General features: G+C 38.4%; 8 protein-coding genes across 14 annotated transcripts; 6 read left to right on the top strand and 2 right to left on the bottom strand.

The window, feature by feature from the left end:
* The first annotated feature begins 18,540 nt into the window (after positions 1–18,540).
* On the top strand, positions 18,541–35,728 carry LOC105381641 (allatostatin). 3 transcript variants are annotated; one of them, NM_001309060.1, is given in 5 exon segments: positions 18,555–18,671; positions 29,470–29,571; positions 32,232–32,241; positions 32,243–32,393; positions 35,016–35,727. In NM_001309060.1, coding segments are annotated over 4 exon segments (414 nt in total). In that variant the 5' UTR covers positions 18,555–18,671; positions 29,470–29,490; the 3' UTR covers positions 35,188–35,727.
* Positions 35,729–43,895: 8,167 nt separating this feature from the next.
* Positions 43,896–46,846, top strand: LOC105381642 (beta-1,4-glucuronyltransferase 1). Of its 2 annotated transcripts, none has more exons than XM_048622819.1 (7): positions 43,896–44,006; positions 44,171–44,567; positions 44,853–45,012; positions 45,131–45,439; positions 45,810–45,942; positions 46,244–46,380; positions 46,480–46,846. In XM_048622819.1, the coding sequence occupies exons 2-7, from the start codon at positions 44,173–44,175 to the stop codon at positions 46,714–46,716; spliced, it is 1,371 nt and encodes a 456-aa protein (XP_048478776.1). In that variant the 5' UTR covers positions 43,896–44,006; positions 44,171–44,172; the 3' UTR covers positions 46,717–46,846. The 2 variants fall into 2 exon arrangements, with proteins under 2 accessions (XP_048478776.1, XP_011549722.2); XM_011551420.3 differs by having other exon boundaries at positions 43,896–44,034.
* Positions 46,847–48,645: 1,799 nt separating this feature from the next.
* LOC105381643 (ovarian-specific serine/threonine-protein kinase Lok) lies at positions 48,646–57,493 on the top strand. Its single transcript, XM_011551421.3, has 9 exons — positions 48,646–49,045; positions 49,193–49,322; positions 49,491–49,627; positions 49,706–49,833; positions 49,913–50,038; positions 52,191–52,394; positions 52,597–52,808; positions 54,722–54,923; positions 55,268–57,493. Exons 1-9 carry the CDS (start codon positions 48,874–48,876, stop codon positions 55,568–55,570), a joined length of 1,614 nt encoding a protein of 537 aa, XP_011549723.2. The 5' UTR covers positions 48,646–48,873; the 3' UTR covers positions 55,571–57,493.
* On the bottom strand, positions 56,693–84,418 carry LOC105381644 (protein spinster). 4 transcript variants are annotated; one of them, XM_038114857.2, is made up of 10 exons: positions 83,914–84,418; positions 63,656–63,852; positions 63,036–63,187; positions 62,056–62,256; positions 61,240–61,371; positions 60,134–60,395; positions 58,665–58,763; positions 58,136–58,325; positions 57,764–57,794; positions 56,693–57,491 (listed from the first exon to the last, which is right to left on the bottom strand). In XM_038114857.2, the coding sequence occupies exons 1-9, from the start codon at positions 84,116–84,118 to the stop codon at positions 57,775–57,777; spliced, it is 1,458 nt and encodes a 485-aa protein (XP_037970785.1). In that variant the 5' UTR covers positions 84,119–84,418; the 3' UTR covers positions 56,693–57,491; positions 57,764–57,774. The 4 variants fall into 4 exon arrangements, 3 of the variants coding, with proteins under 3 accessions (XP_037970785.1, XP_037970782.1, XP_037970784.1); XM_038114854.2 differs by lacking the exon at positions 57,764–57,794 and having other exon boundaries at positions 83,914–84,417; XM_038114856.2 differs by lacking the exons at positions 57,764–57,794; positions 60,134–60,395 and adding an exon at positions 59,517–59,778 and having other exon boundaries at positions 83,914–84,417.
* Positions 84,419–84,760: 342 nt separating this feature from the next.
* LOC105381646 (LDLR chaperone boca) lies at positions 84,761–85,731 on the top strand. The gene is made up of 3 exons (XM_011551424.3): positions 84,761–84,973; positions 85,046–85,300; positions 85,390–85,731. Exons 1-3 carry the CDS (start codon positions 84,843–84,845, stop codon positions 85,562–85,564), a joined length of 561 nt encoding a protein of 186 aa, XP_011549726.2. The 5' UTR covers positions 84,761–84,842; the 3' UTR covers positions 85,565–85,731.
* On the bottom strand, positions 85,716–87,711 carry LOC105381648 (replication protein A 32 kDa subunit). The gene is made up of 6 exons (XM_048622611.1): positions 87,572–87,711; positions 87,395–87,477; positions 87,088–87,309; positions 86,733–86,918; positions 86,228–86,439; positions 85,716–85,933 (listed from the first exon to the last, which is right to left on the bottom strand). The coding sequence occupies exons 1-6, from the start codon at positions 87,579–87,581 to the stop codon at positions 85,849–85,851; spliced, it is 798 nt and encodes a 265-aa protein (XP_048478568.1). The 5' UTR covers positions 87,582–87,711; the 3' UTR covers positions 85,716–85,848.
* Positions 87,712–87,933: 222 nt separating this feature from the next.
* On the top strand, positions 87,934–102,295 carry LOC105381647 (spindle assembly abnormal protein 6 homolog). Its single transcript, XM_011551425.3, has 12 exons — positions 87,934–88,107; positions 88,231–88,394; positions 88,709–88,865; positions 97,156–97,341; positions 99,266–99,423; positions 99,845–100,004; positions 100,118–100,186; positions 100,278–100,421; positions 100,788–100,995; positions 101,217–101,406; positions 101,496–101,605; positions 101,947–102,295. Exons 1-12 carry the CDS (start codon positions 87,991–87,993, stop codon positions 102,090–102,092), a joined length of 1,809 nt encoding a protein of 602 aa, XP_011549727.3. The 5' UTR covers positions 87,934–87,990; the 3' UTR covers positions 102,093–102,295.
* A 2,498-nt stretch (positions 102,296–104,793) lies between these two features.
* LOC105381649 (protein lap1) lies at positions 104,794–109,192 on the top strand. The gene has a single exon (XM_038114910.2). The coding sequence runs from the start codon at positions 105,044–105,046 to the stop codon at positions 107,777–107,779; it is 2,736 nt and encodes a 911-aa protein (XP_037970838.2). The 5' UTR covers positions 104,794–105,043; the 3' UTR covers positions 107,780–109,192.
* Positions 109,193–109,959: the final 767 nt, after the last annotated feature.

Below are 109,959 nucleotides of genomic sequence, written 5' to 3'. Positions count from 1 at the left end.
AGTATGTATGCCTACCAAGGATATGTATATGCTTGAAGTCTAAACTCTATAGAAGAGGCAATTTAGGCCGGCCCGGTGGGACCGCAAGCCTGTATTACTTTTCCGAACATTTTAATAGATCTGAGGTAAGCAATATGTGTGGGTAAAGGTACAAATAGGTTCATAATTCCAATATATCATAAAGTAATTTTGTTTAGTTAATTACTTTTAATTCCCTGCGGCGAACCTGTTGCGCCAAAGGCTAATAATAAAGGTTTTGCTATTTATCGATGTTAATTTGTATCATCAAAACATCACAAGGACGACTAATGGCCGTGTTACTATTTGTGACAGTGGTAGGTGGTGCTAGTGCTTCCAGTAAAAGTAAACCTAAATTGGATTGCGCGGGGAGGTCACATATCTGCGAGGCAGACCTATCTAAAAACCACTATCTATTAGAGGAAATTATAGGAGTGAAAGTGTACAGTAAGCACGGTAATTGACTGACCACTGGCTCGCCTACGGTGTGGTATTGCATTCGTACCGGAAACCAAAAGGTCAGAAGGTTAATGAAATAATGGAAAAGGTTGCAACTGAAACATCTGAATTCAGGAAGAAACAAATAAGCCCTTAATTAAAAAAATTAAAACGGAAATATCTTTTTTACAAAACATACGAACACTTTGTAAAAACCGGTACCTAACAAGCTTTACAAAACACAGTTTTGTAATAACTACTTACTCAGGTATATCTGTAGGATCTATGATATTTCAGAACGGAGTGTAGTATTAGTATTGTCTATGTTCTTTCTTTTTTATGAAGTTCTCTTGCAAATATGGCGTGTAGCAGTAAAGATTGTTTTATCATTTTGGGTTGTAAATAAATTAAATTACCTACGTTGTTTCAAGTGCATCCGGCGGTTTTATTTTCATCCCACATATCTTTATCATTTTAATAACTAATAATAAGGTTAACTGGTAGAAAATGCTGCTAGCATTAAGTTCGCCTTTGTAACAATTTCTTTTGTTCAATAAAGATTTTAATAATAATAATAATAATATGTAAAAGGTGACAAAAATATGTAGCCTGTACCATTTATACTACTGTAGTACATTAAACTACACAATTTCCATAACATATTTGTGATTCCGTTATATTGTTTGTGCTCAGCAAAGCTTAATGTTGAACTCCATAGTAACATAACTGTGTATTTAATAAAGCAAAAAAGCGAAATACCAGTTATTTGCAAATTTCATGCAATGTAGGTCTGTATGTTTTCGTCGTTGCCGCCGCAGAGGAAATTACTAAATACACTTTGAAACGGTTTTTAACTTTTTAAAAGCAAATTTGAAAAATTACGTAAAACACCTACTACCGCGAACTTTTCAATGTTGCAGAACAAAATTCGTTCTGAATCGTTCCTCAGGTGACATTGATGGTGATTCTGAACCACAGCCTACGTTTAGAGCTACTCTTCTGGGCAGTTTTGCGCTACGTCATTTTAATAATACCACCATTTGGCTTAGGTAATAGACGCATTTTTCCTGAAATAAAAATGACATATTATGTATCTAGCCTATCTGAAACCTAGTTAAACATTGTGAGATATGGCGTTTCGACTTTCTCCGTGTTCGGCATCATAAGGGTCACAGTGACAGTTAAATAAAGTCCATTTTTCTCTCCACCTTTATTTGCAAGGTGCGGGTGCCTATATAAATAGAGTGAGTCGCCCGCGCGCCTCAGTTGTAATATCACCATGCAGAAATGACTAGGTTTCAGATAGGCTAGATACATAATATGTCATTTTTATTTCAGGAAAAATGCGTCTATTATGTAGTCTGAGCCTATCTGAAACCTAGTTAAACATTGTGAGATGTGTTTATTATCGCATGGTGGAGAGAAAACCAACTGTGACCCATAAGCTACTGATGAGTATATCAGTAGATAAATATTTGAATCTATAAATTTATAATGCATAGATTTCTAGGTAATAGATATACTAAAAAGAAAGGTATAAGTATACATAAGACTTAAGTACTTCCTTATTATTCCTGACTTGTCAGAAAGTTATGGAAGGTATGTACCTATACATATAGGTAGGTATTTATACATATGGATACACACAGTGCCTCTTCGAAAGCAATACTTATTAGTAATTATTGATCAAAATCTTGTTATTGTCAAGGCAATATTTTTAACATACACTAGCCGAATGGATGGAACCAGTGAAATACTTTGCAACAATATTTAAAAGCTGTAAAATGTAGAATATCGATCCAGGCCGCTGGGGCTCAGGTCAGCACATGCTGACTAGGGTATGTAATTCTGGACTGACCTCAGAAATGCAGCAGGCGACCCTGGAGCCTCGAGGACCTGCTCAGTCAGCCCTGTACGAGGACACGGCCTGCAACACCTGGCGCGGCATCTAGTCCTTGGAACGAGGAGTGGTGCTTGAAGGGAAGATAATTTTACTAAATATCTCAGCCTCATCAGCTCTGGAAAAGATTAGATGAAGGCTGTGACACTGGCGGATAACTAAGTATTCAGTTTTTCAAAACATGATGCAGGTTACTATATTCATATTCTATATTGACAAGTACTCGTAACACACAGTCTAATTTTGTATTGTAACTAACTCGGCGGTTAACGAGTTCCTAGGAAGGAAAGTTATTTTATAAGCCTTTGCACTGATTTTGTGGGCTACTATCATTCTGTATCATCATGTGTGAATATTATGAGCTCTGGCAGCATTCCTTGGTAGATGACATCAATTAATAAAGATTGATTAACACAACAATAGCAATTATAATAGTTGATAAATGAAACCCGGCTAACATGTCTTAACTGGGTAAGTAAATGATCAGTCATGCCACCAGGATAAGTAAAATGTTCAGTACTTCATATGAAAAACATTAACAAGGTCACCTTTAGGTATGTTCGTCAACACTAAGGGCAGGTCTCGGCCAAAACCTTAAGGCTTCGCCTTGTTGCAACTTCAAAGGTACGTAGGTAGGTACCTACTTACATTGTTGTAGGTTCGATTTTGAAACCATTAAGTCAACCTGGATAAAACAAAATAAAATAGCTCGATTAAATAAAGATGGCACGTAAAGATGTTAGTTGTACCTGATCAGACCTGATGCAACGATAGCCAACATAGACTCTCTAATCTGTGGAAGCAACAATCATGGTGGCGGGAACATGGACAGTTGGACGAGCCACCTCGAGCCTGACTTATCAATCAGAACTGACAGTTCGCCAACAGCAGATAGCTTGCGGCTATCTATAGGTAAACTTAGGTAGTTAGCTATACCCAAGAAAAAGTCCTTGGACATCGATATGACAGTGGAACGGCGAATAACTGTGACCTTCTTTAAAACAAAAAGGCTTGTTGTTGTCCAGCTAAGGAAGGTTACCTACTTCAGCGACCTGGTATTGCATTCTGAAAGAACTGCGAAGAGTTAATATTATGACTAATAATTATTACTTATTTAGAAAGTTTTCCGCAAACTCTAATAAATCAAGCAGCTACCACGTCACCGCTGCCCGGTTATAACTCTGTACTAGCTTAGTAGATATATATACCAGTTCTAGCCTTCAGCTAGAGGCCAGAGAGCTCCTAAATGTGATGCGAGTACGAGCATGACACAAGTAATTTTTTACTTGGTAACTAGTTACGTAACTAACTGAAAGATCCATAAAACAGTTGAGGATTACTCAGAATGGAATTGTGAAAACGGCACGTCTGCATCTTAACCAGTCAGTCTAAGTAGTTTCAGCAGATACAGTGTTGAAAAATAGTTATGAAACGTTTGCGCCAGAATTGAATTAAAAATATTAGAGAAGCCGTCTAGGCATGAATAGGTACTTTCACCCTTTGGATTGTGCTCCAAATGATGACCTTCGAAATTAATAGAAATTTAATGACGACTGCCATTGTTTATTATCTAGCCCCGTACATTGAGTAGGGCCGCGGCTACACGTGATGTGATACACAGTACACAGTAGGTATATGCATGTTCCCAGAATAGTGGAAGTTATAATTTTACCAAAAGGTAGTCGTCTCGTGCAAGAGCACCGTTACTCGATTTATTCGATACACAACTAGTAGACAGCTGCTGCGTAGGAGGTTCACGCATTTTTCAACAAAGAGCTCGGATTATACACACTCACAATCCACTGGAACATAAGGAAGACAGCTAATATGGTGCCACTCAGAAACCGCGATGACACTCCGATCATGATCACCCGACAGTAGGATCATAATAAATTCGGTAACTTGTGAAGCGGTATGGTATAGCAACAGCGACTTTCACGAAATCAGGAATTAGCTCAGTGCTTTTAGGTTGAACACTCGCCGGTGGGATTCACTTTGCTCACAGCCGAGAAAAGAAAAGACTCAAAGCTGGAATCTGCCGATGTGTCATGACACTTAAGATAGTGTCTGGGGGGTCACTTTATATGACGAAAAACGAACTTTCAGTGCACTGCGACGCGAGCCGCTCTATCTGTTTGTATGTATTAAACGTGCCGATTGCAGGACAGCTCTCGTTCGTTCGTTTCTCATCAGTATAGAGTAACGCTCCTGTACTTACCGTGCGTCACCATTCCCATGAGCAGTCCAATGATCTTTAGGCAGTTTAGAATAAAAGCTGCATTAGACAGTTTTGTTCAGCAGAGACATCGAAATAAAAAATTGATTGCACAACTATCCCCAGGAGCAGTCTACAGGTCACTTTGGGGAGTTCAGAAGAAAGCTGCTTTAATAGAATACCCTACCTCAGCGGAGGCATCAAATTGAAGTACTATAACACTTTTAGAAGCGGTACACGTTACCCGATTTGTCGTCATCCATGCCGATGCGGCTACGGCGACTGCAGGTGGTTACTCAGGCTTCGTTGGTGTGCCCTTGTATGGCTAACATGACCAACCTTGGCAGTAAACGTTCGTCTGCATATGCCAAAATCACTGATGAATAGCGCACGTTACTCGATACCTTCTAAATAAGTCACTCATAATGATGGCTGATGATGATGATGACCGTGCTAGCAATAGTGCAGGCGGTTCCGCTGAGCATAAAATCTCTTCCCAGACAGGGGGCGTTTGGATCTGGCAACCAGAACAGGAGTGCCAGGTGTGCGCAGCGATGCAGGTGGGACAACACAGCCGCCAGGGCAGGAGTACATGGCTGGGTCTATGCAGCGATGCAGGTAGCACAAACCGGTGGCCAGGGCCAGGACCGGGTGTACGCTGCGATGCAGGTGGCACAAAACGGTGGCCAGGGCCAGGACCGGGTGTACAGCCGCCAGGGCAGGAGTGCATGGCTGGGTCTATGCAGCGATGCAGGTACCACAAACCGGTGGCCAGGGCCAGGACCGGGTGTACGCTGCGATGCAGGTGGGACGAGACGGCGGCCAGCGCAGGAGCACAGGGCCGGGTGTATGCTGCGATGCAGGTGGCACGAACCGGTGGTCAGGGCAGGAGCGCAGGGCCGGGTGTACGCTGCGATGCAGGTGCCACGAGACGGCGGCCAGCGCAGGAGCACAGGGCCGGGTGCAGGTTACACGAAACTTTTATTTCACCGAATCGGCCTGCCTACCCTCAGCGGGTAGGTAACGGCGGATCACATTACTCGCCGCACATGCCACAATGTCCCAACATACTGAAACTCGGAGCCACGTGCTTCCTGTAAAAAATCCTATGACGGTCCTGGAAAGCTCCTGTTTGTAAAGCCTTACATAAGCTATAATCAAGTGCATTATTGTAATAGCAAAGTTTTTATCAACAGTTTTCTAAAAATATTAGAAATTGAGGGTAGAAAAATATATTTTTATTATTTTTTCCTGTATAAAATTAACATATGCTTTACTTAAAGCGGTCATTAATGTAAGTATCTAGCTCAAGCGCCACTAGTAGGACCGGAATATGTGATCAATCATCACCACGACTATTGAATCGGACCCTACTGCGTGGGATAAAAACCCCAAGCGCCGGAGCATTATGACCAGTGGCTGAGCTTTTAAAAGCAGTAAATAATAGCATTTTACTCACGGCTTATCAACTCAAACCTTCGTTGCGAAATCCTCAGCAATGGCTGCGTTTTTTTTTTTTTTATTATTTATTTATTTATTTTCAAATACATACATAAATTACACAATATATATCCGCCAAACTATAGACACATAGTTTGTTGGCGGAGAGAGCTCTCTTAAACATAAACATTAAATATCTACATTACCTGCTATATCTACCCATGTTAGTGACTCGACTTTATGGTGATAAATTCGCGACACTACATATAATATATAGTTACTTTAATTTAGTTAAGCTATGCAACATATTAATGACTACATTATATCTAAACAGTTCGAATTCATAATATACCTACATCATTCAGTTCTTTCTTAAACAAATCCAACATAATAGTTTTTAATTTTTGCTTTATGACAAATTTACTTAACTTTTTGGTTTCTTTTAACAATGGTATACTGTTAAATATTTTAGGCACTAAGTATTTTCGAATTCTTTGACCATAGTAGTTCTTATGTTTTGGTTGATAAAGTTTACCTTTTTGTCGGGAAAAATAATTTTGTACAACAAGTGTTTTATAATCATTACAATAATATTGTTCAATACGCGCCCCGCGCCGCCTGGTCCGCATCACGCTACAGCTCCCGGCAGCGAGGACTCCGCAAATTCAATATTATATTTTCCCCGTCGGAGCGAAGCCGACGAGAACCGTGGCTACATTGAGCCATTTTGCCGAAGTGTTCACTTCAAAAATCAAAAACCAACTGAGGCGCGCGGGCGACTCACTCTATTTATATAGGCACCCGCACCTTGCAAATAAAGGTGGAGAGAAAAATGGACTTTATTTAACTGTCACTGTGACCCTTATGATGCCGAACACGGAGAAAGTCGAAACGCCATATCTCACAATGTTTAACTAGGTTTCAGATAGGCTCAGACTACATAATACCTATATCACTTTTTCAACATTCTGTATACCTAAAGGGTAAACCCACCGTATCGGTGGACACCACCAACGCCACACAATTTATTATTTATGAATTTTATGATCAATAATGAATTATAAAAAAAAGTTATAGAACTACAAAATAAAATTAAACCAAATGTCACTAGCAGCTTTAAAATTAACAGCCATATTTTAGTGCATTTGGTGATTCCCCGTAACTAAGATGTTGAAATAGCGTCCATATTTACGAGATGCGTATATATTTTATCGGCAATAACCCGCGATGTGTATCGTTACACCACGCTCCTACGCTAAAACTATGGTGTGCTCCTATTTGGCCTTTGATCCTTACACAAAGTGGGTTTACAGTTGAAAAACGTGCAGCGTGCTTGCTATACAAGCGAGTTCAATTAATTTAGACTCTCGACTTTATTTATTTAATGTATTTACGACTACTTATTTCCTATTAGTTTTATATCAATAAGTAAGTGTATTCTCTTTTTTCACGTTTTGTTATCACAAATCACTATCTGTATAGACTGAATAAATAAATTTAAAACATACTATCACTATTCACTTGTTACCTCCTCTTACTAAGTACAAATCTGATTTATGATTATGAAATTTTGTGAAATACGTAACTTTGAACGAAGCAATAAGTTTTTTGTTGTGAAAACAATGTCGACTCTGTAATATAGGTTTCGACTTATTAAGGACCCCGGCGGCGGCGCTAAGTTTACTTAGCTAAATAATTTATTTCTTAATAATACACACACAGGCAATGAAAAAGTTCCATTGAGAAAATCAACAAATAAAAACCGGCCAAGTGCGAGTCGGGCTCGCGCACAAAGGGGAACCCTTAGCAGCAATTACAGTTAAATCAACCTATCTCAAAAACTATAAGAGATACTTTGATCAAACCAAAAATCGTTGAAAGAGTTAATTAGCATGCATCACCTCTATTTTTTTTAGAATTTTATACCCCGTAGTTATAAAAATAGAGGGGGGGGACATACTTTTTACGACTTTGAGAGCTGATATCTCAAAAACCGTTCACTTTAAGAAAAATGTTTTTTAGAAAACTTTATATCATTTTAAAAGACCTTTCCATTGATACCCCACACGGGTATGTACATCGAAAAAAAAAATTTCATCCCTCAGTTACATGTATGGGGGGCCCCACCCCCAATTCTTTTTTTTACTATTTAGTGTCATATTTTTGTAGCGGTTCATACAACACATATTCCCATCAAATTTCATCACTGTAGTACTTATAGTTTCTGAGTAAATCGGCTGTGACAGACGGACAGACGGACAGACGGACAGACGGACATGACGAAACTATAAGGGTTCCGTTTTTGCCATTTTGGCTACGGAACCCTAAAAACGGGGCCATTTGTTATCTGCATTTTGAAAGTGGAACTGTTTCTTTGCCCGTGAGCGTATATTTTTTATTTACTTGATTATCTGTCAGGGTGTAAGGAGAGGGGAGCTGCGAAGCCGCAGGAGTCGCATCAGGCACGTGGAAATGGTTTTAACAAGTCGTAACAGTAAAGTGGATCGGGAAGGCGTAAATCACGACCGCTCACTTACACTGGCTACGTCAAGTGTGCATGTACCTTAATCGGTGACCATGTAGTGGTTATATTGACCACCTTATTCATAGAATATGTGGTCATTATTTCGCGAATTTTAACTTTTAGAAAACACTGTTTCTCGCCAATTTCACCAACCTCTTTGTATATTATTATTCATAACATTCATTTTATTATTGCATATTATGTTACTGTAACTTTATTTGATGCAGTGCATACAATGATCTGACTTACAAACACTGCCGGTTGGAGTATAACAAAATAAAAAGTTTTCCTACAAAACTCAATGAACAAAGTATTTATAAATAATCGAATTAAAACACGTCTTTCGACGCACAAAAATTATGGTGGTCGATATCGCACCAAAAGTATTTACTTCTCAGTTCTTCCTTCTTAGGTGTTTTCTCTCCTTCTTCTTTCCACCACCAGCCATTTTTACTAATAATTAATGATTATGTACATAAAACTTCTAAATATACTTCTAAAAATGCATAGCCAAGTGTGTTATTGTAATAAATAGGACGAAACGCAACGCTTTTTCTTGCCATGTTATAGGTAGTCCCGGGAGCAGCGTGCGCGTCACTCGTGGCTCACTCGTGCTGCGTCACTTTAACAAGCTGCCATCGATCCTGCATTAGTACCGCGCTGCCACCTTGTGCCATTAGATGCTACAGGCAACCCTTCCTCCTCACCGTGCAGGGTAATGAGATACGGTGGGAGGAGCCTTAATGGAAAATATATAACATTTTCAGTGACAAATATACTCAAGTACCTACATGTATGCAGGTGCAAGAGCAAAAATAAATCAATAATAATGGATTTGTCCTATCATCTATAGCCTATATCGTTAAGTAAGCTGATGTGTACCGGAGCTATGAAAGATGGATGCATTGAAGGCACGACGATCGGTATTAATCGCATATATGAATATTGAACACGTCCATATTGAAATGCTGCGTCCGATTTGTTTTTTGAAAAACGGATTTGCATAAACTTTCGAGGTAGGTACAAAAAAACCCCTACTCTTTTTTGTTTTTTACTTTTCAGCATCACAGGTTTCAGGTTGCTTTACAGGCTTCAGGATTATACCCATTGAATTCTGAAAGTTTCTGACCATTTCATAACGTACCATTTTCAACCAATGAGATCCATGTAATCCAACTTGAATTATTTCTGAAAGCTGTCTGTCTGGTAATTCCAATTTTATGAAATGCCTAATATTTATATTTTTTTATGATAAAATTAATCGAGTGTTCTTGCTCTGACATAAACGATTAGTAGAGGTATTAGTAATGAGGTACAACGTTAAAAGCACTTGGGAATGGAAACCATTATAAATTTATTGTTCGATATAGGTACCTGTTTAAATGTTCCTACGTTCATCTTAATGGATTGTTTTAATATAAGTGCAGGGCATAAGTCATAAAACTGAAGCAAGGGTTCTTAATGCCCATCTCTACTTAACGCTCTTGTGACGTTTGAATAAAACGCATACAAATTCCACAAACTTTGAGTATGTTTTTTTGATAGGTAGAAAGAGACACTGTTAAATGAATTGAGTTCGTAAATAACCCTACTTTGCAGCTTAATATATAACTAAACTTTATTGAAGTAAGTAACTCAACTTAGCTGATGGCGTAAACATTATTATTTTTAGGTACCTACTTCAATACCTATTAAGATCATAGGCCATTCGTTTCTACCTGATAGACATTATTTATTTAAATTCTCGATACTTTGTTTCATCATCCATCAATGCCTATTACATTAAAGTACAACTATATGTACAATTGTACAGAGTTGGGCAACTGCTTTTATTCTTCAAAGAAAATACATAATGATTTTGCTTTCACATTATCTGTAACATGTAAGGTAGATTTGATGTATCTTACCCATATAAGCCGACAAGAAAAGAGGATTACAGAATAACCCATTTAAGATACAAAGGTGGTCCCTTCATGTTGCATTATTTAGTGATTGCCTCAAGTTGCACTGGGAGTATCCAACCTCGTAGCCATGTTGAATTTATTTGCATGACAAGCTTCCTACAATTTCATTGAACCCTTTTTACGCGTCATCTTCTCTCCCTATGATACCTACTCATGGACAACAAAGGGCTCGAATGGAACACTTACATACTTCCTATCCTGTGCCAATCATAATTATATGGATTGAATGTCAAACACTTCCTACGATACAACATGCACGTGCAGAAAAAGGTTTGACGGTCGAATGGTGTAGTGGTTAGTGACCCTAACTGCTATGCCGAAGGTCCCGATTTCGATTCCCGGCTGGATCAGATATTTTTTAAAGGCAGATATTTGTACTCGGGTCTTGGGTGTTGATATTTACATAATATATATATTGTTACAGCTCGGGTACTAGCAGGGAGGTGAGTTAAAGACGAATTACAAGTTCACAATACTCATTTATTCATTGAATCAGTCGTTCTTATATAGCTAGGATTTAGGACACTCTTAACTACTGCGCATGCGCGGCCCCAGCGCTGTACGGTGGTGTAGGCCTGCGCTGGTCGCGGCTGATATATAAACCGCTGGCGCGGGCGCGCAGTCAGTGGAGCGCCCGTCGTCGTGGGAAGCGGACGTCGAGCAGAGCAGCGGGCATCGGGTCGTCGGCGGCACCGCGAGGAGAGCGCGCAGGGCGCGCTTGGCCGATGAGTCATCACGCCGCGCTGTGGTATGCGAAGAATGCGGCTCTGGAATGCCGCCGCGCGTATGATTCACGTCGCATCGTCTGCGTATGCTACGCATAGTACTCCCCCTCAAGCGAAGCGTACGGTTTGCTTTACGGTCCGTCCTGACCGTGTTGTGTAGCTTGTAGATGTAGCTGTAGGTACTGCTGCCGACTCGTCTGCTTCTTTGCTTATATAAGCTGGCTTGAGGCGGTCCAGTGATATCACTGCCGTGCGTAGAGGCAACCGTAACTTGTAGTATTTTTCGCTCCGTTCCAATACTTCGTACGGGCCGTCGTAGGGAGGTGTGAGCGGTTTTCTGACCGTGTCGTTGCGCACGAAGACGTGTGAGCATGTTCGTAGGTCCTTGTAGATGAATGGTCGCTCTCTCGTTGCTCGTGCCTTCTGCACAGGTGATATCGCGGCCATGGTGTCCGTCAGTCGCCGCACGTAGTCTGCATCTTCAATTTTGGACTGTGTAGGTACAAAAAAATCAGATGGTACTCGTAGAGTCGCTCCGTAGGTCATCTGCGCGGGACATAGCGCGTTCTCGCGTATCGCCGTGCGCAAGCCGAGTAGCACCGTAGGTAGTTCGTCGCTCCATGTCACGGTAGCGCCTCTCGCCATTAGCGCTGCCTTGAAGGTGCGGTGCCATCGCTCTACCTTGCCGTTTGCTTGCGGGTGGAATGCAGTGGTGTGGATCTTGTTGATGCCGAATCTCTTCATCAGTGCGCTGAACAGCGAGGACTCAAATTGCCGGCCCTGGTCGGTTGTACACCGGATTGGCATTCCAAACCGAACCAGCCAGTTCTCGTAGAAGGCCTTGGCTACGGCTTCCGCTGTGATTTCGCTTACTGGTACTGCTTCAGGCCAACTTGTGCAGCGGTCGATCATGGTTACACAGTAGCGGTATCCGTTTGACGGTTGTAGCGGCCCGACGATGTCGATGTGGACGTGCTCGAACCGTGCGGATGGCGGGAACTCGCCGAGTGGGGTGACGACATGCCGATGTACCTTCGCACGCTGGCAGCTGATGCACGTCCTCGTCCATTCGCCTACGTCCTTGTTCATCGATGGCCAGAAGAACTTTGCTGCCATCTGCTTCTTGGTCGCTCGTATCCCCGGGTGGCACAGGTCGTGTTGCGCTTTGAATGCAGCACCACGGTATGCCGGCGGCAGGTACGGTCTGGGCGTCGCTGTAGACGTCTCGCAGGTGATAGTGTGACTCAGCCCCGGCAGTGCGACATCTGTGAACATAAGATTGGATTGTGATCTTAGTTTTCTTAATTCCTCGTCCGACGATTGATCTGCGGCCAGTTTGTTGTAGTCGATGGCCGATGGACATGCTATCTCCTCTATACGTGATAGAGAGTCTGCCACTGCATTGTCTTCCCCCTTCACGTACTCTATCTTCGTGCAGAATTGGCTCACGAAGTGGAGTTGCCGCTCTCGCCGGGGTGTGTCACTACTGCTTGCCGGTCTGCTCATTGCGTAGGTGAGTGGCTTGTGGTCTGTGTAGATGGTGACGTCACATCCCTCTATTAGCCGTCTGAAGTGCTTCACGGCTGTGTACATGGCTAGCAGTTCGCGGTCGTACACACTGTAGCGTCGCTGCGTCTCGCTCATCGCTTTTGAAAAGAATGCCAGAGGTCTCCAGACTCCGTTGACGCGTTGCTGCAGCACCGCTCCTAGGCTGAGGTCTGATGCGTCGGTCATGAGTCCCAGTGAGCTGCCGTGAACTGGGTATGAGAGCGTGGTGGCTTCCAAAATGCTTTGGCGGCATTTTTCGAAGGCCGAGTCCGACTCCGGCGTCCATTCAATCGGCGTCTTATCATTTTTCTTCCGGTTGTGTAGGTGTTTATTCAGCGCGCTTTGTTGCTCAGCTTGGCGAGGCAGGCACTCTCTGTAGAAGTTGAGGATTCCGAGAAAACGTCGCAACTCTACTACCGTCTTCGGTTTCGGGAAAGTAGAGATTGCCTTTATCCTCTCTTCTGTAGGTCGTATTCCTTCAGCTGATACTTCGTAGCCCAGGAAGTTCAGTTTCTCTTGACCAAATTCGCACTTGTTCACGTTCAGCGTCACTCCATACTTGTCAAGACGTTCCAGGACTCGTTCTAGAAGCGCTCTGTGCTGTTCTTCGTCCTCTGAATGCAGAAGGATGTCGTCGACGAAACAGAAGCAGCCCTCTATGCCTCGTAGGACCTCGTGCATGAACCGCTGGAACGTCTGACTCGCGTTACGTAGTCCGAACGTCATGCAGTTGAACTCGAACAGTCCGAAGGGCGTCGTGATGGCCGTCTTCTCTGCGTCTTCCTTACTCAGTGGGATCCAGTAGTACGCCATCTTCAGGTCGAGCTTCGAAAACACTCTGCTTTTGTTCAGCTGGTACGTGAAGTCCTGAATTCGTGGAATCGGGTAGCGGTCGGGTAGAGTGACTGAGTTGAGCCGCCTGTAGTCTCCACAGACGCGTAGGCCGCCATCCTTCTTTTTCACGATGTGCAGCGGGCTTGCCCAGGGGCTCTTCGACGGTTTGCAGATGCCCATCTCGATCATGCGCTCGAACTCTTCTTTTGCCACCTTGTATTTATCGGGCGGCAGGGGTCGCGGTTTCGCGTACACCGGTGGGCCAGTCGTCTCTATGTGGTGTATGACGTCATGCTTAGCCGGCGCCTTGAGTGACATCGGTCGCAGGATGTCCGGGAACTTCGTCAGGATGCTGTGGTACACTTGGTCGGAGCTGATGACGTGGATGGACTCTTCACTGGTACGAACTTCGATGGTGTCCACTGCGAGCTCCGTTATTCTGTCCACTAGTTTTTTCTTGTGCAGGTCTACCAGCAGCTTGAAGTTGCGCAGGAAGTCGGCACCGAGAATCGACGTTTTCACATCCGCCACTATGAATGTCCACTGGAAGCAGCGCCTGAGTCCTAGGTCCAGTCGTAGCGTTCGCTCTCCATAGGTGTTGATCGGCGTATCATTTGCCGCGTACAACTTGTAGGCGCTGTTGACTTGCGTTTTCTTGTTGGTGGCGGCTAACACGGAGATGTCGGCGCCTGTGTCGACGAGGAAACGCTCTCTAGTGTTGCGATCGAAGACACACAGGCGGTTGCTTCCGCTGGCAACACCGACCTCCGCCACGGTCGGTGTCGGCTCTAGTTTTCCGACATTTTCTTCCTCTTGCAGCACGGGGATTCGCAGCGCGTTGCCCTGTCGCCGAATCGCCAGTGGTATTTGCATTCCCACGTATCAGTTCCCGGTCGTGGGGCTTGCCGTTGCCGTGACCATGACCTGGATCGGGACCTGGGACGTCCTCGGTAGGGTCTGCGCTCCTGTTGCCGGCCTCGCAATTCCGCTACTTCCAGCGACAGTTTTTCTAACTGCTTGCTAAGTACGCATAGTTGTGCCGAGACTGTGACGTCGGCTGTATTTGGCGTGTAAGTCGTGTGACTACTCTGTACTGCGGCTATCGTTGTGGGCTCTGAGTACTCCAGCATCTTGTCCGCCATCGCAGCTAGGGTGTCCAGTGACGACTCGGAGTTCACGGACAGCACGACACGTAGCTGAGCCGGTAGGTGGTCCAACCATTCGATGCGCAAGCCTTCTTCAGTTATAAGGCCGTTGCTGAGCTCGCGCATTTTCCGCAGATGCTGAGAAGGTTTCTGATCTCCCAGCTCTAGTCCTCGTATGAGCTGCTGAAAGTTCTTCACCTCGGATTTCTCATACACGGTGAGCAATCTTTGCTTAATCGCCGCGTATTTTCCTGTCTCGGGCGGTCGGTACAAAATATCCGTGACATGTTGAAGGTCCACTGGCTGCAGTTGTTGCAGCACGTAGCGGAACTTCTGGTCATCTGAAGTCTTCAGTGGGTCGACGACAGCTTCGAACTGCAGGAACCAGGCGCGAGGAATTTCACGCCAGAACGGGAGTAGTCGCGACTGCACGGAGATTGCAGCTAGCTCCGCTTGCTGATTGCTCGTCGACGCAGGTGAAGGTGCCAGTACCGGTGTGGCATCTTTGATCAGGTCTTCAGATTTTTCCATCTTCAGGTGTTCTTAAAGTCGGAGGGTCACCACTGTAACAGCTCGGGTACTAGCAGGGAGATGAGTTAAAGACGAATTACAAGTTCACAATACTCATTTATTCATTGAATCAGTCGTTCTTATATAGCTAGGATTTAGGACACTCTTAACTACTGCGCATGCGCGGCCCCAGCGCTGTACGGTGGTGTAGGCCTGCGCTGGTCGCGGCTGATATATAAACCGCTGGCGCGGGCGCGCAGTCAGTGGAGCGCCCGTCGTCGTGGGAAGCGGACGTCGAGCAGAGCAGCGGGCATCGGGTCGTCGGCGGCACCGCGAGGAGAGCGCGCAGGGCGCGCTTGGCCGATGAGTCATCACGCCGCGCTGTGGTATGCGAAGAATGCGGCTCTGGAATGCCGCCGCGCGTATGATTCACGTCGCATCGTCTGCGTATGCTACGCATAATATGTATGTATTTGTGTAAATATATCAGCTGTCCGATACAGGCTCTACCTAGTTTGGGATTGGATGGCCGTGTGTGAGATGTCCCCACATATATTATTATATAATGAATAAAAAAGGTGATAAGTATGTACGCAAATGTGTAACGCCACGTACGGTGTAAGGCAAATTACAGTGGTGGACTTCTTCTTACTTCTGTAATCATTTGTGATGATATGTAGCACTCTGTATCCATCGTAAACTGCAGTCATGACTGTGATCATGATTCTGTCAATCTCACAGAAATCTAAATAATCATTATTTAGATTTAAGTGGTCAATCTCATACTTTGTGACGAAGAAGAACCGATAAGCGTGGAAAAAGGTCTTCACTGAAGTCTGACTAAGCACCGGTAGAGGTAGGTTACTTTCTATGTGTATATGTACGCCCAATACTATATATACTTAGGGCTTTATTATTTTTAAATTAAACTTATTTCATTCTATACTTTCTATCCTATGTCACTTAAGAATCCCTTGTCTCACCCTGCCCGCGTCAGACCTTCGTAAATTGTTACAGGAGTAATTTTTATACAAATGTACCAATTTTGGCACCAACTTTTAACTAACTTACTCAAATGACATGTAACACGGTCTAACCAATAGGTGAATGATCTAAAGTGAACGAAAGCTGAGCCAGATTTATTACTAAATTCATAACATCGTCATATACAGGGGGGTTCAATACCTGGGGTCTCAATTTTCCGGAACAATAACCTTATACCATTAATAATGATTAATTATCAATCTGTTTATAAATGAGTGTTGTTGATGTGACTTATTTCATATTTTAGTATTCATAAAAGGCCATTATTGCAATGTTCAATGTATTTCCCTGCCATCGTCGTCCAGCGCACCTTCTGACGATTTGTATCTTTACTTTTAATTAAATAAAGTGTCCTTACCAAAATTACCTCTCATCAAGGAAATTGTAGCCTCTCAGTGATCTATAGGGTAGTTATATTATTTAAATCGATTCGTATGGGAAACCGAAATTATATGTTTGTCTTGGTCTATCGAAATTCACCTATAATATATGTTAAAAATTACATGGAGTCCGTAATTAGTGTATGGACTCGTATATTTTTTTTTATCCACCGCATATTTTTACTACGTCAGATTATCCAGAAAAATAATATGTTTGGTAACATTAACATTTTATCTTTCATACCCGTATAGTGATTCAATAATTCATAAAACAGAGATTATGTACTTCAAAAGAGATTTCGGCCCCCAATAATAACGTACACTTTGTCATTTTTATCAAACTACTTGTGTGTCTATCTACGTATAAAAGTATTTTCTATGGTTCTTTGATTCTGTAAGCTTTAGTTTAGTATTTTCGTTTTCTGTAGCGTAGGTGTTAATTCAATTCGTTCTCCAGCGTATTTTTGAACCGTTAAAAGTTTCATTTAATCATCGAAAGTTTTTGTATTTATTTAGGATGATTGGTATGAGGTAGGTAGCTAGTTTAATTCGCTTTACTATATATCCGGTAAAATTATATTTTCTTTATATAGTGTAAATAATGTAAAAAATATATAGTAAATATCCTTTACTATGGCTTTATTTTCTGCTGCTTGCTGGGTGGTAGTAGCTGAAATCGGAAGGACAAGCACATTTGAAGGAAGCTTTCCGTGCCCTAGTTACCGACCACCTGTAGCCAAAAGCAAAAGTTCTAATAATTGCCAATACTAGAAACCTGCAGAGGCCGCCATATAAAAGTTAAGGACTATATCAGCAATGGTTTTTAACGGAACAATTGCTAACCATTGGTAATCCAAGCATTAGAATCAGCACAGTGTAATTAATCATGAGCATTTTTATTACTATGAATAATATTTTTCAATGTATGAATATCTGAAATCAGTTAAGATGAAAACGATTCGTGAGATGTGTAGTCTAGAAGTCTGAAATCCCGCATAGAAAGTTCAATTAACTTCACATAAGTTTAAAACTTATCCATTCACTGAAATAAGATTGACTTCACGTAGAAACCTTCTGTTTTTCACGCCTTTGATCTGATGCTACGAATTCAGCTAAGTACCTATCTCACTTATGTTTTATTTATCAATATGGTACGATCAAATTATTGTAAAGGTTATAATGCACTATACATAGATAGTTCATAAATAGTTTCTTTGATATTTTTCTAAGAATTATTTCGTTTGATAAATAAAGTAGGGTAGTTTCCTCATACACATTTTTACTAAGTGCGTCATTGGGGAATAAAAAACATGGTTTATAAGGAACCTAACAAATACAAGTATAGTTACTATTGTATGCAACATTGATAAACATGATTTACATATGCGTCAACATTACAAAATTGATTGTTGTAATCTAAATTGATTATTTTAAAGCGTCCACTGCAAGACATGTGCCTACTCCTAGAGTAGAGGGTTATACTTATAACCATTATCTGTACGCTTTGTAGGCTGTAGAGTGTAGATATAACACACTACACCTCAAGACTTGAGTTTTTTTTTTGTTTTAAAATACCTGGTTCAGTCTGGGATCGGATCTGACTCAGGACTCCCGGTACAGAATTAAGCGTCGCTAACCACTGCGCTATCGCCAGCCGTAAATTAATATTAAAGGTAAAAAATAGGACGTGACTCCACTAATCTCTAAATAAAATGCAAATCAAAACCAAATCCCGGAAAAATCTGCTAAAACGTGACTGCAATTACCATAGAGGTTGGTTGAGGGCGGGCGGCCGCTCGGACGCCGCCCGCCCTGCGCGCTGCGAGTATATAAACGCGCCTACCCTCCACGGCTCGCTCATTTGCTTCCAAACGCCATTGCAGAACGCGGAACTACAACAAACGTTTGAGAATTTTCGCGGGAAAAACTTATTCCAACTTCGAATTAAAAAAAGTGAACTCTCAGTTTCTCTCTGCGTTGTTTTTGGTAAGTTTAATAACTTTATTATAATGTTGTTTTTATCTTAGTTTGTTTTCACTGAAACTGCATTAAATAAACACATCATTCACATAATTATATATTTATATGGGTAGGTATACCGAAATGCACCTTATTAATTTTACATAAAACTTTTTTGTTGAATTATATGAAGAAGCTCAATATTTTTTAACTATTTACTCTAAGTATATACTTTATACTTTATAAAGAAGATGAATAATTAACAACAACAAACTTAATTAAAGTAAGGATAATAAACCAGACTTTTAAATACGCATTAAAAGCAAGTGCGTAACTTCAAGTTGTTCAAATTATTTCGATCGTTGCACTTAGGCTTGTACTTAGACAACAATAATAAATACAGCTATGAGACCTCCAGTGCTAATTTTCAATAAGAGGCGAGATGGGGTGATCCTCCATCCTGAGATATTATTATTTAATTCTTTATTGTACAAATATTACAAATAAAAGTACAAAGGGTGGAATGGTAATGCTAAAAGATATTCACCCACTTTAGCCAAGAAATTACAGTGCAATGTATGTACATAAAACACTTAAGATAACATTTAGGTCTTAACTTGGAGATAATACAATAGGTGACCTTTTCGCTTGAAGCGATCTCTCTCTGGCACTGGGAACCTTTGGTTGAAGGGAAGATGTCTGTTTAAAAAAATATATAAGCAAACTGTTGCGCTCAACTTTTAACCGATTTAATTTAGCCCTTCATAGACTGAACTCAACATGTAATTAATGCCTTTTATTACCTCGTAACCGTCGTAACTGTTATTGTTTTGTTCATCTGCATATTCTACTGAGTTTAATAAGATCGAAAACGACTGTTAAAGTTACAATAGTTACTAGCGAAATTGAAACATAAATTCATTCTGTACACTCAGCACCCAACTGATTGTCACGCAGTTTCTCAAACTCTTTATTAATTTGTTGAAATGCAATTTTAGTTTTCACAAATACTTAAATACACTCACGGGCAATGAAAAGGTTCCACTGTGAAAAGTGATAGGACATTACCAACAAAAAACGGGAATATTTTATTCAAGTCTAAAATTAAAGGTTTGAAAAAATTAGGTTTGTTTGGTGTTGGAATTTTGTGAGTGGAACGTTTTCATTGCCCGTGAGTGTATTATAATTCGATTTTTTTTACATATTTAGATAGTAAACTGAATTTTACTTCCGACCTGATTGTATCAACTGTACATATTAAATGCGTAATAAATGCGTCCGGCGCACCCCACAATCAGGAAATATCGAAATAAATAATTTATTTATATACACTTTATTGCACACAAAAAAAAAATTACACAGAAGCACTTTAAAAACATAGCTATATATTTGCGCGCAAAGGCGGACTTATTACTAAAAAGCAATTTCTACCAGCCAACCTTCGATTATTCTTGTTTGCTAATCTTTTCACCACGGTGACAAACGATATTTATGAATAAAAGCAAGCGTACATTTGAGTTCTTAACCCAACATGCATTATCATAATAATCTAATACTCAGCCACGAACTACTTATGCCAAAAAGTGTCTTACAATCTGAGGGCTTAGACCTAGCAGAATGGATTCATGGATTGCTATTCGCAATGACTGTTTCATTATTTTCCTATCCTACGATATTCTCAACTTATTTTACGAACAAAAGTAATTACCCAAAGACAGGGAAACATGGTTGTGAAACTTATACAAAGCTTTAAAAGTAATCAGAAATCTTTGATGACATTGGCAGTTGTTACGAAATAACATTAAGCCATTCTGAATCTTGATTGAGCATTCTCAGAATCTGGGTTCTTCGATAGAAGTGCTGTTCATTAAAAATGCTTGACGAAAAGTAGGTACTTACCGCCACCATCGCCGCACTTCGCTCTGAGCAGTCATTATCTTGTTGAGATATTTGGTTCACATGTGAGTCACAAGAAATTTTAAGCACCTGTAGTCACAAAAAATGTTAAGCCCCCGTCATAGATACGAGTGTAATTAATGTAAGTACTTATCTTATTTACGTGTATATAATTAACAAAGAGTTAAGTAGTACTTATAACTACGTATAGCATACTCTAAATCTGTACAATTGTAGGTACAGTATACCTATTTTTGTTCAATTTACGTAAACACGACAATCATAAATCGAGTTAACTTTTGACGTAGTAAATTAATTTTAAATATTTTAACCTGAAGTTTCGCACCGGTTGGCAGGTGACTAAAAAAATATGAATTTCCGATAAATGCATTTAGCTCGAATGGTGGGTGCTGCGGTGGGCGCGGCGGCGGCGGCGGCGGCGAGGGCCGCCCCGGATGAGGCGGCCGCACGCTCTCCATCTCACACCGAGCAATTTCCGCTTCATACTTCCTCAACCTGGAGCTTAGGCATATCCAATTAAACATGTCATTAAAATTTGGTACAAAAATATTGATTGAATTTTATAGGCGCCAATCATTTTTAAATACACTTAATCATCATAAAATAGGTCTATAACTTTCTCTTTTTGAATAACTAATGAAGTAGAGGACAGCAGTTATTACATCTGCGATATTCCAGTAACAATCAGAACCAAAGTAGAATATTTACAGATGCATTAATGAATAAGCTAGTCGTATCGAGCACCAAATATATGCAAGTGAGTGTTGTTTTAGTAAAATTTTCTAAATATTTATGGATATTTTATCAAAAAAACTTTGTTAGGAAAATGTAAATGGAAGTAACCAAAACCAGTGTGTAAAGTTTTAGTAAACCCACTCGACCAATGAAAGCTTCAAACATTGAATATGTAATCATTGCGTGAAATCGTATACATATTCAATTAAAAGCCCAATTTAAATCACGTACGAAAGATAAATGTTCCATTTCGAACTTTAAATCACACGTAATTTATTTCAACACGTTTAAACTAACAAACCTTTCTGAACCCGCCTTTTAAAATAAATAAAACCTTTCTTCCTCCGAAGTACCTTGTTTGCATAACCTACCTATTAAAACTCCATCTCGCTAAATACTTTCTAAGTCGAGTGAAATAGCTCGATAGATTGATTGCTTGTACAGGAAGCTTCGCAAAAACATACACACGGGCTGTTCCAATTTCATTTATAGGTATTTCAATGAGCTTTCGGCTACAAAAAACGAGGAGTAGATTTTTTTACGAATTTCCAAAAGACGTAGAACAAAAGTTATTCAAAATAAAGAGCTTGAGTCACCCTCTATCGGAGTACTAAATAACACTTTGTAATAAACACCTGTATGTTTATTATGGCGATGGCATGTCGTCAGATGATGTTGTAGCCATCTTAACGGCCAACACTTCCGCGTATCTATGGATTCTATTTGTATTTTTGGATTCTATAGTGCCTAATCTATCTATACTTAGATTATTTATTGTTGAATATCGGATCGGTGATCATCTGGGGATTTATTATCGAAGCCTTACATTCATGCAATCATTGAAAGTATAATATAATTATAACAAAGCAAAGCTATTGTACGTATAATGTTATTTTCATATTTATACGTACCACATTGAGTGGACTATGTAAAACAACTCTATAAGCATGTAAAGGTCCCCCGCCGGCATGTTTTCTTACATTTATTTAATGAGAATATCGAAGTGTAGAGTTATGTTATGTTTTGTGACTAGTCCTCTCTCTAGAACATGGGTCGGTCGGATCGGATGTACTTAGTACTTTCTTATGTACTGGCGGTACAGCTATACAAACACCGAGCTACACGAACCTAAAATGGCCATACACTGCCCCGTATCACTATACGTATTGCGTCAATTGGGTGTACGCTTGAACACGCGTAGCGTGGATACGTTTCCATACACACGGTCCTAGAAACACAGTCCTAGACCTGTGCGCGTTTTCTACACAAACTGAGATATTTAGGAACTTCTTTCTTTAGACGCGTTAACGAAACATGCGTCGTGGCGCGTGGCAGTGTACAAGAACCGTCTAAAGTTGCAATGTGTTGTAGTCTAGAAGAAAATATATCACTGCTCTGCTTATACGACGACGACGTCGTTTTATATTGTGTTTCAATTTATGCAACGCTTATCCTGACTTGGGCACTTTTGCATATTGATAAGACAGTTTCCTCTGCTCAGACAAGCTCTAACTAAGCAGAAATTGAAGGATTTATTATTATTTCATAATGTTGATGCATTATTGATTTTTATGATTTACTATGATTAAGTATATTGAAAAATAAACATTGTATACGTAACAGATCTTTTTGAAAACATTATTTGAATTATTTCCAACTTTTAATTTTTTTTTATTTGATCCTAAAATACAATCATAACCTAAAAATACAAATAAATAAACTAAATAACAAAACTCCAAATACTTCGGTACTTTATTACTCTGGCAATTTTTTACCCTTTGTATACTTTGACCGCGTTTTCCTTTGTTTTTAGAACAAAAGATTTTTTATTTGAAAAAATACAGGAACATTAACTTTCTAGTGGTAATGAGGTGCAGTTATTGGACAATATAATTACTAATGTAGGTATAGAATATACTTGGACTTCTCAGTTTAATTAAAGATAAGTATTCTTTACTACGTATTACAGTAGTGTCTCCAATAACTTCACTATAACGTAGCTGTTGTTCCGAGAACTCACTACGAAGAAAGTTCTAGATCGATCCCGCGCCACACATGACTTCTTCTATTACCAGAATACGGAGTGCAAGTTTTTTACACCGTTCGAGTATTGGCAAGTTTGAGCAAATTTGTATGGCGCTGGAGAGTCTCCGTTGGCCACCTAGTGGTACACGTGCTACACTAACGCGCCATACAAATTTGCGTCGATCTTCACTGCTTGATCAGTTAAGAAAAACCTACACTAGGGTCTCTGTGCTCTTACGTTGAAGGTAAACATTGTAAGGAAACCTGCACGACTTAATTGTCGATGTGTGCCGTAACTACGTATTTTAGACGGCATCAATACCAATTCGACTCACGTGATCATACATTTATAGCGAACATTGTTTTATTCGTACATAAGAAAATCTCTAAACGGAAAAGTATTTTTTACTGTTGAGACTATTTTTTATTTATTTCGAAACCTCTTTGATTTTTACGATGGTTTGAAAATGGCGTTAGTTGTTGATTTCCTATTGAAAAGCTATTTCTCTCTTCCCTGACTGATGATAGCGGTAGGTAACATATCGTCTCGTATATCCAATTATGTGTCAAGGCTCAAGCTGGCCAAATTCTGGGGAGACGATCTCAATATCACATTTGTGATGTTGGCAGAATGCCCCTGGGGTTACTAACAATAAATTCTAACGTGAACCTTCGTTTTTGTCGAATAAATTCGCTTTTTATACAATATCCTAGAAATCATTGCGAGTCCTTTGAGGTACAATTATTAATTACGCAGTAAAAAGCTTTTAAGTGTAAGTCATAGTGTATTATAATCGGTGTTTATTATTGTTTACGTTCGACGCTTAAATTATTTTATTTTTATTATTTGTGTAATGTAAACACAAGGATAATAAAACCATAGGTATACTTCATTATAAATATGGTTTGTAATTTCAAATATTTTTACTGAATATACGTATGTCCAATAATTCATTTGTACCATAATGTATAATTAATTCTGTTTTTTAAATTAAATACTTAATCATATAACATCCAGTAGATAATCCTATTATATTCAAGTAGACATGGTAATTCATTTTGTGATACGAAATTACAGTTTTCGACAAAAGTGTCACTCATGTAAATTGACATCGGGAGAATAATTTAGTAATTTGCTTAGTCAGGGTTAATTCATTATGCTTCATTGATAAAATGTTTACAGCGACTATTTCTTTGAAACGTGATTATACAATAATTTTATTAATAGGCTCGGCTTGACGCGTTAGCTTCAGTATAAAAAGTTAACATTTACGTTATCTAATCTAATCACTTACGTTGATTATTTGTTTTTGTCCTTATTTGTTCTTGACATAAAGGTAAGGTGTTGGGTTAACAAGAGGGAACAAATAATAAAAACACAACATGTTTATCGGACATACATTACACACACCCCGGACGTCTGTCAAACGCAGAAATCTTCGACCTCCTGTATCATCCCCAGAAGTTTCCGTATGGTGATATTTTATTACGAGAGATGTGAGCCTGTGCTACCTACGAACTGTTAGAAGCATGCATATACTAAGGTATATACATGTTGGAAGCATGAATACTTTACTTGTTATTATTATGCTGTCACTTTCTAATCGTATATGCCTAGGAGTAGACAATGGCAGCAACCTTTAATTCCTTAGATAACTTCCATCTGATGACGGTTGATAAATTAGACTTTAATCCGACAAACAATGTGTGCTTGTGTTTGAAGTTCGATGTACCTAGTCTTGTTGTTGCAAACTAATGAGTAAATTAAACTAAAAGTCACTGTTTTACTTGCGTTCTAAAGCGTTCGGCATAAGTTTTTATTAAATCAGGTTGCACAATCTAACCACTATACCTAGTTAGTGAGTAAAAAGGAAGTAGCTTTTGTTACAGAAGGGTATAATTTTAAACAACCGCTGCCGCTGTCCTCGCTCGGTGAATCCTGTGGTTTTGCTAGTGTGTTGTTATCAGACCGTCATTTCCGTACACAAAGGAGCTTTGTTACGTTTTAAAGGTTTCAAAATATATTGCTCACAGCATGGTGTAATAGTAAAACAATAATTGTACGTAAAATTTTAACATAATAAATAAATAAATATAAATATGTGGGGACATCTCACACACGGCCATCCGATCCCAAGCTAGGCAGAACCTGTGTTATGGGTGTCGGACAGCTGATATATCTACACAAATACATAGATAGATAGATACTAAATATAAATATCAACACCCAAGTAGATGAAAACACATAAGTATAAGATGAAATTTTATAAAAGTAAACTACACCTTGTTAATCATTCGAAGGACCACCAGTAGGTATGTGCCGGTTATGTTGCCGTCTCCTCAGATATCCTAATTTTAGCTAACTAAGGTATTTTTTTTCAAAATAACTGTTGCATCTGTCTGCCAGATAATATATCATAACTACTCACCCCAAATGTCTGCTATGCACATGCACAGTTCAAGTTTTTCTTATACGCAGACACGTAATAATCCGTATTGTCAATGTCCGCACATGATCTAATCACAAATTAATAATAATTAATACACTTTGTTATTTTACTATTCCGCAATCTTAAGGGTCAATTCAGACGTACAACAACCACACCACAGCCACAACCACACCACAACCACGCCGTGTGGTCGGGCGTATATTTTGTATTGCAAATGAATAATCCAATTCACACGTGCCACATTTTGCCGTTGTCATCGACCACCTGTGTAATACGACCACATCGCAACCACGTCGCGGCGGCACCGCGGCCACCTCCTCTCCCTATTAATTGCATACGACCTCGTGGTTACCACATCGCAACGACAGCGACAACACAACCACATCGACATTTTGTCGCTGCCACAACGCAACTGCAAAAAGCCGCTGTCACACTATTCACAGGTAACCACAGCTTGACCACATTATGTCGCTGCGACGTGGTGTGGTTGTGGTACGTGTGAATTGACGCTTATAGTAATTTAAAAAAAAATACCCAATACCGCCAAACGGGCCAAATGGCAGAAATAATAGTCTTTTGTTTCTTTTCTTCCTTTTTTTTACCGATCTACGAGGTGGCAAAGGTTGGTGGCTCAAACAGCCTAAACTATACAGCTCGGCAAGAAAGAGTGAAAATTAATTGACTTTGACTTTCCTACTATATGTTCACATCATTTATGTGTTTTTGTGTGTGTGGTAGGATGGGCGCATATAAAAACATGATAAAAACTGATCAATACTATAGATTGGCAAGTTGCTTGGCGACTAGGGTTTCTGCTCGAGAATTCTCGAGCTCGAGAAGATTCGAGAAATTCGGCTTGGTTCGAGACGAGAAAAAAATCTGAAGACTCGAGAATTTCTCGAGCCTTGAGATAAAAATTAAGAATATTCAATTCGAATTTTCCTGCGCCGCAACAACACACACGCATACAATGCGCGTGTATTATGATTTATATATTATGATTCATCTCCATTTAAGTTAGTACTGCACTGATTACACCAATGAATGATTAAAAGACAACGTAGTAATAGCTACGTACTGTTTATTAGTTCAGGTGGACCAAAAGAAGTCATCTGATGTTGATTGGCTCTCATTTTTCTCTAAATGAAAAACTACGATTCTGTTTTTTGATTATGCTTATTTGAAACTTTGAACTGCCTCTGTGGTCTAGTGGTAGAAGCTTCGCTTCATGACCCAGAGGTCCCGGGTTCGATTCCCGGGTGGGACCATCAATTTGTGTTTCTAAATTGTGGTTCTAAGTTTGGTTAGGACATAGAAGGCTGATCACCTGATGTCCGAAACAGTGAAACGATCCATGCTGTCGGATGGGCATGTAAAGCAGTCGGTCCTGAGCCTAGCTCTCTCCAGTCGTGTCGGTCAATCCGTCCCATTGGCCTATAAGAGTGATGGAACAGAGAGTGCTCCTGTGTACTGCGCACACACTTGGGCACTATAATCTACTCCTGCGTAGATGGCTGATCTCAGTTGAGATTGGCCGCCGTGGTCGAAATTCGGCTAGGAGGACATTATTATTATTATTATCATTATTATTTGAACCTTTAAAATTTTATTGGTAAAGTCAAGAAGATGATATCGGCCAAATGGGCGCCGTCACAATTGAATGCCACACGGGCTCGTTTTATGGCATTTCTCATCACTGCAGCGAAAACTTCGGGCGAGAGATTCTCGCACTCGTGTCGAATGTTGTCCTTAAGGGCTTCCAGAGACACCGTCTTATTCAAATAAACAAGGGACTTCAAAAAACCTCAGAAAAACTGTCTAAACGGGTAATATTTCAGGGAAAAATTACAGATAAAACGAAAAAAAGGCGACCCGAAAACTGAATTAACACAATTATTCCGCGTTCTTGGGGAGTATATCACTCCACGGCCTTTGAACTTGTATTCTGCTTTTGTCTAGTCCACCAATTTCAAAACAGATTTGATATTGGCGGCCATTTGCACAAATGAGAGCAACTTCCAATACGTTGATTACTTTTGGCCCACCTTGTACTAGTAATTAGTAGCTAGGTAGACAGCTAATTATGAATATTAGTAGAGTATTTTCTTTTTGATAAAGTTGACAAAGTAAAAAAAGGAGATTTTGTGTATTTTTTTTAATTAAGGCTTTTTTATAAATGTCTTTTTAGAAAGGCTCGAGACTCGAGAAGACTCGAGAATTTGGGCTCGAGAATTCTCGAAGCTCGAGAACGAAAAGAGGTCGAGAAATCAGAAACCCTATTGGCGACCCTCCTTGCGGGGTGAAAGACGCGGAGGGGACGAGGTACCCAAGACGACAGCGGGTAGCGGGAGGGTAGCGGTGGAGGGGAACGCGTGCACTGCATGTCATTGTTACGGCAGTCTCGGCCGCGCAGCCGAGGCGGCCACATGTCTTATATAGTCTGTCATAATTTGAGGGCGACCCACATGAGATAATTGATCCTGAGACCATTAGTCTTAGGATGAGTGTTGAGGCCTTTTTAATATTATCATTATATTATTATTAGGTATCTATATTTCGTCAACAAAATAACGTTAAAAACAACAAATCGTATAATGTCTCAATATAGGGGCTTCTTGTAGAACAGCGTACCGGATCAGTCATGCTACGCGGCTAAAGGTTGGTACTGCGCAGTCAGATACAAAAAAGTAAACAACAAAGACGAAGAGTCCATATGACAGTGCGTCAGTTGTCAGTTCTTGTAACTAGGAAAGCAACCAAAATTTATGTGATTTAATGAAAGTAATTAATGAGCAAAACACAGAGAAAAATTACAAAATTGATGAAATTTTGAAAGAAAATGGTCATATCGTGCTTCGCCTACCCCCATACCACCCGGAATTAAATCCTATTGAACTTGTGTGGCTCGCAAGAACGTCGATTGACTCTAACTTAGATAAAGAGATAAAAGACTTAGAGTTGCTTTTCTCTAATTATTCGCCTGAAAAGTGGAGAAATTGTGACGACCATGTCATAAAAAATTAAGACGAATATTATAAATCTGATAGAGTATTGGACAGGTATGTTATTGTTTATTTATAATTTAATGTAAATTAAACATAAAATATTATATGTGTACACTGAACTAATATGACTGGCGTACTCTAGTACATTATACTTCAAAGTAGGTATAATGTTTTTTGATTTTTGTCTTAGATTTATAATTGAAGTTAATGAAAACGATGATGAAGATGAGGATGACGACGACGATGAACAAGTTAAAACAGAGAGTGAACATGAAAGTGACATGGAAATTGATTTATAAAATAAAACACTTTTACATAAATAAATTCAAATTGGTAGATATTCTGAAGGTAAAAATCCAAATTTTAATGCTGTCAAACTATAAATTATAAGCTAAATATGACATTTACGGGAACACTCATAGAATAAAATTTTACTTACGTCAGAAATAGTTACAAGCTATCGCGAGATTAATCCGGGCACACTTTTCTACGTGTGTAGCATGTCGTGCTACCTCGCCCCCGCCACTTCTTTCACCCCGCAAGGAGGGTCGCCAAGTAACTTGCCACATTATAATAACACGTCGGGGCTCTACTTTTAAAAAATTACCTACTTAACAGATTTTGATTTCGAGTACCCACATGATTTTGTCTTGATCACTGCTATAATTATTAACGAATTATATCTTCTCTTAGGTGAACCAGTCCACAGTGAAGATGAGAAGCAGCGTGAGCAGCGCCGCCATGTTCGCCGCCGTCGCCCTGGCGCTGCTGTTGTCCGTCACCGCCATACCCATGGTAAACTAGCATTATACCTACATACAGGGTGTTCAAAATTAAAAGGTGATGGGGTGACTCGCATGGAGTTACTCGGTGAATATGCTACTTGATTCATATCAAATTCAGGACAATAAATGAGTATTTATTGCAGTATTGAATTTACGAAACCAAAATATATTGATTTCGGCTAATTAAAGTCCAGGATGGTTGCATAATTTCAGTTTAAAAATTATTATTTTTTATTATTACTTTGAATCCTGAAAACGCTATCGGCCATGTTGTGACGTCAGCTGCCTCTATTAAGTGTAGTGGTATTTTCAACTGTGATAAATCAATGATTTGCTCCCACATTAGTCCACACCATAGACAATTTAAAAACAAATATGGCCTGTTTACGAAAATTAAAACTTTAAAATTAAGTTTTGGGATTTTCTAGGTCCCAAAAAATATGAGACTATTTTTTTTGGTCTAATAGACAAATTATCAATCATATGAGACCTTCTTTAAAAAAGGGTCAAGTAGCCTATTCTTCAGTCGAAACAGAAGCATCCAATCAGCCCGTAATCGTAACTGCTGGACATAAGCCTCTTCCAAGGATTGCCACAACTTGTCATGTTCTTCATCCAACCATACCACCAGTCTGATGGCCTAAGACCAGAGGGCTTGAGGACATGGTCACTATTCGAGAACTTGCCCTTTTTACGGTCATCGGTTCCTCGGCATACATGAACAGCCCACCCCACAACTAACTTAACAATGCAAATCCTATTTCCTAGTAGTGTAAAGGGAAACTGTATTCCAAAGGAGTATTTGGTTTCAAATAGTTCGCCTCATCTGAGAAATGTGAAACAAACCCCACTCGGGGATGCTTTAGGTCAGCGAAATTCTAAAAATATAATTTCAAAGAGGAAATAGTAAATAGGGATATTTTTTAAAGGTAAAATCACCATATGAGGCACGGTTAGTATTTCAAAAAGAAATTCTCCGAATGAATATAATTTATATTGAGTAGGTAGGCAAATCAAATGCTAACATTTCGTACCCACACAAGGATCAATATCGTATAGCCAACAGATAACCATAGGAGCAACTTATTTTTGGTCTAGATTGAGGTCTAGATGCATTGCATAGCGAACATTATAGAACTAATTTGGCAGCTTTAATTAAGTATTATTTATGTCATAAAAACAATCTAGCTGTACTAGCCATGGAAGTAATAAGTACATTACGTAAGCTCATCAAAGTAACCAACCGTCAATTTCAATGTTTGAATAAATCAAAAGGCGGTTTGTGAGAAAATGCGAAAGAGTATAGCTACTTATGAAACTGTGTACAAAGTAAAGTAGCAATATAGTTTTTTATAAATTAGCACGAGTCAATCACCGTCTCGCTACGCAGTAGTAACTACTCGTGTGTTTTCATTGTTCCCTTCCCGGCTGCAACTCAGCGGTGCGCGTATTGCACCGTATTCGAACCGAGATTACATAAAACTTCCTAAGTCTCTGTAATTACTTTTCCATCTAGAAATGGCTAATTTAAAAGGTTACCTAGTAGTTACATACATACCCCCTTATTCATAAAAAAGTTACTGAACGGATTAACTATTGAACTGTTTTGTCACTCTCTGTCAAAGAACAAATTGTTCTCTGTCAGAGAGGGACAGAACAGTTCAATAGTTAATCCGTTCAGTAACTTTTTTATGAATAAGGGGGATATATTGCGCAAAAGTTGACGCTTGGTATAGGAGCATGAATTCAGTTTAGTCAACTCTTTCTATGTCAATATAATTATTATAACTTATTTTAAAGTTATATAAGTTACTAATATATTATGGATAGAGGTTAAAACACAGTCATTAAATTTGTTCCTACATTAATTTGTATTCGTACCTATATGTACATACATACCTAGTTTATAGGTGCTTTTAATTCTTCATTGTACCATTTGTACGTACCTAATCGCTTAGAATAATTTGATTTGTATTAATAGACACATACATATATGAAGTTAATATTGATAGTTAATAGTACCTAGTAGTGCACGCAGGTATATATTATAAATTTATACCTGACCTTATCCGGTATAAATAAATATGGGTCATGTAGAAATTCATAGAAATGTTTCCAGCATAGGTATGAGTGGGCGTTTAATTTATTGTTTAATTAAACCTATTTTTAATTCAGTAACCGCAACATTAATACTTGTTGGTTTTTAACAAAATTAGCAGTCGAAAATCGAACGTTGTTATAGGAATATTATAAGGGGTAGTCTCTACGAACGACGAGCGGCTTCGTTATCCGCCATTGCTACCTATTTATGTACGGTCTTTGGTACATGTAGAACGAGTCTTCACTTGGCGAAAGTGACGTAAAAAAAACTTAAATATCCTCGTAGTCGTAAAGTAGAGACATCCCCTAACAGTATTGGACACAAAGAGAAAAACAAAGATACACACATTACTGAATTGCACAATACAGAAGAGAAGGGTGATCTCTGTATAAGGTAAACAGGGACCTACCACAAAAAATTACAGGGTCTTAACAGACAGTATTTAAGGTGACGAACCGGTCTGCTTTCTCACCACTCGCAATGTTTTTAAGAACTGATATTTTTCGCGATGTCAAACGCATAGGCGTATCGTGGTAAACACTCGCTTTTGAAGATTTTCATAACTTCAGAAAGCTTTTATACCCCCAGCAGGAGTCAGAAGACGAGCAGTCGGAGAACTCTCTGACGAGCCACGGCGGCGGCGGCGCGGAGGCGGACGAGGACCTGTTCTGGAGGAGCGTCGACGTGGCCGCGCTCAGGAAACTGCTGCTCAAGCTGGACGGAGACGAGCGGTAAGCTGGTTGCAGCTTTGTAGCTGGGGGAACGTAAAAAAAACTTCAAATGCCTAGGAGTCGTAATGTAGATACATCCCGCATTGCTAGTGGGAATGTTTGCTATCAGCCCCAATCAGCCCCTTCTCCCACAACGCGACTCTCAAGCGACGCAACCCATGACGCCTATAAAAACGGGTCCAACGGTCGGACCAAGGGTTGCGTCGCAGTCGCGTCGCTTGAGAGTCGTGTAGCGGGGGAAAGGGGCTTATTATAACGTTATGAAAAGCGACTTTATAGGCGGGTTTAAGGTAGTTGTTCCACCGTCGACGCGAAAATGAACAAGTAGCGAATGGAGACTAGAAACAAGTGGTCGAGCGGAGGGAAGCGAATGTGTAGTTTTGCCGCTGGCCTATAAGCGAGTGTTAGCGAGACAAGCTATTACAAGCGCTACTCGCTTGCGGCGGCCGGCTGCATTTTATCGGGTTTTTAGTTGAGAATTTCGCCGCAGGTATCCAATTCTAAGCCACAGACATCTGCGATTGACATCCGTGAGCTATAACTTTGTGACCGCTGTGCAATTAATTTCAACACCCGCCCTGAAAAGTGTGCAATTGGGAGTATGTTTCCAATACGAGCAATGAATCAATTGCCCTCTATATAAGTACTATTGGCTGTTCAGGACGATGATAATGCCGCTGAAATTGGCTCCCATGGGTGGAAAATAAAAGTTGCCGGCGCAGAGGCATTAAAATAAATTCAACAACACTTGCTTTTGTAAAGTAATGTCTATTGTTACAGAACACATTTTATCTGTCACTGTTATTTGTGTAAAGAAAAGAAGACACGCAAGCCACTTGTGATTTAGGTAGAGAAAATTTACACGCAAACAGAATTATGTATATACTTATATTTATATATATTTATAAACAAAACCAATACAATAATCAAGTAGTCCTGTATGCATTTAGGAACGTTGAGTCATTTAGCACCGGATATTACTAGAGCATAAGATGACCTTCCCTTCCATAGATTAGGGTTAGGACATAGAGAGAGAAACAGGCAAACAGACTCATTTATGTAACTACCTAACACTTATTTATATGATATTAATTTGTATCCCGGTGTTTAATTAGTTTACCGATCAGAAAAATGTCTCTAAAACATAGTTAGGTACTGACGCCAAATGACTATAAGTATATAAAATTTTGGTACACTGTGCTGTATTATACGGGTTAGGTACTTCATAATATGTTTAAGAATGGAGCAGTAATTACCTACACAATTTTATAGGTACTACTTGCCTCTACAACTACATCTTCTGTAGAATAAATTCAGGACGGTCGCTTTCCGTTCAGTCTCAGCTTAGTCACAGGTAACCGTGTAACAACACGCTGCGCCATCAATTACCGAAGTAATTACCAGCTCTGGAAGCACCTGACCGTTCACTTTCAACTTGTCCCCTTCTTTAAAGCCACACTGTAGCTTTTCCCCAACACATAAAGGCGGTTTTTGCTTAAAACTAAGTGGTTTAATGTTAGAGAACAGAGCGGATGATCGGAGAACAAGGCTGGCATTAGTCACTTAGTGCTGCTCCCTATTTATTTACTGCCCGTGAGTCCCGTGACGGCTAACTTTGCGCGTGTTGACTTAAATTTATCAGATACCAGTGGCTACACAAAGACACAATTAGAAGAGATTCGTTCTAGCCTTACCTTGAACAAAATGGGATCAAATGTGCGTATTTAACGTTCGCCCAGGCTGGACGTTGGGAGCTTTTTCATTACATGTGCAAACACTATATCAAGCCACCCTTCAATCTGAGTTATGGATTTTAATAAAAGCTCCATCGTTTGAAATTTATAAGCTTGACCAATAACCATAGATTTTTTTAATTTACGAATTCAAAATTATATTGGAAAAAATAAATATATCTGACCGGTTTCATATATCTGACAAGGCAATTAGCTACGACGATAGCCTTCTTGAATAAAAGCATGGCTGTCTAAAACTAAATAACATGATGTAACAATCATAGCCATAATCAAACAATTTAGAACTATATTCATAATCTCGATGGACTAGATTTGCAAGTTAATGCAGCTTACACGTGCCTAGTGTCTACCATCGCAAGTGTCACTTCACCTCCGTGAAACTGTCTGTTGTAGAAAGTAGTTGCAGCCTTCGTCGGTTCTCAAACTGTTTATCGCTCGCATTGACGCGCCTTCATTAACTTCATCGTTCGTTTCCCGGTCACCGAGCGCGGTGTGCTGGAGGCAATGTTCTACTTAGTGACGCTGTATAAGTAGACAGCTGTAGTTAGTTCTCTGGTTTGAGAGCTGAAACGGTGTCAATTGTTAGTGTTGTTACACGCTTTCGCGATTCTAAAGTTGGTCGTATAATGAGAGCTGCTCCGTATACTGCGTACGTTGACCTGCCTCTAGGATGTTCACGGATAGAATTCAACCTTGTCATTATAATAATTGGTATATTTCGTTAAAATTCTTTGACCGACACTGGACACATACCTAAGACCATTTCCATAATTAAATTTAATACCTATGGTCATATACTCGTATGTCTTATGACAGTGAGTACCTGTAGACTCTGTAATAAATAGCTAACAGTGGCATTGTGATCCAGGTTCAACAACATCGGCGGTCGCGTGAGCCGGGCCTGGCCGCAGCCCGAGCCGCGCGGCTACAGCGGCCGCGGGCCCCGCGCGGAGGGCCGCGTGGCGCGCTCCTGGACCGACAAGAGACAGGTCCGCTTCCGGCAGTGCTACTTCAACCCCATCTCGTGCTTCCGCAAGTGAACGCCCACCGGACCAGCCAGCCCCAACGATCGCCACGTTCCACATTCAAAACTTTAAAATAAAACCAAACGGTCGGATCTTGTTCGACAGTCTTTTGTTTTTTGCGGTAACATTCCTCTCTGTAAATAGTTTTTTTGAGTATACGATTGATGTTTGAACAACTACTTATAGTATATTTTAGTGTATTATGAGCACTTTGATTCGAACGTGTCTTTGAAAAGATTTGCAATTCTTTATTTGTTATCTGCTGGGTTGATGAGATTTAAAATTGCAAACCAATAAAAAAAAGTTTTTCAAAAGTAACATGCACACACAATTTGGTTCTATCAGACAGTTATTCGCACATAAGTACGTTTTAATTAAGATACTTGAAGTATTATCTTACTTCCCCCTTTTAGATAAATGTTAAGCATACATTTTATATTTACAAAAATCAACTGTATGTTACACTGTAGATAAATTTTACTTAAATATTTGGAACTCTATCGAAATGATATGCATAGCTAGTTTGAGAAATAATTAAATGTTTTGTCTAAAAGTATTGTTTGTTTCATTATTTACCCTATCTTATTTTGTATGCTTTGTGTCCAGAATGTTATACATATAAGAAAAGAAGAACCTACTTGACGCTTAACCGCTTGGTCATTAGAAACTACTCTTAGAAATGTTAGATTTTCGTCATGGGACTCATCCAGTAAAGAAGGTTATCAATCCTTTAACCATTCGTCAGCGAATCTTTGATTTAGACTGTATCTATATAGCCGAGTAATGAGAAACCGGGTCTTAACATTATGTTTAGAACTGTCAAATGCCTTATCTTTCTGCAAACTTTACTTCTATTAAACGTTATTTAAACTTTTTTCTGGCAACGTGAAGTCTTTGGGCACATACAATAATTAAGTATAATAAGTAAGTGAGTAAGTATAAGTATTGGATGTGTTTGATTTTACGGGACCCAACCGGCTAATGAACGATTGTTTGCTGATGATCGTCACAACGAGCAACAGGGTGAGTGGGTGAATATGCTGATGATTATTATATTATTCAAATTCAACTGACTTCGTACAAAGGACACATTATACTAATATTTTTAGTTTTGTATAAATATACGGTTTAATAAATATTCGCGAGCATCCAAAAAAAAATCTAAGAATGAAAGAAAGAAACATTTATTTGACACACTGAACAATAAAAACAGAAACAAAAAAGAAAAAGAATACTACAAAATAAATATATATGGAAAAAAAACAGAAAATAATACAATACTACTTCAAGGTAAGTTACCTAAATAAAATTTTAAAGTACAATTCATAATTTCTTGAAACCAACACAATAGGATTAGCCACTAATCTGGATTAGCTGTTTAAACTGAAACAACACTTCACACAAATGTTTCAGGAATATACAGTCACTTAAGTTTATAAAGAGGTAAATTATTATGTACGGTAAACTTCATTAGTGCAGTCGCGGTGGTGTAACGGATAAGGTCTCGGCTCTCATTCGCGGGGCAATGGGTTCGAATCCTGCCATGTACCAATGAATTCTTTAGAAATAAGGAATGTAAGTATAATAGGGAATATGCACGTATTTTTTATATTTTTATTCTATATATTTACATCGCTTTATTACAGTAAAAATAAATTCAATGCCAAAAATAGTAATTTAAGGAATATTTAAGAAAGTTAAAAATTTATAACCAACACGACCACTTAAAACACACAAAACTTTGTGTGACTAACAATAACACGCATACATACTCCCTATTATACCACAAACGGTGAAGGAAAACATCGTTAGCCAACCTGAATATCTAGATTCTATATTTGAATCCTAAGTGGATTGTACATTGTACTCATTCAAAAATGGTGATACTACGGCTCGTGATCGATCACGTAAGCGAGAGCGAAAGCAGGTTGTTCGTTTGCGAGTCAGCTCCGTCTGAGTACTCCTTCAGGGATTACAGTTCTGAGTATACTTATGTAAACTTTATTTATATGTATACAGTTTTGTACCTTGTCAAAATTACAAACCGCCTATTTAATTATAGAAAATACGATTTGTTCAAGGTTGTAAAAGTAAATGAAAGCATATTTCCCTAATTAGCTAATCTGGTGATCACGAATATTTTTGCGTTCCCCCTTCCTGTAACTGATAAAGCATACTGTCACCGTCATCGTAGCGCTACGCCTGGCTACGGCGTAGCAAGTATTTTAGCTACTGCTACTACGGCGGGGTGTAGCCATGGCGTAGCACGTAGCTACCGCACAGGTAGCTTAAGGCATTATTTGCATGACACCAATTTTTTTCAGATGTCTGATACAATTATATTACGTACTTACATGTAATAAAAAAAGATCCCGAAGAATTGAGAACCTCCTCCTTTTTTGAAGTCTGTTAAAACTATGTAAGTCGGTACATAATTATTATTTGACTACACCCTGAGTGTATCTTTTAATTTACTTTATAGGTAATATATAAATTGATTTAATCCAGAATAGTTGCTACAGCGTTTACTTACGTGTAATTTCTAGTATCATAATCCTCAACCTATTTAATTGGCCAAATTAGAAATAGAGCCGTGTTTGTACAATATACATGCAACAAACAGTGTAAGGTCTGTTGAGATGAAACCTGATATTTTTTGCTAATAATTTTCATTTAACTTTCATGTACGTTAAATTCACACATTCAGAATAGTACATATAAACAAAATGTATCCGTTGGATTAACATGATATACCTCTACCTCCTATACTGTGCCCATAAGATGGAAAGAGTATATTTTTGGATATACACTTTTGGATATACCTACTTAACACAGCGATACCATACTGACTTACTTACCGGCGGTCGAATGGCGTAGTGGTAGCTGGGACCTTCGGCATAGCAGTCAGGGCCACTACCCTGACTGCTATGCCGAAGGTCCCAGGTTCGATTCCCGGCTGGGGCAGATTTTTGTTTAAAGACAGATATTTGTACTCGGGTCTTGGGTGTTGATATTTATATTTAGTATCTATCTATCTATGTATTTGTGTAGATATATCAGCTGTCCGATACCCATAACACAGGTTCTGCCTAGCTAGGGGTCGGATGGCCGTGTGTGAGATGTCCTCACATATTTATTTATTTATTATTTATTTAACAATAGTACAAATCGTTTTTATAGGACAAATAATTGAAAATTTTAATAAATTTTATTACTTTTTATTATAAAAAAATCTTTATAGATCAATTTGTTTCTAAAATATAATATTTTGCGAGTTTATTAAAAAGAACGACACTTTCAAACTAATAATTTAGAAGCTGTAAAAAATTAGGAGGTTTCTTACGTAAAAAGCTCAAAAAACAGAATTTAGAATGTACATCAGTATGTATGTACATATAAATCACATCTCAAAGTTATTATGATATTTATTTTACGCCCCCAATAAATGTTATATATGGCCAGAAAAAACATAAACAACATTTTGTAAAATAATACGCGTAGAATCTTGCTTCCCATATTACACGGTTATATGAAACAACATTGTTTTTTATGTTGTCTCCAGGATGAAATTAAATGCGTGATTGATTCAAATAAAGGTCTACAAGAAAATGGGATCTTTGATAAAAAGAATTTAGGATTTTTAAAAGTACTAAAATTATAGGAATCTCTTACTTCTTTTTTACATATAAGACATCAAAATGATTAATTTATTCAAATCGAAAACGAACGAAATGTAAGTAAGCATACCGAACATAAAAACATGAAAAATTCATTAAACGCTAAACGAATAAATGTGGGCGATATTTGCAAGACAAATCTATAATCCGAGCGAAGATTACCTTATCAGGCGAGGCGGTCGCATATTCAAATGTATAGTGAATACCACCTATAGTTGAAATTTAGCTCTTACGACGTACGTAATAGAACGATCCAGATTATAACACTCAGTGAATCTTTCACTCACTGTACCTATTCGGAATCGTAACAGGGGATTGAGTTGAGAATCCCTAGTGACACGCAACAGCGTACTTATATCTTCGTCTTCGTTCGTTTTTTATTGTAAAAAAGGGATTTTCTATGAAAACTATAAAAAGGTGCAAAATATTCAGATCTAGTATCTTGCTCGGCATAAAAGACTTTTCGATGGAAATTCGGTTATATTTTTTTAATTTAAAAGTAAACGTGTTGCATAATATATGCGTATTATAATATTACACGATTTAAACGTTAATACCAAATATCTCCAAAATCGTTAGACCATGGAATTAAAAACTGTCGGTGCTACGTTCATTATAAATTTTCTTTGATGAGGTTTTGGTTAAGTCGCTTATTCTGATTGTCGTTTCATTTATCCAGCCCCACTCGAGTTGCTGAGAGTCTAGTCCACGAGACTGCGGTCTCACACACTCGAGCTTGGTTGTGTTTTATCCGGATTAGAAATAAAACGTTTAAATAGTTTATTACTTAGTTGGTACGTAGTGGTTGATAAGTTGGTATGTGCTGAATATACTCACAGTATATTCTATATACTTTTAGTATACTATACCTAATCTAAACAAATGTTTGTGTAGCAAACTACTCTAGCATGTTTTTGTTACATAGTTTTGGACTGTTATTTACATTAAGATCCACAAGCATGAATTTATAAGAATGTGTTAATAATAATCTGTTTTGTAACTTACAAATAAATAAATATACTTTTGCTATGAGTTTTCATTGATAAAAAAATACAGAAGATTATTTCACCTGTTGACTAAACACATTTATACAAAATTACACTCGGTATGAACCGAAACTATCTTAATCTTTAGTGATATGGGCCCCGTCTACTTGTCTAAGGCCCCTTCCTATCCATTTCGATTACGAAAAAATAAACTGATCAAAATGGTGGGTGAGATTTACCTCTTGTGTAGGTGTGCACACACTTAACCACTATAAACAACCAAAATTTCCTCAATCGAAGCTTGTTGAATACAGTAAATATACTACGCGGTAGTACTACGTAGTACCATAAACTGTTGGCAAATATTGAACTTGTGTGAGGGCGGGCGGCACTTAAAGGATTTCCATAGAGTGTGGCGATCCTTGGACCTGCTAGTTCTAACGAAGTAATGTGATCAAGAGGCCGGCGACTGAGCGAGCTAATCGGATTCATCATCGAACGACTCACTATCAAATCAATCTAACTCTCTTACTCGTAGCCTCGTAGCACACAGAAATCCAGATTAAAGACGCTAACACTTTAACCACACGTGTTTATGTGAGAAATGGATAGCAAAATAAATAAAAAAAACGTATCTGCAGGCAGAGATTAAGTAGAAAAGACTGAAAATGTGGAAGCAGGTTTGGTTTTCTTTCATGGTCCTAGTCCCAGGAAGCGAATTAGTACATGTCTATTTTTCTTTTGTAGCAGACAAATATGGTAATATGGGACATACGATGCTATACTTAAAAGGTCATATGCCTATGTATAACAAATGTATAAGTATATTTTTTTAATGACGACTACTTATGTCTGAGCTTAAGTTCTACCCAATGATACCAAAGTATATATACGTAAGTATTGCTCAGCCGGATTTAATCATAGCTACGGCTATGATTAATCATCGTTATAAGTGTGTACCTAATAGATTGCTTAGTAGGCAGTAGCCATATAAGCTATTACGGAAATAATTGCTGATATTAAGTTACAGTATTACCATTATCATAACCAAGGCTGAAAACGTTTTGATATCTATCAGCTTTTTCTCGAAATATACGTATATGTGTAAGTATAATACTTGTTTCCATCCTGATTTAGGTACTATTTATGTCTACACGTGTTTGCATAGAACATGAAAATAGAAAAATATGATAAGTACCAATTTGTAACTGAATAGCCATAACGATAAGTGAAAATAAATGAAAATACTCCATTTTCTGCAATCATATCTGCGGGGGACCATGACGTCGTCCTTCTGTTGTCTCATTACGCTATTCAACGATTTTTATTTTAGTTGTATGTTCTATGAAGGAAATTATCGGACCTCGTGTAACGATTGGATGGATACTTGGATACTTACTACATTTATGTTTGTATACATACCTAAGTAGTAGGTAAACATATTAATTAAACACTATAATGGCCCCACCTGTTTTATAATACCTGGGGTAATATTTAGAAAAAGAGGTGCTTATTTGTACGATTGATGTAAATTTACAAAAAATAATGCACACATAATTTTGTGTTTCTAATAAGTACCTACTTATAATATTCTAATTCACATTTAGTTTTTGCACGTTCTTTAGTTCAGTCCACAACTTCAGTTATTCATTGCTGAAATCCACGGGTAGGACATTCGGGTAGTGGTAGCAAATGGTAAAAAAATGCTCATCATGAAATTTGTATATGTAAAGTAACTAGTGTACCCGAAAGTACGTAGGTACCTACATATCCGATGAAACAATAATAAAACTCATTTAACTTTTCATCAAACCACACTATAAATAACGCGGAATCATGATTCGTTTTTAACAGCCAAAAAATATTTTAAAAACCTTACTGTCTGTAAGTAACTTTCGTTTTAATTAAGGTGTTCGTTATTTTTAGCCCTTTGAGCACGTGACACACGTGATGGCAGGGTCTCAGCAGCTGACCGGCCGTTACAAAAGCATTCATTAAAAGTTTCCGATTCGATATGGAATCGGGAAAATCGTAATCCTATCTGACGGTCAGGTTTACAAGTATTACATGAGCCTACGAGTACACAGGGAATATGTTATCTCTATAGCTTTTTAATGTAAATTAGCAGCACATTTTATTTCGAATACACTGGTAATACTCCGTCGTTTAAAAGTTTATAACAAATTATTGAACTACCGACTTACTCGACAAGTACTTACTTATCGTGTACTTATATTTAACCAAAGCGTTCTTTTGTATTCACAAGCCTACCTACTAGCGATGGTAAGGAGTTTTCACAGTTTAATATCATTTTATAAGTCAGTAATTAAGTACTACCTAATTTATCATTTTGAAGCCATCTCTCCCCATTTCTGTCATCTCATCGCCCACCCACACCCTCCCGTGTCGGAGGTTTGGGTCTTTGCATCAACTTCGGATCAAGTTTTAACTTATAGAGAGTTTGTTTAAAGACGCGCGAAGTTTAAAGTGCATAGTCATTCATTAATGTCTCATTATTTTAAAGTTTACAACTTTACTTACCGTTAGCTTAGTAGCTAGCAGAATGGAATATTTATTATAAGTACTTAAATGTTTACAAAATAACTTTTGAATCCTTATAAAAATACTTCGCAGATTTTATGATCGCTCTCTTCCGCGGTTTCGCTTCAATCCCCAATAGACTAGAAGCTTTACTTTGGTGGTAGGTCTGTAGTTCTTTGGTATGGCACAGAAAAAAGTGATCTATGGTTAAAGCCATAGAGGAAGTAAGTTAACTGAAATATTAACTGGGGTCTGAGACATTAACGGACTTTTACTCTGTGCTTTTACTTCTTTAGTCATAGAGAAAAGAACACTACGTTTTATCCAGGGGGGGGTCACTGCCTTAATGGCTGAACTTTTAGTAGAAGGTAGCGGCATCTCTTTATATTACTCTTATTACCAAAAAAGATGTAAGATGGCGTTATGAACAAGACCATAGAACAATAACAAGACACATAGATAAGTAGTATTTGAATGTCAACATTGTCATGATCTATGGCTATTATGAAGAAATTGCGTGTCAGTGTCAGTTCAGTTGTCTTACATACAATGTCTCGCAAATAACATTTTTGTAATAAAAGCCTATACTCTCGATATACTTATCGTTATTTATAAATTTTATATACCTACAAATAAAAATAAACATGGTGTGTTAAGAAAAAGCATCTTTATCCACAAAAAGTGTTTTTATGAAATTCTTGTGACCTGACAGATTCCATATGGATCCAGGTTCCATGTGGTTCCACGGCACTGGCAAAGAGCGATCGACATCTTCATATCCGCTGAAGATTAGAATACTATGTGTACCAAACTGATAAATGTCGTCAAAGATTTGCCTCGCGAGGATAAATGATGCACTATTGGACGAAATGACTTTATCACCACAAGTGACAAGATTTGCTTCTCTTGGGAAACATAAACTAGCAAAACATGAAGTGGTTTTCATGGTGAAAGGAATAAAAAAGGAATACACACACCCACTCGCATATTATTTTACAAGTGACATGAACAAAACTGAACTGAAACATTGTTATATGCGAGGTAATAAAGAATTATATAATAATTTGTTTTTTATTTATTGTTGCATGTAGGTAGGTACATAAATAGATTGAACTTACATTTAGCTAATAAATGTAATAACTGTTGTGTGGTGTAACTACGTTAAGGCAAATATGTCTTATATCTTTATAGATTGAAGTTAATAGCCGGATCCCCACCAGACGATCCAACGCGATCCGATCGCGCGATCCAAGAATTCTTACATACTAAACTTCTTGGATCGGGTGATCGGATCGCATTGGATCGTTTGGTGGAGATCCGGCTATTAACTTGTGATAACAATATCTATATATATATACATACAGGGTGTCCCAACAGGGCACCCTGTATGTATGTACAATGAGGCTGAGAAATATAAAGAGATGGCGTGGCGCTGTTCAGTATGACGTATAGAGTATGACAAAAAACTCCTCGAGATGCCACTCTTTTCAGAATTGTTTATTTTTTCTCTATGGTTTTATCTTTAGTGTTTTACCTTTGTTTTACTTCCGAACTTCTTCCGAAATATTATTTTATAATGCTGCTTGCTGATTAGGTCTTATATACTCGTTATTTCTATGACCTAAACTAGGTACATAGTACATAGTGTACTATCAGCGGTAAACTATTTATATTAATTAAGTACATGAACTTCTTTGGTCGGGGGCTCACATTCCTTCGGACCATACGGCTGACACCTTCAATATTCGGGGCATTTATCAAACCACACGCCACTAATACTGCACTTATTCACAGAAATGTTATCCCGTGCGGATTCTGTCTCCGCTTTTCTGGACAGCGGCAGCGATGCAGATCAAGACTGCAGCACGATCGCCAGCAACACCTTCAAAATCATGTGGTCGACGCGCCGGCAGCAGATATTCAAGCTGAGCATTCTGATCAATGTTGGCTTTATCTTGTATCTAATGCTGCGCAGTGTTGAGGCGCCGCCCAAAAGCAGCATAAATCGCCTCCAGTCGGTAGTCCGATGCCATGACCGCGACCCCGTGGCGAGGACGAGGCAGCATGGAGACTTCTGGGTGCTAGAGAACTTCGTCCAGGCTGACCGCCCCGTCAAGTGCTATGAGACTGTCACCTTCACTACTCACGCCACTTACGATTATTTGGGCAATATCAAGCCTCTTGTTAAACGGTGAGTACCTAGCCGTTTCATTGAAAAAGTCTTATAAGTAAATTGAAAATTGTTGGCCAGTTTAATCTTTCTTTAATGCCTCTGTGAACCGACGCGACGCGATGACGAAAAGGTGCTTGTGCTTTCGGAAAAGTCCTTTGTCCGAAAAAAGATAATTGCCGCAGAATGGATTAATTTGCTAAGCATACATACTTAAGTTCCCCATTATTGTCAAATAAGGTATTTTTGATAGCCAAAAGTAAACATATTGTTGTACAAGTATGTCCTTTCTACATGTCGTTGTAGATGGAGGGCCCCGGTCAGTGTGGCGGTGTTCGCGCCGGGCTACGACCTGGCGCCGGCCGTCCGGAGCATCCGGCACCTGACGGACTGCTCCGGCGACGACCTCGTCCGCAACTTGGTGACCTTCCATCTGTTCTTCCCACGAAAACATATGCCGGAACAGGTTTGTCATTTGCTCTAGCTAAAAATGTAGGTAACGGCACCAAAATTTTGCAAGGTGATCTAGTGTCTTAACATTAAAGTATCAGCAACAAGAGTGGTTACATAACTAATGTTTTCAGGTACCAAAACATGGGTTTTTCCCGAAGCACCCATATAATTGCACTGCAAAGCCGCCGTTCCAATCCATAAACCGTTCAGACACGTACATGAATAAGAGAAGCATTATGTACCCCATAAACGTTGCAAGAAATATTGCGAAAGACACTGCCCTGACACATTTTATACTAGCTGCTGATATAGAACTGTATCCAAGTCCCAATACGGTGCCGAAGTTTCTTAATATGATTGCAAGGAATAAGCCGCCGCTGTGCAGAAAGAACCCACGGGTCTACCCCATGCCTGTTTTCGAAATCGATGCCAAATATAATGTAAGTTTCTACGGGAACCATTCCGGAAGGTTTATTTAACTTTTAATTAATTAATTTTGTTTCATCCTAAGTTTAACCTGATTAAAGCTGACCACGTAAGCTTTAAAGAGGATTAATTTAATAATATTGGCCCTGTTAAATTATAATTAGGGACAAGGCATTTTAGGCACTCATGCTTTAAGCTGCGTACACACCGGGCCAACGAGCGCCCAACGAACGCCAACGGTGATCCCAACGATGGATATTATTCATACATACCTAATACAGGGCAGATTGCAGCAACGAAGGTCAACGAAAAACGTTCGTTGGCGTTCGTTGGGCCGGTCTGTACGCGGCTTTCGCCATTTAGACCTAGAATACTATGTTTTAGGTGCCATTGTGGAAAAAAGAAATACAAATGATGGTAGCAAATAAAGTTGCGTTTCCGCTCAAATCTAACGTTTGTCGGAAATGCAATATGATGCCGGAATTAGATAAATGGATGGCCCACAATGAATCCGTTCGTAAGTTACAACTAATTACTTTGCAATACTTTCAAGTAGGTACTAGTAGTTACCTTATGAAAGAGTGTGGAGATGTTTTCTTTGTGATTTATTCAGCTATGCCTGACATTATAGGAAAGCAAGCCAATCCTCCGACCCGCTTCCACTTTAACGAAGCTGGTAGTGGCTGGAAGGCCGAGGATAGTGCTGTGTTATGTCGAGCAGTAAACGATTATAGTCTGATAACCTGATAAGTGATGATGCATGTACCTACATCTATAGATATAGAAAATAAATGAAGTACGACCAATATTTCCCCTAGGAATAGAAGAAGTGCTGGCAGTGAGCAAGCAGCACCAGGAGCACATGGGGTGGCAGCCGGTGTTCATCGGCACGAGCGACGACGCGCACTTCGACGAGCACGCGCACCGGACAAGCAAGCAGCATAGGAGCATACAGGTCGGTATACAAGTACATACAGGGTGTTGCAAAATTAAGTAAAATAAGCCAAAAGAGCTCGCCTGAGAAGCTCATTCTGAACATTTTTCTTTTCTCCAGGGCTATATCTTCTGCGTGAAAAATTACGACCTTATGATCCTAAGCGAAGCGTTCCTGTGCCACAAGCCATCGATTAAAACCCGGGTGATTGACCAGCCCGAGGAGGAAGAACCGAAGGAGTTGCTCCAAGATCGTCAGAATAAGTTCGATAACGACGCTGTGTTGCCTGAATTGATGAAACTGTACGGCTTCAGGCCGCAATGCATCAACTACAAGAAGTATTTCGAAGTTACGTGAGCACTTAAATCTTCTTCAAGCGTGTCGGTGACCAATTATTATTCAGTATTCACCGTTTTTAGCAATTTTTCTTTTGTTTATTTTTAATTTGATCTAGATTTTATTTTTATTAAATTTTGTTTGTTAACTTCTTGCTGCTTCTTATTAGATGCGTGATTATAACAGTCATGCATGAACACTGATGTTCAGAATGAGTCTGAGGATAGCTTTAGCAACCTTTTGATTAATTACCTACCACCCACAAAATACTTTAGGTAAGTACTTAAGTAACTAAGTACCTCTCTCTTAGCCGAATTTCAATCTTACTCTGTACATTAAGTAGTTAATTGTGAGAGAGTGAGAGGATAGAAAGTTTTTTATTCCGTAGTCTTTTTCGAGTCAAAAACCCACTTGTAGTTCATAGCACCAAAACCCTGAAAATAAATCAAAAATCGTTAAGTACTTAAGTAATCATTTCAGTTCGTAAGCTCACTAAAGTGCAATACAAATTGTTGGTCCGAAGACGACTCCGTCCAGTACCTATTACATGTTGAGTAGTATTCTTTGAGTTAGAGCACGCTCACCTATATGAGAAGTAAGTACCTAGTTAGTAAGTTACTTACTCTTGCTCATTGTTATGTACAGGAATAAACTTATTATTAGGGTAACGTAACGTACCTAGGGACATTTTCGACTACCCCAACTTTGAATGAAGCTATCGCAGCGTACAACTAAGATATTAATGTGAAATTTTCTTTATTCGGTAGGATATATAATCTATTATCACTAGTATTTGTGCTAAAGCTTTAGTGTGGCCAGATTTTATTAAATTAAGATAAAAGTAAAAATGCTTGTTTTGACCCAAGGTACGTTACACGTTTGTACCTTGGGACACTGTTTCCTATAGCTTTGTACTATGAAAAATGCAAACTTCTAAATAACGCCTTATATCTCTGTTATTATTGATTTACTGCATCTCTCTTCTGTCTAATTTCACTCTGGCACTAATAATAACAGAGATATAAGACGTTATTTAGATGTTTGCATTTTCCATAGTACAAAGCCATAGGAAACAGTGTCCCAAGGTACAAATTGAATCGTGTCCCAAGGTACAAAAAAGCAATATTTAACCAAAATTTAAATATCTTTGTTTTTAATTTCGGAATCTTTCAGATAATTGCCATGTTATAAAATTAAATAACTGAAAAGTTATACGTGACATCCATGTCTTTATTTTGAGCATGCCTCAATGAGATAAAGCAACACAAAAAACTATACAAAAGCTACTTTTGACACCAAAAAACTTCATATTGTCTTCACCACACACTCGATGCTGGTATGATCACGAGACTCACTAGTTTTGCCAGGCGAGTAAAATACTATGCCTAGGGTAGAATTTTAATGTGTTTATTTAGCCGGTTTTTAAAATACAATCATTGTCCCGAGGTACAAGCGTCCCAAGGTACGTTACGTTACCCTATCTATCTTTCTAATAGCATTAGACATAGCTGTCAAAATATGCAAGCTGAAGTGGCAGTGGGCTGGTCATATCTGCCGAAGAACCGATAACCGTTGGGGTAGACGAGTTCTCGAGTGGAGACCACGAAAAGGCAAACGCAGCGTGGCACGCCCTCCTGCCCGCTGGACTGACGACCTTAGGCGGGTGGCGGGTAGTGGTTGGATGAGGAAGGCCGAGGACCGAGTGTTGTGGCGCTCCTTGGGAGAGGCCTATGTCCAGCAGTGGATGATTATTGGCTGATGATAATAGCATTGAAGGTTGGCTAAGGAGAATACCTCTGGATGTCGGAACTTACTGGCGTCTGATGATTGGTGTTGAGGGTGCTTCTCCTGCCCCGGTGCCTAGTCATGTAGTCATTGTTCTCAGCATCGTTCAAATGTTGCCATAAACAATAACATGGTAGAAGCTCGGGGTAGAAAGCAGACTCAAAGTTCCATTTTTGTGACGTTTAAATGTCAAACAAATTAAAACTATCAAAATAAACCGCCATGCAGTATAAAAATCTTTGCATTGTATTTTTTTAGCGATACGAAAACAAAAACACTATCAGTGTTCTGTTCAAGTGGCTTGTTTTACTTATATTTAGTTAAAGCAGAAGTATTTCTGTGAATGGCAGCTGTTTAATAATTATAATTATTGCCAAAGACATTGATTCTATCATGGCCGAGGAATGTTCGCAAGCTACACAAACACAAACCCAGAATTCCCAAGTAGAGTGGAGTCAACACAATACTCCAACAATAATTCCGAATATATGGGGCAGGATTTATTCTACAAAAGGAAGACATTGTTGGAAGGAGGTTACAAGCTCTGAAAGTCCTGGATACTATGGTAAGTATAAAACCATCTAAACTTCGATGTAGGTATCAAACTTTGAATTATTCTTTGTATTTTTATATCTAAATAATTAAATCTTTTAATTTATATCAGGGATTTGGAAAGTGCAAGGTTTTTTCATTCATGATTTCTCATTTTCAGACCTTATCAAGCCGGAATTCACCCTGGGACGAGCCCTTAATTGTTCTTTTGTTATGAAAAAGGACATAATAAAGGACGATATAATAAAGAATGTGAGCAAATTGCACTTTGTGCTCAAAAGGGATACCTCGTAAGTTAACATTATTAAGTGCCCTACCCTCATATTGAATCAATTATTTTAAAATAACATGCTATGTCAAGAACTTCTTTTATTGGCATAATAAAAGTAGAAGTATGCTGTACTTCAGTTGAAGTGCTGTGTCATAGAATCACTGTAAAAATATTCTCAATATTTCAGGGAGCCGCTGAGTCCAGCCATTATTACGGACCTCTCCTACAATGGCACATATGTAAATAATGTAAAGATTGGCAAAGGAAACAGCAGGGTTTTGGATGACAATGATGAAATTGCAATCACACATCCAGTAGTTAAAAGTACTTAACTTTCTTATTTATCTTTATGATTTAGTTGTTTTATTTTTCATTTTGTTTGATTTATTTTTGTTTTTTCAGTCTTTGTTTTTAAAGATTTACTCAAAAATGAACAAGACAAGGTACCTAAAGAGATATCTCAAAAGTACTATATCTCTAGAACACTGGGCCAAGGAGCTTGTGGTTTGGTTAAATTAGTTGTAGACAAAGTAAGAAGTTTTTTCTCTTTTTTTATTTCAATAGTTGAATGTTTGCATTTTATATTTTTGATTGACTTCCTGTTTGCAGACTAAATGTGTGCAATATGCCATGAAAATAATCAAGAAGAGCAGACTGACCAATGGGCATATGAATAATTTGAATGATCCAGCAAAAATTATGAATGAAATAAACATTATGAAGGCTCTCAGACATGTATGTATCAGCAATAGATCCCAATTATACAATATCTTACAGCAAAACAATAGTGTACTTAAGACATTGAATGCCGACTACGCAATATTGCATAGGTACTAGTGATGTAACGAATATTCGCATTCGCATTCGCATTCGCGAATATTCGCATTTTTTTTGATATTCGCATTCGCATTCGCATTCGCAAAATTTTGTGCGAATGTTTTGCGAATATCAGTACTTAATAAAAAAAAAAAACACACACACACACACACGCACTCACGCCTTGTACCAATGTACTCCCTTGCGGGGTAGGCAGAGGTGCATTGCTGCACCCACTTTTCGCCAGAGTGTTATATTAGTCCCAATGTAATAGGGGGCGGGCCTATTGCCATTTTACGGGCACATCCAAGACCCAAGAACAAATATATGTGTTTAAACAAATATCTGCCCCGGCCGGGAATCGAACCCGGGACCATCGGCTCAGTAGTCAGGTCACTAACCACTACGCCATTCGGTCGTCTTCATTCATAAAAAAAAAAGTATTTGAAAATAATGGTAGGTTAACAAAATCTTAATCCATTCGTCTATAACTTTTTTATTACAAGTTACCCTCTTAATCACATTTCCAGTCTTACTTTATCATTTGGTATTATTTTTTACTTGGGGAAATGATCCTGATCCTTTCAGAAGGTGAGGGAGGAACGCATTTCCGGTCGATTGAACCCTATAAGTAATGCATGATCCGAGACTTAACCATTTCTAATATACCGGGTGATTGGAAAGTCGATGTATTCCTTTAAATGGGTTATAGACGAAGGCATTTCCAGTCGATTTAACCCCATAATGCATTATCCGAAAGTCAACCATTTCTGAGTTATTTAAGTTTCAAGTTTTTTTAGGTTTTTGCCAAAATGTATGTTTTAAAACATTTTTAAAAAAATAATAACCATTTTTTTAATACTTTTTTGATTGTTTTAGATTATTGACAAATTTGGCTAACCAACTAATTATAGTCATTAAATGCGCAAAATTTAACTTAATTTAGACACAGTGCTTCAAAATAGATGAAACATAAGAAAATGTTACGAAAGGTAAAAACAAAAATGCTGAATTAAAAAAGAATTTTATCTGATAAAAATTCAGGGACTACAGCTTAAAAACATAGTCAATTTATAAGCTTTAAAATGACATATGCCAATCTAAAATCGATTAAGGTATGACCAAGATATAGCCAAAACAACCACATAGGCGGACAAATTTCAGTAGGGAAACGAACAAGATTTGTTCCAATTTTAAGGTAAAAGCAGAGCTCTACAAAGTCCAGTTATAAGAGCTTTTACCTTAAAATTGGAACAAATCTTATTCGTTTCCCTACTGAGATTTGTCCGCCTATGTGGTTGTTTTGGCTATATCTTGGTCATACCTTAATCGATTTTAGATTGGCATATGTCATTTTAAAGCTTATAAATTTACTATGTTTTTAAGCTGTAGTGCCTGAAACCTTTTCAGATCCCCCCCCCCCTTCTCTGGTTGTTTTGGCAATATCTTAGTGATACCTAAATCAATTTGATATTGAAATATCTTATTTGAAAGCTTATAAATTTACAATGTTTTTAAGCTGAAGTGCTCAAGAAATGGTTAAGTTACGGATAATACATTATGGGTTCAGTCGACTGGAAATGTCTTCCTCTGTCGCCTCTTGAAAGGATCAAGTCTACTTACCAATAACCCTGTAGTGTCAGAGCAAGACAGCCATAGATTTAAATACGTTTAAATGTTTCGTGTAAGATTCCTCAGAAACCGCAAACAGTCGCAATGTGTCGTGACAGTTACGGAGCTAAGTAAGTGTAACTACTTTTACAAAAACCTGCGTCTAGTATTGGCTAGTCTGATTCGGAATGCGCCTAGAACGGAACGTACCTCGTTCAGTACGAAACTGCCACCAAACCATACAAATGAAGCCAAATTTGAACATAAACTGAATATTCGCATTCGCGAATGTCGATATCAGATATTCGCATTCGCATTCGCATTCGCGAATGTCCAAAAACAGACATCGTTACATCACTAATAGGTACAATGGGTTAAATAATAATGATGTATTTTGCTTGTGGAATTATCATAAAAAATCCACATTTAGACACCACATGTAATAACAAGTACATTCCAGCCATGTATAATATCGACGGAAGAGGTGTATGACTCACCAGACACAGTATACATCATACTGGAGCTGATGCAGGGAGGGGAGCTGTTTGAGAGGATCACGAAGCACGGCCACCTGACGGAGCGGCTCACGAGGTTCATGCTGAGGCAGATGGTGCTCGCTGTCAGATACTTGCACTCTAAAGGAATCACTCATCGAGATCTCAAAGTAAGTATTACAAAAGCATTTCAGACAGTATGTTGTAAAAAACAATATAGTCACCCTCTCATCCCCATTGCATTACGCATTTTATCTTCTTAAATCTCTCTTGGCATGTCAGCTCCAAATTCTGAACAAGTCACAAATAGTAGGCCAACCTCTATTAAAGCTTCATAGGGCTTTTACTGAAAGTATGTCATAAACTCCCCAGCCAGAAAACGTCCTACTAGAGGGCAAAGAAGAGGAAACCCTAGTAAAGATCACAGACTTTGGTCTCAGCAAGTTTGTGGGTGAAGACAGCTTCATGAAGACAATGTGTGGCACCCCGCTGTACCTGGCTCCCGAAGTGCTGAGAGCTAACGGGACTCGCTGCTACGGGCCGGAGGTCGACGTGTGGAGCCTGGGGGTCATATTCTTTATATGGTGAGAGAACGGTTTTATTGACCTCTTATAACTCCAGCATAAAATTCATATGTTAATAAAGTCTCTTCATCATCCTCTTATGTACTATTATTATATTTTTCAAGTATAACCAAATACCATTGAGAAATTGAGAGATTCTACGGACAGTTATACACCACAACACAAAACCCTATTACCAGCGGTGCTCACGACAGCCGAGCGCCACTCACCCGACACTATACCGAAGATATTCCGGACGTCAGTCTAGACGAGATTAGTATAGCTCTCAAACAGCTAAAAAACAACAAAGCTCCGGGAGATGATGGAATAACGACAGAACTTCTGAAAGCCGGCGGTAGACCGATTTTAATAGCACTTCGGAGGCTGTTTAATTCCGTCATACTCGAAGGCACAAGCCCGGAGGCATGGAGCAGAAGTGTAGTGAGTTTGTTCTTCAAGAAAGGCAACAAAGCCCTATTGAAGAATTATAGACCCATTGCACTTCTGAGCCATGTGTACAAGCTGTTTTCGAGAGTTATTACGAATCGTCTCGAGCAAAGACTCGACGACTTCCAGCCACCCGAACAAGCCGGGTTCCGAAAAGGCTATAGTACCATAGATCACATACACACGCTTCGGCAGGTTATACAGAAGACCGAGGAGTATAATCTACCTTTATGTCTAGCGTTTGTGGACTATGAGAAAGCCTTTGATTCTATTGAGCTCTGGGCGATGCTTCAATCCCTTCAGCGGTGCCATATAGACTATCGCTATATCGAGGTGTTGAGATGTATGTACAATGCTGCCACAATGTCAGTTCGATTACACGAACATAGCACAAAACCGATCCAGTTGCAAAGGGGCGTGAGACAGGGAGATGTTATTTCTCCGAAACTGTTCACCTGTGCACTGGAAGATGTTTTTAAGCTTGTAGAGTGGAAAAGACTGGGCATTAACGTCAATGGCGAATATATCTCTCATCTACGATTTGCTGATGACATAGTTATTATGGCGGAAACGCTGGAGGAGTTAGGCGAAATGCTCACAGACCTCAATGATGCCTCTAAACAAGTTGGGCTGAAAATGAACATGGACAAGACAAAGGTCATGTCGAACGAACATGTTTCATCATCGCCCGTAACTGTAGGAGGTGTCACCATCGAAGTTGTTGATCAGTATCCCTACCTAGGACAAGTGATCCGATTAGGAAAATCCAACTTCAATAAAGAGGTAGCTCGTAGAATCCAACTCGGATGGGCAGCGTTCGGGAAATTACGACACATCTTCACTGAAAACATACCTCAGTGTCTGAAAACAAAAGTTTTCAATCAGTGCGTGTTGCCAGTGATGACTTACGGAGCCGAGACGTGGTGCTTCACCAAAGGACTTATCCACAAGCTCAGAGTTGCTCAGCGTGCTATGGAAAGGGCTATGTTAGGCGTGTCCCTGCGAGATAGGATTCGTAATGAAGAAATCCGCAGGAGAACTAAAGTTACCGACATAGCCAAAAGGATTAGCACGCTGAAGTGGCAATGGGCTGGCCACGTAGCCCGCAGAGCCGACGACCGCTGGAGTAGAAAGGTTCTGGAGTGGAGACCCCGTGTCGGCAAACGGCGTGTCGGTCGCCCCCCAACCCGTTGGTCTGATGATCTGCGGAAGGTAGCGGGAAGCCGCTGGATGCAGATGGCGGGTGACCGTTTGGGGTGGCGATCGTTAGGAGAGGCCTATGTCCAACAGTGGACTACGGAAGGCTGAGAGAGAGAGAGAGAGAACCAAATACCTTCTTTGTCCTTTTTCATACTTGCGAAATAAGATTGAAGTGAATCGACTTGGAGCCATTATCAACTACGAAATATGTGCCAAACAATTTACTTACTCCCTGATACCCATTTCATTATACAATACGCTAAATGACTTCTGATTTTCTCTCCCAGCCTAGTGGGCTACCTCCCCTTCTCGGCGGACTACAAGGAGCTGTCCCTGCGCGACCAGATCCTGTCGGGGCGGTTCCGCTTCTCGCAGGCGCACTGGCGCGGCGTTTCGCCGGCGGCCCGCCAGCTCATGAAGCGCATGCTGACCGTGCAGGCGGCGCGGCGGATCACGCTCGACCAGATACTGCAGCACCCGTGGATGCAGGTAACTATAGAACGCGAGAGCACTATTAGTGGTGATATACTTTCAGCTCTGATGAACACTAGGTATCTCGACCTCAGCCATCTCTTATCTAACTGGATACCGACCGCCGATGATCCAGCGGGCTAGGGGGCACTTGAGAATTCGTCTATAACAACACTGCCAGTATATAAATTCTAATAACTTTATTAACATGTACACCAATGTTTACCGGTACATGTATCTGTTGAAATAATATTATATTGATAAATTGGTCCACTGCCACTACAACTTGAAATGAGGCTGGCTACGAGTTACGACCATACATTATTCCATTGCTCTCATCATCACCCTAAATCTTAATCCAGGACGCCGAAGTGACAGCGCGAGTAGAAGAGCTCCTCTGCCGCAACATACAGAGCAGAAACGTGATGGAGCTGACCATCTCGTCCACCACGTTCACCTCATCCGAAGAGGACACGAGCAGCAACACCGACAACACCACCGTCATCGCCGTGATGGCCAAGGGCAAGCGTGCGCTCAGTGACAGCTACAGCTCGTGTGAACCCATCCCGAAGAAGCTGCGAGTGGACATGTTCCCCATGGTGGTCTGTGAACCTGATGGTGAGGACACGAGCTCCGGACACAGCGCGGCCTACTCTGTGGAGTAAGTCGCTTTTGTTTTTTTCTCAGTGCGCGCTCAGTGACAGCTACAGCTCGTGTGAACCAATCCCGAAGAAGCTATGAGTGGACATGTTCCCCATGGTGGTCTGTGAACCTGATGGTGAGGACACGAGCTCCGGACACAGCGCGGCCTACTCTGTGGAGTAAGTCGCTTTTGTTTTTTTTCTCAGTGATTTTGTTTTGTTTATGGACGTCTATGGCTAGAGGGACAGGTTTTTGCGACGAAAATAGACTTGTTTTTCATATAAAGCAGCAAATGTGCGAGCATAAGTGTAATGAGTATCGATGTTGATCGATGTAAGTATGGCCGGTTCCTATCTAACTGTTACCTCGAAATTCTACCTCGTGTACTTATTTAGTTTGTAAGTTGTTGAATTATTACTTATTTTGGCTCTCTAAGTTGACTACCCGATTTGGTATGGAGATGTAAATTGTTAGTGGACGACATGAGATTGCAGTATACGATGGCACCGTAATGCAACGTAAGAAATATATATTTATTTGGACCCGTTGTAGGATGGCTACTGCAATGCCATGTTGTCTGCTACCATTTTGCATCTTTAGGCGTTACTTAGCTTGTAACGCTTACTTAAATCCATTATTTAAGTACCTACATTCTCTACTATCCGTGATTCAGAGTAAAATATTCCCCAATTATTAGTAGTTAATATTTTAGTACATGTTTTCCCCAATTTTAAATACTTACCCGTAACTATATTTTAATGATTCTGATTTTAGTATTACATATCTCAGTATTGTATAAGTATGATTATTAATTCTCATGTGATTTTATTATTAAGCTTTTACGATTTGTTGATTTATTTGTTGTGTTTTGTAATTTCAATTTGACTACTGTAGATTTTAACATTGCATTTTTGTAATAAATGTAAGTTATAAGTACAATGTTGAGCCACCTCAACTAAGAACCTCGTTCCATAATCGGAATGGTAAATGTTTAAATCTGATTTTTATTATCCGCCTGTTATTATAATTCAAATGTGCCATTATATTATATCATGTTTGGTATAGTGCATAGGGCTCCTAAAGCATTTATCGTTAATAAATGAGAGAACATAAAAAGGTATTTCATTTCAAAAGAAAACAAGTAGTATGAAAAATAATTTATAATTAATATCCCTTCATATTTACAAATGTAATTTTGTAACGTAACCTAAACAAACATTAAATTATTTCAGTCTTGATAACTTCAAAACAGCTAGTTTTATACATTTATAAACACACTGCAAGCTTCTTGATAACATTATTTAATCATTTATAGAGTTTATTTGTGTACTTTGTCGGCAAGATGATACACATAATTTTCGTACTCACAAAATCAAAGTTTACTGTTAAATCATCAATAAATAGAACAAATAATAAATAGTTAATTTGCATATTAAAACGAGTGCCGTACAACAGATTTAGAAACCGACATAAATCCATGCATTGACTGATTCATAGTTTAGAGTAACCTTATTTCGTTGTAAACACTCCTGTAAAACTAGCGGAAAATTATGATAATGAGGCACGTTATCTTGTTCATTGTATGTAAGTTCTTTATTTGATACCTAAGATCTTACTATCCATTACAATTTACCATACATCTCACACGATCGCTATAATACATACTAACATTATTGTACCTACATACCCATACATGTATACATACTAACGAATCAGTCTTCTCCGAGAGTCTCAATCAAATTATTTCCATACAAATTGACTGGGACGCGTAGTAAGTAGGTGTAACACACGATACTCGACTCGTTCACACACTGGTTTACATGGTAAACCGGATCGAGACAATAGTTCATGGTAATCATTATTATTCACATCACTCTTCCGGACTACTGGTGCTGTGTTCTTGCGCGTTACTGTGGGAAGGCTCCGCATTCTGAGTTTCAGCTTCTGTAAAGAGAAATACCGTCTTATTTATATTGTTGTTTTCGTACACCTATTGAAGATATTAGTAAAATGTATTGCTGCGTGTCTACCTAAGGTGTGAGAGTAAAACGTTGTGAATAGTGGATGATTATGATGCTTTTGGTCGATTCATTCTTCGTACATCTCACAGTATTGTATGATTAGTTATTAGTAGTTGATAGTAAATAATAATTCCCCAAAAGCTAAATGATGCAGGCCAATTAATAGATATTGCATTTGCGAGCGACGAAACTCACCTAAACAAAAACTAAATTACTTTTGAAGCAACTGAAACAATGTGAAGAGACACAATGAAGCTTTGTAAACAGTGATAGGGAACTAAATAAATACAGTGTTAATAAGACATAACTGATTATGAATGGTTATAATATGAAGTTCTACATCAAACTACTACCAAAAAATCTAAATACAAACACAAATAAGTTTAAATACTTTAAGAAAATTCTACAGTGTTAATAAGAATATGTACTCAGTACATAACTGATTATGAACGGTTAAAGTATGAAGTTAAATTATCTATCAAACTACTACCAAAAAATCAAAATACAAACTCTAAACCAATCATTTCTGGCCTTTGCCCAGGTTCTACATAAAAAAATATGTCTTACCATGAATAGCATTTTCGACGTTGCGTCGGTCCCGCACTATGAATATAGCCGTTAGCAGGAAGAATATCCCACCCAGCACTTCCACGAAGCAGGTTATAAACAGAGCGTACTGGAGCGACTTGAACTGCACCAGCTGCGTGGGCGCTTCGCCGCCGTCCAGGTTCAGGGATTTCTTCAGGACTTCGGACATCTGGAATTGGAGTACATTTATGTGTTAGGGATTAATAATTCAAATAAGAGGTCTCCAAATCCGAGTCCTTCCAATTTCAGTTTTTATAGTCTTCCGACCTTCAGTGAAGTTCTTCTTTAGTCGGATTCTGAACTTTAAATATACTTAAAGCCCTTTTTTAAACTCAAATACTTGTAAATTCACAGATTCTGAACGGTACATTAACAGTCGTTTGTCCCGCCAATAAAACGATAAGTAATATGTCACTTAATTAATCGACTGTTGATGAACCATTCAGAATCTATCAATATAGTATCTGTGATTAAAAAACTTTAGCTACTAAATTATAAATGAACTTACCACTCCGATGAGGTAGGGGCTACCGGCGTCACCGAACATGTGGGATATTAGAATCTGGAACGCCTCCGCCGTGGATCGTCTAGGCGGCACCACCACGTACTGGAAATATTACATCTCTATTAGAAACGAATTACGTTTTAATTTTAAATAAGTCGTATTCATAGCTAATATCTCAAAATAATAAAAGCATGCATAATTATAACAAAAAAAGTAAAATTATTATGAAGCTGTTGGCTGAGTTGAATGAAGTAGGTAATTCAGGTTTATTATGCTATCCGGTTCCCAGTTAATGATAATTAATTAAACATTCAGTAAATTATGGACTACATTAGCACAGTAGGTATTTAGACATAATACGGAGAGTAAAAATTGATGCAAAGCCAAATAAATAAAAATCTAAGTGCGCGCCATCTATTGTTTACATTGCGAATTACGCCAATTACTATGCAGTTGCAAAAGTATATTCACCAAGTAGCATGCAACGTACGTACAACGTACTTCGCAAGTAAACCAACAGATGTCGCTACTTAAAAAATAATTGAAAACGACCACTCCACTCAGCACACTCTTTTGTTTTAAAATAATACAGCGAGTATGACGCAACAGTATCGTAATTTTATTTTTAGGTGAATGATTCTCACAACCAGGCAACAGTGACCCGACCCAAAGGGCAATGATATGTGCTAATGAGTGACTGAATTCAATTGAACATGCTATAATAACATAACAAAAACCAAAAAATACGAAAATTTCATGCAACTACAACCACACCGTACTACGCACACGGAAACCAACAACTACAAAATAATTAAAAAAAAACAAACGCGCTCCACCGCCGAGCTTGACTCTTACCAGACACATATCGGCCACTATTGCCCAGTTGAGATTGAGTGCGAGTTCGGCAATGAAGGTGAGGATGAACGGTGCGTAGAAGTAGCCCTCAGTGGCGGCGATGGCGGCGGCGAGCGCGGGCGCGGAGGCGAGCAGCCCGCCGGCGCAGATGACGGGGTGCGCGCGCGGGAAGCGCTTGACCAGCGCCGCGCCCAGCCACGAGCCCAGCGGCACGCCCAGCACGCCCGACACCAGCGTCACGCCGCCGAAATACAGCGACGTCCTTCGTGCAAACATCCCGCGGTCAATGCATGCCTGCTAGTGCGGCACTCGGCCCAGAGTACGCAGAAGCAACCGGGTTGTGGGGCGTGTCGGTCGATGTTTAGAGAGCTTATGGCTTATGTGGAGGTTTTGGCTACAACTGAATGCCGACCGACACACCCCACACAGTCATACAAATGGATTAATAGTAATCATAACAAAAAATATAGTATACAAAAAATAAATAAACAAATAAAAATAATGTATATGGATGGAGTGAGTCGCCATGCCTGAGACGCCTGACACGATAAATGAGCAGCGAGCGAGCATTCCAATAAAATTACGATATCTGTTGCGTCCCTCCCGCCGCCGCTCACCAGTATCATGTCCGCCACGATCGCCCACGTCAGGTTGAGGGTGAGCATCCCAAGGAAGATGAGTAGGTATGTGAGTGCGGCGTATGTTTGTACGGCGACCAGAGCGAGGTAGACGAGGGGGGCCGATGCCAGCAGCGCCAGGCCGCAGATGTTGGGGTCGATGTCGGGGGCGGCGGCGCGCAGGCGCTGCGCCAGGCCCGAGCCCAGCGGCACGCCCAACGAGCCCGCCAGCATGCCCACCACGCCGAACTTGTACGACACGCTGTAGGTGCGGGCGGTTAGTCTATGGACTCTGCTGTCTATGGTAGTTTTATGGTGTGTCTATGGTCTCTTTAGTCCATGGACGATTGGATTGTTTGATTGGGTTGGGTTATGGTTATAGCCAGTCTTAATTTCGTCGTCCTTAGAAACTATTATGCTAGTTTAATGTTGTAGATTTATGAATAAAACTACTTGAATGGAACTGTGATCAGAGTTATTAACGAAAGACTAGGTATAATATGTTAAGTAAGGTATCATCATGATAGTATATGAAATGCTGATAAAACCATATTTATTATACTGAATGATAATAAGGTCAGTTCCTCATTATAATTTATGGGTAAATTTTGTAATTAAACTTGATACATAATGTGGCGCAAAGTTATTGTGTGTAAATGTACATGTAGGTATAAAAGGGTCAAAAGTGAGGTTTAAATTATTAGTCTTGAAATGTACTGACTGACAATGAATTCATACTGTATTACTTATTGACTACTGAATTTATCTAATCTTACAATTCAAAACTATCTTTTAGTCAGAATTCAAACACATATTCAAAACAAAGGTGTAGGTAAGATAGATACATTTTACATATACTTACAACACACGGGGAACACAACAATCTAGTATAAATACTGGTCATAGGCCTCTCCCAAGGAGCGTTACGACCACACAACACTGTCTGATATTTGAATTTTTTGCAAGAACAGTAGGTATATGTAGTGATGTCGACGCCGCCTACAGCCGCAGGGTCAGCCCTAGGTAGATGGACAGCGGTCATAAGCCTCTCCCAAGGAGCGCCACAACACTCTGCCTAATGTTTTAATTTTCCATGAGCAGTATACCTCTCAATAGAGATGTCGACTCCCGGCTGCAGGGTCAATCCTAGGTAGATGAACTGCGGCCCCCACCACGCCAGCGCGCCCGTCACGAACGCCACACACGTGAACGCTATCGTCGACAGCATGAACGATGGACTGGAATGAAGGAGAGGGCAGGGAGTTAGTTTTTACTGTAAAATTACGTAATAATATTGGGTAACATCGATATTGGCAAGGGGTAAAATATGGGAGACTGCATTTTTCTATAACGAATAGCCCTAAATTAATAAAATGAGTGGCAAAAAATAAGAATATTTGCCTATAATGTTTTTGTTGCAAAGCTAGCTCTTGGGGTTGCTTTAAGCAAGGACTATTAATACTTACTCCTCTACGTGTTCAGCGTTGAATAGCGCACTGCAGTAACTCAGACCATACGAATGTGTGGTAAACTCTATCGACCGTATTCGCTCTTGATATTTTTACATTTTAGTTATTAAGTTATTTACTTTTTTAAATGTAAACAAATCTAGGTCATTTTACAATGAATTTAAAAACAATTGATACCACCAATATAATACATAAGACATGTAGGTATGTAGTGTATGTACATGTATGTGAAAATTTAATGAGGTCGTCACACCCAACAATTTATCACTGTAATGTTACCGCTAATATTTACAATCAAAGCAATCGGCTTCTATAATCCGAGATAAGCGTAGTTCAAGTATGTTTCCTAACACATAGTTGCAGATTGAGTACGTAGGTACCTTCGTTAAAAAGGCGTTATCTGAATCGGCTTCAACCCTCCACCTGCTAAAAACAAAAGCCAACCATACTCACTTTCTAACCAGCGAGCGCAGATCGTCCCTGTAGGACGTGGCCTTCATGTGGCTGTCCTCGGCCTGGCCTCGCTCCGGGTCCACCAATAGGAACACTATTAGAGCCACCGCCACCACTCCCAGCAGTGGGGTCACGCGGAGGCACCAGCGCCAGTCGCCGAACACCGCCACCGCGCCCGACCCCGCTATGTACCCGAGGCCGCTGTGGAAAGAGTTCAAGAGTATTTTTTTAATTGGTGTGTTGGATTAGGAATGCAGTTTTTCTTTTCAGCCAGGCAGGATGGAAATGTTTTGAAATTGGAACTCTATGCTTTTTCTATTCAGCTCGGTAGAACGATCATCAAAGTTTGTCAGGTTTGGTTCGGGCTATGCACACTAATGTCAGTCATTAGGAGTGAAGTTTCTACAATTGGTTGAAGAGAGAAAAGTCGTTATTCTAAAACTTGGCATAACGGCATAACTGTAATGAGAATTCGAATACATTAAAATACCAAGAAGAAACGTGATCCAGGAATTTCAGTTCAAGCAAAAATATTTTGGTATTTATGTCAAACGCTCGCTGATGGTGTCAATTACCTACGTGCTTTAAACCGCAACGTAATTTTTACTGTAACTAATCTTTAGTATTTCTGAAGTATTCTAGACCTTAAATGAGCTCCAAACAGATATTATGGCTCTTTCGAGTGTAACATCTGTCACTCTAGAAACATTTTTTTTATATCTAGGTCAGGCGCCCCTTGATTGCTAGGGGCGGACGACCCCGGAGATAACCCTTAAGATTTCTTCGTCTACAACAAGAAATCCACAGAACAAGACGAGATATTCTGATGGGGTGACCGCCAGAATCGAGACCACCGGTCTTTCGAGCCGAGTCACAGAATTAATTGCAACATGGCCACTATTTTTCTTGTGTTATGTCATGACGCTGGTAGAAGGTCGAGAATTACCCGAAGGCCTTAAAACTACGAGTGAAGCACGTACCTGCCGACGGGTATGGCGAAGTAGAAGAAGGCGAGCATCTTGGAGCGCAGGTTGCCCACGAACAGGTCGCTGATGATGGTGGGCGCGATGGTGGAGTACGACGCCTCGCCCACGCCCACCAGGCCGCGGAAGAACGCAAACTCGTGGTAACCCTGGCGGAACAGACGGGCAATGTTTGTAAACGCAAAGTTGTAGCCCTAGGTAAGGACGGCTGTTGGGTCGCCAAAGTCTGAAGGTCTTCAAATCAGTAAGGGCTAAGGAGTTCACTTGCAGGGAGGAAACATGGGCACTTAAGCTTGGACTGTTATACCGCTGTAAATTCTTGAAGAGCATACATAGAGGTGAAGATCGCATAAAAAATAGGTACTTAGGTTATAAGGCTGAAAACTAAGGTGATTCTATAAAAGCTAAATTTAAGCTGCTCTATTACATCTTATCTAAAGATAAACTTCATTAATGAGTTTGTATATTTTGGTAATTGAGGAACCAACGCTGATACTGTCTCGTAGACATCGACCAGACGACGGTATTGTTGCACACATTGTGTGCTTCTCATTATTAATGTCTGACCAATGTCTAGACTAGAACTACAATAGCTATTCTATCAACAAACAACTCACCTTCAAGAAGGACCCGAGAAACGTCGTCATGGTCCAGAGGGCTACTCCGAACGCCATGATGTATTTCCTGGAGTAGCGGTCACCGAAGTAGCCGAATATGGGAGCGAAGATCATGTACGCCACCACGAACACCGTCTGGAGTAGGCCCGCCTTGTCATCTCCGATGTTGAACTCTTTCTTCACATCGCCAAGGACACCTGTGGGAAAGAGATGGGGTTAGGTTTGCTGGTTGTTGGTTGAGGTGAGGTGGGTGATTTTCGGTGAAACGAATTGTTCACAAAATAAACTAAGATTGTTGTGTGACTGGTGATACCTAGATAGAGGTAATACGTTCTACGTTTACCTATGTATAGTGGAGTGGATACCCATGACCAGTACCTAGTGCATGGACTTGTCTTGTCTGATGATGCAGTATAGTGCGGTAATGGTCATTATCTATTTAACATTCAAGTAAATTGAGGACGAAAAGTTGAAAACAAGTTTTACATAATATTCAATATGCTATCAATGTACATGCATCGCTAAAATTACCTCCTATTTATTATAATTTGCAAGATTACGGTAATTATGGCACATTATGTGTACTCGAGTGATGTGGGCAACAGCAAGTGCATTTTTTCACTCTAAATTGAGAGGAGCCGTGCGAACTTAATGCAATTTATGCCATAGAATCTGAAAAAAACATACTAGGTACCTACAAGCCAGGCATACAGACCTACTGTTAATAATTTAAGTAATGGTATACTATATGAAAGCTAAGTATGTACCTATGTCTAGCTAAATATTTAGAAATAAATTGCAACCCAGATGTCTTGATCTTGACAGAGTAGAAAGTAAAGATGATTTACTGGTAGTAATTATTGCAGCAATATTATTTATTTGAATAGGATATGAGTTAAAGAAGAGATTAATTGCCATCAACTGGATTAGCAAACCGAAACTAAAGGCCGATTCGATTAATCGATAAGTAGAGCGCAAAATTAAAAAGTAAAACCTAGTGTTCCAAAATTAAAGCGGCCTCAAAAGCAAGTTTAGACTGCTAAAAATGTCCTTGAAGCTAAGTTGAGGTGACTGGCCGAAGTAATGTTGAATGTAAATATCCAAAGTAAGAATACCTATGCCTGTATATGAAGTGTGAACGAAAGTTATCTCTGCCAACGGGTACACTTACGATCTCAACCTTGCAATAATAATTAAGTATTTTTTACTTGTGAAAGTCATACGTCTCTTTTTATAAGTTCCAGTCACATCTGTGAAATCGGCAATAATATAAAACAACTAATGAATTTTACTTACTATAATATACAACGGCAACGTTCCAACGAACACTGAACTCCAATAAGTTCCATATTATTCCATATAAAAATGTTGAACTTTTTTCTCACATTCTTTGCCATAGAGCCCCATATTGTATGACGGCGCAATATATCATCCCTTTATTGCTGCTCCCCATTGTTTGCCGTCTTTATTTGCCGAAGCCCCACCTCGCCTCGTCCACTTCGTGTTGTGTGATCACAATACGGTCTTTATCGACTGCAGTCACCCGACCATTGCACACTGCAGTTTACGAGGAAAATACTTAACATACGAGTGTTTACAGTTGAGGTAGGTGTCCGATATCGAAAAGTACTTAACGAATAGGTTCTAGAGCTTCACCCACTTGTTTATTTTAGTCCCAAGTCTAAACGTAAAAGGGGACGTTCGAGAAATTATCTAAAGCATGGACTGTAGAATAGGAATAAAGACTATTAAGTATACTGGTGTTTTTTAATGTCATGACTGATTAAATTATAGAATTCAAAATAATTACAGGTACAAGCAATATTTTTTTTATAATTATAATGTTACAATGCGTCGCAGTCGTAGAACAATGACGGATCTGCAAAACAGCAACTTTACAGGAGAGCCAGTTAAAGTTTTTAAACAACGTTTTGTTCGATAAAATGAAAACGGCTGAAGCAATTCATTTGAAATTTGGTCACATTATTATACGAGTGGACTTTTGCAATATAGCCTGTATAATTTGTCTGTAATAAGTCTAGGTTTCCTGAAAAATCAGATAGGTCATTGTTCTATGTATCCTACTATGTCGCATTATATGATACGTCGTTTTTTTACGGACTTTTATTGCGTATCTAATGGCGTATTATACTTTTCGTCGTTGTTTTAGGGAATATATGGAAAAATTCAAAGACGGATCTTAAAATAACCTATTTAGCAGGGTGCTGATTGCGCTATATTATTTTTTGTTTAGGTCCTAATTGTTTTTACATAATACAATTATTATGTAAAATGTTTTTTTGAAGACCCCATTGCGTCCTAGCATCAGTCAATAATCATCCAATGCTAACATAGGCCTCTCCCAAGGAGCGCCACAACACTCGGTCATCGGCCTTCCTCATCCAGCCTACTACTGGCTACCAGCCTACGGTTCTCCTTGTTTGTGACTCAAGAATTCGTCGACCCCAGCGGATATCGGTTCTTCGGCAGATATAGCCAGCCCACTGCAACTTCAGCTTGCACATTTTGACAGCTATGTCGGTAACCTTCCCCATACGTCATCACTAGCAAGATGCACTGGTTGAAGAAGACTTTTATCTTCAGGCTCTGATGATAAAAGTCTTCTTCTATGATCAGGGATGGCCGAGGAGAATATGTGACCGAGTTTCCCAACTCAATTGTGTCTTCCAGCTATCCCTGTCTATGGCCTCCTCATTCCAGTTCCTAATAAACACGTCTAGGTCATCCCGTCATCTTCTTCTGGGTCTGCCCTTGTTCACCTCACTTCAGTTTGGCGGTCTTAGCACCCACGACGAAGGACGCTATCTCGCCCAAATAAATTACTCATTGACATATTGTATTTCCTGCCTATCTACCTCAACCCTATGTTTCATGCTGTTGGTCATGTCTGTTGTCTTCGAGCGGTTCATATTTAGTCCAACTTCAGGCTTGCCGCGGATAGCTCTCGCATCATTTGTTGGAGCTTGGGCATTGAGTGGGAGAATAGGGCAATATCGTCCGCAAAACCGAGGTTTGACTATTTTTTACTTCCGACATTGACGTCCTTGTCCTCCTAGGACTGTGTCAACTTCTTGAAGACCTCTTTGAGGATAGTTGTAAAGCGTGTTCAGCGTGGGTCGCCTTGCATGACACCCTTTTCAATCGGAATCGTTGGACCAGTACCAGGTTTTTCCAATTTCACGTTGGCTGAGCTGTTTATGTAGATAGTACCAACGAGTTCGACGATGTAGGTTGGATGAATTTTGTGGTGTTAAGGGCGGAAAGTATTGCTTGGTGGTAGATACTGTCAAAACCTTTGGTATAGTCAATAAATGCAAGGTAAAGTGGTGTGTTAAGCTTAATGAACTTTTCAATAATCTGATTGAACGTGTATATTATGGTTCGCGGTAGAATAACTAGGTCGGATACTGGCTTGTTCTGGTGGTTGATGTTAGTTCAGCAGAGAACGGATGCGATTGTGAATTATTTATACATGTGTGATGTTAAGCTAACGGGTCTATAGTTTCCGAGGTAGGATTTCTCACCCTTTTTATGGAGAAGTGAGTAATATGAGAATTACAGAATTTACGGGGAATTTTCCCTGAAATTAATAGATGAATAAAGTGGGGTCACCTATTTTTAAGACAAAAACCCCCAGTATCAATCGAATGCTGGTGATTGTGAAACAGCTGAGGAAAATGATCATCGCCAAGTAGTTCGAGATGACCCTTACATAGCTACGGATAAGATGATACCAATTTCCTTAATTATTTACTGCCCGCAAACAGTAAATTCACTGCTCTCCGATCACGTTGACTTCCCGGCGATGCCATTCACCCCTAGAAACAGGGAATTTACTGATTGTGGGCAGTTAATGAAGGAAAATGCTGTCACCTTATCCGTAGCCATGTAAGGATCCTCTCAAACTGCTTCGCGATGGTCATTATTCTCAGCTGTTTGACAACCAGCATTCGGTTGATGCTAGGACTTTCCCTCTGCAGTTGATGTAACGGTAGCTGTAAATACAGAAATTTAATAATTGATGTGGATTCTGCGACTGACTTGGTTTGTATTGGTTACGAATTACGATTGGTGCGAATGGCTGGAAAAACATAATTCCAAACCTTCCCGCATGGTACCGTGCTCCCATCGTCACCTGCCTCTGGCGGTAGAGGTGATGAACAAAAAAAGTACTTAGGTACATAATTTTACATTGTTTTTTAGCACATAGTTTTAAAAACATAATAAATTAGCAAAAACATACTGAAAAATCATAAATTTATTTATTTTTCATCGATAATACGAAATATTATGAAAGAACAACGACGTATCCTAAAATAATTCCAAAGAATAACGACGGTTATCTTCACACGTCTACCACTTATCCATAGAAAAATGACGGTTTATACAAAACACCCATAGTTAGGTCATACAACATAGTCGCATTTGAAATACCGTCACTAAATTTAACAAACAAACAATATTGCTTTTTTAAAACACCGTACCTAATTATAACTAACTTCTCAATGATTTTAGCGAAAACTAGAGTTTTTATTTTATTAAAACAAAGTCCCAACAATAACGACGGATTTAAGAGACCGTCTTTGTTCTATGGGAGAAGTATAAAAAAAAAATTACTTGGAAAACAGAACTTTTTAAATAATAATTATAGCAAAAAACATTTTAAGTACTCATTACGTGTTCCATGTGCTCCTACATAGAACACTGACAGAACAAACAAACCGTCGCGCGGGAGTGGGTCGCGGGGGGTGAGGGTCACCGCAGAACATCGACGGGACGTCACAAGCGTCCATGTACTACGCGAAAAAATCAAAACCGTCAGTGTTCGACTCTGTATTTCACTTATTATTAAAGTTTAAAAAAAAAACTTTTGTTGTATTGGTAAATAATGAAATTTTAAATACGAATCTGCAATAATCCGAAAATCGAAAAAAATCAGATCCGTCACTGTTCTACGACTGCGACGATTATGTATTGATGGAGAAAACACATTGCCAATTTACCATTCATTTGATATTGACGATTCGTAACGTATTACCAGAGTGAATGCGAAGGATGGAATGATTGTCAGCTAAGTAGTCATCATAAATATCGATGTATTTGCCAGTGGCTAGTCACATAGTGGACATTATCATCATTAGCCGCAAGTGAGAAGTCACGTGTGAAGCTGGAGACATTTAATTAGAGAATAGCAACACGCATGTCGACTTGACACCGCATGCGATTACAATTATAAATCACATGTCCTATTTGCATGTGCTATTTGCATGTGCTCGTTTGTAATAATCACTATTAATGGCTCTGTGAAACTGTTTTAAATACGAATGCGCCTATCTAGAGAGCTATTATTAGGTGCAACGACTTTTAAATAGTTGTTTTGAAGGTTGACGCATCAGGAGATTGATCACAATATTTTTCCGCAGTTTCGATCAGGCCATGTGCTGTTGGTGGGCTGATCCCTGCGTCAGACGCTGACGTCAGCTCCAGTGTTATTCACGGTCAAGCATCGACGTATAAACTGTACGGTTCTATTCGTACTTAATTTATAGTCAGGTCACATACGGATAGCGGTAAACGGATTTGTCGCAAAGTTAAAATGAAAGTTGTAAGTGGGTATTTTGCTTAATTTACTTAATTATTATTTAAAAGTTGCAGCCGTGTTTAAAACAGTAAAATTACATAAGCTATAAAGGAAGGAAACATTAAATGTCATCAGTAGCATTACAATCATTTAATAAATCTACAGTAAATATCGACGAAAGCGTTAAAAGCCAAACTAAAAGTTGATGACATATTAACATACCGCGGAGGGGCCCTTGGTTCAACCTTTCATCAGCAGAAATAACTCTTGGTGAAAGTGAAACACTACAGTGAGAAGAGTATAAAAAGCCAGCTTATTTATTACGTGCTAATGCCTACAATGCCGTGGAATGTATCTGCGATAATTTAAGTCAGTTACTAGAAGATGTAACATATTGCTGAGACACATTTTCATTTGTTTTACTCAGAATTTATAGTTATGCTAGGAATATTTACACGAACGAAATACATAAATAACAAATCATAGAAACTATGTCAAAGTTAGCCAGAGCCTAAAAATAATTACAGACACGACTGAACGCCTTTGATATTCGAGAAGCCCTAAATTTAACTTTTGGTAAAATGCTGAGGGGTTCAACAACGCCACAAGAATGAGAAGAGAAGTAACAAAAATCCTTGTGGAGGGAATAATGCGAAGAAGAAACAAGCAAGAATGCTAAAATTACAAAAAGATGCAGAATTCTAATGCCCGAAAACGCTCTTCAACCGGTCTTGATAATCAAGTTGTTTTCGGGGTATTACCACTGGGTCCATCAGCACGACATAACCAGTGACCTTCGCGTCGTCTGGTGGCGTGGCGCTGGCGGCGCTACGTCATCGCCCGCGCGCCGAGTCACGGGGGCAGCACCGGCGCACACTCTGCGCCTACATCACGCCATGCGAACCGACCAATCACCGGCGAGGAAACCGCCGCGCCAAACAGCGCGCAGCGTGAATGACGGCCAAATGAGTAAGTAGAACTCGTAGATTAAAAATGACGAAATCAGGAGACGCGGCCTAAACAAAACAATTAAACCAAAACATATACTCACGGAAGATCAAAGTTCATAATCAAAGCAATTCGCGTAGTCTAAATAAATTAACTCATTGTCTGCATTTTTACTCATTCACACTACAAAACATTCTGCTTACAATCAATGAAGCAATTGAGATTTATTAATTCAGTTACAGAAGCTTATTGTACGAAGGAAACCAAAAACAGATTAGGGGTTGGTTAGGGCGCTTAACGGAGTGTCAATCACAGCATGTAATGAGATTTCCATGACAGAATAGTAATCGCTGTGGAAAATGGAGGGTGAAAGTGCCTCCCGTTTCATTTCCGCTCCCAGAGTCCCGTGTTTACTGTGGATGACGGATCTCCCTGGGGGACTAATATACTTCGTTGCAATTACCTCGAATGGAGTTGGCAAACACAAATCTGGAAGATCTATTAAAGAGGGGCCATTTGAGATGTACAAAATGTAATAGGACGTTCTCAGTTGGAGACATTTGCTGTCATCGAAGAAAAACGCTTAATAGTTAAGATTTATAGTTAGCATGTAATAAAATAACTAATAAAGTATTGATTTACATAATAACAGTGGTGAGCAGAGTAGTGCTACCGCAATTTTCTCGCTACATCGAACCCCGAGATCGATGACTTTCTTTCGCATCATTGCATAACATATCATATTTACTACCTACGTATAGTAACACGAGATGTGTACTACTGGACTAATCAAGCATGGCAACGAAACGAAATGTAGTGCCAATTTTCACGTGCGTATATTCTACTCTACTCTATGAACTACTAACACCACTATCACATTCATTCAATCGCTGAATTAGCAACACAAATTATTCCGAGCGTTTGCAATTTAAACGTTACGTTTGAATATTGAGTAGATATAATCGGTAATGGATTATATGTTAGGAAAAATTGCACTGATAAGGAGAAGTGGCGTGAGTGATGTTATCAACAATAGCATTGAGTTCCACCTACCACTAAATCTAATCACGCTAGTGATAAGAAAAAACTGGTGGTATTTTATCAGTAAAACGTGATTTAATAGAAGCCTTAATAATAAGTAATACTGGTAATACTAACGTAAACAGGAATATGAATTAAATTCAAGCTCACTTTGAAAACTCTGAATAGGCGAGTACGTACAGCAGTTTCAAATAAGTAAATATACTTACTGAAAGAAAGATGATATTTTTTGTGCGATAATGATTAATATCTATAGATATTGCTTAGTTCAGTTCGGATGCACTGCTGCAGACATTGTATTAGTCGCCGCCGCCGGCTGACGAATGACGAAACGGTTATTGTTCATTATTTTGAAACGACTCTTCAAACGCAGGCCTGGATATGAAGCGTTATGAAGCAATATCATTTTCATTTGTATTTTTAACCAACTAATTGATTCAAAATAAATTGTTAATTGAGAGTAACAAATCTTTTCTCATGTTTCATTTGTTCCAAAGAGCGTAGACGCTTTGTCCACCGAGCATCGAAGCGTGGTAAAAGCGAGAGCGCGCGATCGCCTCTAGCTAATCTATGGGGCGGAAAACTACCATAAATCATTAATAGACGTAGTACCAGGTGCATATTTGCAACGTTCATTGACGGTGGCATGTATACGTTAGATACGTTGCAATTTTTATTTACAATATTATGATATGAATGGGTTGCTATTGTGTAACCCGAGGAAGGAAACACAACAACGCAAAATCCAGTACCGAGAATAAGTAACATAACACGCTGCGCAAAGACAGCTAAAACGACTTTCACGAACCAATCGAACTTTGACAGCGTATTTTTGTTCTCAGAATCTCGATCATTCATTTTCAGTGTTACGTAGGTACCTTTATTAATTGCAATTTGCGACGGTAGTAGGTAGACCTAAATATATTGTGAGTTATATTTTCAAACATCAAGTCAACTTTTAAATCTAAAGCTATAGGACAGATTTATCCATCAGACTGATTTTCTTTATTTACAAAAAATAACTGAAACATCCTGTTTCATGTAACATTCATGAACCTAAATAAATTAAGTGCTATGTATGACAACACAACAAAATTCCTTCATCAACATTCCTAACTATAAACCATAATGTTCAGTAGGGAAATAAACTGTAATTCTGAAGAAACTTCTCCCCTATGAGATACAGAATAGACGGAGATAACAGATGATTTCTAACAAAATATTTGAGGTATTGACGAGAAATGCGCACGCGTCTATAACTGACGGAGCGAGCGCAGCTGTGTGCCGAGAGCGGTCTCTTGGTATAGATTTTATTTAATTATTACTAAACCAAAATTTTAAATTTAAGGTGATACAATAAAACCATTTGGTCACACGTCAAGAATCGTAGCGATCGTAATTAATCGTACAACTTCAACTATAAAGGATTGCTCAAAATATCATGCTATAAAATCATTCGTTATGGGAGTGTATTATTTTTATGTGCACTCAACAAACTCCTTCCGGGCCATGATATAGAGAAAGCAGTAAAACTTTTGTTGGCGGGTAGTAAAACTCTCCTTTTCTACTCAACTATTTAGGGAGACGCGGACAGCTAATCGGCTTGAGCGGATTCCCTTTTAAATTTAAAAGATATAACCGATTCAAAAAATTAAGTCCCATATAGGCGCGGCGTCGTCTAGTCGGATTTGAGAAGTTATAACCGTTCGGAAAGTCAGGCGCCAGGCGGCCGTCTGCAAAAAAAGTAGCGAAGGGTCGAGGTTAGCGCTTTGGCACCCCTGCCGTAAGTGAAAGAAAGGGCAGCGCGGCGACGCAACAGCGTGCCAGATTCCCACAAGCATACGTGACACCAATTCTAACATTGTCACATCCGTAAAGACTTTTAATACAATTTATTCAGCTACTGTTGAATAACATTAGGAACTGTGGCATATAAGACGGTGTTTGGAATTCCTGGATAAGAAAATCAACAGCAAGGAAGAATGGACGTAAAAGCAGGAAGTGACATTTCAAGAGATAATAAATGATCTGACAGAACTTCAGACTTGCCACAGCAATTAAAATATATGACGTGTCTCTAACTAATAAATTAGAAATTTGCAGGTGGGCTCTAGGAATTATTTGTTAGGTTAACGAGACCGGCACACCAATGACAATGGGCTCTGAGAACCGACGAGGCTAGGAGCAAAGAGCCTTCGTGTATGAATCTTCGTTTGCTCAAGAGCTGTACAAATATCCTTTAATGTCAGTTTACTAGAGAATTACAGTCACAGACAAACAAAACTGGTTCGAGTCATAAAAAACTCGCTTGAATTCAAATTTATTAATTATTTTAGTTTCTGCAATTTACGACTCTGATACTTCAGTCATTGATTTATAATTAGTATAAGCCATGAATTATTATTATTCTTTAAATAATGATTTGTTTTTTTTTAAAGGTTCAGGAGAGGGCAATATGAATAAAGGCTCTCTCTTCTCTTCTTCCTTGCCTTATCCTTATTTAGGGTCGGCTTTGTTGGTCATGTCACGCCACTTTACCCTATCCCCTGTCATATCCTCATTCACTCCACACTCTCTCATATTTTCTTTCACGCAATCAAGCCACGTCTTTCTTGGTCTTCCTCTCTTGCGCCTTCCTTCGGGTCTCATTTCCAACACTTTCTTTGTAACATAATCATCTTCTCTTCTCATGACATGCCCAAACCAAGAAAGACGATGGCTTTTCATCTTCTCCACTATAGGAGCCACTTTCATACTTCCCCTTATATACTCATTTCGTATTCTATCTTTTCTTGTAACCCCACACATCCATCTCAACATTCGCATCTCTGTCACATGCATCCTTTTCTCATCGCATACTTTGGTTGCCCAGCACTCAGCCCCATACAACATCACCGGCCTTATGACGCTTTTATATATTTTGCCTTTGATCTTAATTGGCATCTTGCGATCACACGTCGTGCCGGTGAGTTGTTTCCATTTCATCCATCCCGCATTCATTCGTCTCGTCACATCCCTGTCAATACTTCCATCACTCTGTAGAAGGGAGCCGAGGTATCGGAAATCCTCACCTACTGCCAGTGGCGAGGTACCCAGAGATATCGACGCAGCTGAAGTAGGCCCTCCGAATTGACAGAACATATATTCTGTTTTGGTCCTACTCAGTCTCAATCCCACACTCTCTAGGGTATCTCGCCACTGGTTCAGTTGCTCCTGTACTTCATCCCCACTCTCATCGACAAGCACGATGTCGTCTGCAAAGAGCATGCACCAGGGCGCCTCCTTCTGGATTGCAGATGTTAATGCATCCATTACCAACAAAAATAGGTATGGACTCAGGGATGAACCCTGGTGCACGCCTACTCTGACCTCGAACCTGTCGGTGACCCCGACTGCGGTGCGGACCTGTGTGTTGGCACCTGCGTACATGTCCTGAACAATACTTATGTACTTTACGGGTACACCCTTGTTCTGCAAGCACCGCCACAACAGGTCTCTCGGGACTCGATCGTAAGCCTTCTCAAGGTCAATGAACACCATATGCAGGTTTCTTTGTACAGCTCGAAACTTTTCCATCAATTGTCTCACTGCGAATATGGCGTCCGTTGTACTCCTTCCAGGCATGAAGCCAAACTGGTTTGCCGATACTGTCGACTCCCTCCTAATCCTACTTTCGATAACCTTCTCATACAATTTCATCGTGTGTGCCATCAACTTAATTCCCCTGTGAATATGAATAAAGGCTACACCTACAATTTATATTCAACGTCCACTCGAACACGATGCGGATCTAGCGAAGCTTGCACACACGTGATTCTAGTGCTTTTATTCATGCTGTTATCTTTCTTACTATCTCCGAGTGCATGTGGTTATCGCCATCGTAAACGTCTTACGCTTAGCAAATAAACTTAAGTGTTTTTTTCTTCCAACTTTAAACTCCATCGTCTTCTATTAGTTTTTAGGCCGCCAAGTGCATCAACCTCGTCAAATTGCTGGGCTCATAGAAGGGCCGCCGCAGACACTTCATTACATGTCTGTGTGTTTTACAATCACTCCATTACTGCTCAATTTGATACGAGTGTTTAACCACCGCCGCGCCGCGGCCGGGCATCGTTCGGAAATGCGGCGTTTCAAAGAACTGCAGTGTTTCGTTTCGAAACGTCTTGCATCGGCAAGTATTCTAATTAGCCAGATATCGACGTGAATTGCTCGTTTACTAGGAATTCAAGGGCTTCAGTTATCGATTCCCATAAAGACCACAAGAATGTGTGATAATTTCATTGAGTCCAATGGGTAGTGAACAAGGATATGGTATGTGGTGTGATCATGTTACTGTAACCAATAAATTCCTGTACGAACGCAACTGTTAATATGTAATAATCTACAAACAAGTATACATGTACTGTGTGTAATCCGTTTAACGTCCCCCCAAGTACACTTTTTAAATACTTAAGACAATTACATCGTCTGCCCCTAAACTTGAGGAATGGTGACAGGAAGTCTGACTTGATTAAATCCTTTAAGCTTCTTTAGAAAGTAGAGCGCTTTTTAAATCGCTCTTAAAAGCAGAATTCGTAATTGCTGTTCGATTTATTAAATCTTACAGGCGGAACTAATTGAACACAAATGTGCAGTCGATGATGCACTTAAACAATACCAGTGCATGCCAACCGTCGAACATCCTGAAGACGGTTTGAACGGAAACATTCATTCCAAAGGGCCTACAGACGCCGAGACTCTCTTAGACGGCAGCGCCGCCACCACAGTACACTGAGTTAGTGGAGTACAGATTGACTTGATAGAGTTTATTTGAAGCCGAAGCAGCTGCTCTGTGCAGATCAAAGAGACCACTGTCCAAGCCGCAGTGGAGCGGAACAATTAACGGCGCATTGGCTTATGCACCTCTATTATTGCTGTATTGCTTTCGTTTCGAAATTGATCCTCTTCTCTTCTCGAGATACAAGGATGGATTGCAGAGATTGCCGATATACTCAACAGGATCGGTTGCCAAATATTAATCGATGTCTGAATCTGTTTACACTTTATATCCGAGGGGGTTTCAGTTCCAAATCTATTTCTGTACTACCGGATGATGAAAAGATAACTTGCATGGTTTCTACCGATGTCTTCGAATAATTTATGGTCAAAGCTAGGCATTAGGCAAGTATGGGAAAACGATAAAAGTCTCTTTTCGGTGTATTCCAAAGTCCCAAAACACATTAAAGCTTTCCTGTTTATTCGAAAACAAATGGTATAAAGATAAGACTATCTTCTTGAGTAACATTCTGGGTGAAGGTGTCGGTGTGACCACGTGGTTCGAACAGTTATTCGGCACGTGTACGCACGTATCATAATCAAATTATAGAGCAAAAATGTGTGTCAATCGCGATAACGATTGATACATTGATAGATACTTAAATATTAATGTAGTTAGTGTGACCATTCGGGATCAGCCTTACATCGTTCGCCGAAACGTTCATAATGTAGAGATGCTACTGATTATACTGAACTTGTTTGTAGTTTTAAAAATGTCGAGTCCATTAGCGTCCCACGGCCCGACGCATGTTGAGTGACACAACTACACCCGACCACCCACCAAAAGTTAATATTTTTACTACTTATTAAGTTCAAGATGCATTCGACGGCTCTTAAACAGTGGCCGGTTGTGGTTATGCCGCATTGATTTAGTGGTCACTCGAAACTCTTTAAAAATATATGTCTGTTTTTGAAAAAAAAGGACCACAGGCAGGCATGTCATTGTGTAATTTATGTAAAATTTGTGGACTATGATTTAAGTCCCAGATGATACATTAAGCGGTTTAATCTCGTAAGCCCCGGCGAGGGGCAGGCGGGGGGAGGGAGGAGGGGGTCATATAATAAGGCTGATCCTTTATGATCCTTCGCTCGCGCCGCGACGTGATGCAGAGAGGCGGCGCAAGCGTCATTAATAATTTCATCCCGGACCGAACCCGTATTATAATATCATAATTTTCGTTGTTATTATTACCTACATCTACGGTCAAAATAAAAAAAACAGTTCCTTTGATACTTATGTAAAAAGCGGAAGGTCAGCTATTAAAATTGAGAATTTAGGTTTTACCTTGAATTGTTATTGTTTATTTTCTTGCCCTATGATCTCGTAGATGGAAAAAACAAAATTTATAAATAACACTTCAAAAAGACAAAGCCATTAAGTTGTTCTTAAAAAAAAACTTTTCAGTTCAGTCAATTTGTAATCTGTAAACGCAACCATTTGCGTGAGTAACTGGGGCAAACTTGTAAAGGGGTAGGAGGCCATTAGACAAACAAAAGCAACGATAATTAATGTGTCCCTTGTTCCCTACCGCATCGCACCCTCGTGGCGGCGCGTGTTTTGAAACTATACAAGGCCAGAACGCAGAGGTTGGGACTGCTCGCGTATATTTTCAAATTAAAATGGTGCCATGATTTACTTGAAAGTATACAAGGCCATTACGCACTAATCGCGTATATTTTCAAGTAAGTTGGGCCAAAATTATGGCTTGAAAATATACTGCAGCAGTTACCACTGCGTACTAATCGTGTATATTTTCTTACGTGACTTGAAACTATACGTGATTAGTAACCAGGTAGCCCTTTTGAATTGTTGCTCTCTCTTTCATGCGAAATAGTAATAAGTCTATTGCTTTCTAAACATTGCATCATCATTCCGCACTTGGCATTAATTTCGTAACGTGTTTTTTGTTTACACCGCAAGTTAAAAAGTAAATTGATATTATACTGTAGAACTGTTGTTAATAGCAAAAATTATCTCATAAGAGGGTGTAGAACAATTCATAAAAGACAATTACGGTGAAATCAAAACTTGATGAAAAATATGTCTATAATAGGTCTATAGGGTAATACCTACTACACTCACGAGCAATTCATAAGTCCAAGTAGCAAAAAGTCAACACCAAATAACCCTAATTTTTTTAAACCATTAAATTTAAAATTTGATCAAAATTTACTATTTTAGTTGGTTATAATAATATTTTGATGCGCTGTTAAATGCACTTTAATATTGCCGACGGCGTCATTAAGCTAGTCTTATCCGTTCAGGAGTGTAGTAGGTATTACTCTTAATTCATTTAAATAATAAGATATTAGTAGGTATGCTTACTTGCAAGTATGATTGCTATAAATATCAATCTATCAATCAAATTAGAGCCTGTTCATCTTCATTTATTATCATTTTATAGGTATGACAGGCAGAACAAGTCAATTGTAGTCATTTACATTTACCGAAATAGTTAAGTTAATTAGAATCAGCATGTAGGTATAAATTATATGCGACAAGTACGCCAATCAAGCAATATGCGTAATAGCAATGTATATTTTCAAGTACGATTCAGTAAATCCCAACTTGAAAGTATACGCGATTAGTACGCACAAATCGTGTATATTTTCAAGTAAAATATTTATTTTTTTCACTTGAAACTATACAGTGCTAGTACACTATGGGTGCGTTCTGGCCTTGTATAGTTTCAAAACACGCCGTGGCGGCCGCTGCAGTAACCACTCACATATTTTATTCATTTGATCGTTCAACAGCGCACACCCAACAAATGATCCCTAAAACATGCTCGCACCGGAGCTAGCAGCGGGAACCCTTTTTATGACACTGTTACAAGAGAGATAAAATTTCATCTTTTGTAACACATTTATTTATATTGCCCTTCATGCTCACTATACCAAATAAATAAAATCAATTTAGTAATAGGATAGGGTGACTGTGGAATTCGAAGCGAAGACGTAAAAGGTTGAATTATTTCTGAGCACGCACCGCACGGATAGACAACCCTGACTAATGAAACTTTGTCATGGAGAGGTGACGAGGCAGTTCCAAGCTCCGACCCTACACATATGCTGCACTATCTAATTTAAATGAAAAAGAAGTACTTATTGAAAGTTATGAATGGTAAGAGAACAATACAATGGATACGTAACATCAACGAACCGTTGCATTCCAGCGCACGTAATGTTGTTACTAACTTTTCATTTCTTACCTAAGTTACCAAGCTGATATCGATACGCATTAGTCTAAACCAAATTACCGCACAATAGTACCCGATACGTACCAGCCAAAACAAATATTACGTCAATGTGTCTTCTTAGCAAGGTCAGGACTCAAATATCACATTCATCACAAAGATTGTATGATTCATTTTGAATGCTCTATTAGCGTAAATTCAATACATAGATGGCTATGACTCAATGAGATAAGTAGTCATAGAAATGCTATTACTAATTTGCAAATTATCCATTATTACAACTGTGATAGTGATAACATTAAACTTGAAAATGCATTATGAAGAAAGGACCAATTTCTAGGAATACTCAAGAGGCTAATTGAAGAATGACTTCATGTTATAACTACGTGTATGTCTCTATGGGTTAATTTTCCACTAGGCTGCCTCGAGCTCAAGAGGGCATCTGAGCATCACGATATGCCAAGCGTGGATAGCAGCTATTATATTACCATGACAAGCGTAAGTCACAGGACAAGATACACCTATAGTTATTTGTTTCATAAATATACTATAGCGAACCTATTTGCGTACCTAGTTTACCATAATTTGTTGGGGTAGCACACTATCTGTTACGGATACATGTATAATGTGAGTACATATTATAATATACCTACACAAAAAACAATTCAGTGAGTACAAAATGTAATAAAAACAGGACAGTTAATTTTTATCTCTTTGAATTATATTTTTTTAAGCTTTATTTCAGCTGCTTAGCACCTGCTTCATCTTACGTTTAATTCAAAAGTTTATTGTTCGTTATCTGTGCAGGTGTAGATATTAAGCCAATACGCCCCGTGATTGCTTTCAGATCGCAATATAGATAAAGGCACTTCTGAGGGTTTGCGGTGGCAACTTGTTGATCTGTCTCCGGGGAAATCATCCCTCCAAATAAACAGAAATGCAATAGCTATTCACAAATTGTTGAAAGGCCACCCTTATCGTATTATATGCTAGAGAACGATAAGAATGTAAGTTTCGAAGAGATAGTAGAGGAAAGCCTAGATCACCCTTGTCGAGAAAGTACAGTACGGTAACCAACTAACCACACATTCTGTTTCTGCACTTTCTCCACTCACCGTCAACAGTGCAACTACCGAAAGTTATGAAGAAAGAGCGGTCAAAAGTATGGCATAATAGTTTCTCTTACGACTCATCTTATTTACTCTCACTGTGGACCGAAACTTTGAAATACAAAGGGTAGCCAATAGCCATGTCGATGTCGTGCTCCAATTCGAGGAAATAACTACCAAACATTACATGGCGCTCACAGTTAATGGGCGACATTGTATTCAGAAGAAAGAGGAGCGGCCACGCACGTGAGCAGACATTGGAGATTAGTGCCCAAATTACGTGACATCGACCCTGTAATTGAGCTTTCATTAAATTAATGAATTTTCGAATGTTCGGACAAAGAAAGCATTAAAGTACATAATACGTGTTTGGTTTATTACTGTAGCTGAATGTTAATTTTACGATGAGTTAATAAATAAAGTCTTGGCTCGCCGACGCTGCACAATGGATGCCTTTGCCTACGTTTGGATTCTATTAACACTTAAACGTGGAGACAATTTAAACGCTATAAACGCGCCTACGCAACACCATGTTTGTGTCGGAGGTGCACGCATGTACGGGGTCTATAAAAAAGAGTTTGGAACTCTCGGAGAAGTGGCTGTTGCTGTCAGCATGCATCGTTTATCCGCTTCGATTCTTGATCGAAAATTACACGAAATAACTTTTATCTTGAGTTATTTTATCTCTTATCTGTAGTGAGATTGAAAGTCACATTGCGTAGGTAAGGAATTGCAAATATTTATTTTATAAATAACTCACGTGAGTACTACGTCTAGGACAAGTTTTGGTATCGTGGCATTGCGTAAGATTGTCTATTTAAGGTATTTTTACGCTATTAAAGTTCAAATTTATTAAGTATTAGGTTTTTGCCAATCACCTAGGTAAAATTGCAAGATCATTCACTCTATCATTAGACACTCTCGTAAACAAACCTATTACGCTAACACTTTATAAGTAAATTTTGTTCGTCATCAACCTTCAAGGTAAAAACTGCTTAGGAGGTATTTTCTAAACAGATATTTTTTGTAAAACTATGATTCATTCTTCTTCAAAATTACATTGACATGTGAACCTGCATAGTTGGGCAAGCGCATCGTATCGTAATCAAGGGGTTTATTTCGGGGTTCAAGTGTATCAGTACAGATAATGCAGGATAATGGGGGCTCGTTAATAAATCTCATGAACTGACTCAGTGCTGGCTTGGGCCTGACGCATCATGATAAGATAAGGTTGAAACTTCAGCTTGTTTACGATTTATAAGCTCACCAAAATACCAGATGAGGCAACTCTGGCTAATGAAATCTAACAAGGACATAGGTAATGCTGTTGATATTATTTATAACCGGAAAATTCCACCTGTTTTGTTTAAATAGCTATTATCTATGGTGGGGAAACGCCACTCGAAAAGTATCTGTAATTTTAAGAAAACACTAAAAATTACAATTATAGACCAATAAATTGATTGGTGCTGGTGATGGTGAACAGACGAGACGTCTGCGTTATTTTATTAGCGCACTGAGCTAAGGTCAATGCTTTTCATTGATTGAATTAATGAAAATTGACCTGAAAACGTGGGCAGCGGCAGCGGTCAAATTTATAAATTATAAGTGTATAGGAAGAGCTATATATCAATTCTAAGTTTAGAAACCAAGAGTGATCATCATCGACCAATATAACCGAATCACTTGATTGATGTAGTGTGAATAAAATTGATTTGTCTGTCAGTTTGAGTCAACGAAACGGTAACGAATGAAACAATTGATTTCTATCTAATTTGGATTGTTTCAAGTTCCGTTATTTGTCATATAGCTACCTACTGTTTATTTACGACTTGCGGCAAGTACTTATATACTACATCCGACCATGCAGTTACCGAAATACCTACGCTAATGAACGACATAGCACATGATGCATCGATTTACAGTTGTCCCGATTAGAACCAACTATTTGAGTTTAGCTGACTAATTCGTCAGAGATTTTAGTCTGACTGGCGATCTGTAGTTACTGTAACATGGGATTATAGGCACGTACGTAGCGTATGTAAAATACAGACGTGTACCTAGCGTGATTCACCTTTTAAACGCACCTTCCGAAGGTACCCATTACGTGATATAACTTTATTCCCCGCACAGTAGGAGGGCCCCTTTGTTATCACTACAAACAGTAACGCGGGATTAAAATAAACAAATGTCATGTTGTTTGGAAATGCGTTTTTCTCGAATGTACCTATCTATTTAGCTACGGGAGTTTTTATGAGACAGGATAGACGCGGGCGGCGGCGACTCTTTATAAAATAATATCGAAAACAATTTATCATAATTATTATAGTGGAAGATACCCAAAATGCATTACTACTTGTAATAATTCATTATGTACAGAAATGTGTATCAATGCTTGTAAATAATCTTTTGTAACTGAAATTTAGCTCTTGCGATGTGAATAGTATTTGCATTTCTAAAGGCTATAGGTACATAAATGTATAGCAATGCCCCACTCTGTGCTTAGTTCGTATTATTTATAAATATGGGCAAGACGCTTATCTAGGCTAGACACAACAAAAAATCGCCACAACAAATGGAGGTACCATACATATAGCTAGAATTAAACTGAAAACTCTCTAGTAAATTATATCAGGAGTGCCAGTAAATATTTTGGATCATTTGTTGCTCTATTGACAAACCCTTAGTCCTTACTAGAAATAGCTCTAAAGTTATGTGCTTGTTGTAGTACTCTTTATGATGTTGTTTTTCATAACTCAGCATAATGATAAACTTTCTAATCATAACTTTACTTTATGACCCTGTGTGAATCTAATTGGAAGACTAAGAAAATTTTAATAACAAGGCTATACATACAGAGGCATTTATTAATCAGATAAATGAGTAAGTAGTTCTGATGTTTCCAACAGTAACAAAACTTGGAGGGTGTTTTGTATCCTTCTCTAATTAATGAATTGCAGCCATTGTTCAGGTCAGACTTTAACAGATTTTTAATAATTAATTCCTGTTACGAAATATCTATAAATATATTAAAAAATTATGATAAGTAACCTTTATATGAATATTGTGAAATAAGCATTACTAATATGAGGTGCCAATTAAATAGGACAGTATTATTTTGAAATAATTTGCTATTGTATTGTAGAGCTTGGGAAAAGATGAACCATTATTAGTGTGTATTGTTAGAACAACTAAGTATATACCATCAGTTGAGTTTGTCATGAGACTCATAAGTTATGACCTTGTCAGGAGGCATTCAATTTTGTGTTACTTAGGTAAAGGTAATTAAGTCTGATTTCACATGCTTTGTGATGGTCACCAGCTACTTTTCTACAGTGGTAAGATAAATTTAGACCAGTCTTGTAAAAAAAAGTCTTTCGGTTTGGTGTCTTTTTTTAAGAGGAGGAATACTAGAGCCAGTTTGGAAGAAATAATTGGGTTGAACACATTAAGACTATACTTGAGTTAACTTGGAATACAAGCTAAGGGAAGGGCTGTTATGACCTATGGTGAACTATGTAGTTTAAAAAGAAAGTTGTATCTTACCGGCCAGTGTGAATCTGTCCATGTAGTTGATGAGGTTGATGTAGCAGAGGATGGCGACCGTCATGAACTCGGTGAAGGTCACGTCTCTCAGGGTGTCCCGCCTCCTTGTAGTCTTCCCGTGCAGCAGCGTCGTCGACGACTCATTGTCGCCATTTATCACCAACTCCTGGTTAGAGTTGTTCTCACGCAAGCCACCAGGGTCCATGTTGACACAATGACACAGCCGCCGCGGGACGTCGTGCTGTGTGACCGCACTTTAACCAGATTATCACCGAATTTAAATTATACTTTTTTCAAAGTTCGCCAGAAACCAAATGTCACTTTTTTCTTCGCCGGTCGGTAAAGTAAGTAAATATAGCTTATAAATAATAAAACATAAACACGATTAAATAAGATAAACACAAATTAGAAAACGATGAAGAAATATAAGAAGTAGATAGGTACTAAAATAAACGAATAACACGTAATACCCGGCCGACGTTCGTGACGTGAATATTTTTTTGACAATTATATCTGACACTGACAGAGTGACAGTGACGTAATGCACTCTTGCCAACTTTCAGAAAATAATCATAGTCTGTCCATGTCCATAGACATTTCATAAGCAACCTTCTCAGTCTGAGCTTCTCAGAATAAAAACGGCCTTGCTTTATTCTGACAACCACCATAGATGAAGAAAGTGAAAGAGAAGAAAAAAAGACTCGGTCCGGGACGTTATCATTGTTCTTAGTACCTACATAACGGCATGCATCGTAAGCGCAAAACTGTTATTATTTTGAGCCTTTTAAAGTTAATCTGTGTCATTTAGTGACAGTGACAGAAACTGACTAGTCTATATTGTCTGTGGTGTGGTGTCTTCTAGTTGTTTTTGCTCGTTGTGTTGTGTATCGAATTTTGCTAGAAAATATAAAAAGAAAACCAAATTAAACATGAGACACCTATTCTTTTTTGTATTTTTATTATGCTTAACAGGAACCTTGACGAAAAAGTATTCAGATGACGAAAAGCCTGCGTGGGCTAAGAAAGATATACGAGATTTCAGTGATGCTGACATGGAGAGGTGGGTGGAACCGGTACTTAGACATACTTTATATATTTTAAATATCACCAATTAACTGTTCAATAATTTCAGACTCTTCGACCAATGGGAAGAAGATGAAGAGCCACTCCCTGAAGATGAACTGCCAGAGCATTTACGGAAGCCGCCGCAACTGGATTTGAATAAAATGGACATGTCTAACCCAGAGGCAGTTCTTCAAGCTACCAAGAAGGGTCAAACTCTGATGATGTTTGTCTCTGTGGCAAATAAACCATCCCGTGCGCGGACAGAAGAGTTAACAAAGATTTGGCAAGCTAGCCTGTGGAGCAATCACATTCAAGCTGAAAGGTAGTTTTAGGACTGATCAGATATCTTGACTAAAACATTCCTTACTGATTCAGGATATTATAGATTTTTTAACATCTTATTTGTTTTAGGTATCTAGTGGATGATGATCGAGCAATATTCATGTTCAAAGATGGCTCTCAAGCATGGACTGCTAAAGAATTTCTGTTAGAGCAAGATGAGCTGAAAGAAGTACAGCTAGAAAGTCAAGTCTTCCCGGGAAAGAAACCTGATGTTAGAAACACTGCTGTTCGAGATGAGCTATAACCTTGATCTGAAAATAGTGAACATTCCATAGAATCAAATTGTATATAAAAATAAGTGTTCAGTGTAACTTGCTTCACAAGTTTGTTCCATTGTGACTGAGTCATTGATATAAAATGTGTTTTTTACATTAAGGGGTAAATGAAATAAATAATTTTATTTTAACTTTACTGTATTTGTGTATATTTTTCAAAAATAATGGCCACTTATAGTAAACAAGATACATATACAATGAATGATACAACAACTTTTAAATGAAAATCAGGATGGAATGTGTGATTAAAAACTCAGAAAGCATCAGTAGCTCGGAAATGCTCTTCATCTATTGTGGAGTAAATGTGGCCCTCCCCACACATCCATTCAAGAATATTTCTGTAACAAAGAAAACATGTTATTAGCGCAATGTTTTTTTAAGTGTTCTTGTAAGTGGAGCCATTATTAATTCAAAGATACTCCTGCAAGTCAAGGCTACACCTATTAGTCATCAAAACAAAAATGTTTTACTTCATGTAAATTAAACATTGCACAAGTTGACATGTGTGTGCATGAGTGTAAACTGATATAGCAAGCCTACTTCTGCAAGTTTTTCAGATAATAAGTTCTGGAAGTATATTATAATGTCAACCTGCAGAACTATTGCCTATGTGATAACCCTTTTATACTTACTCAAACTCCATCTGTGCCATTTTGTCTTTCAATGTTGCATACATATCGGTCTTGCTTATGCCCTGCTCCAGGGACGAGGCTCTTATAAGATTGAACACCATCATTTGCCGAGCGTTTAGTCCATTGACAGAACCCCCCGTGTCTCCAACTCCAACCATAGAGTTGGCCGGCAGACCACCCGTGAATGTGGAATTGTTGTTGATAACTTTCTCCTGAAAAAGTTTATAGTAGTTAGACTTAGCAGAGTTAAAAAAACATTGTGGTGGGTTGTAAGGTGAAAAGAAACTAAATACAGACTCTCACATACAGGGTGTCACATGAAAGGTGTAAATACTTGTACCTTGGTGAGACAAAGCTTTTAGCTTAGAATACCATAATTTGCAACACTGGTAGATGAAAGGGTGGGTATGAAATACTTTGGAAAGCTCCAACAAAGTCTAAAATAACTTGTTTGCTATCACTCAGACCTATAATTATTATAATTTCAAGTTTATGAGTAATTTACCTTTTTGGAGTCAGCTTCCATTTTAATTTTATTATTAATACACTGCAGGTAGTGGAATGTGATAGCGTTGATATCCGTGATGGGCATAATCTTGAATGCCATCAGAACTTTCTTCCCTCTATTTGTCTTCACATTTCCAAATATTTGAATGTAATCATTAACTTCCACTTTTGGTGTAGATTTGTCCTGTGCATAAGAAAGTAAGTTTAGAATTTAGAAAACTAGAATATTAGTCATTAAAATGTTTAGGTATGTAATGATTATGATTATCTATGACACTTGAATGTAAGTACCCTTACTTGTACTTGTAACCTTAAACAATAGTTTATTAATATCAATGTAATGGTTCACTTACATCTTCATCCATAGATTCCTGATCTAACCAAAGCACAGCCTTCATGCGGCCAGTGATATCTTGTATGGTGTATGTAATTTTGGTACTTTGCATGCGTATGTTTCTAACTCTGGCAACAATAGAGGCAATTTGAATTTCAGTGCCCCATATCTTGACTCCATCGTCCCCGCAGTGGAGTGCTTGCCTAATTACAATTGGTGCTGTACGTGACGCTCTGCGACCCTATAAAAGACCATTGTAGAGAGTTAGGTTATTTTACAGTGGTAATTTTAAAGTATGATATACACACCAATATTTTCAAACTCACAGTTTTTTGCGCTTGATTCGGAGTAGCAGCGTTTCCAAATTGACTTGGTGAGTTGAAAAATCCCCCGCCGGCAGTAGATTGATCTGAAAATTTCAAAATACATTCATCATTATTAAAACGATAGCCGGCGACCGGATGACTCACAACTCTTTTGTTCATCGTTGTTAAATCCTTTACCATTCCACATATTCCTCGTAATTTATTTACTTATTCTTATAAGAAAGTATCGACTCCACTTTCGCGAAGCTAGTGAATTTTATAAACAAAAACTGAGAGAAAAATCACCCGAAATCGCAACCGCTAACCATTGGCAAAATGACAATTTGTTTTGACAGTTGAAATTACGCGGCAAATGTAAACTTGGGCTGTATTCCATTCCACGCGTTTACCTGAATTTCTACTGGCCTAACTTGTGCCAGCCTCCCTCACACGCACACAGTCGCTACATATTCGAATGCAATTCTTCACAGAGTAACTTAATTTTTTTGTAAAGTAGGTATCTGTCTCTGTTTTGTTCAAGTTTTGTCGTTGTCTGATACTTTATTTGATTTGATTGGAAATTATTCAACTTTACAATATTCTCACAATACCATAAAATGGGCCGGGATTCTTACCACAAAGGAAAATATTTTGTCACATTCAAACGGGGTTTTGAAGACTGCAAGAAAGATATCACTATCACAGTGGATAAAGTTTACGAGAATGATAGCTTGGTACCTACAATATTTGCCTTTTTTCGATTATAATACAATATGAGTTAGCTAAACACCTAGGCTAGTAATTACCAAAAATTCAACGCTACTATTGAAAATTATGTGTTCTTACTTACTTTCCAGAGAATCATTCTGTCTGATGATGAGGATCCAGCGTTTCTTTTTGTTCTGAATGTGACCCGGTGCGACTACGAGGATCTGAAGAGGCAGCAGGGACTGCTCATCGACTTCGACAACTTCCCCTCACAACTGGTGCGGCTCTTGCAACAGTGCTCATCCAATAATATGTAAGTAGGATATAATATAAATAAAATATGTAAACAGAGACACAATAGAAACACATCAGGAAGAGATGTCAGCTTCAGGAAGTGAGTCAGAAAAGTCCAAGTGCACTGATTTAAAAGTTGTAAATGGATTAATGTAAAATTTTAAAGCCATTGAAAGATTTTTGCCACAGGCTTATTATTGCCAGGAGTTTGGGTGTGTTTAATTATCTATCCTTATTAGGGTCTGACTAAATAAAGTCAACCCTCCAGAATTATAATGTCCTTGCAATTTGAATCAACTAATATTGAACCAATTTGTTTCCATGACATTCCAGGTTTCTAATAATGCAGCAGTCCAACCCGGTCCAGTTCTACTTCGAGGTGGTGGAGCACAACGAGTTCAAGCGCCTGGTGCATTTGTCACTGAAGACTGGACCCGCCTCCGATACTGATGTCAAGAAACATATGTCTGACACTATCATCAATCTAAAGGTATTCTTTCCTACATTTTAGTCCTACATACCCCTACAAAATCATAGTTTAAAGCCGCGTACAGACAAGGAACGCCAACGAGCGGTTTTCGTTGACCTTCGTTGCTGCAATCTGCGCTGTATTATGTATGATAAATATCCATCGTTGGGATAACCGTTGGTGTTCGTTGGCCCGGTCTGTACGCAGCTTAACATGAATGTGACATCCAACATTTCCAATGAATATAATTATATTTCAATACCTATATAACAATTTGATTAAGAGGGTCTACTAAGCCTAACAATAACACATAGGTTTATCTTCATTGGATAGATGCCTGATTTTGCCCATAGAAGTAGGTAAATAAACTAATTGCCAAAATTATAATTATCTTGTCTTCGTCTTCCGAGATTTATTTTAACTTATTTTTTTACCATGTAGTAGCCCTGCTACGCCCGAACGTAGGTACCGCACATAGTTTCAGCGTCAGAGAGAGAAAGAAAGTGAAACTGGTTCCTCACTTCCCTCTCCTCGACCCGACGCTGCCTGTTTCAGTCGGTGAGGTGCCAGCTCCATTCTTGTCCGTGCGCGCGCGGCGAACGCACATAGCCTAAAAATATTTTTCTTAACCGTATTTATTTAAAAGTTTCTGTTTGAAAAATGCCAAAAAGAAAACATGAAGAAGACAGTGAACAAAGATATCTGCGAAAGTTAAAGAAGTACGAGGAAAAACTTCTTTCTAAACGGAAAAAACGCCAAAATCGCGTGATATATTCTAGTGACGAAGATATTGCAGAAATTGAAGGTAAGATTTAAATTTTAAAAATAAAAACTTTTTACATCTTTTGCTCACATTACAACTGGTTTTTAACACATGATTACAATGTATTAGAATATTGCTATTCGTCATATTGACGATTACATCGAAATATTGACCGTGATTTATTATTGAAGCTTATAGCTGACAATTTATTATATTAAATGAAGTATTTTTCATTGCATTTATTTTATCTAGTCGCATATTTCATTATATTAATGAAAAAGTATTTAATCGTTTCTTTGCATTGCTTTTATTTTGCCTAGTTGCATATTGCAAAATGTAAAGGATTTACACATTGTAAACCAATTAGACTATCTTTGCTAAGCTTTATCTAACTTATGTGCTGCGGCAAACCATTACGTGACTTATAGCCACAGTAATGTAACCCAATTACATATTGTAATTTGTAAGCTTGTCTCGCTCCTTACCTAAGTTTGTTTTATGCTGTGGGAATCGTTTGTTTCGGTGAAAAAATGATTCTACCTACATAGCTTATTAAATATATTATTATTTTTTGCTCTTTTCAGAGCATTACAATAACGAAGAAATATCAGCCGATGTACATAATATGGCAGATGTCGATAATAACGACTTAACCGACCATATTTTCGAAGGTGAATCAATCCCAACAATAAATTTGAGTGAAGAGGATACTCAAAAAGAAGGCCAGGATGAACCTATAAGACCTTCATTATCATCAGTAGTTAATCAAGTTAACAACGATGCTGGACCAAGTCAAGATATCGAAGCCGAAGAAGACGTCTATGACGCTGAATTACTTCGCGCTCTGGGTAATTTCGAACCAGAAGAGGTTATTTGGGGCCCAAATATCCACGACGATATCAGTAAAAGACTACAATATATTTTGCAAAACGGTTTAAAAAAAGAAACCAAAGAGGAACTGATAAAAAAATATTTATTTCCAAGCAATATGCAGTTTGCGAAGGCTCCCTCTCTAAACCCGGAGGTAACTTCCATGTTGAACGACCAATATAAAAACCGAGACAAGCTAATGCTGAGTAAACAAAACCAGCTGGGAAGTGCACTATCTGCGTTAGGAAGTGCAATGACCTCGCTTTTGAAAAAGAACCCCAACATATCAGACATTGTGCGCTCCTTGAACGACTGCGCGCAAATAATTGCTGACTCACACTTTGCCGAGACCTACACGCGAAGATCTCTCATAATACCATTGGCCGAAAAATCATTAATAGAACCCTTGAAGGATACTAAAAGAGATCAGTATTTGTTCGGCGATAAACTTTCCAGTTTAGTGACCAATTCAAAAGGAATAAAAAAAACTGGTAATATGATACAAGCCGGTAATTTAAACTGGAGAAGACAACCCAATCGGGAACGATACAAAAATCAACAAATGTCAAACAGACCCAGCGGACAGCGAACATCTCAATATTTGAATTCGAACCGGCGGCGATACCCATACCCACCACCGCCACCGCCTCCGGGGCGCCGAGCCGTGCCCCAGCTGCCGCCTCCACCGCCGCCGCCGCCGCCGCCGGGCCGACGTCAGCTCGCGCAGGCGACGAATGTCCCCCGCCGCCAGCCCTACAACAGGCCCCCTTAACTGTAGACATCGTGGCGCCGCAGGCGCCGACGCCGCCGCCGCCGACTCCTCTACTTACGCAGGTATATGCCGGGCGTTTACAATACTATATTAGTGCATGGAGTGATCTCACACATGATGAATTCATACTATCAACTGTAAGAGGCTACAAAATTCCTTTACTTGAAATTCCTAACCAAAATTGTAATAGTTATCCTTTAAGAAATTATTCAACGTTAGAATCTCACAATATGCAGAAAGAAATATCAAAATTACTTAAAATAGGCGCTATAAAAAAATGTAAATCTTGTCAAGGCCAGTTCATTTCTGACATTTTTCTTGTACCTAAAAGCGATGGTTCAAATAGGTTTATTTTAAATTTGAAAAAATTCAACAAATATGTTTCTACGGAGCATTTTAAGATGGAAGACATTAGAACCGCAACAAAACTGTTAGCTGAGAATGATTTGCTTTAAAGATCACATTGATCTCACTACTACCAGAGTCAGAAAACTTATTTTCATTTTTAAAAAACTAAGGTACATCCTTGATCCTACCTTACTAAAGCGAATATATATAGCTCTTGTCCAATCGGTACTAACCTACTGTATTACTTCTTGGGGTGGAGCCCCAAAGACCTCACTGTTAAGCCTAGAAAGAGCCCAAAGAGCTATTCTGAAAGTGTCCAATTTCCGTCAAATTTTATATCCTACGGAGAAGTTGTATCAAGACTGCCAAGTCCTGACAGTCCGTCAACTCTTTTTATATCAAATAACGTTGAAACAGCATGCACTAATATTTAATTCACTTGATCCTAACAAAACACTAAGACGGTTAGATAAAGTATGTAAGACATTTACATTTAAACACTCATTTATGCGGCACTATTTCTGTTACGTTGGACCTGACATATACAATAAGTTAAATAAGTTAAACAAACTTCACCTGCTAAACAAACATGAATGTAAAGCTGCTATATTTAAATTCCTACAAAAGTTAAATTACGTAGAAACTGAAAATTTGTTAAAAAATTCTTATTAAACCGTTTTTTATTTATCTTTATATCTAAATTAAAAATAATTCAACTAATTAGTTAAAACACTTGATCTTAATCAAGTACTTAATTGATTAATTGTAACTGTAATTGTAATTAATTTAACATAGTTTTTTATTTAAAAATACTTGAAATCCACTAGTATATTACTATAGTCTGTTAATTATGTTGCACATAATCTTTGTAAAATTTATATTTTGTATCCGCTTCCTAAGTATGTATGTTTTCTTTTGTAAATTAACTCTAAAGTTTCTCAATATAAGTATTATAATGTTTTAAAGCGTGATACTTCTGCAATGTATAGCTTTCCTTATATGAACTCTCTGATAAAAGAGCGCTGATGCCTGAAATACAGGTCTTTGGCCTAGTTCAGGCACAGAGGCATAATGTAATTAGTAATAAGCTTCTTTTATGAATAAACATAAACAGATTATATGGCTAATATCGACCTTAAAGACGCGTATCTTTTTCTTCCGATATTAGAGGACCATAGAAAGTACTTACGGTTTATATTTAAAGGAAACCTATATGAATTTACAGCTTTACCCTTTGGCCTCTCCTCAGCGCCATTTATATTCACAAAAATTATGCAACCTGTTTTTTTGAAACTAAGATCAGATGGCTTAACGTCCGTTAGGTACTTAGATGACGCGCTTTGTATAGGAAAGACCAAAGAGGACTGCCTGAAAAATATTAACGAAACAATCAAATGTTTGACTAGCCTAGGATTCATAATAAATTATAAAAAAAAGTTCATTGACGCCAAGTAAACGGTGTAAATTTTTACGATTCATATTAGACTCCGAAAAAATGACACTGGAATTGCCAAATGATAAGAAACATAAAATACTTAGGGCCTGTTCCACAATGTCTGGTTAGTGGCTACCTGTCGGATAAAATACATGCTGTCACTCTCTGTCATTATTTTTTAGACAGTGACAGTATGTATTTTATCCGACAGGTAGCCACTAACCAGACATTGTGGAACAGGCCCTTAATATGGTTAAGTCCGTAATGGCACAAAAACAAATGAAAATCCGCGATTTTGCTAGTTTCTTAGGTACACTTACAGCAGCTTGCCCCGCCGTTGAATACGGCTGGTCGCATACAAAATCTTTAGAGAGGTGTAAATACTTAGCACTATTGTGTGATGATGATTACAACAAAGTAATGACTTTATCTTCTCATATACGTGAAGATCTGCATTGGTGGAAAAATACCATTTTAAATGCACAAAAATCAATTACATCTCCTAAATACGTTCTGGAGATATTCACAGACGCATCGATGACAGGGTGGGGAGCTATGTGTAATAACAATAGAACTGGGGGCCAATGGACGGCCGAGAAAGGTGAACATCACATCAACTACCTAGAGCTACTTGCTGTTTACTTCGGTCTACGGTCATTTGCCAATGATTATTCCAAATGTGACATTCTCCTTCGGGTAGATAACACAACAGCTATATCATACATAAATAGAATGGGAGGCGTGCAATTTACTCACCTTAACAAGATAGCAAAAATGATATGGGATTGGTGTGAAGCTAAAAATATTTATATTTTTGCATCCTATATTAAATCAAAATTAAATGTAGAAGCGGACGCCGAGTCCAGAAAGATTAACATTGACACAGAGTGGCAATTGTGTGATCAGGCTTACACTTCTATTATAAAATCGTTTGGTGAACCAAATATTGATCTTTTTGCATCCAGAATAAATGCAAAATGTACTAAATATATATCATGGAAGAGGGATCCATTTGCATATGATATCGACGCATTTACAATTAACTGGCAAAAACACAACTTTTATGCATTCCCGCCTTTTTCGTTGATATTAAAGGTCCTTAATAAAATTATATCCGACCGAGCGTGCGGGATTGTCGTCGTACCATACTGGCCTTCACAGCCATGGTATCCACTCTTTATGTCCCTCAGTATCAGTGAAATAATGATTATTCCACCTCACAAACATCTTCTTTCCTCTACCTTCAGGCACACACACCCCCTACATGCACACCTTTCCCTGGCGGTGAGTGTGTTATGCGGGAAGCATTCGCCAGGCAGCTCATCCCACAGTCAGCTATACAAGTAATGGCTTCTTCAATAACTTCCAGTACCAAATCACAATATGCTAGTAGTTGGAAGTCATGGTGGAATTATTGTATAAAACACAATCTTGATTTTTATAATGTTAAAGAAAATGATCTCCTAAATTTTTTGTCTGTTTGTTATAATAAAGGGTCAAATTATGGTACATTAAACTGTCATAGGTCGGCAATTGCATTTATTAGCACTAATAATAAGATAGGTGATAGCGATAAATTAAAGAGTTTCTTTAAAGGAGTTTTTAAATTAAGGCCAGTGTTCCCAAAATATAATTTCACATGGGACCCGAATATTGTATTCAATTACTACAATGATTTACCTAATGATAATCAGAATTTGGAAATGCTAACCAGAAAATTAGTCATTCTGTTATAATGCGGCAAGTTACTTGGCGACCCTCCTTGCGGGGTGAAAGAAGTGGCGGGGGCGAGGTAGCACGACATGCTACACACGTAGAAAAGTGTGCCCGGATTAATCTCGCGATAGCTTGTAACTATTTCTGACGTAAGTAAAATTTTATTCTATGAGTGTTCCCGTAAATGTCATATTTAGCTTAAAATTTATAGTTTGACAGAATTAAAATTTGGATGTTTACCTTCAGAATATCTACCAATTTGAATTTATTTATGTAAAATTGTTTTATTTTATAAATCAATTTCCATGTCACTTTCATGTTCACTCTCTGTTTGAACTTGTTCATCGTCGTCGTCATCCTCATCTTCATCATCGTTTTCATTAACTTCAATTATAAATCTAAGACAAAAACCAATTTATGTTTAATTTACAATTAATTATAAATAAACAATAACATACCTGTCCAATACATCGTCAAATACTCTATCAGATTTATAATATTCGTCTTAATTTTTTATGACATGGTCGTCACAATTTCTCCACTTTTTAGGCGAATAATTAGAGAAAAGCAACTCTAAGTCTTTTATCTCTTTATCTAAGTTAGAGTCAATCGACGTTCTTGCGAGCTCGCCTTTCACGTACCGCCACACAAGTTCAATAGGATTTAATTCCGGGTGGTATGGGGGTAGGCGAAAGCACGATATGACCATTTTCTTTCAAAATTTCATCAATTTTGTAATTTTTCTCTGTGTTTTGCTCATTAATTACTTTCATTAAATCACATAAATTTTGGTTGCTTTCCTAGTTACAAGAACTGACAACTGACGCACTGTCATATGGACTCTTCGTCTTTGTTGTTTACTTTTTCGTATCTGACTGCGCAGTAGCCGCGTAGCATGACTGATCCGGTACGCTGTTCTACAAGAAGCCCCTATATTGAGACATTATACGATTTGTTGTTATTAACGTTATTTTGTTGACGAATTATAGATACCTAATAATAATATTAAAAAGGCCTCAACACTCATCCTAAGACTAATGGTCTCAGGATCAATGATCTCATGTGGGTCGCACTCAAATTATGACAGACTATATAAGACATGTGGCCGCCTCGGCTGCGCGGCCGAGACTGCCGTAACAATGACATGCAGTGCACGCGTTGCCCTTCCCCGCTACCCTCCCGCTACCCGCTGTCGTCTTGGGTACCTCGTCCCCTCCGCGTCTTTCACCCCGCAAGGAGGGTCGCCAAGCAACTTGCCAATCTATAGCTCTTGCATCGGGTCAACGTACACAAACATTGTCACTTATTAGAATAAGTAATATTAAGAATCTTAATGACAGGGTAATAATAACAATAACAGATATTATAAAAACCTCGGGGATTGGTCGCATTCAACCCATTATTAACTTGCCTTATTTTCTTGCAAATACAAAAATATGTCCAGCAACTACATGTTTACATAGATAAGACATCCACGCACAGAACACCCAGATAGTGATAAGTTATTATTAACATTTAAGAAACCATATAGATCTGCCACAAGCCAGACTATTGCACGATGGATTAAGAAAACTCTTGCTGAATGTGGTGTTGATACTAATATGTTTAGTGCTCACAGCACTCGTCACGCCAGCACTTCCGCAGCCTTTCGATCAGGAATCAGCGTAGACGTAATCCGTCGTACAGCAGGCTGGTCGGCTCAGTCATCAGTATTTGCAAACTTCTACAATAGACCGATTCAAAATTGTGTAAATTCATTGATTAATTGATCAAGTTGTTGTAAATAATATAATTAAGTAGTTATAATAAGTATTGAGCAAATAAATTATTCAATATGGATTAACCTTGTTTATATTTCTTTAAGTAGATATTTACATTATACTCACAGCTAAAATAAAACTATAACAACATTGTTTATTTGAGGTACCAACTCCAAACATCTACATGGTAAAAGAATAAGTTAAAATAAATCTCGGAAGACGAAGACAAGATAATTTTATGATCAAACGAACTTACCTTAAGTGAAGTTCGATCATAATTATCTTGTCTTCGTCGAAGAGATTTAAAGTCCCTCCCAACCCATACCCAAAAGTAAAACAATGTTGTTAATACTTAGGCTCTCTCTCTGAAATAATGAAGCTGGCACCTCACCGACTGAAACAGGCAGCGTCGGGTCGAGGAGAGGGAAGTGAGGAACCAGTTTCACTTTCTTTCTCTCTCTGACGCTGAAACTATGTGCGGTACCTACGTTCGGGCGTAGCAGGGCTACTAAATGGTAAAAGAATAAGTTAAAATAAATCTCTTCGACGAAGACAAGATAATTATGATCGAACTTCACTTAAGGTAAGTTCGTTTGATCATAAAATTATACTATTATTCCATACTTATTTGGCATATTCTTTGCCAGAAATCCTTATCTGCTGTGAAGAGTTCACTGTCAAGTAGTGAAGCGATGTGGAGTGACAAGTGCATGATGATGGAGCGCAAGCTGCACGACCTGGCGCAGGCCGTCTCCAAGATGGAGGAAGACAAGCAGCGGAAGGAGGCCGAGTTTCAGGAGTCTTTGAAGTTAGAAAAGGATAGAATGGCACAGGTGTGTTATATACAGGGTGGCCCAAAGAGTGACGTCCAAAGGAAAATGTTTGATTCCTTAGGTCAAGGGGTACCCAAATCACCCCCATGTATGTTCAGCAATTTTTAGTAGTTTAGGAGTTATGATTTTTTTTCCAAATTTTCTACGAAAATCGACCTCAGTGGATTAATTATGTTTTATTATTTTTTGGATAACTTTTTAAAACCATTTTTTATTTTTGTGTCATCCTCTTAAGTTGTTCTTTTAACCATAAAAGTTTCAGCTTCCTACTTGTAATTTAAGTTAGTTATTTTTTTATCGAAAGTTCGAATTATATCATCGAGCTAGACTGCTCTGAATTTTCTACTTGAAATTAAAAATTGAAAAAGATATTCTCATGGTCCCTTATTACTTTTTAAAAACTCTGCAAGGTTCCAAAATTACATAAAAATAAAAATAAACTATTGCTTAATAGGGTATTATTTGCAGAAAAAAGCCTTCAAAGGTACCTGGGTGGAAATTACCTAATTAGTAAATTGTTTCAGAAAGTTGAAATATTCCTGTTATGTCATTACTAAGGACTAATTAAGTTAGAAAATGTATCAAATTAAAGGGAAAATTAAATTATTTACTTTTTTTTTTAATTTAAGTTACATTTTTGAATGTAAATTCTTAGAAAAATGTTTTAGTCTGAGTAGTAAGATTTATGAGATTATTTTATTATTAATAATAAGTAAATAAACTCTAATAATTATTTTACACATTTACTCACTTTAAATTTTCTAAATGGCGACTTTCCACAGCAATACACAACCTACATCTACGCAAGAAATTTTCTTTAAGTCGCCTATACGCTTCTCTGTTTCATTCGGATGTAACTTTTTGACAGATGTCACATTTTTGAGAAAAGGTACTTTTTTACATGTTTAACCTTTTGACAAATATCATATTTTTTACATTTGTCACTTTTTTGACTTAAAGAAAATTTCTTGCGTAGATGTAGGTTGTGTATTGCTATGGGAGGACGCCATTTTGAAAATTTATTGTGAGTAAATGTGTAAAATAATTATTAGGGTTTATTTACTTATTATTAATAAAAAAATTATCTCATAAATCTTACTACTCAGACTAAAACATTTTTCTAAGAATTTACATTCAAAAATGTAACGTAAATTAAAAAAAAAGTAAATAATTTAATTTTCCCTTTAATTTGATTAATTTTCTAACTTAATTAGTCCTTAGTAATGACATAACAGGAATATTTCAACTTTCTGAAACAATTTACTAATTAGGTAATTTCCACCCAGGTACCTTTGAAGGCTTTTTTCTGCAAATAATACCCTATTAAGCAATAGTTTATTTTTATTTTTATGTAATTTTGGAACCTTGCAGAGTTTTTAAAATTAATAAGGGACCATGAGAATATCTTTTTCAATTTTTAATTTCAAGTAGAAAATTCAGAGCAGTCTAGCTCGATGATATAATTCGAACTTTCGATAAAAAAATAACTAACTTACATTACAGCTAGGAAGCTGAAACTTTAATGGTTAAAAGAACAACTTAAGAGGATGACACAAAAACAAAAAAATGCTTTAAAAAAGTTATCCAAAAAATAATAAAACATAATTAATCCACTGAGGTCGATTTTCGTAGAAAAATTGGAAAAAAAATCATAACTCCTAAACTACTAAAAATTGCTGAACATACATGGGGGTGATTTGGCTACCCCTTGACCTAAGGAATCAAACATTTTCCTTTAGACGTCACTCTTTGGGCCACCCTGTATAATATGTACCTATTGCTAAAGCTAGGTTCTTCATATAAACTCTATTCTATTTTTATATAAATTGTATGAGCATTCATAATCCTGCATTTCCTGTTAAAACTTCTCTATTATTATTTTTTGGAATAGTTAATAAAAATACAATATTTCATTACTTTTCAGGAAAGACATCAATGGCAGAAAAGTTTAGAATCGAACACAAAATCACAGTTAGCAATAGCACAAGAAAACATGAATAGGAAAGATAAGACTATTGATGAATTAAATTCAGCTATCAAACAACAGAAGGACAGTATAAATCATCTGGAGTTGCAGTTAAGGTATTATTGTTAATAGTCTAGGCAAACGTAGTGTGGGACGCCCTCCGGCTAGATGGGTTGATGACTTGCGAAAGGTGGCTGGTTATGATTGGATGCGGAAAGCTAAAGATCGTATCCAGTGGCGTGCTTTAGGAGAGGCCTACGTCCAGCAGTGGACTGCTATAGGCTAGGCTGATGATGATGATGATGTTAATATTCATGTTTAGAGTGTAATTCGGACTGATGGAAAAGATTTCTTATCCTACTGTTGTCCTTAAAAAAAAAGATTCATTTTGATGTGATTTTAATTTTAGTCTATGGTCGACTTACTTGAAAAATCTTCAGTTCAAAGAAGATAATTATTATGTTGTTGGTATAACACTTGACGAGAAACATGTATATCTACCTACCTATTTCAAACTAGTTGTATTATTTATTGCAGTGAAAAATCCCATCGAATGAACATGTTGGAAAAGGAAGTGCAGAAAGCACACATAGAAGTGGCCACCACAAAGGCCAAAAATGTATCCCTTGAGAGGGAAGTGATGGAAAAGGAAAAACAATGCCATCAAACTAATTTGAAATATGGTGACTTGGAAAAGGTATACTTTGTAAATGAATCACACCATTTTAACTTGGAATTTCTGAAAGAATATTATAGTTTTAATACAACTGTTGTATACATAATCTAATCATTATTTTCTATTATTTACAGACTTTCAGAGAAAATTCTGACCTGATAAAAGAGTTAAACAACACTATCAAAACGCTAAAAAGGGAAAAGGTAACCTACACTGCACAACTCACAATGAAAAGATTTTATTACTTCATAATTATAAACACTTCCTGTATTATGTTTCTTTATTTTGTTCCAGTCAACACTAGAAGAGCGTCTGGTTATGAGTGAATCGCTGGCTAATAAAAACAATAATGCAGCGCAAACAACCTCCGAACAGTTACTGAAGGCCAATCAAATTATATCCAAACAGAACAGTGATCTTATTGAAATTAAAGAAAAGGTAAGATGACATTAAATCTTAAAAATACATTATCAGTACAAAATACAATCTGCAACAGTCCAATGAGCTACTTTGTCCTCGGCTTTCTTCATCCAACTGCTACTCGCGAGTCGCGTCGGTGGTTGGTTGGGGCCGGGGGCTGCCTCATGCCTGATAAATAGTCTCCACTCGACAACTCGTCTACCCCAATTTCTGTTGGATCTTCGGCAGATGTGACTGGCCCACTGCCACTGCAGCTTACAGATATTAAAAGTATTTCTTATGCAATCCTCTAAAAACGCTAAACTACAAAAATAACAACAAACAAAACACTATTTTACCCACTTGACAAAGTTTCTTATTCAACTGAATGTTGATTTATTACAGCTTCTGTGCAGAACAGCTATAGCATTGGAACAAGAAAAGGTGATAGAAGCGAACACCAAAGAAATCACCGACTTGAAAACAGAAGTAAAGGAGACGAAACAAAGTATGGATAAGCTGAGAGTAGAACTGGACAATCTCAAAGAAAAATACGAAAATAACGACAGAGCGTTGAAAGACAAGGAGGAGACAATAAAGAATAACAATATGGGTAAGTTAGATGGTTTAAATCAAGGTATCTGAGTGAGTGAATGGATACGCATCCAATATTTTAAATCTCATTCGGCCTATATTTATACATATTCTAAAGCCGCCTAAAGGCTGAATCGTTTTTAGCTCCGCTTAGCGACCGGACTTCAGAAGAATATGTGTCAACATCACAAAATTATTATTTATCACTTACTTATACTTTTTTCTTATGTTATTTTACAGTTATCCAATGGTTACACAAAAAGATGGAAGACAACTGCATAGCACCTGACTCTAGTAGACCGAGGCAGGGCCTCATGACCGCAACCAGCTCGACACCTTATTTCCTGTCCAATAAGGGCCACAATCATAATGACACAAATGGAATGCATGCCATGTCGGATGAGTCCATCAATTTTTACGCAACTTCAAAGTATGTATAATAAGTACTGCTTGTTTTGTGCCTAATTTCAGTATTTTCTATGATTCAATTCATATAAACGATATCTTTCTTATTTTTAGATCAGACGTAGAGGATAGCCCTAGGCCAGAGATGAATAAAGTTGGCTTAGATCCTAAATACCTAAAGCCTGCACCTAGTGATAGACAATTAAAATCCACGGATAGAAAAGGTGAGTGCTTTATCGAATGTATATTTTTTAAACCATCATCTTTGATAATCAGTACTAAAAACTAGATGGAGTATCCGAACAAATAACACTTGGCTTTCCAAGTTCGGTTAGAAGATTTGTGACTTTATTCATTACAGTACTATTACTTATCAAAGACCATCATCATCATCAGTATCTAAGTATACCCGAGTCCACATTGTTCTATGGTCACTGAAAACAGCCGACAAAATTCCAATTACTGCTAGATATACTGCTCAACCACAGGCAGTTCAGTACTTTTCAGATTTTTATTTTAATAAGTCGATGTATTATTTATAGATATAATTTTGTTAAAATTTCAGATAAAACCTCCGCCACGGCCGGTACTATCAGCGCCAAAGGCAAAGAAAATAACGCTATAAATTTACCTCAAGTAGATTACAGAGAGAAAAAGTCTGGAAAAGCAGTTTCTTACAGAGCAACCCCAGTATCAGCTTACTTTCCATAATGCAATAGAAAATTGCTTGAATGCTGAATCTCGAACTAATAAGTAGGTATATGAATGGTAGGCAGCCTTTGTGCAATAGTTTAGTATTTATTGTGGCCTGATTTTAATTTAGGCAACAGTGAACATGTACAGTAAAAGTTAGACAGGTATTATAAATAGTAGTTTTATTTTTGTACAAATAAACATTTCCTTACTAAAATATATTACTTACCTATTTATTTATAAACTTAAGTACCTACTTAATTACCTATAAATATAATTTATAGATTTATTTCACTGGGTACGGCCAACTATCAGTAAAACTAACCGCAGCCCGCATAATAAAGGAGAATGGCAATTTCTCTATAGCGCCATGACCCAGAGCGGCCATTGATGAAACATACACTGATGTGTAGTCCGTGACTACAGTATATACTGGTATTAATTTTATTATTATGAGGCATGGGAGAACGAAGATATAAGTGCCGAAAGATCAAGTTTTTTCTACTGTACTAGATGTTACCCAATGTTACCCTTGAGCTAAAAATAGTTTTTAAAAGTGTTCCCGTGGGAATTCCTGGATAAAAAGTATTCTATGTTACTTCGGGATAACGGGAACTTGAATAGAATGAAATAATTTTTGAAATTGATCTCTTTATAAAAATAGGTTTCCGAGTGTGAAATGTGCAAAAATAATCTTGATATTATTTGCAGAAATAAAATCATGTAATACATTTTGTGATGCACTATGTATTGGGAATATCATGATTTAGATTATAAAACTTGTTTGTGCGTGTACTATTCATCAAAAACTTATTTAACGAAAAAAAATATATTAATTAATTTACTTTTGAACCCTAATATCTCAAGAACCCCATGGTTTAGATTTTTTTAAATATTTTTCCCTGATAGTAGACATTTTTATCAATAACTTAAAATAGCTTTGGTTAGTGGCTGCTCACTTACGCAAAGCGGGTCAGGTTTCGCCATTCTTCTTTTTTGATACGCTAAATACCTACGACGCGACGATCCTCGCAATCTGTATGTTGCATTCACGGTACAATAAAAAAACATACGTTTGTTCTACAGCCTGTAGACACAGTACTGTGTTAGGTGTTCGTTGTGCACCTAAGTCTTCATCTTTGGTGAGAGAACCTGATCAAAGGACGTCATCGTACAATCCATCTATAAAGTAATGAAAATAAAGAGTGCGATTTGCAAGTACCGCCGCCAAGAAAAGTCATAAGAACGGAAATGGATCCTACCTAACCCCCAGAGTCGCGTGTTTTGAAACTATACAAGGCCAGAACGCACCCATAGTGTACTAGCACTGTATAGTTTCAAGTGAAAAAATATATTATTTTACTTGAAAATATACACGATTTGTGCGTACTAATCGCGTATACTTTCAAGTTGGGATTTACTGAATCGTTCTTGAAAATATACATTGCTATTACGCACATTGCTTGATTGGCGTACTTGTGACAAGTAACTTGTCGCATCAAATTTATACCTACATGCTGATTCTGATTTACTTAACTATTTCGGTAAATGTAAATGACTACAATTTACTTGTTCTGCCTGTCATACCTATATAATGTTAATAAATAAAGATGAACAAGCTCTAATTTGATTGATAAATTGATATTTATAGCAATCATACTTCCAAGTAACAATACTAATATCTTATTATTATTTATATGAATTAAGAGTAATACCTATTACACTCACGAGCAATGACAAAGTTCCAGTGAAGATTGCTTAATGACGCCGTCGGCAGTATTAAAGTGCATTTAACAGCGCATCAAAATATTATTAAAAAAGTATTTTTTTATCAAATTCCAAATTAAAATCAAATTTTAAAAAATTGGGTATCATTTGGTGTTGACTTTTTGCTACTTGGACTTATTCATTGCTCGTGACTCTCGTGAGTGTAGTAGGAATTAGGTATTACCCTATAGACTTATTACAGACATATTTTTCATCAAGTTTGGAATTCACCGTAATTGTCTTTTATGAATTGTTCTACACCCTCTTCTGAGATAATTTTTACAGTTTAATTTAAATCTATTTACTTTTTAACTGTAAGATGTAAACAAAAAACACGTTACGAAAACAATGCCAAGTGCGGAATGATAATGCAATGTTTAGAAAGCAATAGACTTATTACTATTTCGCATGAAAGAAAGAGAGAGCAACAATTCAAAAGGGCTACCTGGTAACTAATCACGTATAGTTTCAAGTGCTCACATTTCCGCTTGGCACTTGAAAATATACACGATTAGTACGCAGTGGTAACTGCTGCAGTATATTTTCAAGCCACAATTTTGGCCCAACTTACTTGAAAATATACGCGATTAGTGCGTAATGGCCTTGTATACTTTCAAGTAAATCATCGCACCATTTTAATTTGAAAATATACGCGAGCAGTCCCAACCTCTGCGTTCTGGCCTTGTATAGTTTCAAAACACGCCCCAGAGTCCGTAGCATAAATTTTCATCGTGAACGTGAAGTAAAATTCATCGAGTAATTTTGTATGAAAATGCTAGTTCTGCTACCGACCACCTACGCCTGGGGCGAATTTTTATGCTACGGGCTCTGCTTCCAGTGCTTGCTCGTTATTATTCCGAGACAAAACCTCCAAAGTCCCGGCCACTGTCTACTGTACATGATGTGTGTATATCATGTGTGTAAACAAAACATATTCTGTGACTTGAAAAAAAACTGTCAAAAAAGGGAAGGTCAATCACCAGAATTTTTATGATTCATAACTTTTATTACATATTTCTCTAAGTTTACTTTTGATTTAATGCCACTGCGTTATCAAGATGATGAGTATTAAGTTTTTATCAGTGATATTTACAAAATGATACATTCATGATTTCGCGTTTGGGCGTCAAGTTCGGTGCGCGTCCGCGGAGTGAGTGTTGTTATGGTGTTTTGAATGAGCAGTGGTGGTTGTAGGTGCAGCGATGCCGTTCAGCCTGCTGTGCTGCGTGCGGCCGGGCGTGGAGGACGTGGTGGAGCTGGACTACGCGCACCAGTCGCTGTCCGACGTGCCCTCGGACGTGTTCGTGCACGAGCGCACGCTGGAGTCGCTGCTGTGCCAGTGCAACCGCATCTCCGAGCTGCCGCGCCAGCTCTTCATGTGCCACGGCCTCAAGCGCCTCGACCTCAGCGACAACGAGATCCAAGCCATACCCATCGCCATATCCTCCCTGGTCAACCTACAGTACCTCAACATCAGCCGAAACACTCTCACATCCATTCCTGACACTATGAAAGCTTTGAAGTACTTGTGCTTTATGGATTTGAGTGTTAATCCACTGGAAAAGCTGCCAGATGCCATAACAAACCTTATTGCATTACAAGAGCTTTACCTGAATGATACATACCTTGAGTACCTGCCAGGAAACTTTGGGCGTCTCGCGAATTTACGCATTCTTGAGTTGCGCGACAATTATTTAATGATTTTGCCAAAGTCACTGTCCCGCTCAACTGAGTTAGAAAGACTGGATATTGGACAGAATGAGATTCAACAGTTCCCGGAAGTGATCGGGAGATTTACAAAACTGAAAGAATTATGGATTGATGGCAATAGTTTGACCAGTATATCTGGTTTTATAAAGCCACTAGAAAATTTGATTCATTTAGAAGCTAGCAATAACATGATTGAAGAGATTGCTCCTGAGATTGGATATTGCATTCAATTAGTAGACATCACTATGACATCAAATACATTAACACAACTCCCTGAGAGTATTGGAAACCTCAGAAACTTGACAACACTGAAACTAGACAACAACAGACTGTACTCATTGCCAGAAAGTATTGGCTCGCTGACAAACCTTGAAGAGTTAATGCTTATGTGCAACTATTTAGATAAAATACCTTCTACTATTGGCCTTTTACGGAAACTGCAATACCTTAATTTGGATGAAAATATGCTCAGATCAATCCCTCCAGAGATAGGCAGCTGCACTAAGTTGTCAGTTTTGTCTCTGAGATCCAACAAATTGACCAAAATACCACCAGAAATTGGTCATTTAACTTCATTGAGAGTTTTGAACCTTGTGAGGAATTCCCTAAGTTGTCTTCCCCAATCTTTGTTAAATTGTGATAATTTGGTAGCCCTCTGGCTATCTGAAAATCAAAGCAAACCCTTAGTGCCTATGCATTCTGAAGTAGACCCTCATACCTATGAGCAAGTCCTTACATGTTTCCTCTTTCCCCAAGTGCCTTTATCCCCAATTGACTCTAAAATGGAAACAAATGATAAAACTGAAAATGTTGATACCCAAAATGCTGCCCGTCACATAAGCTTTGTTGACATGAAAGCTACTCCAAAGATACCTGAGAAGCCTGGGCAACTGCGAAGAGCCCCCACTCCATATCCCAAAGAGTTAAGGGCTCTAGCAAAACATGCTAGAAACATTCATAAAGATGGGACCCAGGATATAACCCCACCTATGCAAAATGCTGTTCATATCAAAGCAGCAAAAATTACACCCACACTCCAGCAGAGATTCGCTTCTGATAACAAGAAGGAAAATGAAAATCCAGGCCAAGACAGTGCTGATGGGGCCAACCCAGACTCTATGACAGCATCTGTATATGATAATGTTCCAGAAAATGCTTATGACAAACCATTGGATTTAAACTATGACCAAGGTAAGACCTACAAGAGTGTAGATCATGCACTGTATCCTGAAACAAATGGATCAACTGTGAATGAGTATCAAGAGAAGCAAGATCAGTACATGAGCCAACAAGCACTCTACAGCACAAGGCACAATGATACCTACTCATCCAGACAGGATATCTATAAAAGCAATCCTCAGCACCCAAATATGTATGCAAGAAATGTGGAGCGTGAAAGTTATCCCCCAGGGAACGAGTACCATGGAGGCAATGACTCGCATACTAGACTCCAGAGACTGAGCATCACTTCTCAAGACAGAAGGTCTAACAATGAGCCCCCACTACCAACTCATTACGAAGATACTGCCTCATTCAGTCCAATGCCACCGATTGATAATAGAACTGCTTACGATCATATGCCGCCGAGGCTGGACCCGATGCCTAAAATGTGCCACAGTCACACGGTACCCGACGGGAATTACCACGAGAGTGTGTACAATAGCGACGCGTACGTTCGCGCGAAAGAAAAGATGTATGGCCAGCGAAATTACGATACAATGACCTACGGATACCACACACATGGTCGCGACCTGCCGAGTCCCAGAGTGCCGACAGTGAGCCAGGTGGTGAGCTCCGCCACTATGCCGAACATCAGCAACTACAATAACATGTACCCGCAGCCCGACATGGAGCACCACTACCCGCCGCCGCTGCACGTGCCGCCTAACACCATGTACGGCGCGGCGACGAGCCCCACCTACGTGCCGTCTCAGTCGCCCGAGCTGTACTCGCCGACAGGTCATACCAACTTGACCAACCCGTACCGCATGACGAACACTCCGCTCGTGTCGGACGACGGTAGCTACAGCCACGTGCACTCGCCCACGAGCCAGAATATGTACGAGTTGTACGACGCGATCCCGACGTCGTCCAACTCGCCGAGCGTGGCGGGGCGCCGCAGCCCCAGCCTGGCCTCGGAGTCGCTGTACGGCCGCCAGCCGCCGCCCTACCACATAGCGGCGCCGTACACCAAGCACGCCCACTACTTCAACGGCTCCGGCGGATAGCGCCCAGCCAACGCGGACACGCGTGATGTTGTGTTCTATTATAATTAATTGACTTGTTGACATCGTCATTGTGCTAGTTACTGCAAGAGTATGTGAATCAATATGTGATGGGTGTTTTTCCGTTCTGTTTCGTATTTGCCTATTTCTCTGGATGTGCAATTGAAATGTGATAATAGGATGCCGGATGCAAGGGAAGGTGCTAAGCATATAATGGACCCTAAAGTAATGTTGGAATTCAAAAGTTCTATAAAATAAGAAAGGTTGTTATATTTTTCAAATTACATCATAAATCTTGTCAGAATTTATTAAGATTAAGGAAAATCACTTTTGTAAGTACTAGAAAGTACATGATGTAACAACTATGTTGTCTCAATAATTTGTACCTAAACACGATTTTTTCATGTGATCTACCATCATTGAAATTATTATGAGTAAGTAGCATCAATTATTTTCTACTTATATGTAAGAAAACGTAAAATGATGGTAATGCCATAGTATGATTTGATTTTAAGGTACTCCAATTACTTATGAAATGATTTCTATTTTTACAGTACTGATATGTAACTAGAAAAGTATTAATGTTTCTATTAAAGATGCATGAAAAACATTAGGAACACATACGGATTTATTTTGCATTTATAACTACCTGCTTACTTATTGTACTTAGTTTGTTTATGCTTATTACAATTAGATTAATTTCTGTTTAAATAATTTAGTTACAGATATCGAATTAACTTGAATAGCATTACAATACAAATATTCAAATAAGATTAAATGATGCACACATTCTAGTCAATATTTTAATTATATTTGTGTGGGAATTTTTAAATGATGTATTCCTACTGTAAGCCACCACAAATAACTTCAAATTTAGTGGGACCATTTAAAAATTATTTACTTAATTCTATTACTGAACCTTTACAAAATGTGTTATTAAGTTTGGTTTTCTTAAAATGATTTTGTTGGTTCATAAAGGTATTTTTTTATAGAAATTACTTATTCGGATAGTAGTTGAATAATGGCACAAATCTAAGTTGTTGAATCTAGATGTTATAAAATTAAATAGGTATATAAAATGTTGGCATAAAATAATGTTTAATCTTAAAAAATAGTACAGGTTTATTAAGAATTAGTGGTTTACCTAATGAGGTGTTAAAATGTGATAGGTCTACAAATATGTACCTATAAGTATATTTCATCTAACGATAGCATTGTACTGTCGGCAAATTCCTGATACAACATTAACATGAATTGTTTATGTACTTACCTACTTGGGCTTGATCCCATCATCCTGCCATTATTTGTATGTACTTACTGATATTTATATACCTACACATACTAAAAACCAATTTGTGCGCAAATTATAATATTTTTCTTATCTACTTACACTCAGAATGCATGTCCTAATATTGGTATTTTCTCATTCTTATCAATATACTTAATTCTAATTAAGAACCTGCTAATTTTATAACTTAACCTTTCTTGCTACTCAAAATATATTTTTATTAAATGCTAAATTTTCTCAAGACTGAAAACATAAAACATATCATTTAACTGAGTATTTTCGTGTAATTATAATACTTACATACTTACTTATGTCTAAAGTTTATTTATTTTTTATATTAATATCAGCGTACTTAATATATTTTACTGTGTTGTAAATACTTTTAGGTGTGATGTGATGAGTACTTTAGAAAACAGGGTAGCTCATTGTTAAAAAAAGTAAGACCACTGGCCGATCCGAATGGGCCACCCTGTATAAACTACTTACATTGTAAATAATTAACTTGCACATGATTTTAATGAATATTTGATATCTAGATAGAAATCATAATTATTGTATCGAACTTATACCTGCATATTTTATGTCGCAAAAAACCCAATATGATTTTTAGTACAGTATATTTTTAAATGTGAAATGTGTATGTTACTCTTTTAAAACTGGCGCCCAACACGGAGATGTATTTTTCATTTCAATGTTGACTTTAGAATTACAAATTAAAACATAATAAAAAAAAAATGTTAATGTACAGAAAGTACTTATTGCAAAATGTTGATCGAATTTCTATAACAAGAATATATTGAATGGGGTTGAGTAATGTAGTAAAAAAGATGTTGTAAACATAATAAAATACACAAAGGACTTCAAATGTATACTTATAAATACAAATAGTAAATTT

This window comes from Plutella xylostella, chromosome 8, assembly GCF_932276165.1.
Source record: "Plutella xylostella chromosome 8, ilPluXylo3.1, whole genome shotgun sequence".
Taxonomy (NCBI): Eukaryota; Metazoa; Arthropoda; class Insecta; order Lepidoptera; family Plutellidae; genus Plutella; species Plutella xylostella.
This window is presented reverse-complemented; position numbering and strand designations above follow the sequence as displayed.

Coding starts and splice junctions, on each gene's coding strand:
- LOC105381644 (XM_038114854.2), bottom strand. CDS start 84,118: ATGGACCCTGGTGGCTTGCGTGAGAACAACTCTAACCAGGAGTTGGTG. Junction 63,853..83,913: donor GGACAGATTCACACTGGCCG/GTAAGATACAAC, acceptor TCTTTCCCACAG/GTGTCCTTGGCGATGTGAAG. Junction 58,326..58,664: donor GCCCCTACCTCATCGGAGTG/GTAAGTTCATTT, acceptor CTCCAATTCCAG/ATGTCCGAAGTCCTGAAGAA.
- LOC105381647 (XM_011551425.3), top strand. CDS start 87,991: ATGGGCCGGGATTCTTACCACAAAGGAAAATATTTTGTCACATTCAAA. Junction 88,108..88,230: donor TTTACGAGAATGATAGCTTG/GTACCTACAATA, acceptor CTTACTTTCCAG/AGAATCATTCTGTCTGATGA. Junction 100,187..100,277: donor AAACGCTAAAAAGGGAAAAG/GTAACCTACACT, acceptor ATTTTGTTCCAG/TCAACACTAGAAGAGCGTCT.
- LOC105381649 (XM_038114910.2), top strand. CDS start 105,044: ATGCCGTTCAGCCTGCTGTGCTGCGTGCGGCCGGGCGTGGAGGACGTG.
- LOC105381643 (XM_011551421.3), top strand. CDS start 48,874: ATGGCCGAGGAATGTTCGCAAGCTACACAAACACAAACCCAGAATTCC. Junction 49,323..49,490: donor GTGCTCAAAAGGGATACCTC/GTAAGTTAACAT, acceptor TCAATATTTCAG/GGAGCCGCTGAGTCCAGCCA. Junction 52,809..54,721: donor GGGGTCATATTCTTTATATG/GTGAGAGAACGG, acceptor TTTCTCTCCCAG/CCTAGTGGGCTACCTCCCCT.
- LOC105381648 (XM_048622611.1), bottom strand. Junction 86,919..87,087: donor AGGAATCTATGGATGAAGAT/GTAAGTGAACCA, acceptor TCTTATGCACAG/GACAAATCTACACCAAAAGT. Junction 86,440..86,732: donor TGGAAGCTGACTCCAAAAAG/GTAAATTACTCA, acceptor AAACTTTTTCAG/GAGAAAGTTATCAACAACAA.
- LOC105381641 (XM_038114677.2), top strand. CDS start 29,491: ATGAGAAGCAGCGTGAGCAGCGCCGCCATGTTCGCCGCCGTCGCCCTG. Junction 29,572..32,250: donor CCGTCACCGCCATACCCATG/GTAAACTAGCAT, acceptor TTATACCCCCAG/CAGGAGTCAGAAGACGAGCA. Junction 32,394..35,015: donor AAGCTGGACGGAGACGAGCG/GTAAGCTGGTTG, acceptor ATTGTGATCCAG/GTTCAACAACATCGGCGGTC.
- LOC105381646 (XM_011551424.3), top strand. CDS start 84,843: ATGAGACACCTATTCTTTTTTGTATTTTTATTATGCTTAACAGGAACC. Junction 84,974..85,045: donor AGTGATGCTGACATGGAGAG/GTGGGTGGAACC, acceptor CAATAATTTCAG/ACTCTTCGACCAATGGGAAG. Junction 85,301..85,389: donor AATCACATTCAAGCTGAAAG/GTAGTTTTAGGA, acceptor TATTTGTTTTAG/GTATCTAGTGGATGATGATC.
- LOC105381642 (XM_048622819.1), top strand. CDS start 44,173: ATGTTATCCCGTGCGGATTCTGTCTCCGCTTTTCTGGACAGCGGCAGC. Junction 45,440..45,809: donor AAATCGATGCCAAATATAAT/GTAAGTTTCTAC, acceptor ACTATGTTTTAG/GTGCCATTGTGGAAAAAAGA. Junction 46,381..46,479: donor AGCAGCATAGGAGCATACAG/GTCGGTATACAA, acceptor TCTTTTCTCCAG/GGCTATATCTTCTGCGTGAA.